At 41.1% G+C, this 144,179-nt stretch overlaps 1 protein-coding gene across 5 annotated transcripts; it reads left to right on the top strand.

The window, feature by feature from the left end:
• The first annotated feature begins 43,497 nt into the window (after nt 1-43,497).
• On the top strand, nt 43,498-112,543 carry frem1b (Fras1 related extracellular matrix 1b). 5 transcript variants are annotated; one of them, XM_068591541.1, is made up of 36 exons: nt 43,498-43,698; nt 48,985-49,274; nt 49,358-49,452; nt 54,485-54,744; nt 55,025-55,224; nt 57,529-57,852; nt 58,254-58,362; nt 58,478-58,609; nt 66,001-66,345; nt 72,224-72,366; nt 72,490-72,686; nt 74,293-74,383; nt 75,075-75,242; nt 75,487-75,695; nt 77,208-77,301; nt 77,425-77,677; nt 80,047-80,241; nt 85,756-85,944; nt 86,059-86,255; nt 86,372-86,558; nt 89,758-89,902; nt 92,044-92,185; nt 92,712-92,916; nt 95,914-96,178; nt 98,324-98,744; nt 102,636-102,837; nt 103,910-104,054; nt 104,513-104,642; nt 104,771-104,843; nt 105,139-105,288; nt 105,383-105,708; nt 108,976-109,020; nt 109,099-109,260; nt 109,494-109,612; nt 111,192-111,277; nt 111,901-112,543. In XM_068591541.1, exons 2-36 carry the CDS (start codon nt 49,038-49,040, stop codon nt 112,092-112,094), a joined length of 6,435 nt encoding a protein of 2,144 aa, XP_068447642.1. In that variant the 5' UTR covers nt 43,498-43,698; nt 48,985-49,037; the 3' UTR covers nt 112,095-112,543. The 5 variants fall into 5 exon arrangements, with proteins under 5 accessions (XP_068447642.1, XP_068447644.1, XP_068447643.1 ...); XM_068591543.1 differs by having other exon boundaries at nt 86,059-86,156; XM_068591542.1 differs by lacking the exon at nt 108,976-109,020.
• The last annotated feature ends 31,636 nt before the right edge of the window (nt 112,544-144,179 follow it).

Here is a 144,179-nt window from a genome sequence, read left to right on the forward strand (position 1 = left end):
TGGAACTGGGCAACCCTCATAGCCTCTGCCAAATCCCGCTGGAGACACTGCACATAGGCATTATAGTCCACCCCTTGATCATCCAAAAGGACAGAGCTAAACATCATGTCAACAGGCAGCCTTGAGGTCCTGCCAAACATCAGTTGGAATGGGGCAAAGCCTGTGGTCTCACTGTAGCGTTGTAGGAGAAGGTAAGAGATTTCAGCAGCTGAGGCCATCGATGCTGGCCTTTGTTAGATGGGCTCTGATCATATTCCCAACGGTGCAGTTAAATCTCTCAACAGCTCCATTGCCCATGGGGTGGTATGGTGTTGTATGTGATTTCTGTACCCCAGCAACAATGAAGATCTCCGCAATCAAACTGCTCTTAAAGTTAGCTCCTTGATCCAAGTGTACTCCCTTGGGAAAGCCGTACACGCAAAAAAAGTTGTTCCAGAGTTGTTGAGCAACAGCCTTAGCTGACTGATTGGGGCAGAGGTAGGCCTGAGCCATCTTAGTGAAGTGGTCAGTTACCACCAGCACATCAAGGGACTTGTTGGATGAGTCCTCAGCGGACCAGAAGTCCACACAAACCAACTCAAGAGGTCTAGATGTTGTGAGGCTCTCAAGTGGTGCTCTGGCCTCAGGCTCGGGAGATTTGCTGAACACACAGCGACGACAGCACCGCACATACTGTACCACATCTCTCTCCATCCCCTGCCAGTAGAACATTTGCTTCATCTGATAGTGTGTTCGTCTTTGGCACTGGTGACCTGCTTCATCGAGCACACCTTTAAGAACCTTTTATTCCAGCGCAGAAGGCACAACACACTAGTAGGTCTTTCTCTTTGTAACAGCGTCCTTGGAGACACGATACAGTCTACCTCCTTGCATGTCCCTTTTTAAAAACAGCTACACTGCACTCGTCTAGAGAAGAGAGAGGACTAACCGGAAAACAGCTGCTCACGTAGTATGCTCACGATGTATCACAACAGGAAGTTACCTGACCCGGATCTTTATACGCAACCCTGATCTGGGATTGGCATATAATAATATTGATGTTTATTAATTTATATTTAACCCCAGTCTGGGATTGGCATATATATAATAATACTGTTTATTATTTATTTATAATAATAATAATCCAATATACCCGTGGGTTAATCAACACACTAGTTTTTATTGAATTATTGATGCGATTAATGTCAGAAAAATCATGCAATTAATCAGTTACATTTTTGTATTATTATTATTATTATTATTATTATTATTATTAGTAGTAGTAGTAGTAGTAGTAGTAGTAATAATAGGGAGGTTGAATACTGCCAGAGGGAAGTCAGATGACATAGTACAAAGAGCGACAATGTCGACGTAAGAAAGCTGTTGTGTTGAAGGTCAAACAAACACGACTTTTGCCCATGATCGTTAAACACAGTCCTCGTTGGGAAACAACAAAATGTGATCACGGATGGTTTACATGGCAGATTGTCCCAAAAAGTTTAGAAACTGAAGCTGTTTGTCACTAAGGAAAATGCTTTCATTTGTCTTGTAACCTGTATGTTATGTAGCAGTGAATCTGGATTCTTCCGCAGCTGGAGAGTTCTGATGGAGAGTCTGTTGTTATAAATATAAACTCAGTGGAAACAGGATGGCAGGGTGACCTCAGAGCTGGAGCCAAACCACCTCCCCCTCCTCCTCCTCTCAGCCTCTCATCGCCCTGGTTGAGAAAAGTGCCATTTCTGCTGGAGCACAATTTTTTCTTCATTCATGGGTATTTAAGAATAAAAAATACTTTATCTGTCATCAATTCCCCGCAAATGTGTTTTGATACCTGACGGGGCATTTATTTGAGTTCTTGTGAGAATTTCGCCTCAACATGCTCCGCGGAGCTCACAAGCCCCCGCCGCGCCCCTCCCTCCTTCCTCCACGTAGTGCTCATGCAGTGCTGAGCGCTGAGCCACTTCTTCACTGACCCGCAGCATCAGACAAACAGGTAATGACGGTGTTTGTGCAATACCCCGACGTTGTTAAATTAACCACAACATTAGCGCAGCTGAAAACATTACGTCGCAAGTGATCTGACGTTTCCTAAAAAAATAAACAAACAAACAAAAACAAAAAAAATCATGTAATCCGGATTTCAAAGTTTTGTCTAGCTGTTTACTGACGTTTGTCATGTTTAATAAAGAGAGAGAGGGGGAGATATACAGGCATGTAAGAATATACAACAGGGGTGCCCAATAGGTCGATCGCAAAGGTAGTGCGGGTATTTTGCATCCCATTTTAAAAAAACAACTTTGTCTACAAAACGCAGCTCCGGGTGTGCAAATTAACAGGCTCAACAGCTGGCGGCAGAGGGCGGAGTCAAACAACTGAAAAATCAGACAGTTTTAGTCTGCCTACAAAGTATACATAGGAAGTCACGTTCGTTAAGATCTTCAGGCTACTTGTAGTTTACAGATCACGTTTAGATTAATTCATATGTGATTATAAATATATTCATGTAGAAATGTGTGTGTATCTGCCTTTGTTGTTTTTATGTCTGCCTATGAAATATGTTACTACTGGTTTAGATGTGTTATATAAATATAATTTTCTATTATCAACAACACAATATGTTTTTAGATTAAACATGAGACTAATAGCCAACAATCCAGCGTTAAGTATTAAACTACACATAAAATAAGATTTTCTACAACACGTATTGTTTGCTGCTGCAGTCGCCTCGCTCTCATAAGATTAACGTTGACGTGTGCATGACATCCGAGCAAGTCGGGACCAAGGCGGACACAAATCTAACCAGCATGCATTGCACACAGCGATCGATTCTGCTCTAGAACTGGCTCATCTCGAAGCCTATTGTTAATCGGCTCATATATATATATATATATATATATATATATATATATATATATATATATATATATATATAAAGGGTGCCCTTTTTTTTGGTTTGAGCACCTGCCCCCCAAAATGTCTGTGCACGTGCCTGCACCTACACATCAACACTCTGAATGTAATGTTTTAGTGTTTCAACTATGCATTATTTTCAAGGTTTTATTTAATTGGAGAGACATGAGATTGCTGTCTTTGTGGGCAGACAGCGCAGTGGAAACATATGTTGACCAACCCCCCCCAGCAGATGTCCAACTTCAGGCTCCAACATGCCACTTCTGTTGCTGTGATTCTAACCTCAGCCGCCATCTCCTGGATTCACAACGGACAGTACGGAGACTTTTCAAGCCTGAATCCACTCCCATTACTCATTTTATTTCTTTAATGAGATATAAGCCCCTTTCTCTAAAAATGGAGATGTGTGTGTGCTGTGTTCCGAATACTGATAGTCATATTGAAAGTATCCTTGACCGTCAGAGCTTAAGTTGTTCCAATTAATCCTAATAATAAGTTAGCCTTTTTGCACTTTCTTCATCTCAAGGTCAATGTTTTCTGTTTCCTGGGGTGGTCAATTATTTTTCCCAGGTGGCGGCATGAGGTACAGAAATATTGTGAAGGACGGGCCTATAGCCTGAACTCATTTATGTACTCTCTGTGACAGAGTTTGACAGGACTTCCCAGCATGCAGTTCCGCAGTTCCGTGGTATAATTTTATAAATGTGAAACCATGACTTAAGTTTCTATCCCTGACAGCTAAGTAGCTCCACTCAGTGGGACTGTAGCTATAGGAAGTAAATGTTACTGCCTGTTCAAATCTATGGCAATGCACTAATGTTCCAATGGCATGTACGCCAGGTCTGCCCATGGCGCCAACTCTAATAATAATAATATTTCCACACAATTTTTTTTTTTTTTAATTATTAGAATTATAATACTTGGCGGGCCTGATTAAAACGCCCAACGGGCCGTACCTTGCCCACCCCTGTGTTAGATGCACAAAATTGACAAAAAATGTTAGATATTTTTGTGTCACTTAGTAAGACTTGTCAACTCTAAAACAAAGCCCCTAAATTAGGGGGAGAAAAGAACATCATGGCTTGTCTCAAATTAAGTACGTCAAATTTGGCTTGGTCAACAAAATAAAGCTTATGTGATGGAAACATAACCACTTAGTTAGGTTCAGGAAAAATATCATGGATCAGCTCAAAATGTAAAAAGAAAAACATTATGGTTAAGTTAACAATAGCATTTTAAAAAACGTCCCAAATGCGTTGGTTATGAACACCAGTCTCTCGGTTGTAAAGTCCTTTGTTTGTTAAACCCATCCACGACCGCTGCCATCCACCATCCATGCCAACACTTTATTTTAAAGTGTTAGGGTGCAGCCACCATGTAGCTACGTGTATAGAGGCACCAGCCTCTGCAGACAGCGTGGCACAGGAGCTATAATCAACAAAGGAATTCTTTAAACGCTGAGCCTGGACGAGTAGTCTCTTATGCTGTGTTCACACCAAACGCAGCAAGATTTTTCACGTCTACCTAGTCAGTTGTGTCGCGCAACAAAAAAAGTGTGTTCACACCAAACGCAGCATGACTAATCGAGCCACCACAAAGGGGGCGTGGCTTATCTCTGTAGCTTCTCTCCAGGAAAGAGCAATCTTTTAAGATATAAACTAAGGAATAAATAACCACTAGATCTGCTTTTTACTTGTTGTGGAAGTCACAAAAACATGGGAACATCAAACGCCCTTCTGTTTGGGTTCATAAATACTGTCACAACCTAGCTCATAGGCACAAATTTGGCACAGACAAAATTAGGGGGAATAAAATAATGTTTATTTAGCTTAACAAAAGAAACGGGTAACAGTATGGAATGTGGCAGTCAGTAGCATCAGTGATGTCAATGTGCATATGTGTGATCTGGTGGTCAAGTGTTGTCGGTGCAAACGAAGGAAACCCAAAACCAAAATAAGAGAGCAACAACCTGCCTCTCTTCCCCCAAACCTGCGCCGCGAGCCACTACCAGTGCCAGGCTCTTATTCTGTTTGCCTGCCCAGGTGCTCTGCAATCGCTGCACACCTGCAGTACTCGGGGGCCGTCACAATACCATCTGTAGCCGCACACAGCTCGGTGAATTTCACCGACTCCAGGAACTGCGGCTTACTACAACGATAACTAGCCGTCATCCACCATTGAAATAACCACTAGTTCTGCTTTATATTTGTTGTGTAAATTCCACATACGTCAGAACATCAAACTCCATAGTGTCTGGATTCATAATATTATCCGTAATTCCACAACAGCGTCTGAATGATGGCCGCTATCACCGGCAGAAGTTTGATTCAACAACAGGACGGCGATGACGAATGGAACATCTTAACACTGATTGGCTGACGCAACTATGACTCATGCATTTTAGTCGCCGGAGTTGGGAAATTTCAACTTGTGCGACAACCTGTCGCACACAACGCTCTGTTCGCCCTGCGGCAAACTCGCTGTTCGTGTCACCTCAAATGTGTCTGTCGCGTCGCTCGCCAGAAAAGTTGCGTCTACGCAGCTGTGCATTGACTTTCTGGATGCGGGACCAAATTTTGTCGCGTTCGGACTGAACAAAGCATTAGTCCCTTGATGGATCAGCAAGGAGGGTGTACTTAAGCATTTAAAAACAAATTCGTGGACATGTTTATAGTGCTATTAACCGCAAACAATTTGTGATGATTACATTTGAAAACCTCTTTCTTCCTCTGTTCTGTTGAGCAATAAACGGTAATGACAAAAGTTTCTCATAGTATCAAACAATTTGTCCGACACCACACAAAAGGATTCTGTTCACAAATGTCTCCAACAGGCCAAACTGAGCCAAACATAAAGATTTTGCTAATGTTTGAAAATCAAACAGAATTTACAGCGAAAGCATACAAATTCCTACAGCAAACCAATTTTGAAACTAGAGCAAAGCTTTTACTTCAGAAGGAAAGCAATTAAAAAGAGGAGTGTTGCAGGAGGAACATACAGTGACGTGTTACCATCTTCAGCCCGCTGGCCCGCTCTTGGCATTGTATCCGTCAGCCTTCCTCTGTTCCCAGTGTGCACAGATTAACAGACAAGCCGAGCAGTCTGGTAGCCACAGACGCCCCCCCAGAGAGAGCATTATGCCGCCCCGATACCACCACTGCTTCAACAAAACAGCTTTTTTTTTACACCCAAAGAAAGGGAGGGCCTAATAGCAGGAGACACATCCAACCCCTCTGACAAGGCCCATTGTAGGTCCTCATCTTTATCTCTTCTCTCCGGCTGCTCAGAAGCTTGTCACCTATCCAGCGTTATAATGCTCCCAACATGGAAACACCTTCAGCTACTGCGGCAATAACAAGGAGGTGGCTGCAGCTCAAAGGGAAGAGGGAGGATGAGGGTCAGTAACCTGAAAACAGAGATTGGCTCTGCACGGGAGCGCCTGGCCGAGTCCTCATTCCCTCAGGTCAGAGGGTAGAGAGGCGGACAATGAATGTTGATCAGGAGCTGGCTGGGAGGGGTCTTCATTACGACCTGGCTGCGCTACTCCTCTGGCTCCAGTACTGAAATCTAATCCTGTAACTGGTCTGACATAAGCCAAAGTAAAACAAATCTGTTCAATTAAATTATTGATTTGTTTCCCAAAATGAACAAGCATTCTTTCAGTTACTTTTTTGAGTGTTCACTATGCTTTTGTTCATTAAAACTTTTCCACTTTCTTGGTAAAAGCACCAAGCCAAAGCTTATAGTGTTTTTAAAAGGAGCATCATTAAACTGTGTTAAATCAACAAGTACAAGGACTCCCGGGATGAATGATTTATGTGAACATATTTTCATGTGAACATAGTTTCATAATCCTGTTGTATTTTTGTCATTCTAATTCAAACGAACCGTCTTTTAAATTAACCTTACCTCATTATACTGCCTCTTGCAGAGCATCACATCCCTAGAAGGAAAACCTAAAATATATCAAGTGTGAATGTAAAATAATTTCTGTCTGCGGGCTGATGTGCGGACTTGCCCTAAAATATTTAAATTGAATCTGGAACAAAGCCACGGGTGCTTATTATTTTTATTTTAAAAGGGGTTTTGCCCCCAGGTTTCTGAGAGTCACCATCCTTCGTTGCTTCGGGTCAAATGTTTTTCAAAAATATAAAACCACATGTAAATCGGGCCATATTTGAGCACTTAAAGGCGGCGGTGCTCGGTGAAATCCAGCCCGCAGGGCCAACTGAGATGCGGGAGTCATCATTCATCGCCTGTGACTAGCACCTCCTGCTCGCTGGGGACTACAATATGGAGGTCCTCCATGATTAACACCCCATGCTAACTGCTGTGACAGAGAGGCCCCATTCAAGGGACGGTGGTGGGAAGGGGGTGTCATGCCAGACGACAGGACTGATTAGCGTAGATTGATGGTAGTTAATATCATCAGGGACTTTCCGCCATGTCACTCGAGAACACACACTCATTAATAAGTGCTTTTAATTACCGTCATTAGCCTGAGTTTGTCCTCTTCTAAACAGTCAGGTTTGTTTCCCATCTCTGTAACAGAAACGTCCCCCGAGCAGCACAGACCGAAGAACACCTCACATATACCGGTAACTAAGAGATGATTTCTTTAAGTGTTTCAGGGGAACATTCACACAGTTCTCTCTCTGATCCTATACTCAGCTGTGGCTTTCAACTGCACTCACAGATGGAATGGTGGTGTCCAGGTTGGATGTGACCACTGCACAGGAATCCTTCTCAGCTCGGATCTTTATCTTGATTGCCTCCACTTTATTTAGCTGATGGCTCTTTCTCTGCCTTCATCTGCTCCAATTTGATTTGCAGAGCCTTGGTGTTCATCTGCTGCTCGAGATCTTTCCAAACTTTCCTTAGCTTTGGGCAGTACGCCACAGCTGGTATTTCAGATAATCTGTATTCATGGCTTGAGCCTTGTCCAGCTGGGCTATCTGGCCACTTATCTCCCTCTGCATCGGATCGGTCTTGTTGCTCCAACCATTTTCCTCTTCCTGTTCTCGGCCAGCGAGTCCCTTTGGATTTTCTAGGAGTCTTCGTCTCAGATTTACTTTGGTGTGCCTCATCTCGCTTTCCATTTCTAATTGTTTTGAGGATGGAAGGGGGCAGTAGGGCGTCCACCGCCTGGCAACAGGACTGATTAGCATAGATTAATAGTAGTTAATATCATCAGGGACTTTCCGCTGTGTTGCCAGAAAACACACTCATTAATAAGTGCTTTTATTTATTAATTTTATTTATTATTATTTATATTTTATTATTGCCAATAGCTGAATCGCACTCACACCACACTACTAATTTCTCACGGCGCGTTCGTTCCTTTTCAAACTCCCCGATGATAGATCTCGCTAATGAGCGCATCTGTCAACCTATTTTCTGCATAGACATCCTATTTACCCCAGAGAGTCCCGAAGTTAGCAACAGAAGAAGATTTTCAAACAGACACAGGAGGAGCAGAGAGACTTAGGTATCTGGGCTCTCAAATGTCACGCATTGAGCGTGACTGTCACTTCCTTCGATCTTAAGTCACGCCCTCCCGCCACACATTGTATTTGTATTTCTCACGGCGCGTATTTGTCGTCGTCGTCACACCCTTCCCTTCCCCCTCATATATTTCCCTCTGCATGAGATCCATCTTGTGGTTCTCCTTATGTTCTCTGAACTAATCGAGTAAATTGGCCAGAAAGTTCTCTTAGATTTGGACTCCCTCATATGAATGAAGCCATCTAATGAAATGTTCCTCCTGGACTACTGTAGGGCTGGATAGGCCTTACCTCCTCCTGCTTCCTGGTTGCCAATTTGTTTGACCCATTACATTGTAAGCCACCATGAGCTTCGTCCTCTCTCTCTGACCCCAGGCTATGGTAGGTGTGGACCTTCGGTTCCTAAATTAAGGCTTATTTTGCTGTGGGTTTCATTCTTTTGTCTTATTTTACTCTAGTTCCAGAGATTCCCACTTTCCCCCTCGACCTTTCTGGATGGGGGTTGTGCATTGAGCAGGTTAGAGACGTTAATTGCCACTGCTGCTTTGTTTAAGTTTCTAATTTAGTTGTATTTGTGGTTTTGTTTAGCTTAGTTTAGCTTAGTCTCGTATTAGTTAGTTAATTTAGTTACTTTTTAAAATTATGAATCTGCATCACCAAGAATATTAGATCAATCTGGCCCTTGGTCACATTTACTTTGGGTTAGCCTCACCTCGATGTTGAAACGTATACAGAGTTGCTGCTTCTATGGGTTGAGGAAAGAATGGGGGAAAGATTTATGGAAGAAGCATTTTCTGCCCCTAAGACGGTGGTTACTCTGTTTATTAATTCAGGAGTATTCTCCGATTTGAATATAATGTCTGGCCTATTATCTCACCCCGCAGTTGTATCGTTTTTTTACATTTTTTAAATCGATTTTATTAATGAGTGTATTTGTATTCTTTAGGTGTTTTTATTTAATTGAAACTAAGGTTGTCTAGGTAGGTTGTACCTCGTTATTAACCCTTATCAAACAATTGGATATAATGTCTATATCCTTTTGTAACCTATTTTAATTCACTCCTGTTTGAGGACACACATGATTTCCTCCAAGGCTTTTAACTTAAGATCCTTTGGCAGTTTTGGTCGTCACCAAAGATTTACACTTTCAGAACAGGGGAAGAAGGTTCACATCTCTGAAGAAAACTGGAGTCCTTTATATGTTTGATCTTAGTTTACAGGACTTTACTGTGGTTATATTTTGCTATCACACTTTCATTTTGCTATCACACTTTGACTATACTATATCATAAAATCATATATAGACCTCCTTCAAATGAAATTGATTAAAAACACATCATATATAGACCTCCTTTAAATGAAATTGGTTAAAAACATATACAGAAGTTAATTGTTTTTCTTAGTGTCTACATATGGATCCCAGAGCTGCCAACTTTTTTTTGGGGGGGGGGGGAAATACACACCGCCGCGAACAGCTGTGTGTCGGAAGGGCGTGACTTCAGACCAATGAGTGAGAGTCATGTTCAATGCGTAAGACTTGAGAGCCCCGATACCTCCGTCTCTCTGCCGGTGGTGCCCCAGTTGCGGACACAGTCGCGGACACAGTCCCTCGACTCTGTCTGTTTGGGATAAACAGGATGTGTATTCAGCGAATAGGTTTACAGATGCGCTCCTCAGCGCCATCTATCGTCGGGGAGTTTGAAAAGGAACGAATGCTCCCCAGACTTTTTTTTTGGTGTGAGATATTAGTTGTGTGGCATGTGAGCGTGTGAAAACATGAAAAAGCGGGTGTCACACGGCGAAAGCATGAGAGTTGGTGGCTCTGGGACCCCTCCAGGACAACTATCAGTCATCTGTAGAAACCCACATACAGAGGTTAGTTGTTTTTCAAGGATTGTCTACATATAGACTCCCAGGACAACTACAAGTCATTTGTAGTAACACACAAATATACACAAGTTAGTTGTTTAAGGATTCTCTTAATGTAGATTTATCCCATGTCAACCATCATTTCTTCTGAAAGTTAAAATCTTTTGTCAAATCAAAAATGTCCTTTCTGAAATGCAAAAAGGATTCAATTTGAATCCAGTTTCCTATGAACCGGCTGATTTTCAGTCTAGTCTCCTATGGAGACCAGGAAAGATATGTTGGATGTTATGTGTGGTGATGCGTCGAACCCAAATGCACGGTTACGCAGCAGCTTTCCAAAAGGAGGCTTTATTTTCAAAGGAGCAACACAAAGAAACAAAACAAAATCTATGGCTAGATCTGTCCAGCAGTACTCCAAAATCCTCGTCGTAGCCGGGAGGGCAACTCAACCGTGCTAGAAATCCAATATGACAAACAAATAGCAGACTGGTTTACGGAACGACCTGACAATGTGCGAGGGGAAACTGGGCCTTTTATCTTTGCTGCCAGTGATCACCATAACGCACAACAGCTGGGCCAAAGAAGGGGGTGTAGCAATGTACGGAGATCGGGAGTGGAGACTGCACGTGGACAAAACCAAAATACATGCCCCACAACAACAACACAGACAGGAGGGAAAAAAACAAAGGAGCAACAAGTAGCACAAGTCGACACACAAGTAGCAGCTGTCAACACACAAGTAGCAGTCAGGAAACCTAACATTGGAAGCTTTGTCCCTGCCCCAGACGACTGGGCAGCGGTGACTTTTTTGTCCCCAGACACAGCGATTTAGGGAAGAAGTCTGCTATCTCCAGTCAGGGAGCGGTTTGAATACACATTCAGAAGCCCATACTTCTCCCTCTTAACACGTGTCAAAGTGACATCAGGGCCCTATTCCACGTACGTGGTTCAACAAATCCAATCAAAAGTCCTATTATCCAGCTTAACCTCACGAGATGATTGACTACAGGATATGTCGGTTCCACGAAGGTAGATCCACCCACAAACGGTCTCGTTCATTCTAACCAGACGTCAGTTCACAGGATAACTGTGCGTGCCCACTCCTCTTCAGCAGGGAGAAAAGTCGAACGCCAAATTCATGATGTCTTTCTAAAAAGACATATAAACTCAAAGAAAGACTCTCTCTTTTCTCTGCTGATGAGCAGAAGTTGCTCATGACTACATACGATGAATTTAAGTCCATAATCATGAGAAAATCTAATGGTGCTTTCACATTCAAGCGTAGTGAATATTCGCAACACTTCCTGTTGTGAATGCAGCGTAACGCCGTGTAACACTAGTCAGTGCAAAATATCAGACAAGTAAATGTGTCAAACAAAATAAAATGTTTCTGCTAATTTTAAGTGCCTCATCACCCAAATCAATCAGATTATATTTATTTAAATGTGCCTGCTGGCAGTAGTATACAAATTAATATATACTTATGAGGATATATGTACTGTATGCACTTATGTGTCATGAACTATGTGTATATTCATGTAACCTATATGTGTTTAGATTACCATATAACTCAGAGTTTAAATATTTGTATGGGCGGATCAGTATGTATGTATTATTCATAATCAGAAATTCAATCAGTTGAAGCAGGGATAAGTATTGTTATGATAGCTTTAGTTTTTTTTCACCTCAAACACACATCTGTAAAATTATTATTAGTATGGAGTATTATTATCTACAATTGCTCATACTTATGGAAAGAACTATGTATTCATCCGGACAATAGACCTACATAGCCATGTATGATCAATGCTATGATGGCACCATGTAGTTTTAAATAATATCTTGCTGTATGCTAATACTAATAATAATGCCATTTGTCAAATGTTCAAAAAGCTGGGCAGAAACATGCTGATCAAGAAGGGAACCATACAGATGTTTTATTTACTACTATCATAGATAAATATACCAGTATCGTGTCGTATTTATGGTATCGTATTGAATTCTAGTATCGTATCGTAAGTATCGGTATCGTGATATTAATGGCAGGTATCGTATCAAAGTCATAATTTCATTCATAGCCTTGCCCTATACTCAAGTCCCACCCATATCTTAAGTCATGAAACATTTGTTGTAAATACTGGCTAGGATGCATCCTTGCACTTGGCAGAGTTTCTTTTTCATTGTTCCTTGATGTGTCGATGTGCCGCCAGTACCCCTGGTAACCCTAAATTTCTCCAGTACCTGCGCTTACGGTGTATGAATGGTTGATAATCCTGATGTGGCACCTTGCATGGTAGCCCCTCTTATCAGTGTGTGAATGGGTGAATGATTTCATGTAGTGTTAATGCGCTTTAAATGGTTGGAAGACTAGAAAGGCGCTATACAAGTACTATTTACATGAAATTAAGATGAAACATTAACAACAAAACAAATTCCTTGTATGTGAAAACCTACAATAAACATCTTTCTGGGTTTGATTCTGAACTACAGTAACAGCAGACCGGTCACTTTCTATCCACCCCAGTGCCCCACCCTACCAATTATGTTAATGGTAGCAGATTCTGCAACACACACTCTACATACAATACAAATGCAAGAGACAGTCTCCTTTCAAAATGTGTTTATTTCTTTTAATTAAGTAAATCGTCTGAATACTTCATTCACCACTAAACACCGGTATGACATTTAAATGGACTCGTCTTGTGAATTATCCAACTTGGAAGTTTTCTAAAATCATAGGGCCACATTCATGGTATCAAATTTATATCAATGAACCCAGTCACCTTTGTGTTAATTCGTCGCCTGTGCAACATACACTCCAAATCTACAGTGTTTCTTTGGCTCTGATGTGAACTCGTCTGGCAGCCTCTGGGTTTCGAGGCGATCTTGTGTGGCTCCCAGAGATCCAGAGCGGCAGTCTTTGTTCTCTCAGCCCCCTGTTGGTCATATAAGTTGACAGCTGCTGGGTAATAAGTGTTTAAATGAGATAATTAACGAGCGCTGTCAAACGAACACAGTCAGCTCTATTAGGGGCTGAAAGCCGTCCCTCCTCCTCCTGTCACACGCACACACACACACACACACACACACACACACTGTTACAGTAAAAGTACTAATACCACACTGTGAAGTTAAAGTCCTGTATTTAAAACCTGTGGAAATGTGTAAATAGCATTGTCTCATTGCGCAAATGTTCATGTTAGTATTTTACTATTATATCTGATCTGTCTGGATTAATATTACTGCTCTGATAAAATGTAAGTTGTTGCAGATGTTTTTAACTTCTTTATAAACTCAAAGTTCCCTCCTGATGTCTGAGCTCCTTACCTTATCTCTGAGGCTGAGACCGGCCACTCTCGGGAGGAAACTAATTTTGGCCGCTTGTATACGAGACCTCATCCTTTCAGTCACAACCCAGAGTTTGTGACTTAAGGTGAGGGTTGGAACTTAGACCGACCAGTAAATTGAGAGCTTTGCCTTGCGGCTCAGCTCCCTCTTCGTCAAGACGGTCTGATGCAGGGCCTGTTTTACTGCTGCAAACACAAGCTCCATCTTACCATCAATCATAAACAAGACCCCAAGATACTTGAACTCCTTCGCTTGGGGTAGGAAAACACTCAAAAAGAGTACCTTGAATTTGTACTTAAGTAATGCATTTTGTTACAATCCACAATTGATTGTGACACAAATAGTAAATTGTAGCTGACTCGCACTAGTGAAAACTAAAGAAGAAACAACTAAAATATTTGTTTAATGTTGGTAATAACACAAACGATGTATCCTTTGCTATGATTAGAACTCCACTAAAAGTTAGAATTATTAGTGGCAACTTCTGAACAATAATTTGGTCACCAAAAATACATGAAACGTATCATTTCAATATATGTAAAGCACTTTTAGCTTAAACCATTGAAGCACCGTTTAACAAAATGTAAGTGTACTGCTGAACATACAAAACAATATCAGTGCAAGTACAAAATGATAAAATAAAAAAATACACCTCAGTATACTGTTTGTACGAGATTCGCCATATGTCCTTTCTTTTTCCCCTCTCATCGCCGACATCTTGTGTGGTTTGTGTTCTCACAGTAGCAGCGGGGCAGCAGAGATGCTACAGAGGCTCATGAGGGGCCCCAGTGGCCCCCCTGCTGGGAGCGACTTGGACCGGGACAACGCCTTTGGTCATGCTTCCAAATGTTTTCTATGTTTGGCAGCGTTCCCAAAAGAGGATTCTCCCAAAAGCAGCCAGAGCCAAAACTCAATCAGGCCTGGACTCGCAGTGAGCAGCGTTGGGATCTGTTGGCAGCGGAACATCTCGTGTTGTGAGACGGATTCGGCAGCGGCACTAGGAGCATGAATTATTGAAGGATAAGTAATGATGATGATGATGGTGGCCAAGCGTTTGTATTTACTTGGCCATCATTTCTACCTCCTGGCTGTGGACAGCAGATGCTCCACAATCCAACTTGTATGATTTTTCTGATTATAACAAAGTGACACCATTGATACAGCTGGACACTGGTATTTATTTCTTTGACTCTCCATCTTCAGACTTAAATACACCTCCAGGTATATATATATATATATTAATATATATATATATATATATATATATATATATATATATATAAATAATATATATATATATATAAATATAAATATAATATATTAATATATATATATATATAATATATATATATATAATATATATATATAAATATAATATATATATATATATATATAAATATTATATATATATATAAATATTATATATATATATATATATATATATATATATATATATATATATATATATATATATATATATGGGATCTGTTGGCAGCGGAACATCTCGTGTTCCGGGTAGATCAAATCAAGCATTCTGATTGGTTGAGAGTGAGGGTGTAGTTTATTCAGACAATAAAGTACTGTACAGCCTCTTTACATTAACCAGCGTTCCATATCAGTGCGCACTCAAAATAACAGATAGATTTAAATTGTGCGACCATATCAGTGCGCACTCAAAATAACAGATAGATTTAAATTGTGCGACCATTAGTTGTCATTTCCAGCTTACAACACGTTGCTCCGTTAGGTAAGACAAGACGGCAGCCACTTTATTCTTGTCTCCCTTTTCACTCGAACAAATTCTCCTCTATTTCCGTTTCCCCTCCACAATAAAAGCCCTAGCTGTTTACGTACATAATATTATAGCTTACACATGTTTCTTGTAAACTTTGAACATGTTGGGGGGAATGACTTTCGATGAGAATGTCAGCGGCGAAGTACATTGTACTAGTACATTGTACTCTGAGAGACAAGTTAACGCTCTGAGCGACTAGTTAACGCTCTGACAGCAGACTTATTAGTGGGGAGCGAGCGTGTAAAACAGGAAATGAAGGCAGAGCTCTCAAGTGTCACGCATTGAGCGTGACTGTGACGCATTTCGGTCTTAAATCACGCCCTTTTTAAGGATTTTAAATATAATTCTAAATCTTACAGGAAGCGAGTGGAGAGCAGTGAATACAGGAGTAATGTGATCTTTCTTTCTAGTCCTCGTTAATACACGATCTGCAGCATTTTGGATCAACTGAAGAGACCCAAGACCCTTACCGGAGCAGGCTGATAATAAGGAGTTACAGTAATCAAGTTTTGAAGTAACAAATGTGTGGATTAACATTTCTGCATCATTTGACACAGGATATGCCTGATTTTAGAAATATTACGTTGATGAAAAAGGGCAATTCTTGAAATTAGTTTTTTGTGGACAAATGGACAAATCCAAGATTTCTTACGGTGGTGGTGGATGCCAAAGCAATACCATCCAGAGAAACTATATCATTAGATAATTGATTTCTGAGGTGTTCTGGGCCGAATAAAATAACTTTGGTGTCATCGAGGTTTAGTAGCAGAAAGTTACAGGTCATCCAGAATTGAGTATCATCGGCATTGCAGTGAAAATGGATTGAATGTTTTTTAATAATATTGCCAAAGGGAAGCATATATAAGGTAAATACAATTGGTCCAAGCACAGAACCTTGTGGAACCCCATAACGAACGGCAGTGGTCATTGAGGCTTCATCATTTACACATACAAACTGAGATTGATCTGATGAATACGATTTAAACCAGCTTAATGCTGTACCTCTAATACCAATCAACTGATCTAGTCTAATAAAATGTCATGGTCAATGGTGTCAAAGGTCTAACAGGAGACAAGTCCCATATCTGATGCAACTAAAAGGTCATTAGGAATTGTCACTAGTGCTGTCTCTGTGCTATGTGGCTAATGTAGTTATTGTCTGTGCTTCGATGGGGCGGAGCCCTGCATCTAACCCACTGAGACCTGCCTCCAACCTAGCAAATAAACTACACTTCTTACATGTATCATTATCATCAAAGAAGGCAGGAAAATAGCTAAACGCCGACACACTGAGCAGGTGAGTGAAAGGAGGAAGACATCGCTAGCAGCTAAGTAAGGTAGCTAACATTAGCAGCTACGCTTACCGTCAGAGGAAGTCGGAGGAGCAGGATCAGTCAGTTCAGCCAGCCCGAAATGTACAGTGGTCCCTCGTTTATTGCGGGGTATACGTTCTAAAAATAACCCGCGATAGACGAAATCCGCGAAGTCATCAGCTTTATTTTTTACAATTATTATACATGTTTTAAGGCTGTAAAACCCCTAACCACACACTTTTCTCAGACAGGTATGAACATTTTATTACATTTCTCTCTTATTTAAACACTGTCAAAGTTCAAACTTTTGCGGATTTAAAAAAATAAGCCCAAACTTGTTTAACAAATTTAATTTTAATGATCAATCTACGAGGTCCTTTGACCCTGGCGCCCCTCCGCTGTCTTTTTAGGCGAACGTATTTTGTACCGAACGTACTCTGTACTGTACAGGAGACACTGCAGGAAGGTGATTGATTGACAAGGGTGTACTGTACAGTCCCTTAGCCAATGAAGGCGCAGAACACAATGCACAATTCTCCCTTAGCCAATCACGACGCCAAACACACGTTCATACTGGAGTTGTAAAAAAAAAAAAATCCCCGAAACAGCGAGTCCGCCAAAGGTAAATCTTGTTATACCGAGGGACGATCGGAAATGAATTTGTGTTGCTGGACTTTTGTAGGATAACGCACTTGAAAGATCAGAACATCAGCTCATGCAAGTAAAGTCAATGGTGTGCATTCGTTATCCTGAAGTGTTCTTGCTCTCTTTCAAAATTGTTTTACTAGTTTCATATCAAATATTTTACTCCATAACCCTGTCTTTTGATTTAAAAAACAATTGATGATGAGGGTCCTCAAAGTCCAAACTTGTATGTGTGCAGCTTTATTTCCTAAAATAATTACTTCATACGACTTTTAACTATTCTTCCTTATAATATATGAGCAAACAGAACGTTTCAACTTTAAAAGTATCTGGAAAATAATTCTGTTAATTTGTATTAAAAATCGATGACACATGTTTCTTTGTCCATATCATGTCCATATGTTCCAGATTTGTGTGTGTGTGTGTGTGTGTGTGTGTGTGTGTGTGTGTGTGTGTGTGTGGTTTTTGCGTGCCATCCGCCTCACCAGCAGATCAATTAAAAATGGTGAATGAATAAATTAAAGGTGTTTGGCCATTTAAGTTGAGTTGCCCATTCAACTGAGAACAGCAACCAGGCTCCCTGGCAACATCTGGAGCCCCTTCCCCTCCCCTCATGTATGTATAATACATGCATCGGTTCTCTGAGAGGCCTCAGGTGAGAACAGTCAGCTCCGCTTGTCTCACCCTCGACACGTTTGACATCCTCATGCTCCTCTGTGGGAACGCAAGACACACTGAAGTGTTAAAAAAAAAAAAACTTCTCTATTTCTGGTATAGATAACAATTGAAATCAACATGTTTTTTCTGTGAGAGTTTCTACCAATGCTTGACGCACGTCCCTAAAAATCAGCTCTTATTCAGAGCTTCTTAACGTCAGCTTGTAAAACATACATCACAATGTTGTCACGCTACCAATGTTTTATGGGATTTTAGCACAAAAGCCTAATTAGCACCAAAAACAGCAAAGTTTAGCAAGTTGTACAGTCTTTGCGTAGCTTAAAACCCACTTCACAAAGATACGATTGGAAATAGAAGCAGGGTTTTCAGTGCTTTTTTGGCAATTTCAGGATATTTTGCCTTGATTTTAATCCAGAAAACCAGCAAAGTATAAATTACCTTTTATTTTTGGGGAAATGTATCACGTGACCTCTAGAGATGTATCCGCTAATATACATTGTCTGCTAGGGGAGCAGCATTGGAGCCGGTGACACTAACAGACTTAACAAACTGGTTAAGAAGACTAGCTCCATCATCGGTTACAAGCAGGAGTATCCGGAACAGGTGGTGTAGAGGAGGACACTAATTTGGACCACCCTCTCCACCACCTATTGCAGGGTCAGCGGAGCATTTTCTCCAAAAGATTCATCCAGCTCCGCTGTCACAAGGACCGATATAGGAAAACATTCCTGCCCACTGCAATTAGACTATACAACAAATCACCTCTGGCCAGATCTTCTGTGGACTAATTAATCACTGTACACATTTGCATTTATGTTGATTTACATTCCACACACTTCATATACACTACACATACTTTGCATTTTGCACACTCTGTTTAAACTTACATTATTTTCCTTAAATACACACTGCAGTTATTTGCATTCTATTGTGTCTGTGTGTGTGTGTGTGTGTGTGTGTATATATATATATATATATATATATATATATATATATATATATATATATATATATATATATATACATATACACATATATAATTTTTATTTTGTATGTATCTGTCATGCCTGTTCTTATATTTTATTTTATTTTGTGTGTTTAATTTATTTAGTTTATTTCATTTGGTGTCTGTAAAGTGTTGGACACTACACTACAACAAATTTCCCCTTGGGGATTAATAAAGTATCTATCCATCTATCTTCAGTATTACGTTGACGGTTTTATAAGCAGTTATGCCGTGTTCACACCAAACGCGACCAAATTTGGTCACGCGACCAAATTACATGCAAAGTCAATCTACAGCTGCGTAGGAGGTGCGTAGACACGACTTTTCTGGCGAGCGACACGACAGATGCGTTTGAGGTGAACAGTGAACGAACAGCGAGTTTGCCGCGGGGCGAACAGAGCGTTGGACGCGACAGCTTGTCGCAGGAGTTGAAATTTCTCCAGTGACAAACTCCAGTGACAAAAACGCGTGAATCATAGTTGTGTCAGCCAATCAGCGTTGAGATGTTCCGCTCGTCACCGCCGTCCTGTTGTTGAATCAAACTTCTGCCGGTGACAGCGATGAAAGCGGCCGTCATTCAGACGCTGTTGTGGGACTACGGATGATATTATGAACCCAGACACGATGGAGTTTGATGTTCTGAAGTATGTGTAATTTACACAAGTATAAAGCAGAACAAGTGGTTATTTCCATGGTGGATGACAGCTAGTTACCGTTGTAGTAAGCTATCGGCACTTCCTGGAGTCAGTGAAATTCACTGAGCTGTGTGCGGCTACAGATGGCATTTATGAACCTAAATTGGGGGGCGTTTGACATTCCCACGTTTTGTGACTTCCACAACAAGTATAAAGCAGAACTAGTGGTTATTTCTTCCATAGTTTGTAGTGTAAAAGATTGTTATTTTCCCAGGGAGAAGCTACAGCGATAAGCCACGCCCCCTTTGTGTCGGCTCGATTAGTCATGCTGCGTTTTGTGTGAACACCCTTTTTTTGTCGCGCAACACAACTGACACGGTTGACGCCACATGATTTTTTTTGTCGCGTTTGGTGTGAACACAGCATTAGACTTCCTCACGTCACACTGATATAAACGTATAGATTTTGGTTTGTCTCAGCGGTTCTTACAAAATCTAAATAGAATTCCCTCGTTAAGCTAAATGAACATCTTAAATTATGATGCTCTAATCTAAAGAGGATTTACAAAATACCACAAATACTTTTTGTGGAGGACCAGGCGCAGATCTATAAAGACGGATTTTTAGCACACTTTGGTGTAAGAAAACTTGACTGCCCAACTGCCTCATAACTGCCGTCCACATCTTCCGGCCGTGTAGTGATTCAATTACAAAGTAAACAGCTTCTTCTGTGGTCCAATCAGGAGCTGTAGTCACAAGTCACTGGCGAGAAATCCATTCATGTGTTCACAGTTTTCGTGAACTGCGCCACCAAAGGGGGATTTATACTCGGGTTTTACGCCGAGACGCAAGCACGCAAGACACTCAAGGACCCCCTTGCGTAGTCCCAGCAGCCATTTTGCGTGCTTGCGTGCGTCACCTAAAATATCTGACTATCCGACAAAGCTACGCGAGCCGTTCGCAGCCTGCAAGGCTGTGATTTGTCTGCTAACCACATCCTTTCTGAGTCTCGCATTTCCGGTTTCATAGCATAATACCGCTGTTTTTAAAAGCCATAGGAGAAACACAAACAATGGATCCCGTTGAAGAACGTTTGGCTAAAGAGGTCCGCAAATATGAGTATTTATATAACCCGTCTTTGACGGAGTATAACAACACGCAGATGGCGGTAAATTCCTGGAGGGCGATATAGGTAAACGTCGGCGTGCAGGTCGACTCTAAACGGTCGTTGCGCCACCTACTGTTCCGGCATATGGAAAAGGCACGGAAACTATAAACCAAAACGAGTCCATCAATCCGACTGTGTGGCCAGCCGAAGTTGTAGTTGCAAGAGTATATTTCGCCCTTCACTCTGCGCCATAACATCATGGAGTGCACCTTATTGTATTCATTAAACACGTGTCAATCTCACTCTATAGTTTGTTTAACAGGGAAGTGCACTCATGAAAACTGCTGCAAATACACCAAAGTTAGTCAAATGGCTTTTTATTATGAATAATATTAAGTCAGAAATAATCTTATCAATTACGAAAGTGACACCTTCACAATGTTTATTTAGTCCAAACCTCTACATTATGACTAATACATTACTAATATTAACATTATTGAAAGGAAAAGCAGCCGGAACCATGAAATGTTTTTATATGACAAATTACTTCAAATAGCGGACTAGTTGTAAAATAGACAGATCTTTTCAGTGTACTTGTATAAGCTTTGGTAGTTTCATTTTCATTTTCTTTTTAACTAAAGCTGTCGGGTGAATGCATTGGAGTGGACGTAGAAACTGTTATTAAAGCGAAATACCTGAGTAAATACAAGTGGGATGTTCCAGTAGCACAAATAAGTCATAAGGATGAGGTATGGGTTGGCGGAGCTTCCTATGGGTGGGCGGAGCTTCACATCCTGACTTAAAGTTAAAGACATTTAATTACGGTTTGAGAAAGATGATGTAGGAAGGTCGTCACAGTCACCAAGCACCAAGCACCAACCCTGCGGTTCCCCTCAAAAGAAAACTATCAGCACGGTTGCCAATGCTTATCGTTGGGGCAGGAGAGGAAGAGTCAGACAACTTCCCTCGCACTTCACAAGGGAAACTCACCCCGTGATTCCGTCAGAAAGCCCCCCCCCACCCTTGAATTTTCAGAAGTGCTATTCAATAGGCTTCGACTGCTGGGGGACACCTTAGGATACACTAAGCTCCTCCTTCTTCTTCTACTTCTCTCTCTCCTTTTGGATGAATGAATGCCTCGTGGTTATCTGGATCGTAGTCCATACTACTCATTATATGAATCATTTCAGTCATATTCATTAAATGTGCTGTAACTGATACGTTGGTCATTCTGTACACATGACATCCATTGTTTCTGACCATTCGGACAGATGGATCCTCCTCTGTTCCTGTCACGAAGGTTTCTTCTTTATTTTCCCTATGAAAGGGTTTTTTCTCTTTTTTGGGGGGAGTTTTTCCTGATCCGATATGAGGTCCCGGGACAGGGATGTTGTATGTGTACAGATTGTAAAGCCCTTCAAAGCAAATTTGTAGTTTGTGATTTGTGGCTATAGAAATGAAATTGAATTGAATGTTGCCACCATTAGCCCCTAACCACCAGCTCAGCCTTGTTGAGAACCGCCGCCATGTTGAAAGGTGGGTGGGGACAATAGAAATGCTCTCAATTTTGTTGAAATCACTTACTGATTTCCAACTTGTTTTAAATATAAATTGATCGAACAACTTTCCAAAAGTAACTCAAAACTTACCAATTCATAGTTTTTAGCTTCCAAACCGCTTATTCTCAAAAATATCATCACTGTTTGTATTCATACATTTTTAAGATTCATCTTGGACTGTTTGTAAACATTATTTAAGTTCCTGTGTCTTTTCTTCTTGAAAACCATGAACACATCTGCACGGAGAACAAATGAAACATTTATGGCTGCGGTGATGAAAAAAAGTATTTCTTAATGCAGACTAAATGTATACAATCATAATTTTAGAGTGCCTCACTCAATCTGGTCTTTGCAGTGTAGATGTTGTGTTCTGAACCGGGTTTTTAAATCATTTTCAATTGAACTATAAAGTGAGATTTTCTACGCCTCTGGTCAGCTGACTTGTTCTGATTTTTTCTCTTCTTTGGTTAAATCTGAAATGAACTTCCAGTGTTCCCCCTCGTTCAGTCAGTGGATTATTATTTTAATTGTGTGTGTGTGTGTGTGTGTGTGTGTGTGTGTGTGTGTGTGTGTGTGTGTGTGTGTGTGTGTGTGCAGGCCTGCAGCAGCGCGGACTCAAACATGTCACATGTTGTTCGAGCTGATCTCAGACGAGCGTCCAATGGCCTCCTCTGCACTCGCATGGCAATTGTTCAGCGTTCCTCCACACTGATCCTACCTCAGTGAAGCAGGTTTCTGTGGGGTCCAGATGATCCAGCCTCCCGGTGACCTAAATGAAACATGAGAAAGAACATGAAACAGGATCAACTGTCGCTGCATGGAACAGATTTGTGTATGAAAGTTAACTCGCAAATGAAACAGCATCACACGGCATGTTAGGGGGTATTTCTTCCCGCTGTATGTCCTCCCTGTCATCTGAGGCTTCACCAGCAGGGGGAGCTTTGCTCATAATGCTGCAGGGCAACACACACACCGACACACACACTCCTACAGTTGCCTGATTTTTCATAAAATCTAATTATATTTATTTTATTTAATAGGGTTAGTGAATTAGTTTAATAAAAAAAAATGTTTTTAAATGCCACAAATCAGAATGGAATAGAAATACAGTTATAAGATTAGGATCAAATATTTGAAAACAACTTTCACAATTATAAGAAAAATAAATAAGACCATACAACAGCAGCGGCTACAGAAAAGCTCCAGTTATACCAGGAAATACACATTCAGAGTTTTTCTTCTCCAAGTGTAAACAAATGTCAAACACTAAAGAAAGAGTCCAGTACCTTTTAACTATTAATACCTTATTTTTGAAGATGAATAACTTAGGATTCTCAGAAGATTAACATTAATAAATCCTTGCAGGCTAATGCTGAGGTGTTTTGTAATTTCAGACAGCAGATGAAAACTAGCCTCTCTTGCTCACTTACAGTTTTAGTGTTGAATGATTTACTGTGAGGGACAGTAGACAATCTAGTTCAAAAGCAACAACTCAGAGACAGGTGGCAGGCAAAGTTCTTTAGTCGTATTCGGGCAAGGGTCAAAACCAGGAGATCACTCAAACAGGCAGACAAATCCAATAAGGGGCAGGCAAAATCCAAGTAGTCACGACAGGCAAAAACGGGGTCAGAACACTAAGGAAAAAGTACTGGGATACGCTGGAGAGTTTGGCACAATGGACCAGACAATCTGTCAGAGGACAAGTGCAAGGGAGGGGACCTAAATAGTGAGCTAATGAGGGAATGGGCTGCAGGTGAGATGGCCGTGAGGACCAGGTGACGGTGATGAGGGGTAATCAGGGGTGAGTGGCAAGATCTGGAACGACAGGAGAGTGGTTAGAATTGACAGACAGGATGAAAACAGTTAACATGAACGGGAATCCGTGACATTTACATTGTTCCTGCAAAATAATCAAATAAATGAAATATACTTAAGTAATATGTTTTCAATTCAAATCATCTCACTTGAAGTTTATTTTTTAGAGTCATTTGAGTACAGCGAGATATTTCTTTTTTAAAGATACATTTCTTGAAAATTCTTGAAACAAGTTGATTTCTGTATTGCAGGAAAAGCAAATCCCACTGTTTTTTTTAAATAAAGTGATCCGAAAAGAGATACTGTTAGTTACTTTATTAGTTGCATTTTCTGCTGCTTTTACGTTTCATCAAAGTATGTTCCCTTACTTATTTTACTGCAAAGAAAGCAAGGTTTTAAGACTTAACTACAGATTTCTTTTTGTATTTGAACTTTATAAATTAAAAAAAAGCTTTATTTTTAATTTATGTAATACTTGTCAGATTTTAATTAAAAAGTGCAAAATAATCTGTTTAAAGGTTAAATGGCGATGAACAACAAAGAAAATCCCTCCTCTGCTCGGGGTCATGGAGCTGCTGTGTTTCTGATGAACAGTCCACCAGTAATTGATTAAATTAACAACCACATTTACATAATCAAGTGTTTTTTGCATTCTTCTCTTTGGGCGAGCGTGGCCCAGAGCTAATCTCCCCCCCTCCTTCTGTACTCCATCCATCAATCCACCCTCTCTGTCCATCAGTCAGGTTGTCCGCCCTGTCAGTCTCCATCAGTCTCCGTGGTGACGGGATGCTGTAGCAACCCGCAGTGATGGGAGGCCACTCTAATATGTAAAGCAGGTCGTCTGGACGCGGGCCGAGCTGTCAGGCGTCTTGGCTGCCTGTAGCTGCGAGGGAGGCCGCCCGCTCGGGTCAACCCAAATCTATGCTAATTTGACATTTCCAAACTCATTTGCATATGTACACATCAAAGTTTCTTTTCTTTTTTTCTTCTTTGCCTTCCTGTGATCCCCGTTTCTTTTTTCCTCCTCCGCCCCCTCCCCTTCTCTTTCTCCTCTTCCTCCTCCTCTTCTTTCTTCTCCTCCTACTGCTGTTTAAAGACATTCACACATGTGTAAATACAAAGCAATGTAACTCACGTTTATAAGTGAAGGATAAAATGGACTTGTTGGTTCATCACTGCTGCTTTAAATTGCTCCGGTCGCTGTTTGAATTCGTCAGGTCGTCAGCGTCTCTCGTGCTTTCTGAACTAGATCTCTGATGAAATACCTCTCCGGCCGATGTTACACGCTTTGCTCCGCCACATTTATTTCATAGCTTAAATTACTTTCTAGATTCAGATTGCAAATATAACATTTACTATTAAATTATGATATCATGAAAATCAGCTCCACCTCAACCAATTAAAGTTAAATTGAAAGCATCATGATAATATAGTAATGTAACATTATTCGGAATTGGGTCAGTCTTCCGAGTACTTTTACTTAAAAGATTGGAGTACTTCTTCCACTGCTATCTGCAACCATTCGATTCCAAAACAACAAATTAGACTAGGGGTGTGGCCTTCCTTCGGATCCCAACTATGACCTGTAAAGTAACACAGTTTATACATTGCGTTAAAGACAGACGGACGGACACATGAACACCTGTCACAGCACTCGTTACCTCCTCTGTCGTTCCCACTACAGCAGGTGTCTCCAGGAGTGCATTCTGCCAGGAGGACTCATACACAAGGGGAAAACATTATCAGTGTAACAGTTAAGAATAAAGAATTAGCTCAAAAGAACAGAAATTAAATAGCAGAACAATTAAGATAGTAAAAACATTTTTTTTACAGTGTTTATGAATAACAATGGTCTTTACAAAGAATACCATGCTGAAAAACAGCGCAAAAGAACATTAAACCCATTGAAAATGCATTATTAGAAATAATGTGATTTTCCTTCGTATTGAAAGAAGTCATCAAAAGGAGTCAGCTGAGGTGGTTCAGGCATCCAATTCGGATGCCTCCTGGACACTTCCCATTAGAGGTTTTCCAGGCACGTCCAACTGGTTGGGAAGACCCAGAACACGCTGAAGGGTTTATATCTCCCGGGTGGCCTGGGAACGCCTCGGGTTCCCCCAGAATGAGCTGGAAAATGTTGCGGGTGAGAGGGAAGCCTGGGTCGGTCTGCTGGGCCTGCTGCCACCGCAACCCAACCCCAGATAAACGGTTGAAAATGGATGGATGGATAATGTGATTCTAATATAAAAGCTTTTAAAATTGTTTCACTGTCTCAGCGTTGGAGTTAAAACAGTAAAAAGGTCCCTCTTTTGTTTTAAGGACTGGATTGTTTAACTTTTAACAGGACTACATTTTCAGATTTGGGGGTTTTGGAGCAGAATAAGGAGTGAATAGTTCTGAAATGTAAAGCGGGAACCGATGTTGGGATTTAAAAGGTACCAATAGAATTGGATTTGGTAACAAATGAGGAGCCAGTGTAACTCGGCCAGAACTACACGGATTGTCTGTGTGTTTTGTCTGTGTTGTCACCAGACAAAAAGCAGCTCCTTTCCTCATTGATGAAGGAGCAATATTAGTTTTATAGGGAGAGTTCTGCCAGATTGCCAAAATCCGTCCTCACATCATGATGACTTTGTGTACAAGCGCTATCGATTCTGCGGACAAGGACTAATTTATTTTACGAGCCATACATAAAACACAGCATGGTGCAGCCGAGCGTTGTCCGTCTCACATAATGTAGATGTACTGTGTGCAGAACAAACCCTGAATCACAGAAGGATTGTGTGTAAAAAAAAAAAAAAAGTGCAAGGCCACAGCTTTTTTTGACTGCTTCAATTAATTGAATTTCTGATTATGAATAATACATACATACTGATCCTCCCATACACATATGTTATATGTCTAATCTACAAACACATACATGAATATACACATATATATTACATGATACTTGCATACAGTCCAGTATATATTAATTTGTTTACTACTGCCAGCAGGCACATTTAAATAAATATAATCTGATTGATTTGGGTGATGAGGAAATTATTGTCTGGTTAGAATGAATTAGACTATTCGACTATTCACCTTCAAAGAACCCGGTAAGCTGGATGTGAATCATCTCGGTAATTTAAGATGGATAATAGGACATTTGATCGACTTTGTTGAACCACGTACGAAAAACAGGGTCCAGATGTCAGTCCTCAGGATCATTACGCGTGAACGCTCTTCTTCAGAAGAGAGAAAAGTCAAATTCATGATGTTCTCTTGCTACAATAACAAGTAAACTCAGAGAAAGAGCATCTCTTTTCTCCGCTGACGAGCAGAATATGATCATGACTACATATGGTGAATTTAAGCCCAAAGTCTGATTGTTCGTTCACGTTTAAACGTAGCGAATGTTTGTTTTTTTAGGGGGGGATGTAACAAATCTTTTTTGTGGCATTTAGTCCAGTGCTTCTTTAATGGGACTTGTCCATATATTGAAGCAATAATGATAACAAACAAAAAATTCTAAATAATAAATACTTTATATAGCCACATATTAAAATGAGAAAATAAAGACACTTTTCAGCTCAATTGTATGAAATGCAAGGGTACCAGAAGTGTCTGTTTTACTCACAAAAAAGTCTGTCACTTTACTCAATGAGCTCTCCCCTCTTGCTGCAGTTTTGTGTTTTGCAAAGTGCACGCAAGCTTCCAAATCGCTGCCACCTTTAGTTGCCAGTGACACGTAAGTGCCTGATCTGCATGTCATGCACTCAGCTTCCGAAGCATGGCGGCCGAAGCGAAAACATGGGTTTTATTTTTTGGGTTTGTCCGTGAACTTAAGGGCGAATTATTCTCCTGCAACTACAACTGCGGCTGGCCACGCAGTCAGATTGACGGACTCGTTTTGGTTTATAGTTCCCGTGCGTTTGTACCAATATATATGTATGTATGCATATATATATATATATATATATATATATATATATATATATATATATATATATATATATATATGTGTATGTATGTGTATGTATGTATATGTATGTATATGTATGTATATATATGTATATATATATGTATATATATTTATGTATATATATACATGTATATATATACATATACATATATATATACATATACATATACATATATATATACATATATACATATATATACATATATATATATATATATATATATATATATATATATATATATATATATATATATATATGTACGGACATAAATACTGTAAATATTGTTTACTTTTCACCATGAGCCCACGCTGGTGAATTAGCAATAACAAGACAGAACTGCACAGAATCACTGGGGATGTAAATGTGTCGCCGAGCAGCTGCTGTGTTTTACCGGCCAAACTGTCATCATGCGATGTTTTCACACCTTAAAAATCCGGTTTCGAACACACACACAACCACACACATGCTGGCACGGCGCTGCTGTTAGCGGCTGCAGAGTGTCTGGGGAGAGGCTGTGGACGGACGGGTCACCCAGCTCTGCTTGGCAGCTCGGCCCCGGCCTTGGCTCTCCTCGCCACCGCCGTCTGCATGCACTCGTGGGGTTGGCAGGTCACACTCAAAAACCATAGACCCCTCCACCACCACCACCACCACCACTCTTTCTGGCTGCAGATTACACACCTACATGCTGGATGGGAGGTGAGGGGGTGATGAAGGGGGTAAGGGGACAACCCCCCACTCCACCCCCCCCCCCCCCCCGCCCCACCCTCCCCACACACACACCCCCCCCAACACACACACACACACACACACACCCAGCCCTGATGTCAGCTGGCTGTGAAAGGCGGAGGCCCACTCGCTGTGATTAAGCACCAACTGGGCTCCGGCCAGCAGACTGGAGCCCCGCCATGCTGCCCCGTTTTGCTCCTCCACCAGCCAACATCCTCCTCCTTCATCTCCTCCTCCTCCACTCCGAGGACATGTCCACACTCAGTTGGCTGAATCTGGAAGCTAATCTTTTTTTCTCCAGCTTGGCCTCACATGCTCACCAAAGCTTTTCACACCCAACAACAGCGATGAGATTGGGTGACGGGTTAGGTCGAAATAAGCATAGATCCACAATACATAGACGTCTTTTGACAGAACGACTTCTTCACATTCTGTCAATAATGTTTTTCTTAATGTTTGAAATGAAAACATTCTGGTCAAGATCAGACACATTGCACCTTTGACCTCTGACATCATTGGAAGTGTGACAGAAATGTTACAGGTCTACCTTGTAAGATTGCGGTTGAGATTTTTATGTAAAAATGAGATTTGAAAAGATGCTCCACATCACCGATCACATGACTTTGTCCGTGCTTATGGAACAGGGTCTTTATAGTTGTGTGGTTTGATTGGCTTTCCTCTCTCCATTTGCCGCGTGGACAGAGCAATGAACATCCAGCAAAAGGATTTTATATGCAGAATGTCGAGAAAAGGAACTTGACATCCTCTTGGTTCATATAAAAGGCAGAAGAATCTTCTCAAAAAAAAGTGACAAAGATGTTCAAGATGGTCATTTAAAGCTTCACTTATTTTAACTGCTGACGAAAAGCGGCACTTTAACCGACAGATGAAGTCTGCGATGTAATTTGGGTTGGAAAAGCAGTGATGCAGGGTTTGTGTGTGTGTGTGTGTGTGTGTGTGTGTGTGTGTGTGTGTGTGTGTGTGTGTGTGTGTGTGTGTATGTGTGTGTGTGTGTGTGTGTGTGTGTGTGTGTGTGTGTGTGAGTGTGTGTGTGTGTGTGTGTGTGTGTGTGTGTATATGTATCTTGCCGCAAAATAACTGAGCAATGTCAAATTGTCTGTTTGGATGTCAGTAAAACATTTGGTCTCCTCCTGTCCATGTGCTAATTTGTTTTTGTGTTATTTTCCCCCTTTTCAAACCTGTTCTGCAGACAGCCTGCCAGAACTCCCTGCGACTGATCTGAAAATCGTACCATTCCCAAAAAGTCTTCCTCCAACTGTCCCACTTCTTACTGTGACCAACTGCACATTCTTAAGTCGATAGTTTTCACATCCTCTTCCATTTAAACACTGTGCAGCTCTTTTAATAAATAAAAAAAACATTTATTTTACTTTTTTTTATTATAAATATATGTTCTATGTTCAGAGTTTCTCGACTTTTGCAGTACTTTTTTCTTATATCTCCCTTTGTTCATTATGGCACTGAAGGACAATTCTTGTATATAACATAAAATCCGATATGATTGATCCCGGAGGGGTAAATATAATAGTAATTACAATAATATAAATAATTATTATAGGTTTACGCAACTCAAAATAATAATAATAATAATAATAATAATAGTAAAAGTAAGAAAAATAACTATAATAGATAAATTAGAAATGAATGAAGACACGTCATGATTTGAATTTTCTGTTCCTTGTTTTATTTTGTAGTCTTGTGTTCTCTGTGTCTCTGCACTTCCTGCCCTGGTGATTGTCTGGGATTGTCTGTCTACCTCGTTCCTGATTGTGTATTACCTGCAACTTTGCTGCCCTCATTGTGTCGCTGTTTCTCGTTACATCGCCTTGTATTTAAACCCGGTTTGTCTCCTCTCCCCTTGTTGGTTCGTACTGTCTAAAACTGTATGCCTTTGTGGGCACGTCCCTGTTTTCAATTTTTGTTATTGTTCCGTTCTGTCGGAATCTGGTTGTTTTTTTTTTAATCCTTTTGTAGTTTTTTGTTGGAATAAAATATTATTTATTTAATTGTAGGCGTTTGGGTCCTTACTTCCTCCATCCTGTGACAACATGGCAATCATGGCAATAAAACCTGAAGTTTACACACAAACCTATATTTTGTGAATGGTTGTGATGTGGCAGAAATAATGTCCGACACCATGATTACATCAATAACCACTTCATCATGATCAAGCCTCAATAAACCCTTGCTGTCATTCTAAAACAACGTCCTCCTCTGCGGTGACCGGAACATAGTCATTTGCTATAACCATGGATGTTGTTGGTTTTTCCTTAGGTCTCTAATTGTTATATTCATGCAGATATTCCGGTCAAGCATCAGCTGAGGCTTTAGGGCTTGCTGAAGGCCACTGATATAATGTTCAGTCCACAGATCAATTCAAATGCATCGAATTGGACCAGAGCGGAACATAGGAGAGCAGGAACACGATGGACTTTAGTCTAGCTCCAAAGATAGAAAATACACACACACACACACACACATACACACACACACACACACACACACACACACACACACACACACACAAGACTCCGGCTGATGATGCATGAAGTCCGGACTGCAGCCAACTCCTCTCCAGCCTCGACAAGCTAATCAGAAGCTACTGCTCGCTTGCTGCTTCACTGAGCGCGCTCCGCGGAATGCACGCCATCAAGCCCGACCGCTCTGCCTCGCCCTGCCCGTAGCCTCCAGTCCATCCATCCATCCAACCATCCGTCCGTCTGTCCTTGCCGGTTTTAGCCTGGGCTCACGCCGCCCCCAAACACGCATGATGGCAGGGTTTCAGTGGGTCCCCCGGGGACAGATGGAGAGCACGGAGATGTCACGTCAGAAGGGATTTGGGCTGATATTGATGTGCAACGAATGATGGAGTCGACACGAGGTGAAGACTTTTTAATGCAAATAGTTTGGCTCCTGAGCATTTCCCAAACGGTCCACTATTTAGTTAATACCAACATGCACTGAACTTGGGACCTTTTGGGCCCCTAAGGTTCTGGGGCCTCGGATCCATCCCCATTGAACAATAAACTGGACTGGACTGACGACACACATGCACTCTATAAAAAAAGGACAGAGCAGACTCTTCCTGTTGAGGAGACTGAGGTCTTTTGGAGTGCAGTGTGCACTCCTGAAGACCTTCTTTGACTCTGTGGTGGCATCAGCCATCTTTTACGGAGTGGTCTTCTGGAGCAGCAGCATCATGACAGCTGATAGTGAGAGACTGGACAAGCTGGTAAAGAAGGCCAGCAATGTGTCCTCTGGATGAGGTGGAGATGGTGGGGGACCGGAGGATGGTGGCTACACTATCATCCCTGATGAACAACACCTCCCACCCCATGAAGGACACTCTAGCAGCTCCTTACAGCTTCTTTAGCCACCGGCTGAATTATCCCCGGTGTGTGAAGGAGAGGTACCACAAGTCCTTCCTTCCTGCTGCTTCCTGAGAGACTGTAGGGATATAAATGGTGTAAATAATTTGGAACAGCACTTTGCTATGACAAAATCATAAAATGAGGGTATTTATTTTATATTTCTTACTCCCTGATTTGAACGTCTTCCAGGCTCTTTCCTCACTAGATGAGACGCAATTGTCAAATAATCTATTTTCCTTGTTTTTGTAATATAATCTTTGCTGGCATTCCTCTGCTTTCATGTGTTTATATGTTCCATCTTTAATCCTTCATCTTTCTGAGTTTGTACCGCCCTCTTTGTTGACCTTTTCTTTTATTCATTGGAGTCCATGCTTGCACTGATCATACGGCAATGAATTGTGGGTAATTCCCTCTGGCAAAGTCTGCAAAAATGCAGATTTATGAAAAGTGTTCAATACAATAAAATCCAGCCTAAGAGAGGCAACCATTGAAATGCAGTATAACAGACGTGCCTTTATTTTGACACAACTTTCTTTATCTGACCTCCTTACTTCTTTACGTCATCTGCAAGGATTGCTTAAATAATGTTTTCTTTTGAAGATGGAACAAAAGGTATATCTACATTAAGTAACTTTTTCGGCTTTATTTCATGGCAGCACTTTAGTTTCTTTTAACAGCATTTGTAAAATTCTTTGTTTACATTTGCAATGAAGTGAAAAAAAGCAAAAACTATTAATTAATAGACGTAAAGATGGCAGAAAAAAAAATAACAACATAAAACGGTTGGTTGCTCTGTGTGTCAGCACACACATCTTTAGCAACAACTAAGAAGCTTAAGTCTCTGACTTCAGGGACAAGACTGTTGGTGTTTATTCTCCAATCTGATCGCTGACTTTAACAGCGGCCCTGTGCAGTGGAAATGTAATGATTGTGCAGCAGGATGCCTTCAGGGTTCGCTGTGATATTAGTGTTTTTGGTGTCTCATTGGGCCTCAGCAGGTCCCTCAAGAGCCTTCAGCTACAGGACGCTATCAAAACCTCAAAAATGCTTTGATATCATGCATGTCTTTGGTTGTGTGCTCGGGTTATCCTGCCATGTGTCTTCTGCGTGTGTTTGTAATACTGATAGCACACTGCCAAGGGACCTTTTGGAGGCCCCTGAAGCTTGCTGTCTCTCACTAACGGTCCCCGTCCACGTATCAGATCCACAGGCTGCATCTTTATCTAGAGATTGATGACAAAGGTTGTGTGTTTGTGTGTGTGTGGGGTTGTTGGATCAAGGAAAAGGTCAGAGGTCACAGCTCATGTAACAGAAGGTGGAAGAGGAGAGGCCGGCTGTCCTCGCGGCAGTGAACGCGCCGTCGAGCCGCTTCCTCATTTCATGTGGAAAAACCAACTAATTACGTGGAAATATGATAATGTATAACGCTGGGGGAGCCGCCCGCCCAGCCTCACTCATTATCCAGACTCCCCTGCTCCTTCCCTGCCTCGCTCTCTCTTCTGGTATTTCTCCCAGGGAGTCTCGCCCTTTCACGACTGGCGAAACATTAGCGGCCAGTCCGTCTTGTTTTGCATCAAAGCAACGTCTTATTTGCATAATCTGAGGATGAGCTCCGCCCTCCTCATTGCTGCCAGGGAAAGGTCAGACCCCCATCCGACCTCCCGCCATCTTCCTCAGGAGTTGATACACCCACCCACCCACATACACACACAACACCACCTCCCCCTTCTTTTCTCTCCTCATTGTCTCATCCATTCAGTTGTCTAATTCCTACTTCAATCCAGCCTCACCTGATGCTGCTGGTCAGGCTTTAGGCAGGTGTGTGTGTGTGTGTTATCCCCTCACAAACATCACACCATCTCCTCCTGGGGGTGGGGGAGACTGAAGGAGAAGGGTGTCAGTGAGTGCAGTCAATGGTTGTGACCTATTAAAGCCCATTGTGACTCTGAACCTCCACTGGTCCCCAGTTCACTTGACTGGGACTAATGGGCTCGACTACAACAGACACTTGGACACCATTAGTACGCCTCGACAGACACTAGTCGTCTCTGTACAAGTCTCATGTGTAGCTGTGTCTTATCACCTTATACTTAAAGTGAAGAGTGAGGTAATGTAATATTTCAAACTCTAATACATTATAAAAGCCCAAATTTGCTTCAGAGGGCTTTACAATCGGTACAGAAATGACATCCTGTGACCCCAGGACCATACATCAGTTCAGGAAGAACTCCCCAGAGTTAGAGAGTTTGTTATCTTCCTTGTGTTCCAGCAGAAGGTTCTCCTCACTACATGACCTTTTGACCTTCCAGGAAACTTAGCAAGTCACTAACAACTAACACTAACATGTTAAGTTTGAATTTGGTTGAACCTTTTTGAAAAGGTGACAAGCACATACTACTATAAGGGGTGCAATGAACAGTTATTTTCATTGACGATTAGTCGGCATATTATTTACTTGATATATTGATCAATGTTGTCAATGAATGTAATTAAAGTCTTCCAAGAGTCAAAAGAGACGTCTTCACGGTTTTTTTTTGTCTGACCATCAGTCCAAAACTTGAAGATATTCAGTTTTCTGTGATGTAGAACTAACTCAGAATTAACGAGAGAATATTTTGAATTATCTTAGTACTTTTCTTTAATTGTTTATCAAAACAATCTCTCAGCTTTGGAGCACCACTGCCAGTTAACATTAATTTAAAATTCAAGCTCCTTAAGATTAAACAGTCATTTGAGTCACAGCAAAAAAAAAAAAAGAAAATATGAGGATTTGCTGCTTGTCTGTGTCACATGACTGAATGTCTTTGGGTTTTACAAGACCTAAAGGAGATGAGGCTCTGTGCAATTGAAGTCCACAGTTTTGGTTACAGTATTGATTTAGAGGCATAATAATTAATAATACAGTATTTGGCCAATTAATCAATTGTTTCCAGGGTCCTATGTTGGGAGCAGTTGTAGCCTCTATGCTATATGAGTTCCTATCTTGGGAATTCATGTAGCATAGAAGTGCTACATGATTTCATGATGTGCTAATGTACTCTGATAATGTTAGCTCCATACATATACATGTATTGGAATCATATATATCTGCTCCCAACCTCTCCGCGTAACGCATATTACTATTACACATTTAACTATGACGAGCTCCAAATCCACGAAACCGGCATGAAGATGGAGAGCTGATGACCGGGGTTACCATGCAAAGTGCCACCTGCCCATCAGTACTCTAACATTTACACCCACCCCATAGGCACAGACTTTTTGGGCAATGAGAGCCACAGCATTGTGTGTTTGTTGGGTCAGGTTGTTGCATCACTAAAAAGAGATGAGTCAGCTACTATGTCACGTGATAAGACAAGCGCCTGATGATGCAGTTGGATAATCAGGTTCTGATCAATCATTAGGATTATTTTGTCTCTAAGTAAGTGGAAACCTGCCCCTTATATGTGTTAACGACATGAAACATTGTTATTGATGTCGTATTGTTGTCATCGTCTAATCTTTTCAGTTCTGATCTCGCATGTGGAGGCAGTAAAGATGGAGGAATATATTTAGTTAATTCTGTGTGCAGCTCAAAATAAAGACATCCTCTTTTAGCAGCTCTAGCTGGCTGTTTGAAGAGGGGGGGGGAATCTGGATCTTCGTGGGCCGGTGCCACTGAGCTGAACGGGTGCCATGAGGCTGGCAGCGCCCAGCCGCACTGATTTTGCTGCCAACACGGTGCCGCTGGAGAGGCTTCAGTGGACTGTGCCGCTTTAATCTTTCACCTTATTCGTACTGCTGCAGAATCTCTCAGCTTCCACTGGAAGGGTACCTGATAATTACTGAGCTGCTTTTTTCAAAAGCGGTGTGAACTGAACCAAACTTTCTCAGCCAGCAGACTTGTCTGGAGCCGTCGGTTGTCAGCAGAGCAAAGGCCTGCAGTATCCAGCGCCGCCACCTCACATTCAACACCCAGAAAATCCAGCACTCCGTGTTCTCCAAGTTCATGACCAACAAGGACCAACAAGGATTCCTCCTATTTTCTTTCCTACCTCTGTTTATCAGTGTAGGCTGTTCCAGCATTTAATTATGGGCAACGGTGGAACGGAAATTTCAGGCGGTGGAGGAGTCACAGTGTCAGGGACCCCTCCCCAGGAGGGGAGACTGAGGAGGTGGTGGGCAGGGGGCCAAATGCCGTGGCAGAGTCTAAAGTCACCACGCAAAGGGTAGCAGTCAGAAGTAATCAGAGAGCGCCGGACAGTTAGCTGGAAGTCAGTCAGAGCTGCAGCAACGTTTCTGGCGCCAAAGCTACTGAGTCAACCTAAATTCGGTGTGACAGACGCGCCTCTACTTCGACACAACTTTCTTTATCTGACCTCTCTCTGCCGAGGTCACAGAATAAAGCTGTTTCATCACATTTCAAGTAAACAAGGTATGTTCGTGTATGTAGACACTTTATATTCTGAAGGTTCCGTGGATTTTTTTTCAGTAAAATCCATATTTTGAATTTATTTGAATTTAACAACAAACACAGTGTCTTTTTGAAAAGGTAAGGTTCCAAACCAAATGAAATGACCCGGAAGTGGCAGCCACAATAAGGTGGACCACGGACGTTGTTAGGCCTGTTCTTCAGCCCCCCGCCCCCGTCCAAATAACTTGGCTTTTTTGTGATGCCATTACATTAAACTTTTGTTTCTCACACGGACACGAGTATTTAACATGCTACGTATGTGCATTTGTTCTGGTTTGTATGTTTTCTTCCCCTTCAAATTGAAATCTAATAGCCTATCATCATACTTACAATAGGGCACTAGTAGGAGGCTGCTGCGCTGGCTTTCTCACTCTGCCAAGTAACGTCCCTCATCAATGACAGCAGGATTATACCAAGACAGAGGTATAACCATTTCAGCCCATCATGCAATATTTATCATTCGACAATCAAGATGTACTTGAAATATGTCCCGTCCCCCCTCCGCCGCCCCCATTGAATGGTATATTTGATACTGAACTAGTTCATCTTTATCTCAGTGATAGTGTCCAAATGAGCATAAAATAGCACTTGAATGTAATGTAATATTGACACTGTCAAGTCCATTTTCCATTCATTGGAATTGGTAGTGACACGGATATGAAAGCTAGTATATCTATCTTTCCTTTACAAGTAGGAAAAGTATTTCTCTCTTTATTTGAGAAAAGCCCCGCAGCCCCAAACGGGCCCCCCAAAAATGAATTGCTGCTTACGCTAAGATTTCACCTCAGATGGGGCTAGGTCTCCCTTTCTTTGAATCCTAGAAACGCCCCTGAGCTGGACAAGTTCCCTAAATGTGAAGGAAAGCGGCTTCAATGCTTCATTTCTTGTCTCCGTGAAGAGTGAACTGGAAAGCCTTCATGAAAAAGAAACAAAATATAAACATTAAAAAGGGGTTGAGATTGACATGATGAGCGTCATTTCAAGCACATCAATAATGTCTGCCGTAGCATTGTTGCCAGTGCTGTAGTGTTAAAATTAGAGGTGATTAAACTATGAATTTTGTGATCATACAGGTCTCGACGCGATGCAACACGATGCGTAGCAACGCAACACAAAGCATCGCGACTCTGTAAGGCTGTCCTGACTAAATTGCATTATGTTTTCAGTAAAAAAAATCATATATGATCAATGACAGTGAATGCATGTGTTTGTAGTTTCTGAAATGTAAAGAAAACAGTAAAGAAAAGTATCTCAAAACAACAAGACAATTGCTAGATTAAGAACTATCGTGCACTTGTTTGACATATTAAAACATTTCTATACGACCAGTACAGTTAAGATGTTTGAATGTGGTCAGAAATGTTCCGAACACATCCATATCAGTCATTACTTTGAAAACCGGATGTTGTGCCCTGTGACTCTTTCCGCTCGTTTGATTTCACGTCAGTGTCAGCTGCAGCTGACAACCTGACTTAGAGAAGACCGGACCCGGCGGGACGCGGGTCGTGACCGGCACCTTCTGGCAAGCGGTCTTCAGACCGCCCCATTACTGGCTTCACACCGCCCCTTTTGTTTTCCTCCACAGAGTTTAGAAATTCAAATATGCTTAAATTCAGCGGAAAAGCAAGAAAACAATAACACAAGCACACGATCATAAACGTTATTATTCCAACGGAAGAATACAAGGCGCATGGAACTTTGAGGTGCATAAACGCCACTCAGAGGTGGGTAAACACTATTTTGAAATCTTCAATTCAATTTAGTTCAATTTGTATATCCGTCCTTTACACAGCCAGCGAAAGCTGCTAAAAGAGGATGCCTTTATTTTGAGCTGCACACAGAATTAACTAAATGTATTCCTCCATCTTTACTGCCTCCACATGTGAGAGCAGAGCTGAAACAATGAGACAATGACAACAATAAGATGTCAATAAAAAAATTCACGAACTGCTGCCAGTCCCCCTGAAGTAGCACTGATAGCTGCCATCATTTAGACGCTTTCGTGGGACTACGGATAATATTATGAACCCAAACACGATGGAGTTTGATGTTTCGACGTATGTGGAATTTACACAACAAATATAAAGCAGAACTAGTGGTTATTTTCCTGGTGGGTGGCGAAAATGGTAACATAACACCAGACGCAGTTCCTGACTCTGTAAAATTCACAGAGCTGTGTGCGTGTACGGATGGTGTTATGAACCCAAACAGGAGAGCGTTTGATGTTCCAACATTTTTGTGACTTCCACAACAAGTATAAAGCAGAACAAGTGGTTATTTCTTTCGTAGTCAAAAGCAGAAAAGATCGCTCTTTTCATTGAGAGAAGTGACGGCGAAGCCATACCCCTTTAACGCGTGTTAAAGGGGACGTGGCTTGGTGTGAACACCCTTTTAGTGTCAAGCGAGTTAACTAACACGGTAAACTCGGCGCCAGTTGTTGCGCCACGTTTGCTGTGAACACAGCATTACACAAGTAGTTGTAGACTGTACAGTTAAATTTAATTTTGGTTGTTTAACTTTGGGGGCCTTTCGTAACTTATTTTGGGGTATAATGAGTTAGAATAACCACATCATTCAATATGTTTTATATTTAAACATAAAGACCCTGGTTGACGACCCTGGTGTTTTCTCACTAGCGTGAATGTATTTCACAAGTGTTTCTGACTAGCCGGAACTTGGTTGTGTGTCATGTCAGGTGTATTACTAAGAACCTAAGAAAGCACAGGGTTGAGTGGGAAGTTTATTTTTTATATTAATGTTTAAATTCTTCGACACATACTGAAAGTATTCAATGAATTAAATGCTCTGACAAAAAAACAAACAATACCTACGTTAACCGTGGTCATCTAAGGTCTATAATAATCCCCCCCGCCTCTCATAATTTAAAATGTAATGATTGGACAGACTATACAATTCAATGTATTTTGTATTATCCCAAATTCCAAATTTCCCTCAGAAGGCTTTACAATCTGTGCATAATACGACATCCTCTGTCCCGGTACCTCACTTAGGGTGACAAAAGGAAGAAACCTTCGGCAAAGGATCTCTCTCCCCGGATGGACAGAAGTAAGGACAGTAGTACAGAAGAAACAACGTAACAGAGTTACAGCAAATTCAATGCATATGACAGAAATTATTAATATAATGAGTAGTAGGCATGATGAAACTACCAATAATAACAGCAATGGTATTGGCACTGCTAATTGCAATTAGGTGTTGGGCAGGAACAGGGTCTAGACAAAAAAACATGATCTATGTAAACCTGTGAGGCGAGAAAGTACAAAGACTCCGGAAAAGAAGCAAAGTTAGGAATGTGTGTAAATGGTGCATGAGTTAATACAGAAGGACCGCAGGGCCATGGCAAGAGGGCAGGATACCCCCAGGATTTTTCATCTGAAATTTAAGACTTTTTAAGACCTTTTCAAGACCACTTTAATTAAAATTTAAGAAGAACGTCGGACCTTTCCTGATATGCGTATGAATGAAAAAAATAGGAAATGAATCAATCAAATAACTTTAATGAACAATATGCTCTGAGGTATACAGCCTTCAAAGATTTTATCTGTCAACGTAACATCAAGCTGTTGCAATTTACACTATATTTAAATCATAAGCAGTGGTGGATAATTGCTGAAGTTTAGTACTTAAGTACATTACCCACTTTGTTATATTCCACCAAGACGAACATCTTGATTCGTGTTGTTTCTGTCCGGCAGATTTACATTCCTCCTGGATGAATTTTCCAGCCATCATCAGACCCTGCACAGACGACATGTGTTGAAACGCTCTCAATGCTGCTGGCACACCGCTCAGAGGAAACAGAAAAGGTCTCCACAGTGCAACACAGAAGGGAAGACGTTCTTATCAAACGTCATACCAGGTTTCTCCTAAAAATAAAAAAAAGGGTTTGATTCTCAGGAAACGTTGTGACCCTGGGCCTTTCCTCTAATGCAACTATAAGGACAGAATTCTCATGAATATGTAAATAAATACCATAGTGTTACCCTCTGGGGGTTATTTAGGATGTTAAAACCTTAAATTTGATCAAATATTTAAAAGTTTTATTTTTGTTTAAATTTGAATAATCAGAATTACTTCATTCTTTTACTGCCAATTCTTCCTTTGAACAGGATTTGTTTTTGGTTTGTCTCCTTTAAAAGCCTGGTGCATGTGCGTGTGCGTGTGTGTGTGTGTGTTGGGTAAGAAAGAGGTCCCCTCTGCTCTGTTTTTATTTACTCAAGTATACATTTGAGGTATTTTTACTTGACTTGAGTCTTTCCTTTTCGTAATTCCTTGAAATTCAACTTAACTACTTCTCTAAATACAATTTATAGTCTTTCACTCAATATACCTTTGTCTAACAGCTTTACATTGCAGAATATTAATGCAAAACATAGGAATTCTGATGTATCATTAGAGATCGACTCCTTCTTACTGTCACTGATGTTTATAAGGTACGATCACATAAAAACTGTTGTGCAGCAGTTGTGTCACAAAGAAGGAAAGAGTGCAAATAATACAAAATAAAACAAAGATTATCAATAAGGTGCAAAAACCAAATGCATGCACTGCCAGAAATTTAAACAGGTTAACCGGAAGGTACTGTTAGGATTATAAGTATATATTGAGGCCTTATACAAATCAAGATAGATACCATACAGAAGTACAAAATATCTGTCCCCTTAGGTCAGATAAGGCCAACTACAGTTCAACTGAAAGTCTTTGTTTTCCGTAAGTCACATTCAGAGAAATAGAATGCGAGTCAGCTCGCCACATGCTTATCAACACCTGATAGATTACTTGCTTTCCCAGGCTTTCACAGAGCAAACTCTTGCTTTTTCACAGACACCTTTTGTCTTATAGTCTTGAAAGTAGCTTAGTTTGCAACACTGAAGACACACATCCCAAACACTGACCCCCCTGCACGCATGCACGCACGCATGCACACCCACACACACACACACACACACACACACACAGACATTTACAGAAGGAGTCCAGAGCCAAGAGGGAGGGACCAACCCTGTGCTCTGGAGTTTAAATCAGGAGACGCCCCATCTTAGCCTGCTCCAATCAACGGGCTCGCAAGCTTAAGCCACGGGCCGCCCCGACATCTAGTCTCGACCAGGCCCAGGACAAAAATTCGGCCCTGGACTTTTTGGTCCAGACTGGCCCATGACAATCTGCGCACAGATACTGTGCCAACTCAGTCCATACTGTACATATAATCACACAAGCCCTTAATAACACTACTATTCTAAATAATATCAATAATATTATCAATGGATGGGCTTGGGGTCTCTGGTGAGAGAGATGATGTACTGGGCACAAACCTGGACGTGAAAAGTAGAGAAATAGTATTAGGAATCACGGAATGTGTTTGAACACCCCTATTATGTATGCAGATGTTTCATTGTAACAGTAGTTATTCAGTGTTTCATTAGTTTTAACTGTATTATGTAAAATGGGTCATTATCTCCTTATCTCTTATTTGATGTAATTTAATCTGAAAATTTCCATGAATAAGTGTTCAAAAAAAGAAAAGTGAGGACAATAAACCATAAACATTGATAGAAAAAAATAGGTAAAGCACTATTTGAACAAATTGGACAGTGGGCTTGAAGAAAGTGTATTGATACGTAAAGCACTTTAACTCTGGTGACCTGATTTGTAATTATAAAAATTGTGAAAAAGCAGATCTGCATGCTCAAACCACACCACCAAAAAATAGTGGTTAATTGATCAGTATAATATATCATTTTCCAACACTTTAGAACTAGAATTACACCACACGCTATCTATTATGTCAAGTAAAGATCATCGACAATGTTTCCGCTGGCCCCCGCAGTCTACTGAGCCTATCATACAACCACTGAATCACACCGAACGCGGCGCGAATATTCGCGGCCCGTCTACCGTGTCAGTTTACTCGCTTGACAATGCGTCTTTACGTACAAAAAAAAAATCAGCCACTGCCGTGCCGGCCCATGACTGACCGGCCGACCATCGAAACTCCCGGTACTTCCTATGGCCAATCCGCCCCTGGTCTCGACCAATCACAATGCTTTGATAGACAATACAAAAGTTAGAACTTCTCATAGAGAAGCTGCCCTTTTTTCTCGTCTCCCCGAGAGTTGAGAAATTGACCTGTGCACGTATTAATTTGCTTTGTAGTATTTTTGCTGAATTAACCTTATTAAATATCTGTGTTCAACTTTATCACGTCGTTCAGGCTCTTCTTCCTGAGACCAATTTGATCCGGGATCTATTTTTCATTCAACAGTACCAATCCAAAACAGAGATGGACATATGACGGCTGAAAGTATGAGAGTGACACCGAGGTTGAAAAATGCTTCTTTTAAAAGCTCAATTATGTCAACTTCAACTCCCTGGGAGCTCTGATTTTGTATTTCAGTCAATCTGATTTCACCATGCTTGTTTTTCATTGTGTTTACGACTTCACAGCGGCAAACAGGAACTTCCAAATCACATGAGATCTTCAGTGGATTTTCACATAAGAAAGAAACAAAGACAGATAGAGCCCTGGAGGCAGTGAGGCTGGGGGCTGTAAAAATAAAAGCCCTGGAAACCTCTCAGCACATTTCCTGTCTGCTCTGTCTCTGTCTCTCTCTCTCTCTCTCTCTCTCTCTCTCTCTCTCTCTCTTCTCTCTCTCTCTCTCTCTCTCTCTCTCTCTCTCTCTCTCTCTCTCTCTCTCTGTCTCTCTCTCTCTCTCTCTTTTTTTTTTGGCTTTAGGACAGATTTGAGGAAACTCGCTCGCCCTTTGTTCTCCCCATCTCACAGTTTACCCCGTCTTGCTCTCTCTCAATCTCGCTCTCTGTGTTGTCGGATGCCAGACGTCTTGGGGTGACGGCGAGCTGTGGAATAGAGGGGAGGGGGTGCTGGCAAAGTGTGAAGTGTGTGTGACAGCATTCCTCTTTCTCTGAGCGTGTGCAGGAGGTGAAGAAGAGGAACAGAAGAGCTCCAACAACTTGGAGGTAGGTGCCAACCAGCTTTCACACACTCTTGGCTGTTGCTCTCTCATGCCGACACATGCCTCTAACAGGCCTTGACACAGAAAAGATTGAACAAAGAGTTAAAAGTGGGGCATTTCCTTTTTTCATTCTTCTTCTGTAAAACACTCGTAAATGCACACATTCATGCAAAGTATGCTGCTCCAGTTTGACAGGCTGCGGATGTGATTAGAGCAGCAGGAGTTCAGTGGAAACTTTCTTTGCAGTGTTTTGTTGCATTGCTGCAGGGAAACCTGCAGGCCTGCCTGTCTGCTCACTATGATAAACATACAGTATGGACAGATAAAGTTACTGTTTTTACAGATAAAGTTACTGTTCTAACAGATAAAGTTGCTGTTCTAAAAGACAAAGTCACTGTATGAACATGTAATGACAGTGTTCTAACAGATAGTGACTGTTCTAAAAGATAAAGTTACTTTTCCAAAAGGTTAAAGTTACTGTTCTAAAAGGTTAACATTTCTGGTCTAACATATAAAGTCACTGTTCTAACAAATACAGTCACAGATAAAGTCACTGTATTGACAGATGCACAAATAAATAGATGAACCAACTGGATGATAAAAGTCACTGCATGGACAGATAAAGTCACTTTAGAGCAAGAAAGTACGAAAATCACAAATACAAAATTTGCCCAGTAGGGCTTTACAATCTGTCCACATAACATCCCTGTCCTGGCACTTCACATCGGATCAGGAAAAACTCCCCCAAATGAAGATAGTAAAAACCCTTTCACAGGGAAAAAGGCCAAGGCGGGACTTGCACCACACAGCTGAAAAGTCACTGACAGACAAAAAGTCACTATATTGACAGAAAATGTACTGCACAGTGAGATAAACAGATAAATACCTTGTATGGACGGATTAATCCAAAGTACAGTTAATTTTTTGTTTTTTGCTTTTGTAGTAGTTGTTTCAGAAATATCAGAGGCAATTTGTGAAGTTGCAGTAGCAGCAACAACTGTATAGTAATAGCTGTTTTGCTTTAGAAGTTTATTTTTACTGTCTTTTTCTATCCAATTGAATTGATGTAGTTTGGATATCCTTTTTTGTGAAGAGTTTTCGAACCTTGTGCTGTTTCGCAGTTTAAAAACATGAACATTTGGTTTTAAAACTAAATGCTCTGTATGTTTGGAATGCAAGTAATCTAATTTTAAGGTTTTGAAGTTGGACACAGTGAGCAGCTGAAAACAGCCTGAGTCTCAAAACTGTCAGCATCCGTGTTCAAAAGCCTGTGTGGTTCTGACGGTGGTCAGATCTAAAGTTAATTATTATGAACCGTATCAGTTCACCTCAGACATTGAGCAGTAGTGAATCACTTCCAGTTGCAGCAGCTGGCGGATCATTTAACAGACGTCCTGCTTTAGCAATGAGTCCTGCTGTTTGGATTCAATGCACATTTCTGCGGAGACGGACACCGAGCCTCCGGCTGTGCAGGTTGAGATTGGAAAGTGAATTCCTCTTGGAGAGATAACAGGGATGTAAGTAAAGATGTTTCTCTATTTTCATCTACTTTATTTTGAAAAATGCTTTGTCCATTGTCCAGTGTGCTAGACTACAACAAACTTACTGTCACAAGCAAAAGTTGCGCTCACAAATTTTTAACCTGCTTGCTCTCTAAGCTTTGAACTGCGCTCGCGTGTTTATTGCCTGCTCTCTCTCTCAAGTAGATTTTCTTTTTGACAGTAAGTGGGCGGACCCAGTCACTATCGTATCTCTACATCTCATTGGTTACGATCCTCGTCTTCGGATTGGCTGGATATCAGAATGCATTTCGCACCAGCAAACAATGCATGAGAAAACCCAACTAAAAGTTGACGTTCTCTGAATACCAGTGGCGGTCCGTGGTGTTGGCCATTAGGCCAGCCGTGATCGCTGCAAAAAAATAAGTGTTACAAACCGACACACTTACACAGTCCGCTCCGCCACAGGGCTCCACCACGAGCATACGGGGCGATGGGACTGACCCGCGGACCTGCGAGGTGCGCGTCACACTTTTATTGTGCAACGGGGTATCAGTGACCCTCTGACTCGCGCATGTGTTAGACTTCTTGATCCGTGTTTCAAGACCAGTCCGGTGGTTTGCCGACATCGCCGCAGACCCCTGACGCCCTTTACGTGTGCCGATCCTCGCCCTGGCGATGCAACACGGCACTAAGGACAGTGCGCCCCGGTGGACAGTGCCGGGTGCAGGGGGCGTGTTCCTCCCCAGTGGGGAGAGAAGTCACAAGCACCTAATCCACGGACCCGGGAAGCGGCGAGGTCCGGGCAAGGGCTCTCTAAAGGCTGCAACCGGAGCCTGCGTGCCACCTTCGGCACGAACCTTTCCAAGCCGACCTAGAGCGACAAACTACAGTGGAGGAAATGCACCCGATGAGGGGCAGCACAGCAAGCACAACCAAACAACCATTGAACAAAAATGCATGTTGTCCAAATGTATCAACAAAACCGCCACACTGACCCTGCGCAGTGCTGACATAACATTGCAGCACATCTGCGCCGGCAGCAACCTCTCCCCGCGCCAAGGACAGGCCGCGGGTAGAAGCACCAGCAGCCCCAGGTGAAGCAGTAACTTCAGCATTGTGGCAAGTTTAGGATTAAATACGACTGCAAATTTAAAAAACAGTAATATAATCAGCATTTCACTGACCAGACGCACATAAACTTCTGTGGAAAAGGGGTCATCAGTAAGTCCTGAGATTCTAGCTTGTAGGTTTCTATTTTTATAAATTATATTTTCAAATATTTATATCTTTGTGATTCTGTTTAGGCCGGCTGAATACTACTGTTATCGAGTCACAAAAGCAAACTTTATTAGTTTATTAATTGTTCACAGTAAGTTTACATCAGTTTCATTGAAAGGTTAAGATTTTAATTGAACTTTTACGTTAAACTACAGCGGTGTCTTATTACTTTTGATCAAATTGTTTACAATTTTCTATTAGATTTTGTGGAACTAAGTTATGGAATGACTTTTCCCAATGTCCTTCTATAAAATGTTTTTAAAAAAGGTCTAAAATAAATTCTAATTGCTGTTTTGTAAGAGGTTGTTTTTGTTTATGTATCAGTGTTCATGTCTTCCTTGTATTAGCCGTTATTAGTTATTGTATTAACTGTGATTTGTTATTGTATTAGCTGTTATTAGTTTTGTGTTAGCCGTTATTATTTCTTGTTATTAGTTATTAGTTATTGTATTAGCTGTCAGTAGTTCTTGTATTTAGCTGCTATATCAAACATGTTTAACTTTTATTAGGTGGAGGCTTCAAATAAGCCCAGTTAGCTTTTTGTCTCTTCCTGCACTGTTATATTCATTTATCTCTGTTGTAATTTTATTTTATTGTTTGAAGTGTGCAGAATAAAGAAACTCGCTGCTCCTGGAAAAAAAAAAAAGAGAGAGAGAGAGCGCAGGCAACAGACACGCAAGCGCAGTTTTAAGCTTCGAGAGCAAGCAGGTTAAAAATTTACTCTGCTAAGCCCGGCCCATCTGTCAAATTTTAAAACTGAGCCAAAAACTTTGCCCACCTCTGCTGTAGTTTCTGTAAGGAACTTTTTAAGTTATGAAACAGTTTTGATATAACTTACACGAGTAACCAAGACCATCATTAAAAAGCTTGACTAGGTAGGTCTAACACGTCGTCGGTACCACCTGGTTGGATTCTGCAACGAATCCGACAAGATCAGACCGTTTCAGACTCCAGCTGGCAACCAACCCACCGTAGACAGAACATAACATAAATTGTGGTTATCTGCATCGTGGACCATGCCTACTACAATTAATTATATGAATAATTGATATAATATTCATTGAATGTGCTGTAACTCTATTACATTATTCATTCTGGTCACATGAGATGTATTGCTTCTGTCTATCTGGGGAGAGGGATCCTCCTCTGAAGCTCTCCCTCAGTTTTTTTACTGAACCGAGGTAAGGTTCCGGGACAGGGATGTCTTATGTGTACAGATTGTAAAGCCCTCCGAGGCAAATTTGTATTTGTGATTTTGGTCTAAATAAAATAAACTGAATTGAAACAGATCTAGCTCTGCTGCTGCTTTCGACCCGCAGCAGCAGCTCTTCCTCTAGCCAGGAGCTTTGCTTCGTCTGGCTGCTCTGCCTGACCCCACTGGGAGCCCAGGCCGTATTTGCTGGGCCCGTGAAAGGAATATGAGGCATGGGAAAACCGGAACCAGGACTGCACAGGACAGACTGTCAGACTCTGCTGTAGTAAAATGGGAGGTACAAGTACCTTGTAGTAGCTTCAGGTACATAAGTATGTTTACACATTTGCATTATAAATGTGTGTTACTCACAAGTAACCTTTCACCACTGCATACAGTTTATGGCATACAAACTACTCAAATAATAGTAACACTACAGTGAAAGAGATGCATCAAAACCTCCACAAAGGTCCACAGAGCTGCAGTCGCTTTGAGGGGAACACACACACACACGCGCACACACACACACACACACACACACACACACACACACACACACACTCAGCTGAAACCTCAAACTAATGAAGCGAAGCTCGTCTGGATGGATGGGAAGTGACACGTCGGCTCCAGTTGGTGCCCTGCTTTGATCCTGAAAACACCCGCGCCCCCTTGCCCTCCTCCCCCTGCTCCACCCCAGTCCCATGCCATTTCCAGCACCTCTGCGGGTCACGCGGATTAAACCCTTGTTTCCTGCAGAGGGCCTTAGTTTTGAAGTGAAATGGAGGGTGGAAACGTTTTCCAGCTAGAAGTGTGTGTGTGTGTGTGTGTGTGTGTGTGTGTGTGTGTGTGTGGTGGAAGGAGAGGGAGGGGGGGTCTTTTCTTGGGTCTTTTATGGACTTGGAAGACTGAGAGAGGTTTTTGGTGTTGGCTATGACGGGATTTAGAGTGATAACTCATCCTTTTTTTGCAACAAAGTTTTTTAAGGGATAGATGGTGACTTGGGCTGATCAGGAATTTGTGTTGTATCACCAGATGTGTGTGTGTGTTGGAAAAGGTCAAGGATCCAATTCATCAAATTCAAAAATTGGAATCGCCTCATTTTGTTGGAATTATTATTATTTTTTTAATGAGAAATAATAGTTGCTAAATGTGAATTTTACTGTTGAGGTACAGAAAAACATGAATAAGAAGACCCTGAGATTCCCTGTTGTTACGCTAATTTAGTGAGACCAGACAAAAAGGGAAGAGGATGCAGGTAGCAGCAGACTGAATGAAAAACGCCTCAGCCTTTGTCCTTCATCGGCTCGCTTTGCTCCAGAACACAACTTCCCACGTGAAACTGGTCCAACAAGAGGACCTCGCCAATCCAATATGGCTGCTGTCAGTAATGCGCTGTTGGGGTGGCTACTGCTGCTGCTGGTGGCGACGATGTCCGTCTGCAGCAGCAATCTGGTGGCGGTGAACTCGGGTGTGGAGGTCGCAAGGGGTCGGTCGGTGTTCATCACGGAGAGGGAGCTGAAGATCAGCGTGGGCCCGACTGCAGACTGTAAGGTGGAGGTGGTGATGAATGAACCCATCACTCAGAGGGTGGGGAGGCTGACACCGCAGGTGAGGACTTGTCCGCTGTAATTCTACTGTTACACATGGACAGAACCAGCACATTGGTTTCATGGGTGTTTGGGTCTTTGCAGGTGTTTGACTGCAGCTTCCTGCAGGATGAGGTGAAATACGTCCACGACGGCAGTCCTATGCTGGACCAGGACGCAGTGATGCTGAGGGTCTACAGGTCAGTTAGCAACCGTGTCATTTAAACAATTTATTAGTTTCAATATCATGTGAAATAATCAGAAATAATAAAATAATGAACAATAAAATATTTTTATGAGTAATGCGAAAGTCTGTGAATTGACTTTGAATGTAATCTACTTGCGCCTCAAATTCGTAACGCTTTTGGTGTGAACGCAGCATTAGAGATAGGGTAAGGAGCTCAGACATCAGGAGAGAACTTGGAGTTGAGGCGCTACTCCTTTGTGTTGAACACTGACGTGCAGTCAGGGGAGGGAGGTAAGGCTGTGCCTCCCCTGTCATCATGAGAAGAAAAAGAAAGGAAATAAAATAACATAAGTATTAATATCTGTCCTCTAGTCTATGATTTTGGACCATTTTTATAGTCAAAATCGCAGAAATTCTGGATTTCCTGTTTAAATACAACAGAGACGAGAGGTGAGGCACAGATGAGCAGAGCCTGCCTCCAGATTGCGCAATCACTCACAAACTGGATTGAGCGCGTGCAAATGGCACATGCTTGTTCCCATTTCTGTGTCTGTTTCCAAAATGATGGTTAAGGACACTTTTATTATACATCTTAATTTCCATGGTGTTCAGTAATGTATTTCACGTAAGTGTGTAATATTTACGTCTCATTGATCTGACATGAATCCACGGGGAAAATGCTTGCCTTGAGGCAGCCAGTACCTCTGACTGAAGGAAAGTGGCGAAAGTGAGCCTGCTGTCCGGTAAACTCTAAAAGTGTGTAAAAGAAAAAACAACTCCACGACCACAACAAGAAATGCAACACTAGCACTGAGCTGACAGCAGTCATTTCTCGCCCTGAAAATGGAGGATTTGACTCTGCGGAGGAAAAGAAAAGACAAGGGGCGGTGTGAGGCCGTTAACGGAGTCGGTCTGAAGACCGCTTGCCCGAAGGTGCCGGTAACGCCCCGCGTCGCACCTGGTCCGGTCTTCTCTAAATCGGGTTGTCAGCTACAGCTGACACTGACGTGAAACATATTCAAACGAGTGGAACACAACATGGAACACAACATCCAGTAGTAATTGATACGGATGTGTTCAGAACATTTCTGACCACATCCAATCATCTTAACTGTACTGGTCTTACAGAAATGTTATATTATGTTAAACACAACCGTACTGGTACAGTTAAGCTTTTTGGATGTGGTCCGAAATGTACGTTTCTCGTTAACGTAATTGAAAATACATATTAGTTCTGGGCGAACGTAATTTGTAGGAGACAGGGTTGAATATACCAGAGCCACCAACTCTCACGGTTTCGCCGTGTGACACATGCTTTTTCATGTTTTCACACGCTCACACGCCACAGAAGCAATATCTCACGGCAAAAAAAAAGAGAAAAGATCTGAGAAAAAAAAGTCTGAGGCACATTGGTTCCTTTTTAAACTACTCGACAATAGATGGCGCTAAGGAGCGCATCTGTAAACCTATTCGCTGCATAGACATCCTGTTTACTCCAAACAGACAGTCGCGGGAGAAACTCAGGAGGAGCAGAGAGACTAAGGTATCGGGGCTCTCAAGTGTCACGCATTGAGCTTGACTGTCACTCATGTCGGTCTTAAGTCACGCCCTCCCGCCACACATTTCTCGTCGTCATCGCAGAATTATATAGAACTGCAAATAGGATTTTGCTCACGCACCGAAGACAAAAGACTTTACCTTCTGAACTCATAAGGTAAGGAAGAGCTCCTGATAAAGAATTCAGTTCATGTTTTCATTATAGTTAGAATAGCTGAATTCTTGAGCTGTTCCTCACTCTCCATGTCCTCGTACTCCCATGAATCGATGCCAGAGCCACTGATGTGACATAACTATTCAACCATAATAATTTACATAAACTATAAATATGACTCGAAAGTGATGAGAGACAAAGCTCCCCAAGTAATGGAAATATCAATTTTCATATCCCTCGCTTGATGCCACACATGAATAGCACACCGTTCTAGAAAGCTTACAACCTACACAGCCAAATCCCTTGTCAGACAAAGCCTCAGCAAGATATCAACCACATTCCAGCCAAAACACTGAAATATGACTTACTTTTTATTATTTTTTTTGCAAAAAACAAAGACAATACATATACATAATATCAACAGGACAACAAAACACTGAGATACAGGCCAACAATACATCATATATTTAGTGTATTTAACTATGGTGTTTGTCCATGAGAGAGAAGAAAAGGTGTGTGTGTGTGTGTGTGTGTGTGTGTGTGTGTGTGTGTGTGTTATTTAATTGTTGGGGGTAGATTGATGTGTATGGAAATATGCATGTACGTGGGTTTCAGGCTAAAAAGAAAAATGTGAGTATCAATAAAATGGGTGATGTTATGTTTGTAAAAATAGAGTGAAGGATGACCAGATGGACTGGTGTTTTGTATAATAAATGACGGAGGAGGTTTGATTTTCCATTGAGATGTGTTGAATCATTAGGTTTTTCCAGTGTGTAATGTTTATGTTATTCCTTAATTTCCAGTTCAAGAGGATAGTTTTTTGGCGATAGTTAGGGCCACAAGGAGTAATTGGCGGTTAGTTTTGTTTAGCCAGTCAATCAAACGCTATCTGCTTCAAAACACTACAATAGCAGAATCTCTGTCAGCCTAGTGGAAATTCCACAAAATCACAAACATCATTTTTGCACCTTCAAATTTTACTCCTATATGGAACAATCCCGACTTTCTAAGCCACAATAAACCCATACACAATAAACCCAAACACATCTTCACTAACAACACTCTGGTTCCATTACCCCATTTGGTTCAGAAGTATGGCATCGGGAACAATCACTTTCTGGAATATCTGCAAATCAAATCATCTATTCAATCCAAACTTAACACTAAGGACATTAATTTAGAATTACCTCTATCAACATCACAATTAATTAATATCACCTCCATAAAAAAGTTAATCTTGAAAATATGTAATATAATTTCACAGTCTGACCAAACCTCACCCATACCGTCAATAAAATGGGATTCAGATTTATCCATCACTCCCGATGCTGACTGATCTGCAATAACATCTACTTCATGACTAAAAATGAAAATTCACAAGGAATACAATATAAAATACTTCACAGAATTCACTATAGTGAGCATAAAATGTTTAAAATGGGATTCACATCAGACATCTGTCCACATTACACTCAAAATAGTCCGGATAGCTACATTCATGCCACCTGGCACTGCACACCGGTTCAACACTTTTGGGAAAAAATAACTGAGTCACTATTTGTCTTTCTGGGCTGCCTCGTCATTTATCCCCTTCACTGCGCCTGCTAGGAGACATCACAACCATGAATATGACTGACTTATGGATGAATCGATATTCTACACAGCCTTGCTTGGTATCTATTGGTGCATCTGCTTGAGCAGAGCCACTCTGTTGTGTGACCAGAGGCATCAAAGGACGAGGAAGAAAGTAGAGCATTTTAGGTCACAGTGGATCTAAAACTACGGTTCACGAAATGTGCACTATATCAGCAATCCCCAACCTTTTTTTGCGCCACAAACCTTCACGGACCGGCCGTCACGGTGTGGGCGATAAATATGTCATAATTCTGACGTATTAAACTTCTACGACCTTGCATAAAGTCAATGATAAAGTGCTTATAAATACAACTTACTATTATGCCAAGTTAGAAGGAGTCCTGAGCTTGTTTTACTGCAAGGATCCGGGTTGGGGTGATGGAAGACACCCAACCTGTGTTCTTTATACCCCGTCTAATCCATAGCTAAGACCTTTATGTCCAGTCTACTGTTTAAATTAATTTTAAAAACCCACCTATTTTTAGGCCCTTTACTCAAAAATTGCATACCTAAATTTTGGGTTAGAATTAAAGGCTACATGTGATATTTTCTTCTGATGTGTAAGTATCAGTCTATATGTTACTAGTTAAGAGTAAATAAAGATGATACACAGAAAAAAATGAAAAGGTTTCAGGTCCACCTCAAAAAAATGCACTTTCAGGATGATTATTTTCCTGAAATTATGCAGGTGTAAGGTCCAACTCTAACCCAAATCACAATATGTGAACATTCTTTCTGCAAAGATTGACCTTGTGCACATCTGTGACATTTGAGTTTTTCCATGTACCAAACCATACATTTCAGTTTTCATATGACTTATATTCAATACAGCCAAATACAGCAGTTTTGTGCTTTTTTCATAAAATAAGCTATGACAGTTTTATATAGCAATTGCTCAGTCCTTTTTATCTTGCTTCACAAGAACAGGATGTTGGAAATGGAGGCGGGGTTTTCAGAGCTACTTTGGCAATCTCAGAATATTCTGCTTTGATTTTAGACCAGAACACCAGCAGAGTTGAAACACTTTTAAGTTTAGTTTTTGGGTTAATGTATTACGTAACCTCTTGACATGAGTGCCAGTAACAAGGGACCCACAAACCGGTACCAGGCTGTGGCCCGGTGGTTGGGGATTGCTGCACTAAATTAATTACAAAAATGTTTTAACTTCACTTAATCAAAGCCAAACTTTGCAAAGATACTGTTAACATATTTTATTGTAGAAAAAAAAGATCATATACAGTATCATCAATCAATAAACCAGTAACTCATTTACTGATATTAAACCTCTTAACTAGTCTCACAAGTGTTTTCTATATATTATACCTTTTGAGATTATTTAAGGAGCCCTCGTGGTTGAGGAGATATTCTGTATTACGTATATATGTGCAAACTAAATTTTTGAGAAAACGTTAAAAGATGATAAAATGTTTGCACTGTAAATAGAGGTTTTATAAGACAATTACAAATGTGTGTATTATGTGTATTATTCAGAAATAAAATTGTCCCCAATTTCCTTCAAGAAATACAAATCTATCACCTTAAAAATAAAACCATACAAACATTTTTTTTTTTTTGCCAGATCAGCTCTTACTGGCTGTGTATTCAACTATGTTGTGAAGAAACAGTGTGTTTGGAATAACATTTTGAAACTAAATCTCAATAACTCTCTTTCAACACGCTATGTGGTGTCCCTGTGAAGGTTCACGGCCTCGGACACGCTGGTGGAGATGGTGGTTCTGCCGGTGCGGGTGGTGGACTCAGGGTCCAGCGTGGTGGAGCTGGGAAGCACTCCACTCGTGGTCCCTCTGTTCTATGGTTTATCCAACACCATTGACGGCTCCGTCCTGAACATCCGGACCACGGCAGACCTGGTTTGCATCGTCAGGCTGGTGACCACCGACACCAGCGTCCCGGCTCTGGGTCAGCTGGTGAGGGAGGAGGACTCCACACAGAGAAAGGGTATGCTGCAGTACTGCTTTAAGGTCTGGCTTACTAAATGGCATTTAAACCACAAAGAATATTACCTATTTAGCCGACAGGTAACCTCAAATCACACCTCTGGTCTACAGTCACAACATCAAGAGTCGTTGGCATTATCATTTCAAAGGAGTATTTCTTTATTTTTTTTAAAAGTAAAACCACACAACATAGCATTGCTGACATAAATGTTGTTGTTATAAAAACTGTGTTTTCAAACTTAAGCTTGATTTGTCTCCAACGGTCCGTTGTCCTCCATCAGGCAGAGAGACGGCGGTCCTCTGTCCCGGGAACAAACCCTGTCGTCGTGACACCAAGGAGGTTCGTTTCCTCAAAACCAACTGCCAAGACTTTCTGAACTCGGGTCTGAAGTACCAGCACCTCAGGTCTTCATCGCCGGAGATCGACTACATCCCCATCAGGGTGGAGCTGAGGGAGCAGGGTACCAGGGCTTTGCTGGAGGTACAGGCAACATCCGCTTTCCTTTTGATCACAGTGTAGGAAGTAGTGTGCCAGGGGGAAAACAACTTTTGCCAACACCACTCAAAAGTGCTTGAATTGAACAATGGCGACACACTGCAGTTTTGGTCCTTTCCAAGTCGGATGTTTTCCAGTTGGGATTAGCGTCTGAGAAGTTCATTGGCAGTCGAAAGGTGACATCCCACTTTTTAACGATCTCAGATCTGTGGAAATGGAAGGAAGAGGAGCAGGAGGTTGTGAAAGGGTTTAAAAAGTAAAAAAAAGTAAAATCGTCCCTTTGTTTGCACATAGGCTACGCAGTATCTTTTTTTTAAACAAAGACTTGCCATTTCTAACACGTCTGATTGTCTTTTCTTGGGCTTGTTCTCCAACACCACGTGTAACAGCAGAAGTTGTGGCAGCATGTGTTGATTTCTATGTGATACTTGTTGTGTTAAAACATACACGTTTGAAACTTTAGCATTCAGCAGATGTATTGATGTTTTTCATTCTTTAAGAACTATTTTAACGGTGATAAAAAATTAAAAAACAGAATAGTTCAAACACCAAATGTTTTATTGACATTTTGAATAGTTTTGGCCCATAGTTGCTGCAGCTTACTCTAGCCCCTCCCACCAGATACAAAGCCTTGTGTCAAAGCTTGTTGAAGTAGGAAAATGTTTCACAATGGCAAAAAAGATACTGACTGGTGAGTTTAGATATTTCATTAATGCAGTAATTTTCAAACTTTTTTTTGTCACACCCCACTTTGGAGGATGAAAAGTATTCATGCCCCACCGCCCCAATGAAATTGAAAGAAAATGTTGCGCTGAATTTTTATTGAAATAACTTTTTGTGATTTCATCTTGGCTTTTTCAAATAATAGAATAACGAAAATTGCAATCACTCTTAAGTAAACCAGATTTCTCCATCAGACAAAAACAAATAAAATGTGCAATCGCTTTGTTATAACAATGCAAAGTTCTATCTGTGCAAACAATAACTCATATTTGGCATATATTAAAATAGCTTATTGTGTTCTCAATCGCCCTGTTTTGCACTAAATATATTTTCAAGATAATAACTTGTTAGAAAAATTCACTCGACCTCTCGGAGTAAATGTCATGGTAATGCAAGGCTGGACCCAAAAGCAAACGCAAGTAGCAGGAGTGATAGACAATGATATTTATTTCCAAGCCAGAGAGAAGTAGAACTCTTGCAGGTGTCCTGTGCGGGCTGGGGTCTGGTAGTGGGAAGGCTGGGCAATTCCTACATGGAGTTCCGGGGAGCTGAGTGGCTGAGAAAGCACAAGTTAAGCACAAGGCAATGCTGAAATCCAAAGAGGCCGTGGCAGTCGTTCCGGGTGTGTGAACTGACGATCTGGCGAGGAGTGGAGAGAGAACTGGGGTAATATACTGTGAGGCTGATGAGGGAAACGGGTTGTAGGTGTGTTTGAAAATTGGCAGCAGGAGGGTTAAGGCCACGCCCAGGCAGACACACCCACACAGGGCAAACTGAAAGCAACAGGAAAACAGGGGGGGAGACCAAGACTGCTCAAAGATCTCTCAAAGAACCACCTCTTAAATACTCATCATGACCCACTAACAGAAACCCTCATGACGTCTTCGGCCTAATCGGGAACCTTTCCCCTCGTCCCATAGAGCGGTTTGTGAGAAATGATTACATGATAACAAAGGAACTTCACGTTCTTTCATGACAGAAACATACAGATTCCCCAGTCTCACTGTTATCAGGAGACATGTTGAGTTTGCGTGTAAGATTAAACAGAGACAGTAAGATGAGAAGTCTGAATATGACAGTGAAATAGTAAATGATTAAGCATGAATATTGTTTTTCTTTCAACATAACTATAACTAAAACAAAACGAGCGCAGATATTTGTAAGCTGTTGGAGTGGCTGCAATGAGCCTGCTTTCCTCTACATTTTTTTTAAAAACAAGGTTCAGGCTTGATACGGCCACTTTCAATTCATGCTCAATGTTGAGCTTGGATCTGTTTTTCTTCGAGAGGCAACAGCAGAAAAGCCGATCTCACAAGAACGGCAAACGTTATACCTCCACGTCGCACTAGAGGGGGTTGCCCAAGAGTTTGAGAACCACTGTTAATGCTCAATGTGACTCAAGTCAAAGTTGTAAACTTAAGTGTCCCAAAAGAGACTTTGGAGAAAGGAGAATAGGACGTGATGATGCACAAAAAAGAACTATGAGTCAGTCTTTGGAAAAGAAATGTGGAAACTTTATCACCTAACCTCATCTTCCTGTCTCTTTGCCCCGCCTCGCCCCTGTAGGCAGAGTCGGTGTGGTTGCCGGTTCTGATTCATGGTGCGATGCAGAACCAGCCACCCCAGGCCGCCTTCATGGCCTCCTTCATCCTGGAGGTGGACCAGTTCATTCTCACCCCGCTCACCACAGCCTCGCTGGATGCCAAGGACCACGAGACGCCGCAGGAGAGGCTGGTCTTCAACGTGACCGCCCTGCCCGCTGAGGGCTACATCACCCACCTGAACGACCACACAAAGCCTGTCACGTCCTTCACATGGCTAGACCTCCACGAGATGAAGGTGGCCTACCAGCCGCCCAACAGCAGCCAATCGCACCGCAGGAACTATGAGGTACTGTAAGTTATGCTAATTTAAATAATGGTTGAAGACAAGACATAGAACTTTTTAAAAAATCAACATCTATGCAATATATGAGGTATATTGTGAAAAAATCAACAACACTTGAGTAAAAAGTCAATCTTTCAGTGAAAACAAAAATTCAACGATACATTTAAATATAAAATTGGAGATTTCAACAAAATGTCATGAAAGATTAAGTAAGCATAGGTAAGTTAAGTATAGGCTTGTCAAATGAATTACTTTATCTCTTGAAGATGTATTTCTCGTTTTATTATCATCAGGAATCAAGTAAACTTTTAGCAATTTGTTTTCAAACTCTGTCATTAAATATTTCATTTACATGGTGAATTATTAAACTTACAGTCTATTCTGTTTAATCTATTTTGTGTAAGGCGGAGTTTCAGGCTATAGACAGTTCCTACATGACCAGCCCACCCATTGTGGTCCACATCTCCATCAGGGCGACGGAAACAAATGCCCCCAGAGTCTCCTGGAATAGGGGTCAGTTTTACTGACCCATTACATTGTTTCATCCAGAATACATCCTTTATTATAGTCAAATTGAGCACATACCTCAACTTTAAAGTCCATTGACTTTCTTTGTTTAATGTCTCAGGTTTGGACTTGCTGGAGGGTCAGTCCCGACCAATCACGTGGGAGGAGCTGCAGATAGTGGACAACGACAACATCGATGCAGTCTATCTTGTAGCTGTGGACGGGCCTCTCTGTGGACGCCTTAGTGTAAGAGGTGAGGTCAAACACTACATTTTTTAGGGGAATATTGTACTCTTTACTCTTCTGCATTTTATTTGTGTATCTGTGTCATTGTATTTTTCTTTTTATTATCATCAGGAATCAAGTAAACTTTTAGCAATTTGTTTTCAAACTCTGTCATTAAATGATAGTGTAAGTGATAGTGTAGCATAGCTACACTATCACTTATACTTGAGTCGGTACCCCAGCAAATCACGCAGACAGGTTGGTGATGTCTCGATCGGATCACTTGCAAATAGTCAAATAGTAGTGCGGGCCATCTGTAAAGATCTCATTCGAGAACTAATCGGATTTGCCTGCAGTCTGAACCAGGCGTCAACCTTTGTTGAAGCCAATGGAGAAGTGTCTTAAAACTGGCATTTTTTGCACTGACGAGCAGCGAGCAACTTCTCCGGTTGCAAAGAGAAGTCAGATTGTTTAGAAGTCTATAAGAAAATGACTCTACTTCTCTCTTGATTTATTACCTCAGTATACATTGCAAACATAAGTTTCTGGTTGCAATCTCTTCTCTTCTGCAATACAGCATGATGTGCATTTAGAGTCAATGAGACCATAAAGTTGGTGAAAGTTGGGTATGCTTTTCCTGTAATTGACCGGTCACTTTCGCTACAAGAGAAGTATACGGTGGTGCACATTCCTCCACATTTCCAATATGGTCACCATCATTCACTGGTTGCAACCAAATTGCCAAACCCGAGGCTACAATTTGACAACCAATGAGGGACATCACGATGACTATGTCCAGTTCAAATATGCAGTCTATGGTCTAAATGTACACTTAATTAGTTGGAATGCTTCAGCTTCAGCATTCCAACAAATTCCAACTTAAACTTTTATTTTTTATTTTTTGAAAGGACATATTTCCTATGACCTTTCATATTTCTGACTTTTCAAATTTTTGAATTATTAAGCTTTTTATGATTTCATTTATAATGAGACCCAATGGGGAAATCTTCAAATCATCTTGAACTTTAAACGTTCATAGGTTCTTCATATGTTCAATATGAAGAACCTATGAACGTTTAAACATTTGATATGAAAAAATTCAATTATTCACATATTCAGCTACTTAAGGACACACATGGTATGACTTTTCATATTTCTCACTTTTCAAATCTTCAAATTATTAAGCTTTTTATGATTTTTTTAATGATCTTTTTTTATAATGGGACCCAATGGGGAAATCTTCAATTCATGTTCAACTTCAAACGTTTACAGGTTCTTCATACGTTCAGCTAGAGACAATACTAAAAATTTCAAATGTTGACAAAACCTTCAGCTATTAATCTACGCTTTTACATTTTTCATATTTTATCAAATTTTAAAATTATTCAGCTTTTTATCAAAATAAAAATGAATGAATTACTGTATTACTCAGCCTTTTTAATATCTTTTATAATGTTTTAACTGTCTACGTTTTCATTTTATGTTTTTTCCGCACTTTTTCTGCCTTTATCATTATTGTGAATTGCGCAGCTCAAAGCAGGTGACGTCATACTTTGAGCGGAGAGATAAAAATATTTTAAACTTGCTCTCTACTCCAAACCGTATACTCTTTGGGCATAATTTATAGCTCAAAACGTGGGAAATCTTGTCTTCTGCCGTAAACTGCGGTCGATAGGAATCCAACAGATTCAGACGTGTTGAAATCCCACTGAATGTGAGAGCAAGTCCGACTGAATGTGTATCTGCAGGCTGCAGGCACGTGAACGGCCGCACACGCAAAAGGTTGCACACGTGCACGCGCGTGAACGGCAGCACACGTGAACGCCCACTAACGTCAAATGGCCGTGCGCGTAAACGGCCGCGAACGAGTGCGCACGAGCCTTAACGGCCACACACGTGAACGGCCGCACACGCGAACGGCCGCACACGCGAACAGTGTGCACATGCACGCGCGTGAACGCGCGTGCATGTACATTTAAACGACAAGGATTTCCAACAGTTCAGTAAAATGCTTTTGAACTGTCACACGTTTCAACAGGTATTTTGCCTTTTCTATACTTTCAGTCATTATTTGCTATTTATTTATATATTCATCTATTCCGCTATTGTTTTCAAATATTTCAGCTACAGCTTTCAGCGTTTTGCATTTCAACGCATTTTCTGCAGGAAATGCTCTTTCTAGTTCTTCTTCTATTTCTTCCATCCGTATTTTGGACCTCTTAAGGTGATTTATATTTTCAGCTACAGAAAAAAGTTTGATTATTCAGCTACTAAAGGACACGATGGCTATGCCCTTTCATATTTCTCACTTTTCAAATTTTTGAATTATTAAGCTTTTTATGATTTTTTTTAATGATTTGCAACAGAAAAAAAAAAATCTGCGAAACAGCGAGTCCGCGAATGGTGAACGCATATAGCGAGGGACGACTGTACCATGCGAGGAAGTTCTCCCCCTTTCCAAATAGAGTTGGTTCGGTCCGTAGTCGTATTTTCCAAAAAGTTTTCTCGGATAGGCTGCCGATAGCTGGGCTGGCCCGACCGCAACGATACACGTCAGGGCGGATGGACGGAGGAAGAGGACAGTAGAGGCTGAAAAAGTCAGGTTGAATAAAAAAAAAAATTGGCTAATGGCCCTGTCTGATTCTGATAAAAGTTCATGTTGACTTTGTCCATTACGCGGGTTGCATGTGAGAGAAGCTTCTCAACCTTAAAATTTGTGAAGAATAGGCTACAAAGCTTATTGAGGCAGGACAACTTGGAGACGTTTGTGTTAATGTGCACACAGAAGAAAATCCTCATGTCTATAAGCAAAGACACAGTTATAGATACAGTGGTTGAAACCAGTGCAATGCTAATGCGGTTACTGATGCTGTAGATGCTGTTGGTGCTATTCGCAATGTAGGTGTATACTGTACTGTGAGTTAAATTGTAAACATTAATTCAATATGCCTCTTTGTTGAAGAGTGGGATAAGTTTCAAATGTTTAATTTATTTATTTCTGCTTTTGTTAATTTATGAACTTATCCTTGTGGAATAGTTGAATATTTCATCTTAAGTGGATTATTATTATTGTTGTATTTAACCTTTACATTATTTGTTGGACCATCGTATTAATACAAAAAAATACAGGATCGTAAGAGCTGAACTATTGCTTCATTTATCGAATTTTCACTACCAAGTAAAAAGTGGGTCGGTCTTGAGCCTGAAATTCCCAGGCTGAAAAGTGTCCCCACTTCAGCCCTGGATGCAGCCCCCAAACTGGGTGAAGATGGATGATGGAGGGCGGTAAAATGCATATTTGCATGTTGGTCCACATGCAGTATACAGACAGAGTCCCATTACTTTCAGAAAGTTTGATCCCCAGTTTGATCCTCCGTCCCCCTACTTCCTCCCTTTTAATATGTGTTGGTATTCCGACACACACTGCCACCCTGGGAATTCACACAGAACGTCTTCTGGCCTTTTCCGCCCTTTTTCCTCCATGTGTTGCCCATCCGTCAGGGACTGTGGTGTGGCTGGGGAAGCATATGTCTAGTGGCCCTGCATGTGTTTCCTAATCAGGTGTAAAATGGGGCCGCGGTCACATTGCCGGAGGAAGATGGGGGCATCACTGCCGCCGCCTCCCTCTCCGTCTACGTCTGTCCCTTCCAGCCCAGCGCGTTGGGAGACAGCCTCTTTGTCTTAAAACGGGAGCTGGACTGAGCAGATTGGAGGGATTTATGCCATTTCATGCCACCGTGCACAAGGAGCAGATGCACTGTCCGCAAACAGGTTTTCATGCTACCAGCTAAGGGGAGTGAGGTGGCAGGAGTGCAGACCCCCCCAAGCTCCTGAGGGGTTCAGGCAGGGAGTTAACCTTTCATGGCTGTTTTAGCCACATATGAACAGAGAGGAGCTCAGAGGGAGAGGACGCCTGTTTTCAGATGATTCTCGTTGCAAAACTTTTCATTTTCATTCAGAAACATCCGCAAACAATAAATGATAGAAGAGCACCTCGGAGTGAGCTTCAGCTTCAGAGATTCATTCGGTTGTCTTAATGTACTTTCCGTTTCCATTGCAAACCATATAACACAGTGGTTGTCTTGGGGTTTTTTCTCTCACCAAATTTCATTTGAAGGATTTTTAGAGGCTGAGTATCTATAGGCCAGCAGAGAAGGCTTAGCAGGCCCTGACGGCCAGTCACTGATATATATATATATATATATATATATATATATATATATATATATATATATATATATATATATATATATATGTATATATATATATATATATATATATATATATATATATATATATATATATATATATAGATAGATAGATAGATAGATAGATAGATAGATAGATAGATAGATAGATATATTAGGGCTGGGCAAAGTTGTAAAAAATTAACTGATTAATCGCATGATTTTTCTGCGATTAATCACGATTAATGGCATTATGCGCCAAATTAAAAAATGAACCATTCATTAATTTCAAACCATAACGTTAGTCTAGCTTTCATCCCAAACGACATGCCTATTGTTTTGCTTCCGGTTGAGCTACATCTGGTTGAGCTGCATCCGCCATTGAAAAATTAAAAGGCGCTTACGCCATTAATAAAATTGACGGTGTTAAAATTGGTTTGTGTTAATGCTGCCGTTAATAACGCGCTAAAATGACAGCACTAATGTGTGTGTGTATATATATATATATATATATATATATATATATATATATATATATATATATATATATATATATATATATATATATATATTGAAATATCAAAGTGAAAAATTAATTTAATTATATTGAATGACGTTCAAACTTAACTGACTGCACAAATCAATGTTTGTGTGTGTGTGTGTGTGTGTGTGTGTGTGCGTGTGTGTGAATGTATGTAAAATATACTTAAAGCATATAAACTCAAATGTACCAAATGTACCCATTTGCAGACTGAATAATTTCTATGAAAAAATATGAGTTCAAAAAGAAGGCTACATCATTATCAAACTTTGAATGTATGCTTAAATATTGAGGGGAATCAGTCAAAGATTTATAGGTGCATCATAAACTGATGTAGTCAGAACGTGTTATGAGCCATGGATATATGAACAAAAAGTTGATGCGGTGTTGGAGGCGGCATTTCATTCATTCCTATAAAAGTAAAAGTTGTAAAATTCTGATTAAGTGACTCGGCTCCTCGAGCGATCCTCTCGCGATGTCAGGTTTTATTTACCAGCAGCGTGGATTCTGCTCAGCGTCCGGACTAATACGCATCTGTAGAAATCCAAATGGAATCGCATTTCAGACCACCTCTAAATGTGGTTTGGATTTAATTGGCAAGAAATCACGTTTAATATGTATTTTTTCGGTCCAGACTTTTAAAAAACGATCTCGATACAAAATGCCAAAAAAAAGCTGGGAGCTTGAACAAGGCCTTCAGCTATCAATTTATTTTAATTGAGTACAATCAAAATATTTCTGTACTATAAAAAGTACTGTACTTGAGAACAATTTTGAGGTACTTCCACCACTGACTACCCATCTTTCACAAACTTAAAACAAGTACTTCAGAAATCAGCGGCATGAACTGACAAACAACGATGTTCTAAAGACTATGAGCATAACATCAGAAAACCCTCACGTGGGTTGCTTTGTACTACTCTCTACCAGAATCAATAAATCAACCCAAACAAGTTCTGCTCTTATGACTTAATGTTTTTTGTCCTCTGCACCCTTTCCGCCACTTCCCCGCCTCGCTTGCTTCTTCATTGTCTTTGTATCCTGCTTCTCATATTTTCATCACTCATATTGTTAAACTCTCAGATCTCTCTTTTTGCCGACAAACCTGTGCAGGGAAATACTACTTAACAGTACAGTATAGTAGTTGGCTGGTTGTTGAAACTTTTGTCCCACGAGGCTTGTTTCCATCCAGCACCCACCCCATGATGGACCACAGCACCTGCTCTAATATCGTTTTTGTGGGCTCTTGTCTATGAAGGAAGTATGTACGTGGCCCATAGGAAGCAGTCCTCTGGTGGAGTTGTGTCTCTCAGGAGATCTCCGCTGACCCTCCATGGGGGACAGTCACTGCAGGCTTGGTCCAATGCCTTCAGCCAAATGGATGGCTGCCTGTCCTGATGTGCACACACGTGAACACACACACATAAACACACACATCTCCCATCCCATTTCCTCCGTTGTGGGCCTGTTGCCCAATGCCACCTTTGGGCCCAATTACCAAGTTGTTTCTATCCACTTGGACCGGTACCGCCCCCCCGCTCCCATTGGTTAAGTCGCTAATGAGGTTCGGGACTCACAACCGCTCGCCTCTCTCAATCTGTCTGCTCACCTTGCCCTTCTGTCTCTCTGGCACGTAGTAAGGGGAGACAGAAAGGCCCCCCACCCTCCGACGCTGGCAAACCCAGGGCGGGCCACCGGGAAAGACGTCACGTTTTATCCCCAGCCAGCACCTTGTGGTGCCTTCAGGCGACTGAGGGAAACTTGTTATTTTCCAAGTGACAATGCAGGGGAATAAAAGAAAATAGTGGTGCATGTGTGGGATATGGTAATTGAATCAAAAGTACGAAGCTTTTGGCTTTGGAAACAACAGAGCGCTGTTCGCCAACGGCAACAAATGGCCGCCAGTCATGTGACGCTGTGCAGTTAGCGGTTAGCATGATGTACAGTGCGAGGAAGGCCAGCCAGCAGCAGAGAGCCGACAGATGGACACGGCCTACATTCCATCAATGTGGGACAGACAAGTTTTATCATGTTCCTTGCAACTCTTTGTCGAATTCACGCTCCATGAATTATTTTTGAGGCGAAAATTTGAGCTTATTAATACTAAAAATATAGATGAACATGGATTTTTTTGTTATTGTTCACTTCAATCTTACACTTTATTTAAACAAGTATTTGTCCAGATATGAAATCATAAAATGGCCATTTACCAATGGGTACAACTTTCCCCATAGAAAGCAGCCGGATGATTCTGTTTTTTTCCCCAATGTTCATGGCCCATTTTGGATCTTTTCAAAATGTGAAAACTGTTGTACTTTTTATTCAACACGTTGAGATGATCCAAACCACTGTCCACATAGAATATTGATTATGACAAGTCTCAAGTCAATAAATCCTATAATGGACACTACAAAGCAACTGTATTAAAATACTTTCCGTTCTGAAAGTCTGTAATTAAATCAAATTCAGCAAGAATCAATTAGTCTTAACTTTAAGTTGGATTAATGCAAACCATTGATTTGAAAACCATTAAAGTATTACCTACATCTGACTTAAAGCAATAGTGTTATTCTAACTTCTTAACTTTATTAGAAAACACTTCATTCATTTCTGTTTTAACAATTTGAAGTAATTCAATGAAGTTGATCCACCTATTTTCTTTTTCTGATGGCGCTCTCCTGTTTTCATCAGGTGGGAAGGCGTTCATGTTTCGTGTGCGGGACCTTCAAGAGGGCGAAGTGGTCTACCACCACTCCGACAGCGACACCACGCGGGACCACGTCGTCTTCCGCATCAGCGACGGCCGCCACACCATCCGCCACAGGTTCCCCATCAATGTACTGCCCAAGGACGACTCACCGCCGTTCCTCATCAACAACATGGCGGTGGAGGTGCGGGAGGGCGGAGCCGTGCGGCTGGAGGAGTTCATGCTGTTGGCATCCGACCTGGACTCCAGCGATGACTACATCCTCTACCGGGTGGCATCCGGCCCCATGGCGGGGCAGCTAGTGCGGAAGACGTCCCCCCACGAGACAGGTAAGAGATGGGCATGTTATATAAGACAGTTTGTATGGAGGACAGAACATGACATAAGTATAAATAAATAAATGCATGAATAAATACTTAAATAAATGTATAAATAAATAAATAAATACAGGAATAAATAAATGCTTTAATAAATGTGTGAATAAATAAAAAAATACAGGAATATAGAAATACTAGTTATACATAAACAGGACATAATTAAATAAAATAGATTTCTACATTTCTGTATTTCTTCATTTATGTATGCCTGTATTTCTGTGTCCACACATATTTCTTCATATATTTATTTCTGTATTCTGTGTCGTTATATGCAAATGAGCTAGGGCAGTCCGAACCTCATTGTTAAACAGGATTAGTCAAGTAGGGGAGCAAGACAGAAGCAACCGATCCCTAACACATGACCATGTGGATAAAGTCAAAAACCTGTCTCGCACTCATGGCTTCGACCCGGCGGCCGCCGGCAGACCAGGATCTTTTTTTTCGTACTTGGTTTACTGAGTTAGCTGGACAATTTTGAGAATAAGGTGGGTGATATTAATTATATCAGTTTTATAGGAAGAGAGTTCTTCCAGATCCGTTCTTACATCATAACATCATGAAAACCACAATACCACAGCTTGTTTTTTTGCAAGTGGTACATATTTGTGTGTCCATGATGCTTAGAACATCGTGAAAGCCGCTGCATGCCGTGCTGCTCATAACGCTTATTTAGCACTTAAGAAACTTATGGATGTGTTAAAAGCACACCATACATATCCTTATTGTAGAACATAATTACGGTGGACTCATGATAAGAAGAATACAGAGAAACACACTCAATTTATTTTTACTATGAATAATACATACTGATCCGTCCATACTAGGGCTGGGGAAAGTTGAAAAAAATTAACTGATTAATTGCATGATTTTTCTGCGATTAATCGCATTATGTGCCAAATTCAACAATGAAGTAAAAACTAGTGTATTGCACGCTTTTAAAGTATTGTTATCAGAACAATATAACAGGCACTCTGGAGTAACAGTATGTTAACATACATACATACATATATAGTTTTTATTTATTTTTTTCTGAACAGGTACTGTTCAGTAGTAAGAGTGCCTGTGAGGGACAAGCCACTCCTTCTTTTGTCCATGTTCAGTCTGTTGCTTACCTTAAAGATGTATGTTAAAGACCAGCAATTCATTCACTTTATACAAAAGCAATAAGTGATTTTCATGTTTTCAGTTCAGTTTTTCTTCCTCAGTGAGAAAAGTCCAGTCTGTGTTGGCTTGAACAAGTGCACTGAAGTCTGGTTGAATGAGGTGGAGATGTAAAGGACAGCTGACAGGTATCAGCGGCGGCTTTTGCGCAAGCATGATTAATGTTCAATCTGGGGTCGCGGAGCCTGCAGCGCGAGCCTGCCAGTAGACTGACCGCCTGTGAAGCTTTGTGAGGCGACTCGCTCCCGCGGTGCTCGTTGAGGACAGAAACGACAGAACAATACGTGCTTTCACTTCAGGCTCAACTCGGCAAATCGTCCAGCGAGGCTACGGAAGCGGGAGCGAGCACCTACATTAATTGCCTTCAAAGTAAAAGCCCCCCAAAAAAAGCAGTTAAGGCATTATCAAATAATTAACGCCGTTAATCGATTAAAGATTTGATGCTCACACAACTAACTTCTCGCCCGAAAACATCCTAAAATTACATTTTGTGACTCAACAACAGTAGTATTCAGAGAATGTCAACTTTTAGTTGTGAGTTTCCTAATCAAGTACAGAGTAGATCGTATATTGAGAAACAGCCGCTGTAGACATCTCAACGTTGATTGGCCAAGACCCAACGCGTCACATGAAAGATGTTGTATTGTGAAGATGATAACATTATCTTTTCTCCGCGTCTTACAGTCCAATCTCAGAAAAGCTAGCGCGGTCGCACGGCTGCACGGCTGCACGGCTGCAAAAAGGAGGACAAATACGCGTCCGGCTTGATGCTGTGCTGGACGCTGTACATTGATAATCCGGACTGTCAGGCCTAAATCAGGACGTCTGGTAACCCTAGGCCAGAGGTAGCCAACACGGTGCCCGCGGGCACCTTGTTGCCCGCAGGGACCACGTGAGTCGCCCGTGTTCTAAAAAATAATAATAAAAAAAAAAATTGTCAAAAAAAAAAAGTTATCAACCAACCATGGTCGCGTTAAAACTCTGCCCTGTATTTGTATGTATTTATTTGTGGATCGCACTGCGTTCGTGGATCCACATTTACAAGTTGCTTTTTTGACACTTTTGAGACTCCCCTGCAGTGGCTCAATTCGCAAATGTCTTTTTTCAAACTGGATATTCCCATAGCCAATCAAATGTCGCCCTCATTTTCAACCAGTTACATGAGTGCAGCTCTCCCTCTCCTAACCACAAGGGGGGCGGCAGCGTACAGTTACGCAGTTTGCGGAGGTGAAGTCAGAAGTAAAACAATGGAATAGTCCGGTAAAGTTTGGAAGAGATTTACAGATTCGGACTTGTCGGATCAATAACTCTTTCATTAAATGGTGTTAACCGCCGGAATCGAGTAAGACGGCGCTGCGCCGCACCACACTTCACTGTGTGTGTGTGTGTGAGAGAGAAGGGGCCGAGCAGACAGTTTAGCCTAGCCGAAGCTATACTGGGGAGCACAGCGCAGCTTCACAGCCTGAAGGATATGATACCAGCGATAAAGACGACAACGCCAATCAAAGGGATCCATTGGGAAATGGGTAAGTGCATTTCCTGAACTTTGCAATAGCATATTTCCGTAGTAACGGGAACTGTAAGCCAGCTAGAGCTGCTGCTAACACGGAGCTAGTGATAGTAAGCTAACACCTCCAGGTCGCACGAGACGTCATTCACCCAAAACTAAAGTATCATTTATTTCAATGTGACCAAAGAGTAGTATAATTACTTCCTCTGCCAGGTCATCAACAGGATTCTGGAGGAGTCCGATTGTCCACAGTTGTTGTGGGGACAGATTTTGCTCAGTCCTTAAAGGATGATTATCCCAACCCATCTAGAAGACTTTGAGATCCCTCTGCAGACGGGGGAGAAACACATGCTGGGCGCAGAACAGGTGGATGCTGTCAGAAGGATCCAGAACACCTTCCTCAAGGCTGTGAAGAACCTCATAGCGCACATCTGTAACAGCCATCCAAACATCCCGCCACAGACGCTCTATTCTAGGAAAAGAAAGCATCAAACTACCCTTAAGTATGCACAGTATATTTCACTAAGTATGTCTATGTGGAAGGCAACATCTGACATTAATTATACTGATATGTAAAAAATACCTTTGATTGTGCACACTCTTTCCTGACAGGAAACTTGCCCGTCCGCAGCCTCTAATAGTGAACATGCACCGTGCTATGGCAACATTTTCCACTCCTTGGTCACCTCTTACTCTAAAAAGAGACAGTATTACACACATATACATAGACTTTAGACGAATACCAAACAAGTCAAATAGCTGTTTACCAGCATAGATTGAAGTATTGTACACTATACATTTGATCACTAACAGGTCTTTAGACAGATAAATAGTGATTTGATTCTCTATCTTGAATAGTAATGAAGTAAAGGATTTTAAATTCTTAACAACTTAGTGTATTCGGTCCTAGTTACTTCATGTCTTAATTGTGTATAAATAAACAAACACATTGAGGCCACTGTTGAATTAGTCATTCTGGCAAAAACAGATGTTAACAAAGACAACACACATTATATGACTTGAGCTGGCTAAGTAACAGTGTAAGAGCAGTGAAAGTCCTTGAAGAACGTGCTAATAGCATTAAGCTAGCATTAGCTAATGCTCGTAGCGCTATGCTTAATGTCCAACTGTGGCAAAAGCTTCACTTCAATAAATGTAGTTTATACTTTTTAACATGTCCCTATGTCACAATCATCACTTTAAAGCAGCGAGAGAGAAGCGACGGTAACGACGACAAATACGCGCCGCCGGACGGCTCCAGGGCGGTGCGGAGGGGGGGAGAGGGCAGTGCGCGACCAGCTCATGTCTGCGTGCTGCGGCACATTAAATAGCCTGGAGGTTTTTGTTTTTTTTTAGCGTGAGAAATACGATGTGTGGCGGGAGGGCGTGATTTTTTTGACACTTGAGAGCACTGTTGTAGAGGGGTTTTTTGAATGGCACAACCTGGCCGAGTTTATTGCTCTTATACTGTGATTCACGCCAAGCATGGTCTAAAACAGCTTGCTAAACATACGTGCGTCACTGGCGTCAATTTAGTTAACTGCCAATCCCGTGAATATGCTCTATGAAGGTAGTGAGTCATAATTCTCGTGGTACCCACGTTAACTGAAGACATCTCGGTTAAGGGCAGTTCTCAGGCTTCTTTGTTAGCTGTCACTCCTGAGACCACGCCCCTGTAGTGGATACCACGCCCCCACGCCAGATATGGGTCAAAACTCTGAACCTATAAAAAAAAGATCTGAATCTGAAAAAAAGTTTTGAAACTGAAAAAAAAATTGAAACTGTGAAAAAAAAAGAGTGAAAGTTGAAAACATTTTTATTTTGAATACATTGTTGAATTTTTCAAAGTTTAACAAACAAACTTCCCTTTTCAGGTTCAAATCTTTTTTTCAAAAACAAAACTTCCTTTTTCAGGTTAAAATCTTTTTTCAATAACAAAACTTATTTTTTCAGGTTCAAATCTTTTTTCAAATGAACAATACATATGACCTGGATTTGGCTGAATAGCCGTCTGCTTAGAGAGACCAATGTGTTTTGTCCAGCTTGAAGAACGACCCGTTTTTGTAAAATTAAGGTTGTAGCTTGTTGTCTCCATCACTATGATTACAGAGAGGTGTCGTTTGTGTTTTAACACCATTTAGTGAAAGAGTTAGTGATCCGACAAGAGTGAATCTGTTAATCTCTTCCCAACTTTACTGGACTACGCCACTTGACTTCTGACTTCACCTCTGCAAACTGCATAACTGTACGCTGCTGCCCCCCCTTGTGGGTAGGGGAGGGGAAGCTGCACTCATGTGATTGGTTGAAAATAAGGGCGACATCTGATTGGCCACGGATATATCCAATTTGAAAAAAGACATTTGCGAATCAAGCCATGGCAGGGGAGTCTCAAAAAAGCAACTTGTAAATGTGGAGCCACAAATGCAGTGCGATCCACAAATGAATGCATACAAATTTAGAAATATATTTGTGATTTTCTTTTACATTTATTTAAATCATTTGAATGTATTTGTAAATCAAATATATTTATGGATTGTTCTGTGCACATTTGTAAATCTTTATGCGCATTTGTGAATCTTTGTGCACATTTGTAAATCTTCGTGCACATTTGTAAATCTTTGTGTGTGCATTTGTAAATCTTTGTGTGCGCATTTGTAAATCTTTGTATGCTTTTGTGAATCTTTGTACGCATTTGTGAATCTTTTTGTGCATTTGTAAATATATTGAGACTGTTCTAACCCCATATATAATCTCTAAATAGAAAAGTCAGTTAAATAAAAAGAAGTTCCCTCAAGTGCGTAAATAATGTTTGTGGCTTTATCTGGATGGTATCTAAGGTCTTTTTGTTATAGAATGTACATTAAATACAAAACATAAAATATTCCATTACGGAACCTTGATCCATCAGTCAGTAACAAATGTTAAATTATTTTCTTTCCTTTTACAGCCATGTTTTTTAAAGGAGAGCGTAATCAGATTTTTTTCTTTTTTTTGACTGACTGCAGACTTACTTAGAAATGAAATTCAATATTTCTAATCCACTGAAGTAAATTTTTTCTCCTTGACACTCGTTGGAGAAATAATAAAAGAAAATAGTTTTGTGGCGTTGATGCGTGATTTTGACTGCTGTAAATGTTGTTGGTGCGTTTTACTATGCAGGAGATCCCGTGGACAGTTTCCTACAGAGAGATCTCATCAAGGGTCAGATCTACTACCAGCATTCGGGAGAGGAGCAGTTTGAGGACTTCTTTGACTTCAAGCTGTCTGACAGCCACCAGCCGCCCAACCTCTCCCAAACATATGCGAGTCACAATTATAATTTAAATTTATTGAAGTACATTTATGTGTATTCAACTTTGAGGTACTTGTATTCACTGCATTTTTACAGTGTGGTACTAGTACTTTTTTCCTTCCTGTGGATCCAGACGGTGGTGATCCACGTTTTCCCGGTGAAGGACCAGCTGCCGGCGGAGGTCTCTGGCAGCGTTCGCTCGCTGACGGTGAAGGAGACCGAGGTGGTTTATATTACCCAGGCTCACCTCCACTTTACCGACCGAGAGCATCCAGACACGGACCTGACCTACGTCATCACGCAGCCCTGCTTCAGCCCACTGCTTCCTGGGTAAGCACAGGACAAGGAAAGGACTGCTTTTGCTGTAAAGGATGGGGGAAGCCATTTTCGCACAAAGACTGCTATCTGGTTTTAATTAAAAGAAAGAAAAAAAACTTTCCATCACCTCTAAATCTGTCTGATTCCCACTTTCCTGATTCCTGAAATCAATAATAAACCTTCTTTATATATATATGTATACATATATATATATATATGTATATATATATGTATATATATATATATATATATATATATATATATATATATATATGCATATATATATATATATGCATATATATATATATATATATATATATATATATATATATATATATATATATATGTATATATGTATGTATATAATGCGCAGAATGAGCTTCTAATATACCTATTCAACTATTTCCACTGTAATGCAGTCAGACGTAGATGTCAGATGTTCACTCGGGAAGACGTTGTCGTTTCACCGTGGCACAACCAGCCTTAACATCTCAATGAGCAGCATGTTGGTCAGCCAGGGGCGTTCAAGTGGAATGCCTCAAACCAGCCTCACTGAACAACAAAGACCCCTCACTAAGTCTGCCTGTGACAAGCTGAGTAGCACAGTTGCGGAATTAATATTGTTGAGGATGAGGGGTTCACCAAAGTTTTGCGAGTGGCAACGGGGGTCCCGAGCTTCAAAGCACCGCAAAGACACACAATCATGACACAAATCCACGCGCTGTATAAAGCTAAATAGAACAAAACGGAAAATGACTTGGCTGCTACGGATCATGTGGCGCTGACAGGGGATCACTGGACTTCTGTGAGTAATGACAATTACCTGGACGTCCTCTTTTTTTCCCGGACATGTCCTCTTTTCGAGACCTAAAACTGCGTCCGGCAGGGATTCCAAAACGTCCGGGATTTTGCCTCGTTGGATATTTGTATTTCTCTGAGTCTTTCACAAACTAGTTATTACGCCCTTACAAGTTTTGAAACAGTAGCTTACGTTCACCTTCTTGCGTGAGCTCTGACGGTAGAAAGAACTGTCATTGGTCGACCGATCTCAGGGTTGCCAGATGCACGATAATTATCCTCCAAATACAATCATTTTGAGCCTTTGGTACGATACTACGCCATCACCAATCTGACAACACTGAGCCTCGTCACCTCCACTCGCGACGAATATCCTGTCACGCTCTGAAGAAACTAGTTCTGCATAAAACATTGCTGCATCAATAATCGACTGGAATTTCAGCGACAAACTTTTTTTTGGTAGTTTAGCACGACTTTTTTTATGAGCTAAAGATCTCGTAGATGCTCGACTGTGGAGCGGGATGAAACGATAACGGGGCTCACCTTATGGCCTTTAGTTGCATTGTTTACAACAGCAGCCCAATGTATAAATGACAATGTATATATCAGTCTTTTGTCATAAATTTGTATGTTTTTACAAAAATATACCGAAAATATCAGTAATATGTGATTAATCATGATTAATCCACAGAAACCTGTGATTAATCTGATTAAAAATTGTAATCATTTCACAGCCCTAATATATATATATATATATATATATATATATATATATATATATATATATATATATATATATATATATTGTTTTAATTATCAGGCTGATGGATGCAGGGCGTCTGTTCTACACAGACACTGCCAACAGCATGAAGAGAGATCACATGGTGCCGGTGTTAAAGTCCTTCACACAGGTTTGAAACACATAAACTGTATCCTTAAATACCCACGTGCAGTGCTTAAACCTAACCAAGTAGTTGTGTTGCCTAAACCTAACCAAAAAGTTGTGTTGCCTAAATCTAACCAAGTAGTTGTGTTGCCTCAACCTAACTAAGTAGTTGTGTTGCCTAAACATAACCAAGTAGTTGTGTTGCCTAAACCTAACCAAGTACTTGTGTTGCCTCAACCTAACTAAGTAGTTGTGTTGCCTGAACCTAACTAAGTTTCCTGTGAACACAGAAGTTCATTTGGAAACGACTTTGCTTGTGACAAGCATAAATTGACACGTGTTTCTGGACGTTGGTAGGGAAACAAAAGTGTAACTTTTTGTCGGATACCACACAAACTATTGTGTGATACGTCGTCATGTTACTTTAAGTTCTTGAAGAAAACATTGTTTTTCACGTAGGCCTCCTTAGTGAACGAAGAATCTTAAAACACAATAAATATTTGAAGTAAATAAAGAGAAGTACATTTGATATAGTTTTTCTGTTCGTAAACACAGCTTCCATTTATTTAAATTGATCAAGGATGTCCTTTGTTGTGGCTTACTGTGGCAGCATGTGAGAAAAACCGAATGTTTTCAAGAGTTTCATGATGATAATATTCTATACCTGAATAAATGTGATATTGAAAAAACGATAAACATTTTCTGTGCTCTCCCAGCATGCAGTACGCCACATGAAGGTGGCCTTCATGCCTCCGGTGGAAGACATCGGCCTGGAGCCACTGTTCTCCCAGTTTGTCTTCTCCGTCAGCGACCACCACGGCGGCACCGTCTCCGGCCTTCTTTTCAACATCACCGTCACCCCTGTGGACGACCAGGCCCCAGAGGTCAGAGATCAAACACTGACTAGGTTGTTTGTCCGAGTGATGAACATATTTTATGAGAGTGAACACTGTTAATTGTTGGGGGGTTTCAATGCCATGTGATGATCTATGACTGGAAATTATGTAGTTTTTAAATCTTCCACCATATCAGGTTGAGAATCCACCAAAGTGAATATTCAGCATGTTTTATTTCACTCCACATTTGACTATGCATCTCTCATGGTTGATCATTTGTGTTCTTCGTCAGGCCTTCACCAACCTGCTGCGGGTGGAGGAGGGCGGAGGGGCCTTTGTTAGAGAGGAGCACCTCCTGGTTCAGGACAGGGACAGCAGAGAGGAGTCTCTGAGGGCAGAAGTTTGGCGGATGGCTCAACATGGCCGGCTGGAGCTGCAAGGCCAAGCGCTGCAGCAGAGAGACGGATTCACTCTTCAGGATCTGAGAGGACTCCGACTCAGGTCAGACACAATGAGGCATTGAACATCTACTTTTACACTTAGTTTTCCACTTAAGTTCGGTTAAAGATGAGGGTTGGTTAGGGTTTACCAGGTATTTGTGAAAAGGCATTCAAAGGATTATTTGAAGAAAAAAAAGGCTAGTAGTTCTAGCATGTTTTCTGTTGCTCTAAAGGAGCCTTTATATAATATAAAATTGAGGGTTTTATTTTCTAATGTTCTCTTTACATACTCAATCCGTGTTCAATCAACTCAATCTGTGTTCACCTGTTTTTTCAGTTTAATGTCCATTTCCTAAGCAATATTTAGCAACCATTAATGAAACTTAACACGTCGCTCAAGATCTTCACATTAAAGTCTTGTCACGTTCCCTTTTTATATTTAGGTTTTTAGGGTAGACTTTGTTCATCGCAGTTTAACATTAATTGAGAGAACGGGTTCCCTGATTATAAGGTCTAGGACCCTGTGAATTAATGTAATCATGTTGCATTACGGGAGATGCAGCATGAAGTACTTTTGGAGCTTGCAATTAAGTAAAAGTCAGGAAAGTTCCACCTCAACTGCAATTACAATATTCAAAATGTTCTCACAATTTTAACGAAGAATATTTAAATCACTTGAGTTTGTCTTTAAGTTCAAAGTGATGGGCTGGAGAATATATGAATACATAATTTAATTAAGGTCGGTGTGTATTATATGCTTGTGACTTCTCTCCCGCTGGTCAGGGACGCGCCCCCTGCTCTGACCACCGGGGCGCACTGTCCTTAGTGCCGTGTTGCGTCGCCAGGGCGGGGATCGGCCCACTTAAAGGGCGTCAGGGGTCTGCGGGAATGTTGGCAACCCACCCAATCGGTCCTGAAACACGGACTAAGGAGTCCGCACGTGCGAGTCAGAGGGATCTGAAACCCCGTTGCCCAATAACCGTGACACGCACCTCGCATCTTGCTCACAGAGTCGTCTTCTCTTTTTTTTTCTCATCATGTGGAGCGGTCGGTACCCTCGCCCCGTATGCTCGTGGTGGGGCCGTGGCCTGACCAGACTGTAAGAGTGTGGCCCACTTTTGGCCCACGGTATTCGGTCTCTGCCTCAGTACACTTAAACAAAGCAACACAATATTTCAAAACTATTTGGGAAACAAAAAAAAATTGTTATTACAATGTCATAGGTTTTATAAGATGAGATAAGATAATCCTTTATTAGTCCCGTAGTGGTGAAATTGTAGGATTACAGCAACAAGAGTTCATAGTACAATAAGAAGCAATTAATAAATATAAGTACAATTTATAGACACAGTTTGAAAATATTCTGACACTTTTCAATCCTTTTCTAAGAGTATGAGAGTAGGAGAGAGGATAAAAGAGGACAGAAAAAAACTGTCCGCAAACTAATGACCTGCGCAGAATTGATCATTAAATAATAATGTATGGAGAGGAACATTCTTAAAGCCAGGACTACATTTTGTAATTTAAGTCGGGTTTACTGACAGATGGAGTGGGATGGCTCTTTGTGTGGCAGGTACATCCACGACGACTCTGAGACTACCGAGGATGAAGTCCATCTGAAGGTGACGGACGGTCTGAACTCAGTAGACGTCGTCCTTTCGATACAGGTGAATTTACTGTCCCGCCAAAGCATGTGCAACATCACATCATCAATCAATGTTTTTTGATTTGGACTGTATTTGTTTGTGTTGTGTATTTTAAATCTGTGATGCCTCTCCTGCTATCCTCAGGTCCTGCCAATGAACGATGAACCTCCCCAGCTGGTTGGAGGGCTGCGGGGGGAACTGAGCTGCGTGGAGGCGGGGCAGGTCCAGATTACAGTGGACTATCTGTCGGCTACAGACCTGGACAGCGACGACTCCCGACTGACCTACATGCTGGCCCGGAGTCCAGGCAAAGGGGAGCTGCAGAGAGCTGGATTGACCGTAGACAAGTTCTCCCAGCAGGACCTGCTGCAGGGACACGTTTACTATGTCCACACAGGTAAGGAAGCATTATTGTGGACGACGCTGTGTTTGTGGCACGCGTACAAAAAATTATCAGCTTGTTTCTTCAGCTCTTAATTGTGAGTTCACCATTGTAAAGGGCACTTGACTGCATTTTTTTTACTAGAAAGGAACCGTATAGGTGTATAGCAACTTAGAGGAAGCGTTTTCTCTCTTTATGTGCACTTTAGAAAGCACATTTTCTCCATTTAAAGGGTATCTAAAAGCACACTTTTTGTAAGATAACGGCAATAAGGGGGTGATGGCCCCCACTTCGGCACTACTTCATATACAATTCAATTCAATTCAGTTTATTTTGTATAGCCCAAAATCACAAATACAAGATTTGCCTCGAAGGGCTTTACAATCTGGACACATGACATCCCTGTCCCAGAACCTCACATCGGATCAGGAAAAACTTCCCCAAAAATAGATAGTAAAACCTTTTCACAGGGTAAATGGGAAGAAACCTGAGGGAGAGCAACAGAGGAGAATCCCTCTCCCAGGATGGACAGAAGCAATGGATGTCATGTGACCAGAATGAGCAACGTAACAGAGTTGCAGCACATTACATGAATATGACAAAAACGTTCATATAATGAGCGGTAGGCATGGACCACGATCTGGATAGCCACAGTCCATCGTAGCATGCAGGGCCAGTTCCAGACAGCCATGATCCATGGTGGGGGCGCAGGACCAGCTCCACACAGCCATCATCCATGGGTGGGGGGGGGGGGTGGGGGGGGGGGGCAGGTCCAACTCCAGACAGCTACGATCCATGGGGAGGGGGCGGGGAGTGGGTGGTGGGTGGCGGGGGGGGGGGGTGGAGGGCCTTGATAACTGAAGGCTCTAGTCCCCAACCTATTTTTTAAGACTGGGAACCACAAGTAACCCTGCATTCAATTAACGTAACTCTCTAGTGGGGTAGTATGGCACTATAAGCTCCTTGAGATATAATGGTGCACTACCAGTTAAGGCTTTATAGGTAAGGAGAAGGATTTTAAATATAATTCTTCTACATCTTACAGGAAGCCAGTGAAGAGCGGCAAATACAGCAGTAATGTGATTTCTCTTTCTAGTCCTCGTTAGTATACGAGCTGCAGCATTTTGTATTAACTTGAGAGACCCAATGGCCGTACCAGAGCTGCCTGATAATAAGGAGTTACAGTAATCTAGTCTTGAAGTAACAAATGCATTAGCGTTTCTGCATCATTTTGAGAGAGGATATGGCTGATTTTTTTTAATATTACATAAGTGAAAAAAGGCAATTCTTGAAATTTGTTTTATATGTGGATTAAAGTCCTGGACAAATAAAACTCCAAGATTCCTTACGGTGGTGGTGGATGCCAAAGCAATACCATCCAGAGAAACTACATCATTAGATAATTGATTTCTGAGATGTTCTGGGCTGAGTAAAATAACTTTGGTCTTATCAGAGTTCAGCAACAGAAAGTTACAGGTCATCCAGATCTTTATGTCTTTAAGACCCGCCAGAAGTTTAGTAACCTGATGGATTTCATCTGGCTTAATTGATAGATATAATTGAGTATCATCAGCATAGCAGTGAAAATGTATTAAATGTTTTCTAATAATATTCCCTAAGGGAAGCATATATAAGGTAAATAGAATTGGTCCAAGTACAGAACCTTGAGGAACCCCATAAGGGACGGCAGTGGTCATTGAGGCTTCAATGTTTACATAAACAAACTGATATTGATCTGATAAATACGACTTGAACCAACTTAATGCTGTACCTCTAATACCAATCAACTGGTCTAATCTGTAATAAAATTTCATCATCAATGGTGTCAAATGCAGCACTAAGGTCTCACAGGACAAGTACAGAGACAAGTCCCCTATCTGATGCAACTAAAAGGTCATTAGTAATTGTCACTAGTGCCGTCTTTGTGCTATGGTGCTTTCTAAATCCTGACTGAAACTTCTCAAATAAACTATTAGAATGTAAAAAGTCACACAACTGATTTGTGACCACCTTCTCCAGTATCGTAGAGAGATACTCAATTCAATTCAATTGCTGTAGTACAGTTAGCTAGTTTAGTCCAATAGTTGGGGGTTTGCTCATAAAAACATTTTGTGCTACCCGTTAAACAGGTGAAGGCTTTTATTGTGAAGCAGCTTTGGGACAGGGTTCCAATTCCTCAAAAAACATAAGATATGGACATATTGGGTCAGCTGATGAGTTTTTCATATTACAAGGATTTATAGTACAAACAGAAACAGTTGCAGTGAGCTGGTGGGAGATAAAGAGCTGCTGTTTGTGAGAACAATATTAATCGTATCCTTGTTGTCTTGTAGCTCTTCATCAGACACGCATTGAGAAATGGCGTTTTTTGGTTCTTGTTGCAGGAGGAGAGATCGGACCCGACCCGGTATTCGACACCGTCACGCTCATCATATCTGACGGCGAGGCTGGTGGGATGGACGGATGTTGCCATGGAGATGCCCTGCCCCCACCCATGGCTCTCCATGGCACGCTTCCTGTGTACGACCTCAACATCACTGTTTTCCCTGTCAACAACAAAGTACCTATTGTCACTCTGGGTAAGACGTCTGTCATGACACACCTGAGGAACAGTTTACCTTCATGGAGTTTCAGAAAGGCTTTTATAGGTTGGAAATATTGGCTGCTGTAGTATTCAGATTTTACTTAAGTAAGGGAATAATACACCTAAAGTCCACCTAAAAGTCAGTAAGAACAATTTGGCCTGTGACTGTAATTAAATTATTTACATTAGATATAATCAGTGTATTCTAACTTATGCATTAATGTTAGGGCTTGGCAAAATTAATTAAATTAAAAAGATTAATAAATTAAAATGAATCGCGATCAATCGCATTATGCACCGAATTCAATAATGAAGTAAAAACTAGAGTATTGCACGCTTTTATTTTAAGTTAATGTTATCAGAACAATATTACAGCACTCTGGAGCAACAACAAGTTAACATACATACATGTATAGTTTATAAATCCGTTTTCTTTCTTTTTTCTGAACAGGTACTGTTCAGTAGTAAGGGTCCCTGTGAGGGACAAACCACTACTTTTTTGGTCCATGTTCAGTCTGTTGCTTGCCTAGAAGATGTGTATTAAAGACCAGCAATTGATTCACTTTATACAAAAGCAATAAGTACTTTTCATGTTTTTAGTTCAGTTATTAGGAGTTATTATAACATACATCTGGGAACTTGTGACAAAAATGCAATGTAATAATGAAAAATGATTGTAAGTCACATTATGTTCAGGCAGTAGATGTAATTATCTCTGTTAGTTCTAATAACACATGTCACGTTCAGCACTAACTCAAACCTGAGAAGTGATAAACAGGACATCTTCAGCTCAGCCAGGCAGTATGAACGGAGCCATGTTTTACCAAAACATGTGTGTCTGTGTGTGTGTGTGTATGTTTGTTCACTGCTGACAATCCTCTTAATTCAGCGGAGAAGCTCTGACCCCGACAACACGCTGTCACCTATCAGTCCAACACACACTGTGTTCTGGGAGGGAGGGGGTGGGGGAACATACACTTGTATACACACAGACACACACACAGACATACACACAGACACACACTCTCCCGACGAGGGGTATAGTTCTCGCCAAAGTCGGAGCCAAGAAGAGGGATTGGAGGAGCTCTGTGGTTATCAATGGAGACCAGTGACCGCTGGGATTTTACACTGGGATAACGTGTGTGTGTGTGTGGTTGTGTGTGTGTGTGTGTGCGTGCGTGTGTGTGTGTGTGCGCGCGTGCATGCGTGTGTGTGTGAGACATTGCAACCGCATGTTAACACAAAAAAAGTCTTTGTTTGTTTGTTCCTAGATTCTAGAAATTTCTCTTCTCTCCAAACAAAAAAATCTGTGGAATTGGTCAGCTTGTTGCAAGAATAATTTGAAGGTCTTGCAAGGCAGTTCTAAATGTCCATCTTTAAGTTTTTGTGTCTTATTCAAGGCTAATATTTATGTCAACAGTTAATTTAAACTTTACCTGCGTTCGATTCCAGCCTTGTGACCTTTGGCTGAAGCTCAATTGTAGAAACTACCTGAGACTTGGAAACAATAGGGAATATTTCTCATTTTAAAACGATAATATATGAACTCAACAGTCTCAAGTAAAACCTCAGACCCCAAATAGTTTATGTTATGTTTCTTGCAGTGTGGTGTTTGTATGTTTCGCTGAGTCCTAAATCTCATTGTTTGCACATTGCATTATGGAGGATTTATGACATCTTGTTGTCAGCGTTAACAAGGTTGGCGTTGACGTGTCTAAATTGAAATCTGCCTATTGTCTGCTGGTATTACATGTACACATACATGCACATTGCTCGATAAGATTATCACTCCTGTGTCTGTGTGTGTGTGTGTGTGTGTCTGCGTGTGTGTGTGTGTGTGTGTGTGCGTGTGTTCCCCCAGAAAACAGTGGACAATGAGCATCTTTTCAAAACAAAAGCAGAAAGCGGCACATCCCCACGGTCACAATAGACAACATTTACTACGTCTCGCCAGACAGATTACTGCGGTGCAACCAGCGGCCCAATAACTTTCTAATCCTGCCAGCATATCTCACCAATCATTCGAATAGGGTGTTAGGGGGGAGGGAGGGATTTCGTGGTCTAATTAATTAGCACTGAATAAAGACATGTAAGAGCATTAGTGCGGCGAAGGAATCCAGCTCTGCGTGATACAGGACTGTCCAAAGTTAATGCTCATGCACATTCACACAATGTATATATATATATATATATATATATATATATATATATATATATATATATATGGATATATACGATTAAATATTTTAATTGCTTGACAGCACTAGTGTATATATATATATTAGTGCTGTCAAGCGATTAAAATATTTAATCGGGATTAATCACATTTATGTCATAGTTAACTTGCGATTAATCACAATTAATCACATTTTTTTTCTCTTCATTTTAATGGTCTCAACATGAAAAAGTGGATTGGTTTGCTTTCTGCAAATGTTTTATTTTATTGAAAAAAACAATGCCAAACATGGTGGTTCAAAATACAATTATAAAGTGCACATTTCAGGTAAAAAAGGGCGAGAGAGAGAGGGAGATTATTTTAATTACTTATTGTTTTATTATCATTGTTGTTATCTGTATAAGTTGTATATTTCTATGTTTTTTCTGATGTTTTGATACATTGGCAATATTGTTGTTGCAACATTCATGAGAGAGAGAGACAGAGAGAGAGAGAGAGAGAGAGAGAGAGAGAGAGAGAGAGAGAGAGAGAGATGAACATAGCAGTCAGGCTTCGTAGGTCCTGCCGTTGGATGCGATGTGTATTATATCATCTAGATCCTCGTCCTCCACAACGCTAACAGGCTATACACAGTAGCATCCATTTAGCTTTGGCTGCAGTAAGTTTGTTCTTCATTGTGGTGTCCATGTGTTTCTGTCTGAAGTCATCCATTCATGTCTGGCTATGACGAGGGGGCGCAGAGTTAACATTAGCTGTGTGCTTGCCCATCGAGTGGTATTTCAGACTGAATAGCTATGATGATAGCTGAGCTCACAGTGACAAATGGCTCATACCACTTCGGTCTTGTCAAGGGAACCGTCTGACAACTCGTTGAAAGTAAACTTTCCATTCATTAGCGTCTTTTAATTAATTTTGCCGTATCGCGCTCGCCATTCATTTCAACCCGTAACATTAGCTAGCTTCCAAGCGCAGACGGCGTGCCTATTGTTTTGCTTACGGTTGAGCTACAGCCGGTTTTGAAAAATGAAAATTGCGTTAACGGCGTTAAGAAAATTGGCGGCGTTAAAATTGGTTTGCGTTAACGCACACGGTTAATAACGCGTTAATCTGACAGCACTAATATATATATATATATACAGGGCTCAATGTCACGCTCAATGTCACGCATTGAGCGTGACTGTCACGCATTTCGGTCTTAAATCATGCCCTCCCGCCACACATCGTATTTCTCACGCTGAAAAAAAACCTCCAGGCTATTTAATGTGCCGCAAGTGCGCAGACATGACCTGGTCACACGATGCCCTCACCACGGAGGAATCAAGCACCCTCCCCTTGTGAGGAGCCACTCATCAGCCAATCAAAAAATAAATAAATGGGCTACAGCCAATCCGACCTCCCACCCCCCCCTCCCCCGCCCCGTGCAGTGTCTCCTGTACTCTTAGCCAATTGCATGCCATGAATTTGAACCAATAGCCAAGTGAATGTGTTGTGTTAAAACTGAAAACGGAGCTTAGCTCGGTCTCTTTCCTTCGATGACGTCGAGAGACAGCTAACTGCGTGCGGTCTGTGGTTCCGGCTGAGATTTAAAGGGCCTTGATCAAGTATTGTATCCATCGAATTTCATCATCTCTTTTAATTCAATATTTGTATTATAACTTATTGATTCTGGTACTTCTTTCCTCACGGCCACCTGGGTTTTTTGGACATATTCTTTACTACAAAGATGCTATTGTGCGTGTGACCGAGGTCAGAGCATGTTGAACCACAGACACCCATTACTCACACTAATGTAAGGTCTGACACCTGTTCACTTAACATGACCCCATTAAACAGCATCGGCACGTTTCATCTGCCAACTCTACATACAAGGTGCCAGTTACTCCTACTAATGTCTCAAAGACACGTACATCTAACTGATACCTGTTCAGCCTCCCTTTTTGGAGGTTTTTGAAGCTGTATCTACAAACACGCATTAAGCATGTGATCAAGGTCAGATAAGTAAATCACTGTCTATTGTCACTCCCACTGTAGATACTCCCTTGCACTTACCTATATGTACTGAGATAACTGTGCACTTCTTTGGTTCCTTCTTGAACTCTGTCCCTGAGATTGAACCACTCTATTTCAGCAATCAAATAGGACTTTCTTATGCTGTGAGTAAACTGAGTCTTTTAGTTCTGTGGGGGTGACCCCCAAGGATTAAAAGGTGTACAGTACAGTCCCTTAGCTTAATGAGGGCGCAGAAAACAATCCGCGTTCATACTGTAGCTGTAAAAAAAAAAGCAACAAAAAAAAAAATCCGCGAAACGGCGAGTCCGCGAAAGGTGAACCGCGATATAGCGAGGGACGACTGTACCTCTCTTGTATCTTAATATGCACATTAAACATTTTTTATTATACATGTGCAAGTCCAATATTCACACCCCAGACTATTACAATTCTACAAATCCCAACAGTAGTTACAGTTATTAAACATACAAAATAACAGTTGATAAGCAGCAGTATACATTTTGTCATGACCATATTTAGACCTGTCTTCCGTATACTGCAGGATCCATCTACTATGACCATATTTAGACTAAACAGAAATGTACTAAAGCATATTAATGCAGCATGATAGAAAACAATTTCACTCATAAAAACAGGAATGTGCTAAAGCATATTAATGCAGCGCGATAGAAAACAATTTTACTCAAAACTTTCATAGTTATATTAAATAAAGAAAAATTAAAAATTAAAAGAACTTTAAAAAAGAAAAGATCTCGTAGTTTACATAAGCCAATCCTCAACAGATCAATGGATGAAGGGTTAGATGAATGAATTAACTGATGGATGGATGCACAGACTGATATATGAACTAATGGATGGATGAATGGATGGATGGAGTGATGAACTGATGGATGGACGGAGCCATAGATCAATAGTTGGAGGTTAAGATGAATGAATGAACTGATCAATGGATGGACAGACTGATAAATGGATGAATTACGTAATTAATTCATGGACGGGTGGATAGACAGCTGTGTATGGGCAGTGGAAGAACTGGGAGCTTTCCTATTGGATTGGGGCGATACAGGTAATCGTTGAGTCGAAGGGGCCCTGTGTGGTTCAGGGTGACTGTTACCTCCCTTTGGTCTACCTCCCCACCGTTCCAACGACCTGGCTGGGTCTTTTTACATTTTTACATGTTTTTTACACTTGTATAGTTTAGGGGTATAACATAGGATGCCACATCAGTAAATCTTTTTCACTCCTCTGAGTGGAGACAAAGTGCTCCATCCATGTAAAAAACATTTGCCCGACTCATGTTACTGTTGTTATGTATTGATTTAGGTGAGTCCATGTTGGTGGTGGATGAGGGCTCCTCTGCCTGTCTTTGTGGGGGGGTTCTTGGGGCCTCAGATCCTGACAGCCCCGCCGACCGGCTGACCTTTTACCTCGAGACGCCACCTCTGCACGGCTTCTTGGAGAATACCCTGCCGACGCCTGGCTCCGAGAAGAGCAACGCGGGAGTCCGAGTCGGTCAGTGTGCGCGTGTGTCTGTGTGTGTGTGTGTGTGTGGGTGTGTGTGTGTGTGTGTGTGTGTGTGTTCGGCACACACCTAAACTGACCCTGGCAAAACACTCTCTTTCCCAGAATCCTTCAGTCTTGTCCACCTGACCTCTGGTTTCATCAACTACGTCCAGTCGGAGAGCAAAGGGGCGGAGCCGACGGTCGACCAGCTGTCCATCAGCGTAAGCGACGGGCTGCACCGCTCCGCCCTTGTCCTTTTCTACATAATCATCAATCCAACCAATGATGAGCCGCCTTCGCTGCTATTTGCCAACTTCACCGTTTGTCCAATCCAATTTTTTTCTTCTTTACTCTGCATGCATCAATAATCAAACAATGACAAACACAGGGTGCGGTAAATAGGTGTAGAGTCATTCCTGTTGTCCACCTCTCGCAGGTGAAGGAGGGCGGGATGAGGGAGCTGACTCCCTCGTTACTAAACAGCTTTGACCTGGATGCCCCGCCAGACATCCTGACCTTCACGCTGGTGCAGCCGTCGACTCACGGCAGCTTGATTAACGGCATCTACGGCACCGAGATGAGCCTCCCTGTCACCTCCTTCACCCTGCAGGAGCTCCGCCAAGGTGAGAGGGACGCCTAGGAGGTCGTTGCGTTAAATGGCTGTCAATAGCAAATACAATCAGTTCTGTAAAGTACTATACTTTGAAAGTAGATTATTTAGTCCAGTTGATTATACAAGGTATGAAATAAGCCAGAAAGGATTATTTTTTTCTTATTATTGTAAATTTAATTTTGAGATTACTCAATGAATATTTTATGCTCACGACAAGGCAGTTACTTGTATTTTGTGATCTTGCAAAGTCTGCTAGAAGTTAACTAACACAACTTTTCACGATGCAGATTCACCAAAATATCACAAAATGTAGAACTGGAGCCCTTAAGCCACACAAGCTTAAACAAACTGTTAGTATACCCAATAGCATGTTGGAAATGTAGTGCTAATGTTTATTCCAAATACGAGACAGGTTTTGATCCAGTCTGAAATATCTCATATCCCAACAGCTATTTGATGGATTTAAATATTCATAATCCCCCAGAGGATGAATCCATCTGACGTTGGTGATCCAATAAATTTTCATATAACGCCAGTTTTATAAAGCAGGTCAAAGTTTAATTCTGTTCAATGTTTCGGTTTATACGTCAGCAGTTTTGTTTCTGTTAGGTTTTACACCGTCACTCTGTATTATTCATCTTCTGGAAACCATGAATGTCTGTACAAAATCACATCACAATCAATGAAATAGCAGTCAAGTTATTTCAGAAAGAATTATGTTGAAATTTGAAATATATGCAATGTAGTGACTGCAAATAAAGTCAGTGAAAACAGCAAAAACTTGAGCAGGACAGGAGGGGAACTAACCCACAAGCCAAGTTCTTCTACACTAGTATTCAACAAAAATGAAAGGGAGGGGGACGGCCATGAAGCAGTCCATCGTCCATACTGGGATCCCCCCCCGTCCAAATCCATTGTAGCACCTTTATAGTGTCCCTTGTTTACCCCTTTCTCCACATCATTTCGAAACTGCGACACCTACACAATTGCGGCAGGAGGAGACAAATAAATTAGGGCTGGACACGATAACGAGTTAACGCGAGATTAATCTGGCAATCCTTTAACAGCGTTAACTATTTGATCATACGTTAACTGCGGCGTAGTTCAGACTTGGCGTCTCACGGCTCTCCCAGTCCGGTCCACGTGAGGTGAATCAAACATGAAAAATAAATAAATAAGATAAACGCCATGAACGCATTACAGCGACACTGCTTTTACTTTGAAGGCGATTCATATAGATGCGCACGCACGCTTCCATAGCCTCGCCGACAGGCAGCGTGACGAAGTGACTTTGACGTAAAGCATGTATTGTTATGTAGCTTCTGTTTTCAACAAGCAGCGGTGCTGCCGCGAGCCGCTTCACACGTGCTCACAGACGGGCTCCGCCTGTAAGCGTGTCAAGATTGAAAGTTAATCGCGCATGCACAAAGCTCCTGACCCCGCGGTCTGATTCACTATGCAGAGCATAGTAAATTAGTATCACTTCTGGATCTTTACTCCTTTCTCAAAGAGGAGAACTTTCCTCACATCACAAGATGTTCAGTGCACTTGTTCAAGCCAACACAGCCTGGACTTTTCTCACTGAGAAAGAAAAACTGAACTGAAAAATATCAAAAGCAATTATTGCTTTTGTTAAAGTGAATCAGTTGCTGGTCTTTAACATACATCTTTAAGATAAGCAACAGATTGAACATGGACCAAAGAAGGAGTGGTTTGTCCCTCACAGGGACCCTTACTACTGAACAGTACCTGTTCAAAAAATATATAAATATACATATTTCTAAACTCTATATGTATGTCTGTTAACTTGCTGTTGCTTGTTTTTATATTGTTCTGATAACTTTACTTTTAAATAAAAGCTGCAGTACACTAGTTTTTTACTTCATTATTGAATTAGGCGCAATCATGCGATTAATCTGTTATTTTTTTTCAACTTTGCCCAGCCCTAAAATAAATTAATGAAAAAAAATGCCGAAAGGGCTCCTCCTCATCCGCTACGTAGCCAAGATTGCGCCCATTTAGTGCGAGTAGTGTCCATTGTTTTCCACTGCATTTTGTGACTGTTTGCAGTGCGCCATCCGGGTACTTTCAGTGCACTGAATTCTGCTGGTTTTGTCAGTGTGGCGCCTTAAGCACCGAAAGTCAGTGCTCAAAGTGCTTAAGTGTCCGGTAGTAGACACAGACCTATGTTATGTGTGTCTTGATGACTCATCAACATAGACAAAAGGCCAGGAGCCACCTTGATGCTCTAGCCTGGTGCTATGACGCACGCACGCACGCACGCACGCACGCACGCACGCACGCACAAACTAACTTGTTAGGGTTTGAATTGGTATTTTAGATAAAGTTATAGTCTGATATGATATCAACCCAAATATAACAATGTCCAACATGTGTTCTGCTGTGGGAAAGATAAAACATTGAACTTTAACGGAGGCATCTGCTGATTTTGACACTCACCTCTGCAGCAATCCTTCCAAACTTATTAGCATCCGACTAACCAGCTCCGGTTAGCATATATACTTGAGGAGAAGCTCCGGGTGTACGTCTGTGGATGTAATGTTTTTTGACACTATATATCTTTTTTTCCATCTTAAAATTTTGAGAGGGGCGGCGTCTATTGACGCACCGCCACTGACACCTACATAAATCGCCTTCAAAGTAAAAGCAGTGCTGTAGTAATGCATTCATGGGGTTTATCTTATTTATTTATTTTTCATGTTTGATTGACGCGCCGGACTCTGAGAGCCATAAGGCGCCCAGGTCTGAAATACGCCCTCTAGAGAGATTTGAAGCGATAAGCCCCTCCCAATGCTAAAAAAAGCACAAAAAAAAAAAATGCTGTAAACGTATGATTAAACAGTTAACGCCGTTAAAGGATTGCCAGATTAATCTCCCGTTAACACGTTAATCTGCCCAGCCCTAATACATACATGACTGTTGGCCTTTTTTTTTCAAAGAAAAATATTTTATAAACCATACTGAGATTTGTTAATGGTTTATTTCAACCACTTACTCAGACAGAGGAGGTTGCTCCTGTCTCTATTTTTGAGTCTCTGTTCTAGTATGTGTGTCTGTGTATATGTGCTGCAGGTTTAATGTAAGTTTGTATGTGGATATTTCTGTGGTTTTAGTGTGCAAACAAATGAGGTAGGTAAACAGAGACGCCCTGCATTTCTAAATGTTTTTCATCTTATTTCCCTCTGCAGGCATGAAGATCGTGTACATGCATGATGACACGGAAACCCTGAAGGACGCTGTGACTCTGCGGCTGACAGATGGCATCCACACAGTCCAGGGGACGGCTTGGGTCACCGTGCTGCCGGTCAACGACGAGAAGCCACGGCTGCTCAAGTACACGCCAACCCACACACACACACACACACACACACACACACACACACACACACACACACATGTGATCTGCTATGAGGATCTAATGCTTCATGGCTGTTAATATGGTATTACTGGAAATATGTGACTGGAAGTGGTTTTACGTCAGGATCGCACCAACAGACATAAAGACGGCTTCTATAATATATATATATATATATAATCTTAACCACTTATCCTCATTAGGGTCGCGGGGCGCTGGAGCTGATCCCAGCTGTCAAGGGGCGAAGGCAGTACACCCTGGACAAGTCGCCAGTGCGTCACAGGGCAGACATATAGACAGACAACCATTCACACCTACAGGCAATTTAGAGTCCAATTAACCTATGCAGCATGTCTTTGGACTGTGGGAGGAAGCCGGAGAACCCAGCGAGAACCCACGCTGCCACGGGGAGAACATGCAAACTCCACACAGAAGGACCTGCCAGACCAGTATCCGAACCCCGCCCGGGATCCGAACCGCAGACCCTCTTGCTGTGAGGCGTCAGTGCTAGCCACTACACCACCGTGTGGTATATATATATATATATATATATATATATATATATATATATATATATATATATATATATATATATATATATATGTATATATATATATATATGTATATATATATATATATATGTATATATATATATATATATGTATATATATATATATGTATATATATATATATATATGTATATATATATATATATGTATATATATGTATATGTATATGTATATATATATATATATATATATATATATATATATATACTATTTAGTCAATCCTTGTAAAGTAATAAAATTACTCATTATGCAGAATAGCTCATTACTGAATATTATAAATTCTACTACGTGTATTATAATTATTAATGCAATAACGTGTTCATCACTTTAATCTTGCAGCTGGTGAACATGAAGTTTATTTGAATGTCTTTATATACTGGGTGGTTTCATCTATAATAATACTATTGTTTTATTGATAATATTTCTGATGAATTTGAATGCAGAAAGTAACTAAAACTGTCAGATGATTATAAAGTAGTAAAGAACACTCTATTTCCCTCTGAGATATAATGGAGTAGAAGTATAATTTTGCATGAAATGTAATATATAGTACTACAAAAGTGCAATGTACGTAAAGTACTGTTTTATTGAATATACAGACTGTAGTGTATTTGGACTTAATCTCACACACACCGTCCTGCTTTCACAAATACGCTAGAGCACCAAATGTAGATTAATCCATCCCCAATATGCCTGAAATGAAACTATATATTTCTGTGTTTAAAGAAGTGATAAATTGTTGAGAGATGGACTCACACATTGCTTGTTTGGGTCTGTCTAGATATGGCCTTGAGGATAACCATTAAATATAGAATACCAACAGATTCAATGCGGTGAGGTGGGGAGGGTCTGAGACAGGGAATGAGGGGGGGTCTCTCTCTGCTTGACTGGGTGTTCACTCCTCCACCTAAAAAAAAACATAATATTTTCATTCCAACGAGCGAGTGATTGGGTTGGGAATTTGCATCCTTGACTGGGTTCCCCATGCTGTCCTGCCCCAACCCCTCACCCTCACGTCCTCGCTGTCCCCAGATCAGCCATTGGTGTGCGTGGGTGCGCTGGCACAGGCCCGAGCTGGTACTGTAAAGGGCACCGAGGCAGAAGTAATGCACAAACTTGGCAGATGCCAGCCTCCTTGTTTTTTTTTTCTGCATTCCTGCAGGACGGACATGGCGGCTTCCTCTCCTGCGTGCATTTTAGTTCCAAGTGAGGAGGCAGCCAGACGCTTTCTGATGTTCTATGACTGCCCCCCCCCAACACACACACAACACACACACACCCAACCAACAACACTGTAACCCCAGATGTCTGTGATCCCACTTGGGAAAAAAACCTCTCCCAAACAAACTTCTTCCTGCTTGTATCTGCAGTTTCTTCAGATCAAAAGTTGGACATTTATCCTGTGTTTTTCCAAATATTTTTGAAAGCAGAACAAAATAAAGTCTGAAATATTGCTCATTGACCTGGTTTGAACGCCACAAAAAGAACAGATTTACATTGAACATACAGAATTAAAACCATTGTTCTTTCTTCTTTGTTGGTGTCTTCAGGAACGCGGGATTGGACGTGGACTCCGGCGAGCGCAGGGTGATTTCTAGCATGGTCCTTGAGGCCCAGGACCTGGACACACCTACTAACCAGATGTACTACTTCCTTAACGCTGCGCCGCGCTTCGGCAAGCTGCAGCTCATGGTGAGCAACCGTGTTTCTCTTTGTGAAGAATTTTGAGTTTTAGACCTCCATTTTGAAGACATTTTTGAAAGAGGCAGGACTCAAGTATAAACTGAAGGTACTTGTGCGGTGCTTTACTCGAGAATTTCCACAACAACTTTAATTCATTTTACAAACGAGTTAATGTTGAATGTTTGTTCCCTGTATTTGTTGAGAAAATCCTCTGAATGTTTAAGCTAAGTAAATTCTAAAAATCTTTTTGGATTAGCTGGAAAATGCATTGTCACAAAGCTGAAAACTGTATTGAGGGACCTAAACATTGATCTAAACATGAGTGTTGTTTATAACAACAAATATGGAGCTTTGATTAATTTATTCTTTCTAATTATGTAAAACTTTGGGTTGGTTTCCGACGCCCATGTTTTTTATTGGATACATTAATTTACTGAACTAGAATACAAGACTCAGATAGTTAAATAAACGTAATTGTTGTACTGCGTGACTGATCCACTTGGTGTGATTACGGCATTGAACCTTGTGAGCGCAGACGGAGTCGAGCTGGACCGAGCTGTCGGCCGGCCAGAACTTCACTCAGGATGATGTGGAGATGAACCGCCTGTGGTACACTCACACAGGCGGTGGCGCCACTCCCAAGTTCAAAGGTCACGACAGCTTCCGCTTCATCCTCAGCGACCTGGACAATGAGAGCCCCACGCAGAGCTTCTTCATCTCTATCCACACTGTGCGGAAAGGTCAGAGGTTTGGCTTTTGAAAGGTCTTTTTGTCCAGGGGTGGGGGGGAGGTGGCTTAAAAGTTGAGTTACCCAAAGTTCGTTCCTGATCTGGAATCAGCAGGAAACGGTCTCGGCTGTAACAGGTTCTGTTTAGCGTTTTTCAGCTTTGAAGCCGACATTGATGTAGAGTTCTCAAAGTGTTCAGAGAATAAAACAAGTCGCATAACTAAAGTTACAGTAAAAAGAAGAAGCATCTTCCACACAGACTGCCTCCACACCTTCTAACACGAGGGCCCCTCCGCGTCCCTCTGGCCGGTCCTCGTTCATGTATTATTGAGCACCCCTCTTTCTCCAACTCACCGTGCCAGCTTTGCCAGTTGGGTGAACACGGTGTGCCGAGGCCTCGGCCCTTCTGGTCTGCAGGCCTCTGATCCTGGAGGAGCGGAGGTGAGAAAAGACCGGCCTCCTTAGCCGGTGAATAATTAACGGAGTGGAGGTGGAGCAGCTGTGGAGGGGCGCTGGCTCGTGTCCTCTGGGTGCCTCACCTCCTCCTTGTCATCCTACAACAACACTCCAACAAACAGAGACATTTAGGCCTTGTTGTTTTTTTTATTGTGTTACCTTGAATTTGAATAAATCCTCTTTTGAAATAAATTTCACTTTAACTTCTGCCATTTGATGGAGATATAGCAGCCCTTTTTAGTTTGAGCGACTCAGATGGGATTTAAAAATATATATTTATTTATTAAGCGTAGATTCTCTCCATTAAAATGACATTCACACAGATTTGTGTGAATCCAGCTTGTAATGTATGTTCAGAAAACCTTCATCCAGATCCGGTTATATGTTTAAAATCAGTGGTGTACAGTAACAAAGTGAAAATACTTTGTTATTGTACTTAAGTTGTTGTTGTTGTTTTCGATATCTGTACTCTACTATTTATATTTCTGTTGACTTTTACTTGTACTTTACTACATTTTGCAAAGAAAACTGATACTTTTATTCCATTATATTTCCCCTGAAATCTTTGTTACTCACTAAATCTATTTTTAGAAAGAAAAAGAATCATGAGACCAACATCGGGGACTGTGGTTTGGTGAATCACAAAATTATGCATTTGCCCTTCACATCTTCTAGTCCAGCGGTCCCAATCCTGTCAATATTTCCCGGACCAGGTCCCATCTTGGGGTGACGGGAGACAACAACAACCGTACTTTATGTCCAGTGACTCCTTAACTTATAATCCGCTTCAGAAAGACAGGATGTTGGAAATGAAAGCAGGTTTTCAGAGCTTTTTTGGCGATCTCAAGATATTCTGTCTTGGTTTTAGTCCAGAAGTTGAAACAGACTTTTACGTTTAATTTTTGGGGTAACGTATAGGGTTGCAAAATTCCGGGAATATTCAAAGTTGGAAACTTTCCACGGGAATTAACGGGAATAAACGGGAATAAACGGGACTATACGGGAATTAACGGGAATTAACAGAAATAAACTGGAAATTTGGGGGTAATTTAACTGTATTTACCTTGTCATAAGCAGACATGCACGCAAACATTGATAATACAACTTTTAAACTTTTTGACCTTTTTGACATTTTGTGAGTCAAACTTTATTCTTTCATCAAACAACGAAAACATGAACGTTGAATAAAAAAGGTGTATTCCGTATGATCACCACCCCCCAACACAAATTTCTTTCTTTAGTGTTTTTCCCTGAATCCTTTCAGGTCTAAATGCTTTCTTCCTGGACCTACATGAACTAGTTCAGATCATAGTTCATAATTAAAATAATTGAACTAAGCTCACAGCTCCAAAAAATGAACTAGTTTAGTTATTTTTTTCAATATGTTGCAGCTATAATTGAAATCTCTCTCTGTCTGCAATACCGCTCTTGGCCGGAAATTTACCGGAAACTTTCCGCCCCTTTGTAAGCCTAGTAACGTATCATATCATGTAACCTCGTGACATGAGTCAAGATGTTCAGTCTGAGGTTACACACAGACTGTATCCGGTCATTTTTCAAAAGAAAACATCTTTCCGGCCTTGATTTTTTTGGGTGATTTTTTTTCTTCTTTCATTTTTAATGTGCAGCCTGGTACAAAGGGACCCACGGACCGGTACTAAGGGACCCATGGCCCGATACTAAGGGACCCACGGCCCGGTACAAACACACTGTTACAACTCCTTCATAGTGTTATAATGTTTTTTGAGAATTATGAAGTTATTATGTACAATATATTATGTTGAACATTGCTGCTCCTGGATGGATCACAGCCTACCCCATTATTTTCAACACAACTCCTTGTCCTTGGTCATGGTGGCCACAGCATTTAAACGAATAAACTAAATAAAAATTAAAAAAAATTCTGACCCTTTGCTTTTTTATTAACAGCTTTTACTCATACTTTTACTTTCAATACCCTACGTACATTTCATATCATAAAAATACTTTTGATACTTAAGTACACTAAATGTCAGATAATTTCAGACTTTTACTCAAGTAATATTCTAATTGGTGACTTTCACTTTTACTTGACTCATTTTCCAGTAAGGTATCTTTACATTTACTCAAGTATGGCTTTTGGGTACTTCATACACCACTGTTTAAAGTCGCCAAACTCCATTAAAAAACTATGAGATATTTTCTCTTCCGTTCTTTTATCAACTTGAGAAGACAAACTAAAAGGAAAGTAAAAGCCACAGGCCTCTGATGAAACCTGTTTTACTTTCACTGAGATTTTCCAAAATTTAAAATATCAAAATGTAAAAAGACTTTATTTACGTTATTACCAAATCCATATCTTGTGTTTTTACTGACTTAAAAACTTGTAAAAATCTAAATATTAAAATTTATATTGAGAAATATACAAACACTAATTAGAAATATTTAAATAAATAATGGATATATGAATATGTTACCACCTTCCTTTTGGATAACTATCAAAAATGTAAAGAAGTTAGCTGTTAAAAACAGCTTCATCTCTCTAGAAACCATATATGCTCCCTCCGGCCTCCAGGTGACTTGGCGCTGGTGAGCAAGGCAGTGCGTCTGCTGGAGGGGCAGCGCGTCGTCCTGAACACCAACATCCTGCTTGTGTCGGACTCGTCTGGTCGTCCGGAGGAGCTGGTCTACACGGTGTTGGTCCCGCCACAGCACGGCCTCGTCCACGCCGTCCAGCAGCCGGGCGTCCCCCTGACCACCTTCACACAGCTGGATGTGGCCGCCCATCGAGTGTGCTATACCCACGACAACAGCCGCCACGCGGAGACGGACTTCTTTAGGTGAGAATACGCACGCTCACGGTAATATCTAAATTAAATCAGTATCATCTTGGTTTGTTCAGGGATCTCTTAAAGAAAAAAGATAAAGATCCAAATGGACTATAAAAATAAAAAAACATGATATAATTAAAAATATAATACAAAGTTAAGCATGTAACAAATAAACCTCACTCCTTGTTCCACCGTCTGTGTCAAATAGCTGTTTGACCCTCTCTGTAAAGGGAAGCTATTTTGCAGCAAAGCAGGAAATTCTGCACACATCAGGAGAATAAATGGCAAGATGATCAGCCCGCATATTGTGAGAGGAGGATATTTCTGTCAAGAGAAGTATAACACACAACATTTGGCCGGCGAAAGAGAAACTGGGCAGCGAGACGAGAGGGAGAGGGCGCATCGGGAGACGAGAGGCTTTCTCTGCTGAAGTATGTTTATCTGCTTTTCCAGCCAATTTGGCAGCAGCAGGGTTTTTTTTTAAAGGTGGTTGGGGGGGTTGCAGTGTGTTGGGGTGAGTGTGACCTGGAGTGTGTGCATACCCCGAGTATGTCACCCAGACCTCTGCTGCCCCGACCGGCTGGTTTGTCTGGCTCTGAAAATGCCGGTCAGATTCCAGCCAAGAGTCAGAGACTCAGAAACTGGAGGACTTGAGACGGGGGAGAGAGAAAGAGAGAAAAACAGACTAAAAAACAGAACGAGAGACTAACAAAGACACAGACAGAAAGACTGTATCACGACAGAGAAGGATGCGAGGTTGTTCTGTCGACTTGGGTGTGGCCAAATCGAAAGAAGACCCACCCGTGCATCATTTGTGTGTGTGTGTGTGTGTGTGTGTGTCTGTGTGTCTGTGTGTGCATGTGTGTATTGGTCGACGTGACAGCAGATGATGAATGGGCATTACTAGGAGAATAACAACAGGCGTTGGCGCGACGTCACCGGCCAAAGCGCCGTCCACAGACGACCATCCCTGGGCAAATATGGCCGACATCGGAGCCAGATGTTACAGCAGAACATGCCTCTCTGTGTGTGTGTGTGTGTGTGTGTGTGTGTGTGTGTGTGTGTGTGTGTGTGTGTGTGTGTGTGTGTGTGTGTGAGTCCGGTGCCGAGGCCCGGGGCAGTTAGTCAGCTGCAGGGCTGAGAGGCAGATTGTGTTGGCAGAGGACTGAAAGCAGGACAAAACACACACAAACACACACACACACACACACACACACACACACATGCACACACACACACACACACACACACACACACACACACACACACACACACAATAGTGACAATTGACAGTGCATTGGACCTGAGAAATTAGCCACATATCTCCAGATGAAAACAAGCCTTAATGTGAGTGATTGATAACTGAAGCTGCCATTGTTACTCATGCGTAAATCATGAGATGAATCAAACTGCTCACAAAGACACTTATTTAAATTAAAATTGAGCATTCAACATACATCTTTAAAATGTATTTTTAAATGTGTATCGTAAAATAAAAGAAGAAAGAATACAAGCTACTGCTCATTTAGTAGTATTCAACTTCATCTAGTTCTGGGACTTTAAAGAGACAGTCTCCACAAAGAATGATTCAAATGTGTGCAGCAGAAGTGGAGATATCATTTCTTTTATTAGAACACTGGATCCTGCATTTGCCCACAATGAAACTGAATAGTTGTTGCAGGTCTTCAAACCTTCAAACTCCACACAGTCCAGTTTGTTACGCACAGACATTATGACAACAACAGAACAATTGTCATTCCCTGTCTGTTGCTCATCTCTTTGTTTCCACTCATGTTTCTATTATTAAAGGAAGGAAATGCCCTCAAAAAGTTAAGGCAAAGAAAGAAACCATGATGGAATAAAAAGTTATCTTTTTGTGGAGACGTATAGGAAAACAGATCATGAGAACTACCTTTAATTCTGGAGTGACAGAGAGTTGATTCAGCTTTTTGGTCCATTCATATATTTAAGATTTCTGTTGCAACTTGTGATTCTGAGTTTGATCAGTTATGCAGATTCCTTCTGATTGGACACTACTCTAGATGTCTGTTCCACCAATGATATAACCGGTAATTAGCCTGTGAATTCTTTAGAATGACAGATTAATAAACATCTCAGATTTGTTTCTAACCAAACTGTATCTTGCCTTCATAGTTTCGTCGTCACCAACGGCGACTCGTCCCGCAGCGGCACCCTCCACTTGACCGTCGAGCATGGCGACCGCATCCCGCCAACCCTCCACCAGAACACGGGCCTCCGACTACAGGACAGCACCACGGAGACCGTCACCTCCGACCAGCTGCAGCTCACCGACCCGGACACCGCCGCCGCCAACCTGAGTTACGTCATCACGCAGCCGCCGCGCCACGGCAGGCTGCTGCTGAGGGGAGTCCCGCTGTCGCCGCCACTGATGTTCTCCCAGACGGACGTGGACGGGCTGAACCTGGCTTACCAACACAACCTGGGTAGCCCGGCGGACATCGACAGGTTCTACTTCCTGCCGACCGATGGGAACAACAGAGGATACCTTGAGTTTGGACAGCTGAGAGAAGAACCGGCTGTCTTTAACATACAGGCAAGTAGAACACACAACAACAGCTCATAAAATAGTTTACTATTTCCTCCAATCAGAATCTAGACTGCAGCGACAAGTACTCAGATCTTTGACTTAAGTAAAAGTACTAATGCCACACTGTCAAAAATACATATATTTAATTTAGTGATATATATATATATATAAATTTAATTTGATTTATTCTATAATATTATATCATATTGTATTATATTGTCGTATAATAATACTATTTAATATTTCAGTTGTTAAATGTGGAGCTTATTTTAAATATTTTACATACTGCTGGGTAGCTGAATCTACAAAGTATCCAAATTATAAATGTACAACTAAATAGGGAAAAATATAACATTCCTGGGACACATAGTGGGTCAAAAGTATGTACGTACCTCACATGAATGAAGTACAGCACCTAGAATACCTTGATAACAGGAGTTGTGTTAGTGAAGACAGCTGTCAGGTGGAAAGACTGAAGTACACAGCTAAATATTTGAAGCAGTGAGCAGCAGGAAAGCCAAGAATTCCTCCCCCCCTCCCTCCTCTGCGCCACACACACACCCTCATTACATGCTACCTGCTCTGAGATGAACACACGCGCGCACACACACACACACACACACACACACACACACACACACACACACACACACACACACACACACACACACACACACACACACACACACAGAGCCAGCTAACATGCTGGCCAGACCCAGTCTTCTGAGGGACTGGACACTGTTTGTGATTGGACAGTGAGTGAGTTGTGTGTGTGTTTCTTTGTGTGTGTTAGAAGAGATTTTAGTGTATGTGTGATATGTACTGTAGTAGAGTATTTTGCTTTGTGTGTCTGTGCGTGTGTGTGTGAAGAGATTTTAATGTATGTGTGTGAGTATTTTAAGGCTTCATGAATATTTGACACACAATGTTAGAAAAATGTCCCGACACGTGTGGTAAAATCATTCAATCAGGACATTGATTCATTGCAAGGAAGGACCAGAGAAAAAATACACATGGTATGGGAATTGCGCATCCTGGACTGCTCAGTGAACAAGCAGAGTTTGCAGAGTTTCTTAAATACATTAGGATAAACAATCAACATAATCCCACATGACGTCTTTGGCCTCATCCCCCCAAGAAAGAAAAATCTGGTCATTTGTACCTTCTACTTGTATTTGTACAGTTAGTCTAAAAGAAAAGTGGAAGTAAAGTAAACTGCAAAAATTAAAATTAAAAGTCATACTTTTTTTTATCAGTCATGATAGATTTGTTGATTCATGAGTATTATTTGTTGAAAATTCTGTGATTATTCGACTGTTGTTTTATTTTAATTTGAGGCGTTTTTTTATGAGAAATTATTTTATCGTTTAGTTAAAGGTGATGTCTTTAAATGTCTTGTTTTGTCCCTCTAACCATCCAAAATCCAAATATACTCTGTGTACTGTTATAATAACAGTAGTTATTTAAGAGCAGTACGTTATACTTCCACGCTACTGGCAGCTTTAGTTACTTTTCACATAGGACCATGTAAATTATTATTTTAAATGTGAAGATCTACTGCTTTTAATGAGTTTATTACATTATTGTACTGAAGTACATTTTCCTGATTATACTTTTCAATGGAGGTCTTCTTATTTGTACTTCTAATAAAGTAGAAGATCTGAGTACTTCCTCCACCACGAGCTATAATGTAAAGCACTTTATCTTTACGTTTGCGGTCTGAACATTTTTGGCCTTTTTCTTTTATAACTAATTAGGAAATTGGGGCAGAAGGGGGAAACTATATTAACTTAGGAACCAAAGAATGAGCAGGCCCGAAACCTCAAAACTTCAATCACATCTGAAGAAGATACGCAGCTGATTGTTGCACATGACAGGAGTGACACTCAGTGGTTGAAACACAGAACTACACCTTTGTCGACTTCCTTTCCTCTCCAGGTGGTTTCTGACTTCCTGTTACCAAATGTCCAGCAGAGGGAACTTTACTAATATATCTCTGTGAATTTATATTAGGGCTGGGCAAAGTTAACAAAATGTAACTGATTAATTGCATGATTTTTCTGTGATTAATCGCATTATGCGCCAAATTCAATTATGAAGTAAAAACTAGTCAGTCGTAACAGGCACTCTCAGCACAACAGCAAGTTAACATACATACATATATAGTTTATGAATCTGTTTTCTTTTTTCTGAACAGATAAGATCAGATGAAACCTTATTTAAGGGAATTGTTGTGGTAAAGAGTACAAATATAGAGAGCGCAAATGAAAACAAAATAAAAACATTAAATATTATCAACAAGGTAAAAAAAAAAAGTGACAAAAAGTAAACGGTTAACTGTAAAGATCCTAATTAAACAAGTTGATGGTAATTCTACATGTAACCTGAAAGTAGTTGGTGTCATGTAACACGTGTCTGCTCCTTACTGATTGCTTCTATGCATTTGTGCAGATTATTGTTTTTACTTACTTTATGCTGCATTTTTTCCTTTCCACTTGTTGCATAAAACATAAATAACTGAAAAAGGGCAACAGTAACTTAATCTGGAAAATTCCTAATAATCTTCCATCCATCCATTATCTGAACCGCTTATCCTCACTAGGGTCGCGGGGCCCCAAGTATATATATAACGTCTATACCATCTCATACCACCTATTCTATACCACCTATTTAATCCACTCCTTTTTGAAAACACACTACACAAGTCAAACCTCATTCTTCTGTAGGAAAATAGCTTGTAAATCTAAATCTGGCTAGGAAAAATCTGTTCAGTCTCTGAAGTTGGAAGCTTTGTCCCAGCCCCTAAGGGCTGGGCAGCTGTGACTTTTTTATCCCCAGACACAGAGTTCTTGGGAAGTCCACTATCATCAGTCAGGGAGTGGTTTAAATACACATTCAGAAGCCCCTACTCCTCCTTCTTAATACGTGTCAAAGTGACATCAGCCACCAGTTAACCACTCAGTGACAGAAAAATGCTTCATCAGCAATTCCTCGGCCATGCGTCGGCCATCTTGCAACCATGAGTTGCAAGCGTAGACAAGCTACCTCATCAATCTCCTAGCCAGTCAGAGTGAGCATGGGAGTCGGCCACATACCAAATGCAAACAAGATGACTTTTCTCTTTTTTCTCTTTACAGCAGACAAGAGAACCTCTTCCTCTGATACAACTGTAACGGACTCAGTGACATGTAATGTTATGGTTTAAATGTTAATTGTTAGTTACTAGTTCGAGAGGTCAGTGAATGTCACATAAGCTGTGTTGCTGTATAACCTGTCACTCAAAGTAGCTACCTATGAGCATGTCTGTGATTGGCAGAGCGAGTGAGGGGGGGGGGATTGTGTGTGTGTGTGTGTGTGTGTGTGTGTGTGTGTGTGTGTGTGTGTGTGTGTTGCGGTCCGGAGGGAGAGTCTACGTCGGACAGCGAACTTGACGCTTCTTGCGAGGTTTTCAGTGTGTTTTCCTGTTGCTTTGGCGTAGGCTACAGCCAACAGTAGCCTGTTCTGTGTTCTACAATAAAGCATCTAATAAGCCAGACAACGTCTCGCAACTTCCTGACGCAGGGTCGCTACACAACATTAGTTACACAATGTCCATGATATAGTAGAGATTATACCTTCTAATAATTCATATAGTAATGATTATACCTTCTAATAATTCTAATAATTAATAATTAATAAAATAATAATAATTATAATTCATATAATGGGTATACATTCCAATAATTCATGCAGATTTATATGAAACACAAGTAGACTTTTAGACTTTTTATTTAAAAACCACAATCACACAACAATATCTAATACAATAACTTTATAAGCAACACCAGATCATCCTCTCCGACCGCCTTCATTCTTTCGAATGTCTTGTTTAAATAAATGTCTGCCTCTGTGGATCAGGTGGAACGTATGGACAGGTTACCTCCCAGTCTGACCACCAGGCAGAGTCCCAGCGTGGTAGTGGATCTGGACGGCGGGCGTCACGGCGTCCTCATCACTTCCAAACACCTGCAGGCCTCTGACCCCGATAGCCCCGTGGAGGACCTGGAGTTCTCCATTGTCAGGCCGCCGCACTCCGGCTACTTAGAGAACACCCTAACAGGTGGGCCGTTAATTCAAGCTTCAGTGATCATTGTCTTGGATATAGATTAGGGCTGGGCAAAGTTGAAAAAAATTAACTGATTAATCGCAGGATTTTTCGGCAATTAATCGCGATTAATTATGCACCAAATTCAATAATGAAGTAAAAACTAGTATATTACATGCTTTTATTTTAAAGTAATGTTATCAGAACAATATAACAGGCACTCTGGAGCAAAAGCAAGTTAACATACATACATATATAGTTTATAAATATTTTTTATTTATTTTTTCTAAACAGGTACTGTTCAGTAGTAAGGGTCCCTGTGAGGGACAAGCCACTCCTTCTTTGGTCCATGTTCAGTCTGTTGCTTACCTTAAAGATTTATGTTAAAGACCAGCAATTGATTCACTTTCTACAAAAGCAATAAGTGCTTTTCATGTTTTCCAGTTCAGTTCAGTTTTTCTTCCTCAATGAGAAAAGTCCAGTCTGTGTTGGCTTGAACAACTGCACTGAACATTTTGTGATGTGAGGAAAGTTCTCCTCTTTGTGAGAAGAGTAAAGATCCAGAAGTGATACTGATTTGAAATGCTCTGCATAGTGGATCAGATGAGAGTCAGGAGCTTTGTGCATGCCGATTAACTTTCAATCTGGACGCGGAGGCTGCAGGTATAGACTGACCGCTTGTGAGCGCTTTCTTTTTTAGGTAAAGCGGCTCACGGCTCTTTGCAGCACCGCTGCTCATTGAGAACAGAAGCTACAGAACAATACGTGCTTTTACGTCAGTCGTCGAGGCTACGGAAGCGCGCGCCTTCAAATTAAAAGCAGTGTCGCCGTAAATGCGTTCATGGCGTTTATCTTATTTATTTATTTTTCATGTTTGATTGACCTCACGCGGGCAGGAATGGGAGAGCCGTGAGACGCCAGGTCTGAACTACGCCCTCTGGAGAGATTTAAAGCGATAAGCTCCTCCCAATGCAAAAAAAAAAAAGATTAATGCCAGATTAATCTTGCGTTAACGCGTTAAACTGCCCAGCCCTAATATAGATGTCAATGGAATGTTCACTTGGATTTAAATGTCCTGTCCTGCCAGGAGCTTATATCAAAAGTCGCTTCACGCAGCGGGACGTGGACCAGCGAGCCGTGGCGTTTGTTCTCCCGGCTGACATGGAGGTGACGGCCGACAGCTTCCTGTTCAGCCTCACCGACACAGCAGGAAACACCATGCTGCCCGAAATGTAGGTTTTGTTGAAGGAAATGGATCCGACTGATGCACAGAAACTAGAAATGTATTGATTCATAAGAAGGGATTTGGTCCAGTCAGTATCGACTATGGCGGGATATCCCATTGTAGGTTCAAAAAAGAAGGATGGGGACAGGTAGACAGGAAGAAGAATATTCTGAGAAATAATTTTGAGATAAATGTACGCCTTTATTCTTCAAAATCCGGAATTCACTGTAGTGTTTGTGGTAGATGAATACCACTGTCTAGAAATACTCTACTACATACAAAACAATGTGTAAAAGTATTCACATCAAATCACCCTATGCTGAAAGTTACAATAGTGAAAGTACTTATGCAGAATAAACATTATTAATTCAAGTGTTGATCACTTTTATGTTGCATCTGGTAAACATCTGATAGGGTAGCTCAAATACAGCGCTATGTGTCAGTATATGAAGGATTCTCCTGCAGACTGGAGCTGTTCTGGTCCCGGATGGAGCTGTCGGCGACCTGCTACAGAACCTGCGAAACCTCGGGGACGCTTCAAATCCAGATCCAACGCAGCGGGAAGAGCGCTGACCCTGCGTACGTCACCATCCAGGTACACACGCGGCTCCCTTTCCTCCATCGTCTCCACACTCTGCGCCGCTGCTGTTTGGTCTTTGAAGTTAAGAATATTATCAGAGTTATGTTGATGAGTGCGTTCGTTTTACATCCCTGTTTGTGCAGGTGGAGGGGGGATCAGCCAAACCCGGCAAGGACTTCACTCACAGCACAGCCAGCCTCATCCAGTTCGACACAGGTCTGACTCTACTGGACTCTGTTCAGGTCCTCTCTTGAATCATTGGTGCAAAAAAACACTCTAAAAGAAAAGTCCTGTTTCAGGAAAGAAGTGAAAGTCAAGACCCAGAGGGCATTGTTCTAAAAAAAAATCCAATCAGACAGCTTCAAGTGGATCACCAAGGGAATTCAGCAAATTTGAACCAATTCCCTTTTGTATTTTGATGAATTCAGCAGCTCTGGTGCAGTGTTTGGTTGAGCTCTGGTTACTCCTGCAATAGATAGATTTTGTGTTTCCAATCTCGTCTCTTGTTTAGGAGTCAGTGTGAAAACCTGGAACATTTACCTGATAGATGACGGTCTTGAGGAAAACCACGAGACCTTTACTGTCACCCTGAAAAAACCTAAAAACGCTGTCCTGGGACAGAGGACCTCCGCTGTTGTAGAAATCATCGACCCTATAGGAGGTAATGCTTCATCACGAGTCAGAGATAAAAAGATTTGCGAATTGGACTTATTTGGCAGAGATACAAAGAAAGTGCTCTCTCTGTTGTCTGGTAGGACGGTGTGATCCAGACGACCTGAAGGAAGAAGAGGATGAGACACGACTCCCTCCTTTTCCTCCACCTCCAGGCCTTCCAGACCCTCCCAGCCTGAAGGGCGAGGACGCCGTCACCGACATCGAGGCGGAGCTGCTGTGGGAAAACCCGCCTCACCCTCCCCGGGGTGACGTCCCAAACCGCAGGCCCTACCTGGACTACGGAGAGGGGGACCCACAGGACCAGGCGGCCCCCGGCGGCTACAGCCACATCCACTACCATAGCAGGCAGCTGCCAGAGGCAAGGACTGGGAGCACTAGACACAGGGTCGGACACGGAGGACTGAAGGTGAGCGTTGCTTCCTGTAGTTTTTGATGCTGAAAATTAAATGACTTTTTTGCTGCAAGCATTCCAACTATTGTTCTTCAAATCTTTATTAGTTGAAATGCATCAGAATTCCAACTAATTGGAATGCTTCAGCATTCCAACTATTGTTCTTCAAATCTTTATTCAACTTATTCAACTATTTCTTCCGTACGTATTTTGGACCTTAACTACTCCTTCATATTTTCAGCTACAGAAAAAAACTCAATTATTCAAATATTCAGCTACTTAAGGACACACATGGTATGACTTTTCATATTTGTCACTTTTCAAATCTTCAAATTATTATTCTTTTTATGATTTTTTTATCATCTTTTTTACAATGGGACCCAATGGGGAAATCTTCAAATCATCTTCGACTTCAAACGTTTACAGTTTCTTCATACGTTCAGCTAGAGGCAATATTTAAAATTTCAAATGTTGACAAAACTTCCAGCTATTAATCTACGCTTTTACATTTTTCATATTTTCTCAAATTTTAAAATTATTCTGCTTTTTATCCAACTAAAAATGAATGGTTTCCAATGAAGAACATCTTCAAATCTGCTTTCAACTCTTCAACTTCAAAAGGTAAAGGCTCTGTCATGCCTTCAGCTAGAGACACCATTTCACCTTTAAAATGTTGACAAAATGTTAAGCTATTACTGTATTACTTAGCTTTTTTTTAATATCTTTTATAGTGTTTTAACTCTCTGCGTTTTTGTTTTATGTTTTTTCCGCATATTTTCTGCCTTTATCGTTAGTGTGCCTTTATCGTTAGCTCAGAGCGGGTGACGTCATACTCAGAGCGAGGGCACCTGGAGATACAGATATTTTAAACTTGCTCTCTACTCCAAACCGTATACTCTTTGGGCATAATTTATAGCTCAAAACGTGGGAAATCTTGTCTTCTGCCGTAAACTGCCGTCGATAGGAATCCAACAGATTCACACGTGTTGAAGTTCGACTGAATGTGAGAGCAGGTCCGTCCCCAGCAGCAGCATTTTGGTCTGTGCATCTGCAGGCAGCAGGCACGTGAATGGCCGCACACGCGAACGGGTGCGCACGTGCACACGCGTAAACGGTCGCGCACGTGAACGGCCGTGCACGCGCTTGAATGGCAGCACACGTGAACGGCAGCACACGTGAACGCCCACTAACGTGAAACGGCCGCGCGTGTAAACGTTTGCGAATGGGTGCGCCCGCGCCTTAACGGCCGCGCGCGTGAACGGTGGCGTCAGCGGCCGCGTTAACGTGTTATTATGGTCGCGTGCACGTTCGTGTGTGTGTGTGTGCGCGCGTGTGTACAGGTCACTTTGGTTACAGACGTCAGGATTAACAGCGTCACTGACGTTCACATTCTGAGGTTTAACTCTGCAACCCAATAATATCAGGTGTCTCACCAACTGTGTCTGTGGATCAATGGTTTGCAACTCCGTCTTATAAGGAAAGGATCAGTGGTTTAAACCCCACCTTTAGCCAACTTTAATTTTAAAAAAAAGAAGAAAAAAAAATTCTTCTGTTGGACTGGACACCCTGGCGGGCCGGACCATGTGTTTGACACCCCTGATTTAGATGATGCAGTTTTCCTTTCAACTTTTCCAATTATGCATTTAAACGACAAGGATTTTCAACAGTTCAATTAAATGATTTTGAACTGTAACATTTTTCAGCAGGTATTTTGCCTTTTCTATATTTTAAGTAATTATTTGCTATTTATTTATATATTCATCTATTCCGCTATTTTCAGCTATATTAATATATTCAGCTATTTTCACATATATTCAGCTATTCTTTCATTTTCAAATATATTTAGTTATATTTAGCTAATTTAAGATATATTCCACTATGTTCAGGTATATTCAGCTATTTATTTCAAATATTTCAGCTATAAGCTTCAGCTTTTTGCATTCCAACACATTTTCTGCAAGAAATGCTCTTTCTAGTTATTATTCTATTTCTTCCATCCATATTTTGGACCTTAACTACTCCTTCATATTTTCAGCTACAGAAAAAAGTTTAATTATTCAAATATTCAGCTACTTAAGGACACGATGGCTATGGCCTTTCATATTTCTGACTTTTCAAATTTCCAAATTATTAAGCTTTTTATGATTTTTTATAATGGGACTCAATGGGGAAATCTTCAAATCATCTTCAAACGTTTACAGTTTCTTCATACGTTGAGCTTGAGACAATATTTAAAATTTCAAATGTTGACAAAACCTTCAGCTATTAATCTACACTTTTACATTTTTCATATTTTCTCAAATTTTAAAATTATTTAGCTTTTTATCAAAAATAAAAATGAATTGTTTCCAATGAAGAACATCTTGAAATCCGCTTTCAACTTCTTCAACTTCAAAAGGTAAAGGTTCTGCCATGCCTTCAGGGAGAGATACCATTTCACCTTTAAAATGTTGACAAAACGTTCAGCTATTACTGTATCACTGAACTTTTTTGATATCTCTTATAGAGTTTAAACTGTCTGCGTTTTCGGTTTATGTTTTTTCCGCACCTTTTCTGCCTTTATCATCATTGCTTATTGGGCACCTCAGAGCGGGTGACGTCATACGGAGAGATGTGAGGATTTTGTTAAAAACATAGTTTAAACTTGCCCTCTACTCCAAACCGTTTACTCTTTGGGCATAATGTATCGCTCAGAATGTGGGAAATCTTGTCTTCTGTCGTAAACTGCGGTCGATAGGAATCCAACAGATTTAGACGTGTTAAAATCCGACTGAATGTGAGAGCAAATCCAACTGAATGTGAGAGCAAATCCGTCTCCAACAGCAGGTAGTTGGTCTGTGTCTATCTGCAGGCTGCAGGCACGTGAACGGCTGCGCACGGGCCGTGTGTTTGACACCCCTGATTTAGATGATGCAGTTCTCCTTTCAACTTTTCCAATTATACATTTAAACGACAAGCATTTTCAACAATTCAGTTAAATGCTTTTGAACTGTAACACTTTTCAGCAAGTATTTTGCCTTTTCTGTATTTTCAGTAATTATTTGCTATTTATTTATATATTCATCTATTCTGCTATTTTGTTTCAAATATTTTAGCTATAACTTTCAGCGTTTTGCATTCCAATGCATTTTCTGCAGGAAATGCTCTTTTTAGTTTTAGAAGCTTCTTTAATTTGAATTATATATTGCATGGTGGGACAGCAGTGCATGCTGAAATAAACACAATAAAAAAGCTTTACTTTTCTTTGCTTAAACAAAGCTGATGTTTGAGTGTTTTGTTCAGGTCCATCAGTCCAGCGAGAGGAGATCTGAGGAGAAGGTCTGGACGGTAAGACTCGCTTGTTTGTCCACTGTTGGATGAAAACACATGATGCGCTCGTGTTAATATCCGCATGGTTCTCCTCAGTTCCACAGTCTGACTCCTCTCCGGGTGGAGGAGCTGAAGCCAGGAGATGTCGGGTGGAGCTGGTCGCGTCACGGTCGCCTCCCACAGGACCTCCGCATCGGGGAGCCTCTTCAGATGGACCATCCAGAACCCATACACCCACCAGAGCTTCGTCAGCGCAAGGTGCGAACAAACAGCTCTGTTTTTATTTTTCCTTGTGAAGCATAAACGCCAAAGACAGCCGCTCAAAAACTCCAAGATACTTTTTATACATGTCGTTCTACATGAATCCTTCAGCACCCCCATGATTTACCCTCCTGTATAGGTCGTATAAGCCAGGCTGACTTAGAAACAATCAGAGTTGGCCTCATTGCTCCATGTTGTGATTATTCTCTTTCTCTCTTTTCTTTTTTTAGACGGGGAAAGCAATCAGCAGTTCCTGCCCGGACAGTTGGACTCAGTACAGGAGACGCTGCTACATTGTCAGCTCGTCCGTGGCCAGCTGGGCCAGTGCCGAGAGGAGCTGCTCTTTGATGTAACTAACACAAAAATCACACTTTTACTTTGGTTTTAAACTGCAGTCTCGGTTTCATCACAACAGTTTTATCCATCATTTCTATTCGTTATGATAAAATGACACACAGTTATACGAACTGGATTGTTGTAGCTAGGGTTGGGTACCGAGAACCGGTGCTAATCTGGCACCGGTTCAAATACGTCCGGTACCTACCCGACCGAAACACAACGCTGATTTCCGTGCTTCCTTTCGGTGCCTGAGCCAATTTAAATACTTTTTTTTTACACTACGCTGTAAAGTTGCACAGTATACCGATACTAAAAAGGTAGTGCGGTACCCGTACGTTAAAAACGATAGGATTTAGCATATTTTTAGTGTCGATACTTTATTAAAATAGCGCGGATCAGAGCACAGTGACTGCTCCGCTTCCTCTTATGTACCTGCATGCAGCGGGGCTCAAGGGGGCGGGGCTACTAGCGTGCACACGCATTGCGCTCACAAAATGATCGCAGGGGAGACATGAGTGCAGGAGCTTTTGCAGTCCTATGCTTGTTGGAACAAAGCTGTAGTCCAGTAAAGCTCTCCAGTTGATATTAATGATGACGTCTAGTCCAGTAAAGCAGCAGTTTGTAGAATCCAACCGTTTCTGAGTGGAGTTCTGTTGCAAACGTTCCCTATCAGGGCACCTTAAGCTGGTCTGTCTTTTTTTTAAATATATATATATATATATATATATATATATATATATATATATATATATATATATATATATATACATATATAAATATATATATATATATATATATATATATATATATATATATATATATATATATATATTGTTTATAGTTTGAAGTTAAAAGTTTGAAGCTGTAGTTTGAAGTGTTTTGTATGTTTAATATAATATTTATATTAAAAAGTTAATATATATAATATATGCCTTAGCAATAAAAAAGTATTGGTTCAGGCACCGTTATCATTTTAAAAGTATCGGTTTAGCACCGGTATCAGAAAAAACTCAAACAATACTCATCCTTAGTTGTAACACATAAAGAGGTTTGTATCTAAAAAAGCTTTTTAACAAGAACTTAAGAACTTCTATTTCTACCCAATACTTTCTTTTTTAGTTCTGTTTTTCGTCTCCACCAACTCCTGAAAAAGAAATCTGTCTTTAACTTCTAAATGCTCAAGTGTGTTCTCCTGCTAGTCTCAATGTGTGTCAATCGACTGTTTAATGGCTTATAGCTGCTTTAAAATCTTTAAAAGAAAAATATATGATGATATCAAGCTCAATTATTACAGTACCAGAATTTAGACAACGTAGAGACATCTTGTCAGTCAAACCCCAAACCCGGCATTTTTTATAAAATACTAATTTCTTCCTCAGTCTTTTAGGTTGATGTATAACTCAACAAAAAAAATCTTTACTTGAATGATCAATTCAAGGATGTGATTTTATTTACAGGGATCTTATAAAAACTGTGAAGGAATTATAACGTGAACATGCACATGCATCAAGTTTCAGTTTATTTAAGTTTTATCAGTGTGTGTGAACACAGCTGCAGGAGTGTGTCTGACTCTTCACATTGTGTGTCAGGTTTGACAGCAGCCTGACCAGCGTGCGGTCCAGAAGAGACATGGTCTGGCTGTGGAAGTTTGCAGGAAGGAAGCCATTTTGGATCGGTGAGTGGCTAAAAGCCTAATTTACACATTACACACAATTTACACATTACTCATACAAACAGATTTGTTCTTAAAGATTCTTACTACTTAGCTTTTTATAAAAACCAGGAGAGACCTCTGGTTCTGTCGAGTGAGGCCATGAAACTTGCATTCTCACTATTAATCATCAGGGGCCCACCCCTTTAGTTGCAAAAGGAAGTCTATGAGAAAAGTGTATGTTAAAAAGTCAAGGATTACTTGTATAGCGCTTTTCTAGTCTTTCGACCACTCAAAGTCCTTTAATACTACATGACATCATTCACCCACTTACACACTGATGAGAGGAGCCACCATGCAAGGTGCCACATCAGTATCATCAACCACCATCATACACCGTCATACACCGTAGGCGCAGCTATGGGATCAATTTAGGGTTAAGTGTCTTGCTCAAGGACACATTGACATGGGCTAGCGGAGCCGGGGATCCGGCTCCGGCACTGATACTCTGATTGAAGAACGACTCTGCTCACCACAGTCGTCACTTTCACAGACATAAAAGTACAACAGATTTAGGATGAGAATGGTAAACCGTTACATGTCTGAACCCTGGTGAGTGATTGTCGCTCACTCTGCATGTTTCTCAGGTCTATCTTGGGCTTCGGGTCGCTGGATGTGGGCCGATGGTCGGATGCTGTCCTTCTCCAGACTGAGGGCATCCGAGTCCGCTGTCGGCTCGGACTGCGTGCTGGTCGAAAATCCCAGAAGCTGGATCTCCTCACGCTGCTCCCCCGAAACTCAACACACATACATCTGCTCGTCGCCGGCTCACACTCACTGAGAGACACATTTACCACTACAATGACAGCAACCTCTGTGAACATGTTAAAGTCATATTTAATGACACACAATTATGCTGCTGCTCTGTACATTAGTTTTCTTTGTTTTTGTCATAATACAGATTTTTGCACAAACCGATGTATGGGTCTTTGAATTTTAGATGCAGATCAGCAGTTTGGCATATTTTTTATTATGTTTCAAACACTTACCTCAAATATATATATCTTTTTACAATATTGAGGGACCTTTACCTGTGTATTTTCTTTTTTCATGCAACTTTGTACTTCTCATCCACTACATGTATACTTCACTACATTCATTTGACAGCTTTAATTACTTTACAAGCTAAGATTTTCACACACAAAAAAAAGTGTTCAAAAAATATGTTTTGTTAGTCCATTAATTGATCCTTTTTCATGTTTCATGGTTTCAGCTTAAAAAATGTGAAGATTTGCCCTTTTCCTTTACGAATGTTATTAATGAACATGTATTTGTAATGATGTTGAGGTCTAGACTGTTTTCTTTGGTCTCTGGGTAACTGTGACGGCCTTCCTTACTATTCTTACAAACCAAACAAACAATCGATCAATGGAGAAAATAATCAGCAGATTGATAAATAATGAAAATAATCATTAGTTAACGGATCAGAATAAGCTCCACTCCAAACATGTAAAACAGCAAAGTCCTGTTTAACAGTATTTAGTATTTTTTTAGTATTTAGTATTTAGTATTAACAAAATCTAATTGTATAATAGAAAAATATTATTTTTCTGCATTTAAGTACTTACTTTTTCACTGTATGGTCTTAGTTGGTAAGATAATTGTCCGATTACTGCTTTCAAATTCCGCTTAATGCATTAACTTTTTGAACCCCATGCCCCCCGAAACCTGCTGCCCCCATTATCAGACAAGGAAATGATAAAAAAAAAAAAAGGTCAAGTGACGTTTCCTACAGGTTCTCTGGAACCACAACATTGATTAACTTCATTTAAATTACTAAAATACAGTAAAGACTTGTGGGAACAGATCCATCCGAACAGAAAAAAACAATCACAATTAAGTTTATGTAATTACTAGGGCTGGGCAAGACTGAAAAAAATGAATCGCCATTAATCACATGATTTTTCTGCAATTAAGCGCGATTATGCGCCAAATTCAACACTAAAGTAAAAAATAGTGTATTGCAGTTTTTATTTTAAAGTAATGTTACCAGAACAATATAACAGGCACTCTAGAGCAATAAAAAGTTAACATACATACATATATAGTTAAGTGTGGCTTCAGCCGCATGGGGTCATAGACCCCATGCTGCAAGCACACTTCATGTTCTCCTGCGGGCTTATTATTATTATTCTTCTTATAGTCAAACCACTACTCCTCCCAGAGCGTTGCCAGCACATGCGTAAAAAATACATCGAAACGTGCGGTTTGCGCGGGAATCGTGAGGTATGACTTTTCTAAGAGATTCGCCCGGCCGTTTTCCTGAAAAATGCAAAAAACGTCAAAAACTGTCAAAAAAATTTCACGAAATGTTCGTAGAGGGTGGCGCACCAATTAACAGAGTGAGAAGAAGCGACAGAAACTGCTAAAAAAATAAAACGTATTTTGTCTTTACTCGCACAATGTTCACTCTTCATACACCATTGTTGGATAGAAACGTTGGAAATCTTGTCTTCTGTCATAAACTGCGGTCGATAGGAATCCAACAGACTCAGACGTCTTGAAATCGGACTGAATGTGAGAGCAAGTCCACCTCGCTCTGCCATCCGCCGCCATGTTAAATCTCCCTCCAAAGCCACGTCTCCCCTGAAGCTCGTACCTGATTTGTAAATCGCCCGTACAGACACATGTTTTATCGTACAGACTCGCCAGTCACAGTATCTGTTCATCAGGTCTTCCTAACGCTCAATATGCGATATCGAAGCAATGGGAGCTTTTAAAGTACCATTTTTTAAAAATAGTTTGAAAGGAGTTCCACAGTATTTAGGTCTATTAAGCTCAGCGTAAGGAAGTCCCTTTGAAGTCATCACCATGGCAACCTTTGCTCTAGCGACCCACAGGTGTTCTCGTTAGGGCAGTTTAACAGACACACAGACACTTACACACGCACACACAACACAGATGACTTCTGTCTCTCTGTCTGTTTGTCTCACACACACATACACACAGACACACATACACACACAAACAAACAAACACATACACAAACACACACACACACACAAACAGACACACACACACAAACAAACAAACACATACACACACACAAACAAACAAACACATACACACACACACACAACACAGATGACTTCTGTCTCTCTGTCTGTTTGTCTCACACACACAGACACACATACACAGACACACATGCATACACACACAAAGACGTTTACGTGTGTTTTATATTGTGTAGTTGTCAACACTGTGATCATTAATAAGGTCATATGATATTTCATATACGTTTGTGTGTGTTCAGGACGTTCAGTAGTTTATTTCCTTAAGTCCACAGTCCAGTCTGCCTCTAATCAGTCTGCTGGCGCTCACTTGGTCACCATGACGACGGCAGCACACAGGTGCTTCATATCAGCCAATCAGTTTAACACACAAACCAACTCAAGTGCTTTGGAGGAGAGACGGGCGTCAGAAACAAAAGCTATATATTGCGACGTCTTACGGCAGTAGTAGCCACACTTTCAAAATTTCTTGCGAAATTTTCTAGTTTATAAATATGTTTTCTTTTTTTTTCTGAACAGGTACTGTTCAGCAGTGAGGGTCCCTGTGAGGGACACACCACTCCTTATTTTGTCCATGTTCAGTCTGTTGCTTACCATAAAGATGTTAAAGACCAGCAATTAATTAACTTTATACAAAGGCAATAAGTACTTTTCATGTTTTCAGTTCAGTTTTTCTTCCTAAGTGAGAAAAGTCCAGTCTGTGTTGTCTTGAACAAGTGCACTGACGTCTGGTTGAATGAGGTGGAGATGTGAAGGACAGATGACAGGTTTCAGCGGCGGCTTTGCGCATGTGCGATTAATGTTCAATCTGGGGACGTAAAGCTTGCAGCGCAAGGCTGCAGGTAGTGTGACCGCTTTGTGAGGCGACTCGCTCGCGCGGTGCTCGTTGAGGACAGAAACTACAGAACAATACATGCTTTCACGTCGGGCTTAAGTCAGCAAATGGTCCGGTAATGCTATGGAAGTGCAAGGGCGGCGGAATTTTTTATTTTTTTAAATACAGTTAACGCATGATCAAATAATTAACGCCGTTAATCGATTGAAAAGTGAATGCGATATTAACGCGTTAACTTGCCCAGCCCTAATATATATATATATATATATATATATATATATATATATATATATATATATATATATATATATATATATATATATACAGAGTTTCCTCTACCATTATATTAGGGGGGCGGGGCGCCCCCCTGAAGAAAACCCCCTGCCCCCTTGTCATTTTCTCTATAGCGCCAGATCACAATACGTCATTTAAGGTTCTCTTTACCATAGAACAGGTCTACACCTTGTTATGGTAATAAACAAACAAAGCGGTCGTATTTTATTGGTGGGATCTACACGACAGCTTGTCATTTCTGTCTCTACGTGGTCGCGCGTAAACACTTCTCTCCTCTGCTCCCTGTATTGCGCACGGCGTTATTCCGTTCCGATGCGCAGAGACACACAGGTGAGCACTGAGCACCCAGCAGCGGGCAGAGAGCGTAGAAAAATATGTCGAGTGAAAAGCAGACAACTATATCTGCATTTTAAACGCTCCTAGGTAGAAGATGGCAAGAGTAGCCCTTTTGCAAGGAGCACTGGAGAAGCTCTCTGAACCCGGAGCAGCTCTCCTGGTCCAAGTGATACGAGCCAAAGTGCTCGTGTCTTGTACCAACAATGAGCTGCTGGCTTCACACATTACAAAAGTACAAAGTATACGGACACAAAACTGCAAAGTATACGGACACAAAACTAAGTCATTAATAAACACATGGAGAAATGCCTGGACTTTCGAATAAATGTTTTGTTACGCTGTAACACATGAAACTTGCGCTTGCGCGACTCGCCTATTCTTGGTGTTTTGCCAAAAGTCAATCTCTGGAAGTCGTCGTGAGTTTTTTTTTTACTGTTCCGTGTCTCAAAACAGAAAACACCTCTCAGATCAACATGCAGCATGAACTGAGAGCAGCCTTATCAAATCTACAGCCACGTTTTGAAAATATTTGTAGAGGAAAGCACACATTATATCTGACTTATGCAGGGCTCTCAAGTGTCAAGCATTGAGCGTGACTGTCATGCAATTCGGTCTTAAATCACGCCCTCCCGCCACACATCGTATTTCTCACGCTGAAAAAAAAACTCCAGGCTGTTTAATGTGCCGCAGCACTTGACCAGGTCATGTCTGCGCCCTGATGCACATTAGCCTGGAGTTGTTTTTTTTGCCCTCACCACTGGGGAATGAAGCGCACCCCGTGAGGAGCCACTCATCAGCCAATCAAAACAAGAAATGGGCTACAGCCAATCAGAAAAACATATCTTGTAAGCTGTAATGACAGGCGGGACTGGAGCCGTTAGGCAGCGCGTATTTGTCATCATCATAGTGCGTTCACACCAAACGCCTCCAAAAAATGGTCTACGCGCGGAGGGGGAGGGAGGGGGGGATAGTTGCATCAGCCAATCAGCGAATCAAACTGCTGCCGGTCACCCGGAAGGAGCGCTGATAGCGGCTTCATTCAGGTTGTTGTGGGACTACGGATACTACTATGAACCCAGACACCATGGAGTTTATGTTCACACGTTTTTGTGACTTCCACAACAAGTATAGCTCAGATCTAGTGGTCATTCATCTATAGTCCATAACGGAAAAGATCACTCCCTTCAAAGAAAGAAGCGGCTGTAATAAGCCACGCCCCTTTTGTGGCACTGTGGTTAGTCTCCCCCCTCGCCCTCCCCATGATACATGTCAGGCTTGCCTGTCATCAAAACTTGAGAGCCCAGCTTATGTCTGCGTTCTGCACTTCAGAGAAGATATTTACACGTTGTTCCTCATGAAGCCTAAGAGGTATTTTAAAACAAACACGTTATCTAACCCAACAGCGCGGCTCAAACACGGGGAATGAAGGACTAGCTAGCGAGCTAACGACAACGGTTAGCCTAGCTGTTAAGTTATTGTACATGCAACGCGACTATGCAGTGACATACAAGAGATACAGCGGGCTGCAGAAGCTCCTGAACCTCCTGGACCTGCTGCGCTCCGCTTCACTCAACTGTTCTCAACTGTTTTTCTCAACATCTCCGGGACTTATAAAGTGGCGTAATAATCGCGCGACACAACGAATCGATGATGAAATTCGTTGCCAATTTTTTTAATAATTGATTTTTATCGATTTTATCTATTCGTTGTTGCAGCCCTAGTGTGGTTTGGATCGGCCACCAAACAGGACAGAGACAGACAAGTGATCGTCAGGTCTGCAGAGAGAACTATTGGTTCCAGGCTGCCATCCATCCTGGACTTGTACACCTCCAGAGTCAGGAAGTGGGCTGGAAAGATCACTGCAGACCCCTCACGCCCTGGACACAAGCTGTTCCAACTTCTGCCCTCTGGTAGACGCTACAAAGCACTGTACGCCAAAACCACCAGACACAGGAACAGCTTCTTCCCACTGGCTGTCAGTCTGTTGAACAACTGAACAATTAGTCAGTCACTTACAGTGGTGTATAAAGTACTGAAGTTTAGTACTTAAGCATATTTCAATTTCTAAACTCTGCGGAGGAAAGAAAAGGGGCGACGTGAGGCCGGTAACGGGGCCGGTTTGAAGATCGCTTCGCAGGAGGTGCCGGTAAGGGCCCGCGTCCCGCCGTGTCCGGACCGGTAACAGCTCGCATTGCACTGGGTCCGGTCTTCTCCAAGTTGTGTTGTTTGTGAAGGCAGCCCGTAGTAGATGATAAACTCCATCTAGTGCAGTGAACTCACTGCAGTATAACACAGACGTATAATCAACGTATTTGTAATACCGACGTAATCAGGGAGAAAATACGTTTCTCGTCAATTTAATTGAAGATGCGTTTTAGTTCTGGAGGAACATCATTTGTAGGAGACAGGGTTGATATAGGTCAGATGGTCACACAGACCAGCAAGCCCGCAGCAAATAGGTAGCTGACTGTAGTGTAGCTCGGATCCTACCGGTGTTATTGTTGGGCTGCTGTGTATTCTGGGAGAGCCCCGCCCCTCCTGCAGTGTGTGTGTGTGTGTGTGCTCTCAAAGTTATTCTGCGGTGCTGAACGCAATCCATATTTTTGTCAGCAACATTTTGGCGAAACTGTGTTCATAAAATGTAACCAATAACGACACATATTGTAGAAATGTAGTGGAGTAAAAGTACAGATAATAGCTGCAAAATGTAACAGAGTGAAAGTAAAAAGTATGCACTATTATTTTTACTTAAGTAAAGTACAGATACGTAAAAATTTACTTAAGTACAGTAACGAAGTAAAAATACTTTGCTACATTCCACCACTAGTCACTTACACCTGCACTTTCTGGACAACTGTTTACTGTTTCCTAATGTCTTATTTTTCTGGTCTCTCTTTATATTTATCTTTTGTATCTAGCTTGAAAAGAAGTGCAAAGCGCAGAATCCGGCATCAAATATCATGTATGTGTGAATGTACATAGCCATTAAAGCTGATTCTGATTCTGAAAAGGCCCCAAAAAATGTGGAACTACACACGTGCACTTGAGTGCTTACACACACACTTGAAAAAAAAGCTGTCTGTATTGCTTGCGTCCTTCACTTGAAGTGAGGGGAGAGGGGCGTATTTAGTAGCTTAAATTAAAGACCTCCCATGAGTATTTTTTCAGTTGAGGGACCCCTCTTTAAACACCAGGCTACCAATTACCAACAGTCTCTGGCCCTACCCATCTATTACCACATCCAGAGGAGAAGTGGGGACCACAACTGTCTCCCTCTCCTCCCTTTCATGTCCCCTCGCTCAAAAGCCTTGTAGGAAACCAGTGGCAGTGTTTGATGGTTACAGGACAGGCAGTTAAAGCCGTGGTTAAATCTAGGGGGTGGGGGGGGGGGGGGGTGAGGGGGCATGGGCAGAGCACTGCAGTCCATTCATTGTCTAACTGCTACGCTGCAATTAGAAACGCACTGACAGACTACAGGCTGCTGCTAGACCAGTCGGCCATGCTGTGGTACAAAGCAGGTACATAAAGAAACCAATTAGTTTGTATATATTACAGACGTCAAATTTTGCCCAGTTTGCTTAAGTTTTACTATGGTGTCACGTTGATATGAACATATGAAACCAGGTTACTTATGTCCGAGGTTAAATTTATCTAATCTGAATATTCACTTGTTGATAAAAGTGAATTTTAAAAAGCTAATATTTCATTTAGATGTTATATCATTTTGTAGTGGCTGAAATTACTGTTTTAGTGTCAGCCTGATTAAGGTTGACAACCTGTAACTACTAACCTAAAACTGAGACGAGTTGAGAGACAGGAACTAAAAATGTAATATATCTTTAAAACATTAAAATAACTACTGAGGTCTACACCAACTGACTGATTACTGTTAAGTTGATAATGTAGTATTGATGTGGTATTAATGAAAGTTCAATTGGGAGACTCTGGAACTGACACAATACAGCTGGGTCTTTTCAATAAAGAACAGAAGGCATTCCCTTCATTACAGACAAATGATTTCTCACAAACCCACAGGGTTTCAAAAAAACACAACTGACCAAAAAAACACGAGCAATGTTTTTTATAGTCAAGAGATGGGTGCCTTCTCCACTTTCTAATTTTCAATTCTTTTCCAACCAAAAACTGTTTTTTAAGACATTCACATTATTAAAAAAAACACGTTTTCCCACCTCAGGTATTAAATCCCTAAAAATGATATCTATTTTATTACGGCCCGGCAGTTAAAGTGTTACGGGGTGGTATGTTACGGGGTGGTAAATTTCACCTTAAAATGGCTGCAGCTCATCATGTGGTCAACGAGCTGAGCTAGCAACTACACTAATCAGACTAAAATATAATTTTCTTTCCAAGTGGATTTAAAAAAAAATTAAAACAGTTTCCCTATCTATTAAACGTTACGGGGCACAAAGGCTAAGCTTGACAGACACTGTCTAACACATAAAAACAGCAAATAAACAATGTCAAATAATGTGGGAACTTACCTGCTCTTGAGCTTGACTCCTGCAAGGGTTCGAATGATGTCACTTCCTCTCTGTGATATTATTTAAAGCAACAGTGCATTCTTAATAGGCAGAAACTGTAAGCGTTACGGGGTTGTAAAACAAAGGTTTTGTTTAGAAATAACATTTTTAAGTTAATAAGTTTATTGCAAATTCCATGTTGGTCATTGCGGACATGGCAAAACCAGTCATATCCTTATTAATAATGTCCAAAAAGTGTTGTTTTTTTTTTGCAATGCCATTAAAACATTAATCATGTAATTACTAACATTACCGTTAACAAACTTGAACTTTTGGAACACATTTTGACTATTTTTTACATCTTTTAAAGCTCATGAAATGCTGTGGACTCAAATGGCACCCATTTCGTAGAATGCAGCCATATTTTTAACCTAATAAAAACGGGTCTTATTTACTCACAGGCGTGTAAATTACACACACACACAGCAACATGAAATTCTGACAATACATACATTTGTGAAGAGACCTTGTGAACTAAAGTTATTGTTAAACCCAGGATTTGATGAAAACGGATTCAATTAAATTTTTCGCAAGGCTCTGACGTTAGTTTACCAATAACAGTTTCCAGAAATTAAGAAATGAACACTGTTTTACACAAGACTTTTTAAACATATGAAATGAGTGATTACAAAGTTATATTATTGTTTTTTGACTATTTCGTCAAACAGAGCTCAAAATTAGCTGGTGTCGGCTTTTGAGGCCCGTTGTTCTTCCCTTTTGACCTACTCCATGAACGGGAGGTGTGTGCGGGAGGGACATGCAGGCTGGGCCCATCATCTGGCTTCGTGGTGGTCTTCCTCCTCACAAACCCAGCCACAAGTTGTGGTCTCAGCTCCAGAAGATGAGGGGCCACCACCACTGGGGTCCTCGTTAGCCACAGGACCGCCTCCTCATGCATCAGGGAAAACGAGGGCGTGGCCGTGGTGCCCCCCACATCTGTCCCGTCCACGTTCTTGGACTTTTAGCTCCTTTTATGATATTAAAGAGGAGATTGATAAGTGAGTGGTAGACCCACTAAAAACACTAGAATTGGATGTTGTCGATACCCAGTGCCAGACCGCATAGAAGCCCCACTCATTGTTCCAGCAACACAAAAAAAACAAAAAACAATTACTGCAAAGACCAGTCAGTGATGTTTTTCATCAACAGCCAAATTTTATGCACGCCAACAGGAGTCCTCCGTTATGATGGACATGGCAAAGTATCTGGCACGCAAAGAGCTTGTGAGCATCAGTCTGTCACAGTTTGATGACCACCCAGAAACGTATAGAGCTTGGAAATCATCTTTCTTCAACACAATAGGAGACTTGGATCTTACTGCTAGTGAAGAGTTGGGCTTACTGCTGAATTGTGTACCAAGTTACACACGCAAGGAGAGCAGTACAGTGTGATTTGTTGAATCACATGTCCATTGACATTTTGTGAAATAAACTAACCAATGAACATTCAGAAAATCTCAAAGAACTACACACCTGAGGTTTATAGACACACTATCAACATTGAACATAAACTAATCTTGTTTTAACCCTAGTTTAAACTAGTTTAACTAATCCAGGGTTAAAGTTAAGATGTGCAACACATATCTGATTAAATATAAACCAGTTTAAACCTAGATTTACTAACCCTAGTTTAACTCTAAACCAGGATTAATTTAATCCTTGTTGGTGCAACCCAGCCTAAGTGTAGTTACTAAACTTAGTTAAATGTTCTTAAGATTATATGGTGCTTACTGGTAATGTTTACACAGAGCAAGCTGGGCACGAAAGCACACTGCTCAATTGTTACGACTTTTCAGAGTGGGGGTTAGACACCCACAGAGACCTGCCTGGATCACCTCCAAGGCTAAAAGTTGGATGACCCAGTTACATGAAAGACAAACCTACAAAGTGGGAATTCAAGTTGTTCCTCTTCGCTAGAAATCCACTGTGTAGCCATCTAGAAATGGCTACACAGTGGACTTTTCTATTTACACTGGCAAAAGTAACATCCCCTCCGGTCATGGCGTGTCCTGTTGTAATGTCCCTTGTGCGACCCGGTTACCTCGGCACGGGCTACCACATTTATATGGACAATTTTTATTCCAGCCCCAAGCTCTTCAGGGCTCTTCATGACTGCAGATTAGATGACTTTAAGCAGACTAACAAGAACGTCCTCGCAAAGAAGTCAGCGAGAGGCTTCATGAGATGGATCAGTGATAGCCTCATTGTCTTTGTGAAATGGATGGACAGAAAGGAAGTATCGGTCCGTTCCACAATTCAGACTACATACTCTGGGAGAACTGTGAAGCAGCAAGATCTCTCCTGTAAAAGGGCATCAGTCCACTGTCCCACAGCAGTTGCAAAGTACAATGAGCTCACGGGTGGAGTTGATCTGTCAGACCAGCTCACCCAAAATTACTCTGCACAGCACAAGACCATGCGCTGGGACAGAGAGCTTTTTTATTATTTTCTGGACATTGCGACCACCAACAGCTACATTCTCCACAAGGAACTCTGTCTGGCCCAGTGAACAAACCCCAGAGGTTTCATGGATAAGCTGACTACTGAACTCTGCGGCAAGCCACTCCACACTGCTCCTGCCCAGGCACCTGAAGGTCATCTGCCTGTGCCTATCTCTCTCTATCTCTAGGTATAAATTCAGACATGTTAAGTTGGATACCTTATGTCTTCGCTGGTATGTTGTAGTTTTTTAATTTATACAAGATTATATTTTATATTTTTTTCATAAGCATTTTAGTGTCTTGTGATATATTTTCATTCTGAACTATAACGTGTGTGTGTGAGAGAGTGTGTGTGAGAATGTGTGTGTGTGTGTGTGTGTGTGTGTGTGTGTGTGTGTGTGTGTGTGTGTGTAGGTGTAGGTGTAGGTGTAGGTGTGTGTTTGTTTGCAGGATCCAAATGCTACCTGGCATGCGACAATCCATACTTAACAGAATTTGGTAGGTCATTTCTGTGAACTCACCTTCACAAGTCAGCAGAACTAGAAGATATACCAGCACGTTTTATCGATCCAGATGTGTTATTATTTTTCAGAGTGCCCCTGGTTGCCCTGGACGACAGAGGGGCTGCCATTGGGCTCTGACTCTTAATTGCTCTTAAAGCAGATCTGAAAATCAGATACGCTGGGCTTGCAGGAGTCAACAGTTTCACCACACCCCTTGTCTAACCTTTAGCACACACAAATCACTTTTCCTTAATAAAAGCCACGTGCGTGTCAATGTGTCGTGTGTGTGTGTGTGTGTGTGTGTGTGTGTGTTTGTGTTATATATATATAGTAAAAAAAATCATACCTTGTGTTCTTCTGGCGACTGTGTGTGTCTTTGAAACATTTTACATTAACTAATCTCTATAAACTATTTTACCCTGCTCAGCTGTGTGTGTGTGTGTGTGTGTGTGTGTGTGTGTGTGTGTGTGTGTGTGTGTGTGTGTCTGTCTGTCTGTGTGTTTGTGCATGTGTGTTTGTGTGTGCTAACTCTTCCTCTAAATTCCAAGATTCTTGCAAAGATAAGCATCCTGTCAGATGGTAACCAGACAAGAAAGAAAGAATGCATTTGGAGCATTAGATGCCAACATATGAGAATGCATAACATTGTGTTTGTTGTGACAGCAGTGTTATCCATACCGTTATATCAGAGGTTCGGGGCACTCCCTGTTATTAAACAAACTAAAGTGCTGTATTTTATTGATCGGATCTACACGACAGCTTGTCATTTATGTCTTTACGTGATCGCGCAAGTTCCATCCCGATGCGCACAGACACTTGCGCGCACACAGGTGAGCATTGAGCACACACACAGCAGTGGACAGAGAGCATAGAAAAATATGTTGTGTGAAAAGCAGACAACTATATCTGCGTTTTAAACGCTCCCAGGGTGAAGATGGCAACAGCGGCTCTCCTGCGAGGAGCACCGAAGCAGCTCTCTGAACAGAGTAGCGCTCCTGCTGTGGAAGTGAAACAAGCCGAAGTGCTCGTGTGTTGTAGCCCAGCAGTCCCCAACCACCGGGCTGCAGCCCTGCACCGGTCCGTGGGGCCCTTGGTACCGGGCCGCACAGAAAGAATACATGATGTTCCGGATTAAAATCCAGGAAGAATATCCTGAGATCACCAAAATATGCAGTGAAAAAACCTGCCTCTATTTTCAACACCCTGTCTTTGTGAAGCGGGGTTTAAGTTAAGCAGTAGACTGGACACAAACGACACACGGCGGGTGTTATTGTCTTCCGTCACCTCGAGACAGGATCGAGGGCTCCCATTAATTCGGCGTAATAGTGAGTTGTATTTTTATGCACTTTATAATATTTTATATGGTCGTTTATGCCGGTCGTATCACTTTATTACGTCATATGTGTCGCCCACGCCATGAAGGCCGGTCCGTGAAGATAGTGTCTTTCACGAAACCAGTCTGTTGTTGAAAAAACTTTGGGGACCGCTGTTGTGATGAGCCTGCTGGCTTCACACGTTACGAAAGTACAAAGTACACAGACATAAAACTAGGTCATTAATAAATACATGGAGAAATGCCTGTACTTTCGGGTAAATGTTTAGTTACGCCTTTAACAGGTTAAACTTGCGCATGCGCGACTCGCCGATTCTTGGCATTTTGCCAAAAGTCAATCTCCACGAAGTCTCCACGAGGTTTTTTCTGCTGTTTCGTCTCACAAAACATAAAACAGATCTCAGATCAACATGGCGCATGAACTGAAAGCGGCCGTAACAAATCTACAACCCCGTTTTAAAAATATGTGAAGAGGAAAGCAGCTCACTGCAGCCACTAATACTGATACAACCTGATGCTCACATCTTACACATCTGCACTGTTTTGTCAAAAAAATATTAGCTTATTGTAAGCCACGCCCTCTTTGTGATGCAGCGATTAGTCTTGCTGCTTTTGGTTTAAACACACTTTGTCTAGATGCGCCGAGATTTTTTTCGACACGCGTCCAGAAATAGTGCGTTCACACCAAAAGCAGCAAGACTAATCGCGGAGCCACAAAGGGGCGTGGCTTATCTCCACCGCTTTTCTCCTTGAAAAAAGCGACTTTTTCCGTTATATACTATAGATGAACTAACCACTAGATGTGCTTTATACTTGTTGTGGAAGTCACAAAAACGTGTGAACATAAACTCCATGGTGTCTGGGTTCATAATAGTATCCGTACTAGTCCCACAGCAGCCTGAATGAAGCCGCTATCAGCGCCTTTGGTAACCGGCAGCAGTTTGAATTAGCACCGGCAGGACGGCGGTGAAGAGCGGACCATCTCAACCCTGATTGGCTGACGCAACTATGACTCATGCGTTTTTGCAGCTGGAGTTGGGAAATTTCAACTCGCACGTCGACAACTCGCGCGTCAACCCGAGTTCGCTCCGCAGGCTGTTCGTGCTGCTTCTACGCATATGACGCGTAGAAGCAGAAGAATTATACTTGTGCAACTTCCACTACGGCTGGCAACGCAGTCGGATTGACGGACTTGTTTTGATTTTTAGTTCCCCTGCGTTTTTCATACTCCAGAACAGTAAGTGGTGCAACAGCCGTTTAAGAGTCGACCTGCACACCGACGTTCACAGATATCTCCCTCCAGGAATTCACCTCCATCTGCGTGTCCTTATACTCCGTCAGACAGGTTTTATAAATGCTCATATTAGTGGACCTCTTCAGCCAAACGTTCTTCAACAGGATCCATTGTTTGTGTTTCTGCTGTGGCTTTTAAAAACAGCGGTATTATGCTATGAAACCGGAAATGAGAGTCAGAAAGGATGTGGCTAGCGGACCAATCACAGCCTTCCGGGCTGCGTACGGCCTGCGTCGCTTTGACGGATAGTCAGAAATTTGGGGTGAGGCACGCAAGCACGCAAAATGGCCGATTTTCCCACGCAAGGTCGGCCATGCGTGTCTTGCGTGCTTGCGTCTCTGCGTAAAACCTGAGTATAAATCAGCCTTAAGACTCAAAGAAACAATAAAGTCAAAACTGTCTGTCTGTCTGTATGTTCATCATTTCACAACACTGGAACAAAGCACAATTATCTTCATCTTTAAAAAAAAAATTGAATCTTGCCATTATATACTTAAGAGGTATAGTGTGTGTGCGTGTGCGTGTGTGTGTGTGTGATTCACTTTGACTTGCTGTGAGGACATGTCAGGACATATCCTGTCACCTGCTGACAGTTTAATTGCTTATTAAATGACAAGCTGAGGCGCCTTTAACACGGCGAAAAAAGAAGAAAAGGAATCAGTGATGTGTCCGAAAGCAGCCAAGCATTTCATGTGGTTTCATTATACACTGCAGGTTACCTAGCGACACACAGAGAGAGACAGAGAGGGAAAGAGGGAGGGAGACAGAGAGAGTTATACAAAACCTTTATTTGACTTTATTTTAAAACATGTTCTTATCACAACATCATGTTGTTTTCTTTGACTTTCCTTTTAAAACTTATACCAATCATTCAAAGTTTTTTTTATGACGACAAAAAAAAAGCTGTTAAACCCAGTGCAGCACATTCTTCATGACTGCATCATTGGTCATATTAGAATTAGACCCATGCAGCACGGTCTCTCCATCCCTCGCTGCAGCGTGTCGTCCAGGCTGACGGTCCTCACCACCCAGCACCACTCCAGGGATCCACTGGGACATCTCACAGCAAGCAGCGCAGCTCCGTGTAGACCCGCCCTCTTCTCCTCTGCTGGTCTTTGCAGCATCTTCTCCTCCTCCGTCCACCTCTTGCTCCGCTGACTAGACCCGTCCACTTCCTGCTTCCTCAAATTCTCTTCCTACTCTCGCTCTCCTTCAACATCTCATCAACAATCCTCAATTTCAGCTCTAGTTTAGTGAAGCCTTCTTTTCCTTGCTTTGTCATGATGACTCGAGCAGATTCCCACAACCCCTCTTTATGGGAGAAGTGGTCCTCTAGCCTCACTTTTCCTCATGTTCTTTGTGTCTCTGAGGAACTTTTGAATTCTCTCTAGACTGTAGGTTCTCCTGCCAACACAACTTATCACCTCGGACCCAGAGGACCAAACCTCATCAGAGTCCTCTTCCTCACTGGACTGGAACTCTTCTGTTTCTTCCCCAGCTTTCGCGGAGCCCCCTGCTCCCTTCTTGGCCTGCGAGCTCCCAGCATCCCCCTACAATTCCTCTTCAGCTGGCGGGCTTTAAACCTCTCCTCCTCTTCGTCCATGTCCGCCTCGCTGCCACCCAAACAGCCATCCTCCACATCTTCCTCATCTTCATGCTCACTGACCTCCTGCCTCTCACCGACCTCCCCCTGTCCTCCAGCAGTCACCTGCTTGCTTTGCTCTCCTCCCGCCTCCTGCTGGACCACGTCCCCCCGCTGAGCAACGTCCCCCCCGCTGGGCCATTTCCACCTGTTGTCCCCTGTCTTCCTGCGGACGTCCACCACCAAGTTATGGGCAGACAGAGGTCTCACAAAGATTTCAGATTCATATGATTATGATAGTCATACTCTTTTAAGTTTTAATGAAATCAAGTCCCCCCCCCTAGCTAAATTCTTTAGAAAAGATTGCTTTAAATCATCACAAATCAGCTGGACTGATTTCAAAGTCGGACCATCGTAGCTGCAGCAAAAGAATCCTGAGATGACAAAAGGCTCTCATGGTGTTCTGATCTAAATAATGAAATTACTGTAGAAGAATGGCAGGACATATGTTTACAGGGTCAAGTTTCAACAATAAACTTAAGATTCAAGCTTCTCCAATATAAATGGCTGATGAGAACTTACATAACTCCAGAACTATTACATCGCATGTACCCCAATACCCCGGATACATGTGTTAAATGTCAAATACATAAAGGTAGTCTGTTTCATTGCCTCTGGGAATGCACCCTCATTCAGTATTTCTGGAAAGAGATTATTTCAACAGTTTCTCTCTGTTTCAAAGAGCGACTTCCATTGTGTCCAAAGCTGTGTCTCTTTAGGTGTTTCCCAGTCAACTGTACGCTAAACAATAACAAAAAGAAGATGGTCAAATTTTGCTTTCTTGAAGCTAAACATAACATTGCAATGGCTTAGAAATACAATACAATACAATACAATGAACTTTATTGTCCCACTCATTGAAATTTGTCTTGGACTCGCTGCGGTATGTCACGAATGCCTTGAGTTACATGAAAACACACAATACATCCCCAGCCAAACAACAATTACAGTATTGCACACATCCCATAACAAACACATACATACACCTCATAAACATATATGCTAAAAGGATCACTATAATAAAAGCACTATTAAAAAGTATTTCATAGACTTCAGCCTCAAGCAGCATTGTTAAGGATTGTTCCCAGGCCGACCAAACAAGGGTGGATATGGAATGCTGCGTTGCCTTCCCCTTGAGAAACTCACTTATTTTTTTGGGGTGGGGGTTCTTTTTGAGCTATCTACCTAAGCTGCCTATATGTGCCTTTTTTTGTTTTTGCTCTTCATGTTTGTTATGTGCCTTGTTTTGCTTTGTTTTGTGCCTTCTTTTGTTTTGCTTTGTGCCTTGTTGTATTTTCTTTTGCTCTGTCTTGCTCTGTCCTGTGTGTGTTTGTGTAATAGAAAAAAAGACAACAATAAAAATATTTGTTAAATTTAAAAAAAAAAAAAAAAAAACACCAAATAACTCCAACTCACACGCTTAGCTCTCAACCGCCATGCTTCCTTTCAGAGAGAGAGAGAGGGAATGAGAGAGAAACCCTTTACGCGTGAGAAAATGTTGTGATGTCAAAGTATTATATTTCTATGTATGACGTTGACTGTTTGTAATAGATTGTCATGGGAATTGTCATGGGGATTGTCCGGAAGTCCTGCTGCAGACCAGCTGACCCCTCACAAAGTCACACCTTTGGTTGTTTGATACAAAGTGAAAAGATCAGTGTAGAAGCTCCAGTATGCCTTTTTCTACATTTCAGTTGTATTTCAGGTTGATTTTCAGTAATTGCTGTGTACACTTTATGTCTGCGGCTTTTATAGCAACAGGTGGCACTGTTGTAAAGCAAGTACCAGCTGAGGCCCTGTATACAGAGTGTATGTCATACTCTGCCAGCTACTGAGAACTGTGATTTTACATTACCTTATTTACCTTTGTTTTCTAGTAAAGTGAACTTCCCTTGTCACCGCCCCCAATGAAAATCAAGTTTTTAACCGTGCTGAAGCCTTCATATGGTGTTCTTTTATATTACGCATATGCATTGGAACTGTGCCAATGACTATGTCTAAACTTCACGTTTAGTGTAGAAGCGCTTCTCTTGGCCAGAGGACTAGCTGCTGCTGCCTGGCATGAAGCTTTCCACCTCCCAACGGAGCACTGACTATAAACGAGCAGGATCTGGGTAGGTGCGCAGCTGGCTGGTTGCTGCTAGAGGCCCCACTGGAGTCTGAGCTGTTGAGAGTATCTGGGACAGGTTTGTCCGAGTTCGACAAACATTTAATTTAGCTGACGCTTTTATCCAAAACAACTTAAAATAAGTGCATTCAACCATGGAGGTACAAACTTGAAACAACAAGAATCAAGAAAGTACAATTTCTTCAAGAAAGTTACTGCAAAGTGCTATAAGTAAGTGCCATTTAAGTGCTACTAAGGTGCTACTTTCTTTATTCAAGGTATAGTCGTGACGGAAGATGTAGAGACCTTCTGCTGTCCTGATGTCAATGGGGAGCTCATATGGTTATATAGAGGCAGAGGCATCAGTTTTACATTAAAGCCCAAAACAAACAAACAACATGTATACAACAGTAACAGTCCCCCACCCCACACCCTCTCCCCGACAATCACAATCTTTTTCAAGATAGTTTTTTTTAGCTACACATCTAGTTTCCTGGGTTGAGGCCAGATTGAGCTTTAAAGTGGCTCCTCAGACATCTATCAGTGCCGTCATGGAGGCTACATCCATGTTTTATACAGTCTAAGTTTTAGACAAAACAGCACACACAGAACGCGCGTACTGTAACGGTGAATAGCAGCCGCCTGAGTCATCAAGGAGCTCACAGTTCTAGAAGCTGTCCCCATACACAAACTAATCTACACACACCTTTGCATGCAGGTACACACATTTTTGCAAACAGGCTCACAAGCTCGCGCTTGACACAATGTGCGCACACAGGTTTCCATGTCCCTGAGGTCGTACCCGAGCTTGTTCTGTGAAGCTGTTATACGAGTTATGCGGTACGCCTCTCACACGTGGCCCCAGGCAATAAGACACAAGCATGTTATTAGAACATCAAGTGACCTGATGCCGTTTACCTCCCGTGCCCTTGTCCCGGTGCAAAAGCTGATTTCGCACTTGCAATGCTGAGAATATTTTTTTTAGATATAGTATGAAAGAGAAAATGTATTCAAATAATCACTAAATTAAAACATACATAAATTGAGATTCTTGGAACTGGTACAAATGAACAGAGAGGAGAGCTATTAAGCAAACTTGGAAGTCTGGAGTAAGGAAGGAGAAGCTGAATTCTATATCACATGTTAAGACATATTAAGACTCACATTGCCTTTTCTGCTTTTTTCACTTCTAGGCCCTATTCCTCGTAACTGGTTCAACAAAGCTTAAACCTAATGAGATGATTGACTACAGTATGTGTCGGTTCCCCGAAAGTGGATCCGCCCTCAAATGGTCTCGTTCATTTTATTGAGACATCAGTCCTCAGGATAATTGCACGTACCTGCTCCTCTTTAGAAGGGAGTAAAAGTGAAACGCCAAATTCATTATGTTCTCTTGCAATAATGGAAAATAAGATCAGAGAAACAGCGACTCTTTTCTCTGCTGACGAGCAGAAGAGGATCATGACTACATGTGATGCACTTAAGTCCATAGTCATGGCAAAGTCTAATGGTGTGTTCACATTCAAAGCGTAGCGAATAGTCGCAACATTTCCTGTGAATGCAGCATAACGCCACCTCCGCTGGTCGGGCTGGAGTTGCATAAGCGTTGCAAAATATAATATAAGTAAATGTGCCAATGTTGGGGAAATGTATCAGCTAATATGAAGTGCCTCATCACCCACATCAATCAGATTATATGTATTTAAATGTGTCTGCTGGCAGTAGTATACAAATGTATATATACCTATGAGGATATATTTACTGTTATGTAATGCACGTATCATGTACTATATGTGTATATTCATGTATGTGTGTGTAGATCACCATATAACTAGAACTTTGAATGTGTGTATGAGCGGATCAGTATGTGTGTATTATTCATAATCAGAAATTCAATCAATTGAAGCAGTGATAAGTCTTCTTATCATGAGTCCACCTTAATTATGTTCTACAATAATTATATGCATGGTATACTAATAACACTGTCATATAATTATGAGTGCTTTCAACAAATCCATAAGTGCTTCTTAAGCGCTAAATGAACAATAAGAACAACACAACATGCAACGGCTTTGATGATGTTCTGAATCTGATATCAACAAGTTTACAAAGATTTATTTTTATGATTTTGGAAATGTTTTTACAAGTGTGTGTTTTTCAAGCCTTTTTTATTTGGAGGATGCAAAACATTTGACCCATGCCTTTGTATTTTCTCATCTAAATGACTGTAACACACTATACTGGCTTATACCTAAACACAACATTGAAAGGCTGCAACTTGTTCAAAAAGCAGCAGCAAGAATTTTAACAAAAACAGGAAAAGAGAACATACTACACAAGTACCAGCATCATGACACTGTCTACCTGTTACATTGATGATTGATTTTTTTTAAATCTTCTCCTTGTTTTTGAGGCATTAAATAGTTAAGCACCTTCATACCTCTCAGATGGCTTATTTGATGTTTCAGTTGGGCAGTGCGGTTTTCCCTGATGGTAGCCTGTGTCAACAATGTGCAGCAGTAATGTACAGTAGGTTAATGCATGGCAGGTTTCCTCCCTGGGGTCTCAGACACAGGAGGCTGATGTAATGTGGTCAGAAATGGGGAAAACTTAAATGTCAGTTTTAAACCCTACCATTTTAAGCCCTACCATTTACCCCAACAACTATAATCAACCTGGTTATACTGACACATGGGTACAAAGGCATACAAACGTACACACAGCGCCACTACGACTGTGTTTATTTTTTTTGTTTTGCAGAATATTTTGGGGTCATTTTGGCATTTATTTTACAGATTACAGTGTACATGAGAGAGAGAGAGAAAGGAGGACGATATGCTTGAAAGTTGTGCTCACGGTCGATCCAAGGACTTTATCTGAGAGTGACCATCACGGCGAGGCATACAGATGCTGTGTGGAGAGCAGCGCTCGGCTTGCCCCACTTAGTCCTAGGGATGTCCCACTACCCAGAAATACAATACAACAGCCAGCGGAACAGACTCAACACAGTCCAGTGCCGAGAGAGTGCAGGACACTTGTGGGACATTGGAAGACTATGTTGTCTGTGATGTTTGGTGAATTCAAGGAAACAATGTCAGCAACTTTGACTAAGTTTGAGAATATCCATGTTGTTTTGCTGTTGTTCAGAATCCTAATGCAAATTTTAAAAAAATGCTCTACAGGCATGCTTTTTTGGTGTGTCGCATATAAATACCAGAACTACACTTCATTGTGCAACGTTGTACAATAGCTTTACATGAACTTACTTCAACACATTCAGCTCAAGGAGAGGCCAGGGGGTTTTCTTTTTCCATGGTTGACAAACTAGAAACCTTGAAACTTTCCTCAAATCTATTTATATTGAGTTGTCATAATCAGGCACAAAACAGCATGCAATTTACAGATGATTTCCCTCTTCTTTTTAAAAAAAAAAAAAAAAAGAGCCTCGACCTTGCTGCTTCTCAAGTATAAGAGAGGGGTAAAAAAACAACTTTTGTGGCAAAGAGAAAGTAAATATAGAGCACCCACACGACATAATGACATCTCTGAATGCCAAAAATAGACACACAATGCTGGAAAGATAGGAGGGTGGTGGGGGAGGGGAGACCCCACATGTGGCACAGACTCTTTTCGTCGTTTCCTCAAATCAGAAGGCCCTGACGGCCCACCACTGGTAATTTGTTATTTGGGCTATACAAAATAAACTGAAATGAATTGAATTGGGATGATGTGGTTCATGGTCAGAGCCCTAACCCCTAGATCAGGGCTCTACAGTTGAATTAAATGCTGTCCCTCTTTCCTCTGGCCAAAAAGTTGCTGTGGTAAAAAAACACCCTTGAAAGTATAAGCCAGCAAAACAGCTTGGTCACTTTATATTTTCCGCCAGAGCCAGGGGAGTCAAATGTGACAGAGACAGGCTAAAAATGTCTTTGCAAAAACTCCACAAACAGCCAGCTTTCTTACAAATCACACATGGTTGAATAATTTAGACATCCTTCAGTGGGTTGGTTGACACATTGTCAAACATTGTCAAACATGATACATGAACACAAGGGGATTAATAATGGATTGAGAGCACACTCTTAAATGTCTTTGTCTCCCATGGCTGATTTCTGCAGACTGTTTTGCTTGTGAGTCACATGGCAAACACAGGCGCACTAAGGAGTGATTACTATAAGCCTTAAAGACATACAATCAAATATTTCACATTCGTGTGAACCTGGCGGTAGAGTCAACTAACAGTGTTGGGGGATTGTTTCATTTGTGGGACCATGAGCACAGAATTGTATTGAAAACTTCTGATTTTAATTGATTTTGAATTGAACAGCACAGTGGGATATTATGATCACATATTAAATATATGTTGAAGTGATGGTTTAAAGGTTGCTATATAGACTTCTAAACTCTACCTAAAAATCCCTTTAAATTGAGATTTCTTTTGCAGTTTATCTGCTTTTAAACCGTTTAGGGGAAAAAGTTGAGTCAGTGAGGGAAGATAAAAAAAAGACATCAGATTTTAAAATCTGTGCTTTTTACTAATGCTGTCAAACAATTAAAATATTTATTCGTGATTAATCGCATTCATGTCATGTTAACTCGCGATTAATTGCAATTAATCGCATAATTTATTTTCTTCATTGTAATGCTCTGAACATGAAAAAGTGGATTGGCTTGCTTTATGCAAATGTTTTATTGTATTGAAAAAAACAACTGCCAAACAGGGCCGTCAAAATAAAATTATAAAGTGCACATTTCAGGTAAACAAGGGCGAGAGAGAGAATTAGAGAGGTAGAGAGAGAGAGATTATTTTAATTACGTACCATTTTATTATTATTGTTATTTTTGTTATCTGTATGAGTTGTATATGTCTATGTTTTTCTGATGTGTTTTGATGCTTTGGCAATATTGTTGTTGCAACATTCATGCCAATGAGACAGAGAGAGATACGAACATAGCAGTCAGGCTTTGGAGGTCCTGTCATTGGATGCGATGCATATTATATCAGCTAGATCAGGGGTGTCCAGCCGGATTTCATACGACCGCAGCTTCGATCTTATAATGTATTAATTATGGCCCGCCAGCTCTGTCAGAAATACATCATAAAAAGTAAAAGATGTAATTCCTTCTTTCACCACACAGTGGCCTCACCATTCTAATGTCATCTGGCTCTGCGTCTGTACCGCGAACCCTTCTCCAATCATTTCTGCCATGGCGACGACAAAAAAAGAGAAAAGTTTATGGAGGGCCGCCGCTTTCAGGAGCGGTGGAAATTACAATACTTCTTTAAGCTAACGGAGTGAGTGCACTGAAAAAGTGAAGCAACTTCAAGCTGCCTGGCAACAGCGATTCTTAACGAGAGCCAGTGAGTCAAATGAAAACATCACCAAACCCAGCTACGAAGTGGCCATGTTAATTGCTAAACATGGCAAACCTTTTACTGAAGGTGCGTTTATTAAAGACTGTCATAAAAATGGTGGAGAACGTTTGCCCGAGAAGAAAGCTAGAATTTATGAGTGTGCCTGGAACGCAACATCGTGGCACGGAGAAGTGAGGACATATCGTCAGATATTCAGGAGCAAATGGGGGACAAGGGAGCAACTTTTGATTTTTTTAAGATGAGTTGATGACAACATGAACGTGACAGAGGAGCTGCGTGACCTAAAAAGTCTCAAAGCGCAAACCAGAGGAACAGATGTATTCGTTTCTGTTTGTGAAGCTGTTGATGACGTGAAACTACTCTAACGTCCGCAGTAATGACGCGCCGACGTTGGTCTCTTTAACTCGCAGGTTTATTGCAGCAATGTTCACATTCACGTACCGGGGCTCTTTGCTAACCGTAGATTAATGCGCAACAGCTAACAGGCTCACATAGCATCCCCCACACTCACGTACAACAACACACGGCACTTCCTCCAAAGCCACCTGCCTCCCCCCTGCTCCACCAATCACAGGCCACAACCCTACTACCAAGCACGCTGCTTCCTTGTGATTGGCCAGAGACAGTGAGGCCCATGACCGACGCCTGTACAGGGTCGCTACCCTCCCATGAAGCAAAGTTTCTGTGATCATGACTGATGGTGCGCCTCCATGGCAGGCAAACTAAAATTGGAATGCTCATATCTGTAAATTGGCTGCTTGAAGCTATAACACTTGCAGCCATCACAGTAAACAGTGTTGTACATTTAAATGCATCAGCTGGTTATCTGTTCCTTGATCAATATAAAATTTTGTGTTTTTAACGGTAACATATGTCACTATTCACAGAGAAAAATGTGACAAACTATTGCTTTTCTGAAAAGATCTTTTTTTAAAACACGGTCAAAATACACTTGTTTTAAATTTTTACGAGGCAATGTTATTTAACTCATAGAAATGTAAGATATTCTATACAGTTTGTTGATTGTTATCTGACTGAATGAAAGGCAGAATTGGTTACATTATATTATATTTGGTTACATTGTCATTTCAAAAATAAAGGTTAGTGTGATAGTGAAAGTGTGTATTTTCATGGTTAAAAAAATGTCAGAAGGAACTATTGGCCCCGGGCATCTTTACTTTATCAAATTTGGCCCTCTTTGCAAAAAGTTTTGACACCCCTGAGCTAGATCCTCGTCCTCCACAACGTTAAGAGGCCTACACGCAGTAGCACCTATTTGGCTGCAAAAAGTTTTTCTTCGTTGTGGTGTCCATGTGTTTCTGTCCGAAGTCATCCATTCGTGTCTGGCTATGACGAGGGGGCGCAGACTTAGCATCAGCTGTGTGCTTGGCCATCGAGTGGTATTTCAGACGGGATAGGCTACGATGATAGCTCAGTTCACAATGACAAATGGCACATACCACTTCGGTCTTGTCAAGGGAACCACGTCTTATCATTCATTTTGCCGTATCACATTCACCATTCATTCATTTCAAACATTAGCCTAGCTTCCAAGCACTACTTTTTACACTCTCTACACATGGCATCCACAGTATGGTATGTTAGGTTAGATCATGGTTATGGTAAATGAACTATGCTTCAGGGTACCGAATGAAAATGGTTACTAGCACAAATATCACTGGCAAAATCTAAATGTAAGCTTCTGTATATACTGAATATACTGTCAATTGACATGTTTACATGCATATGCTGTGTGCTAGATGTCCACATATTTATTGAACATTTATCATTTAGTATTTATTCCACCATATTATTGTCTCAAAGAGACCGATATGTTAACTAATAACTATACACTCAAAATAGCCTTCATGCATATTTTTGATTGATTTGATGAAGAAATTGCATTGGATCTGTATCATATGCATTTAAGTAAATACATCTCTAAGTCCGGATGGACCCGTTTTTCAATATTCATACGCATACGCATATTTGTAATACGTCAAACACCGACGTAATCAGGGAGAAAATACGTTTCTAGTCAACGTAATTGAAAATGCGTTTTAGTTCTGGGGGAACGTAATTTGTAGGAGACAGGGTTGTCCTCACTCAGAGTGAGTAGGACAGAACCATAACCAGTTCGCGGTTCTGGTTCTGTCACCGTGTTTAACCGGCAGAGAGAGAGAAGAGAGAGAGAAGAAAGAGAAAGACAGAGGTGAGATGTGATTGGTCAAAGAGCGTCAAGAAACAGAAAGCAAGACAGCAGGAGCACAGACAGGTGACAGGAGCTGCTCAATGACAACATAAGCTAATAGGGAAAAATAATTATAATACATGAAGTGTATTTGTGAAGAACAATTACATTATAAAATAGATATGACTTTTAATTATTGCACTTTTTTATATTCTTTTAATTATATTATAAAATAGTTATAACTTTGTGATTGTTTTTAGGCCAGCAGAGAAGGCCTCGCTGGCCCCGACGGCCCGCCACTTGTGTACTGTAACACTGTATAATGATGAGTGCTTTCAACACATCCAGGAATTTCTTAAGCGCTAAATAATCATCATGAATAGCACGGCATGCTTTCACAATGTTCTCCATATATATATATATATATATATATATATATATATATATATATATACATTGGTCATAATGCTTTTTATTTATTTTTTGTCAAAATTATGACTTTATTTTTTTTGTGACAAAAAAGAAGAAAAAAAACATGACCAATATATATATATATATATATATATATATATATATATATATATATATATATATATATATATATATATATATATATAAATAAATAAATAAATAAATAAATAAAATAAAAAAAATAAAAACATGTCAGGCCGCAGGCTCCACCATCAACAGTTAACAAATGCTGCTTGCTCTGTCTCTTCATCCCCTAGCCGGTCTAACCTTGCAAACTATGCTTTGAGAAACACAGCAGTTTCTCAAAGCGGGCTACCGGTACCACTGACTGCATATAGCCCTTAAAACAAGAAGTGGTGTCATAACAGCCGTGATGTCATACTAACGCTAATGCAGTGTGTTGTTTAACAGCTCCACAGGTCATGAGACCTTCACTGAATTCCTGAACTCATTAATTGCAACAACCTGTCATGGTTTGAGTTTTGTTTCCTGTTTTATTTCGTAGTCTTGTGTCCCTTGTGTCTCTGCACCTCCTGCCCTGGGGTGCATCTCAAGTCTCTAAATTGTCGTTTCCTCGCTCCTCGACTGAACCGGAAGTGGTTCTGTGCCGCCATATTGAAGGCCGTCCCAAAGCTCTTATTCGGCTCGGAGGAGCAAGGAGCGAGGAGGGAAATCGAAGGAGTCATGATCGAGGAGCCCCCAGAGCAGACTTCCAGGAAGTGTTTTAACGCTAGACACGCTCCCTCAACAACAAAACAAAACAAAAGAACAACAAAAGGACCACAAACTATTTTCTTCAGAGATTCGATCAGTTGTTTCTCTTAATAACTTTTATTATGTATGTAATTAAAATCAGAGAGTTGGAGAGAGGAAACACGTTTTACAACATGTATGGTTATTTTATAATGTCACAATTAGAATTTCAAAACATGCCGACGTAAATAATTAATAAATAAGACGCGTTCCCTGGTAATTGATCCTGCGTATAAGCAGGACCCTGAACACAACACAGTGTATAAATACTCAATGCAGTTTGTTTAACAGGTAACAAACTACAGAGAGAACATCTCCACTCTGACACTGATGATAACTGTGTCTTATTTGTATAAGTTGTAATTTAAAACCATTAAATCAAATGAAAACATGCAACAATTTGTATCAATATTTAAGGGCATTATTATTAAAATGTTCGGTAAATCCGGTCTGGACCAGAAAACAACTCCGCTGACTGACAGCTGATCAGCTGTGATCAGCTGTCAGTCAGCTGTAGTCATCAGAAACTGACGTCGCTTCACGTGACGCTTCACGTGACGCTTCACGTGACGCTTCACGTGACGCTTCACGTGACGCTTCACGTGACGCTTCACGTGACGCTTCACGTGACGCTTCACGTGACGCTTCACGTGACGCTTCACGTGACGCTTCACGTGACGCTTCACGGAAAGGACGTCTCATGCCTGTTAAAACATGTTTCCTCGCGTCTTCTCTCCTCGCTTGGTTTCCTTGCGTCTCTCCGTGCATCCCTGGAGGGCGGGACTAAGACGTAAGGAAGGGACGCAAGTGAGGGAAACGGGGATGCCATTTAGAGACTTGGGATGCAGCCCTGGTGATTGTCTGGGATTGCCTGTCTACCTGGTTCCTGATTGTGGATTCCCTGCACCTGTGCTGCCCTCATTTGTGTCCACCTGTTGCTCGTTACCTCTTGTATTTAAACCTCATTTGTCTCCTGTCTCCTTGTCTGTTTGTACTGTTTTCGCCTGATCTATGTCATTTTATCCTGGAAATTATCCAGCTATATCAGTAAACCACGTTTGAGGAACAGAGCCCTGCTATGTGTCAGTGTTGTTCAATCAGCGAGCAAGTTAGCCGGTCATACTTTGGTATATGGAGAAACTGAAACTTTTATGGATTCCACTCTGAAATGGAAGATTGCAGAAAACGCGTGGGTTAGTGACCCCTTTGGGGATGCTTTGTGAGGTGGAGCGACTTGTGGCAGCACCCGCTACTCGCTGAGAACAGAAACTACATAACAAAACATGCTTTCATGTCAGGCTCAAGTCGTCAACGCTGCCTATCGGTGAGGCCGTAAGATGCCCAGGTCTGAACTACGCTGTCTGTGTGGAACCTGTGTGTGGCAGTGGTAAGACCCTCCAATGCAAAAAAAAACAACTGTCAGAATCACTTCTTTAATAGTATTGGTTATATTTTACGCTACAACAATATTTACGATAATACTTGTCATACAGTAGGGTTGGCTGTGCATGGATTGCACTGTTCTAAAAGTTGCATTTGTGTGAGTGTGTTTGTGTCATGTCTGACAGCAAGATTAAGTAATTAACGCCGTTAAAGGATTGCTGCGTTGCCAAGTCCTAATATTATATAAATAAATACACACATATTGGGGTGCCTCAATCAGTCATCCACCACTAAGGTTGCAAAATTCCGGGAATATTCAAAGTTGGAAACTTTCCATGGGAATAAACTGGAAATTTTGGGGTAATTTAACTGTAGTTACCTTGTTTAAGCAGACTTGCATGCAAACATTGATAATACAACTTTTAAAAATTGCATTTTTGACCTTTTTGACATTTTGTGAGTCGAACTTTATTCTATCATCAAACGAAAAAAGGTGTATTCCGTATGATCACCCCCCCCCCCCCCCCCCCCCCAACACAAATGTCTTTCTTTAGTGTTTTTCCCTGAATCCTTTCAGGTCTAAATGCTTTCTTCTTAGACCTACATGAACTAGTTCAGTTCATAATTTTAAAAAATGAACTAAGTTCACAGCTATAAAAAATTAACTAGTTGAGTTATTTTTTTCAATACGTTTCAGCTGTAATTTAAATCTCTGTCTGCAGTACCGCTTTTGGCCTCTACGCAACTCAGCGCTCTCTCACTTGCCAGGCAGGCTGAAACGTTCAGACTCAACACTGATGACAAAAACGTTAAACAGAATGTTTTATGTTTATGGCAGATGATGTTCCCAACCAGCTGCATTCAGGGTCCAGCTGAGCTCGGCGTGCATAGTCTTGTTCTAAACTACATTTAAGTTCCCTGTTATAGGCTTCTGCAAAAAACCGTAGGTACTTTTTTTTTTTTTTATTTTTCAAAATTCCTGTGGAAACTTTCCGGAAATTTACCGGAAACTTTTCGCCCCTTTGCAACCCTAGTTTTAACTCATTTTTGTTTGGCTTAATTATTTTGAAGCATGCTGGGATTAGCAAGCTAACTAGCCAGGTGTCTGCTCAGATCTCTGCTTCAACAGTGCTGTCTGTTTGCTTTGGGTTCTCAGCTGGAATTCTCGCTCTGCTGGATCATTGTCAGCTTTAATGTTAAGGCTCTGGATTTGTTTACCATAAATCAAAATCCACATCGCAATGATTTAATGATGGTATGATTATCCATGTCGTAATTTTAGCATGTAAGCAGAAAGGGGAACACTTGCGATACTTGTATACTCCACGCATATCATTTTTAATGCGTATTTATGTTATTGTTTCAGTCTATTGCTTTGCAGGCTTTTCAGAATCACTTTAATAGTATTGGTTATATTTTACGATACAATAATATTTACGATAATACTTGTCATACAGTAGGGTTGGCTGTGCATTGATTGCACTGTTCTAAAAGTTGCATTTGTGTGTGAGAATGTGTTGGTGTGTTATGAGTCATGCCTGACACCAGACAGCAAGAGTGGGTTGGCAGTTGGCAATAATGCCAAACGCAGACATACACACAGAGGGAACTCTGAGCCAGACGCACACATATCCTGTCATGGGAATGTAAACCTTTGCACACCACAGAGAGTGGGCAGTGTTTAGACCTGTGGTAACTACATTCCTCAACACTAACACTGGAACAAAAATCTGGGTTAGACATCCTCTGCTTCTATAATTTCATAGTTGTGCATGTAGGGAATAGTATTGTAATTTAAACTCACTCTGCCACCTTTTAAAAGAGTAGCAGGGATGACGAGAATGTGATGTGCATCAGCCGCTCTTGGCAATGTGTTCCCACAGCATGACGAATGTGTTCAATCCTCAGTGGCTTTTGGGACTTGTCTCCATTTCTTTAACACTTGTTTGGATTTTATGTATCTATTTACATGTTGTTTCTTTTCCTTTTTTGTTTCAAAGCATACATCATTCTGTGAGTATTTAAGCCTTGAACCACTGTACTTCTGGCTCAGATGTTATTTATGGTGGTTAAGTATCTGATGGCTCCATGGAGTTCTAACTTGTGTGGAATTGTATGAATAAAAGTATACATGCTCGCGGTCCCCTAAGCAGGGACTGAATTACAATTATCTGTGTAAGGATTTATAAAAACAATAAAGGTAGGCCAGTAGAACTGTACCCTGAGTTGACTTTACTGTTTTGAATGTTTACAAACACATCAAGCTGAATGAGACGTACTTCTTGGTGGTGCATTATAACTTGGTGCATTATAACTTGTCAGTGGTGCATTAAACCAGTAATTAATTGATCTTTTTTCAACTACACCTCTCATACCAGTAAACATCAAAGAGAAGTACAATATTTGATATAAAATATACATTGAATTCAAATGTTTTAATCTTTTTGAATAGAAATGACAACTAACTTTGTGGACTTTGGTACAGCAACAAGGGTATATGTAATTCCTTACCTCCAACCATGTCTCACTGTGCTATTGGGGTTGGGGGCGGGGTGAGTGAAATAACACTAAGAGGTGGGACAACGCTAGGATCAAAGCACTGATGTCTCCTGTTTAATCCCAGTCTCCTGATGGAAAACACAGACTACCAGTGTTTTCAGGTTGTGATACTGCTGTGGAGGCCCAGGCCTTCCTGCCAAGCTACCAGTAGCTGCACACACCTGTTACAACTGCAAAGGAATGTGTTTGTTATTACTGTTCGTCAGGCAACTTCCCCCTGAATATACAGGCAGGCCCAGGGAAGCAACGTTGACACAATGTAGCCTTCTACCTGTGAACCCTGGTGTAAAATGGTAACACACTGTACAACTGCTTTGACATTAAAGTGCATATCAGAATCAGAATTGTACATTGAACATACAAGGAACTTGACTCGGGTGAACATATACATAAAATAAAACGATACAAATATAATAAAAAACAATACACAATTAAATATGGTAAATAAAAACGGATAATAGTTTAAAACAAGTATATATTTTTAAATAAAAGTGGCAAGTGTATTTTAAAAAGAAAAGAGTTGCAAGGGTGTTTGAAAGTGTCTTATTTTTTTTATATGATTACATATATAAGATAATTCTCCATAGAACCTTCAGATCCTAAACCACTATAAATAACATCTCAGTCACAAGTCAAATGGTTCAAGGCTTTAATACTACTCACACAATGATGTATGATGATTGATTGATTTGAAACAAAAGGAAGAGAAACATGTAAATGCGTACTTAAAATCCAATCTATAATAGTTGGTGATTGGTTTTGAATCCACCGACCCTGACAGAACAGGGATGACACGCATTATCTGTCACTTGACTTTTGAGAAAACTGAGCCCTTAAAAATAGCTGTCATTTATTCTCTTACAGAGGTCAAATAAGAAAAAAAAATCAAACTTCCGTGGGTAAAAGTATAGAATTAAAATACTGTATACACAATGTATTATTATTAATCAATGTTTTGAGATACTGTATTTAGATGTATTTAAATCTCCTAAATAGACTTCTTGTATTTTAGAGAGATTTTAGAGAGGCCAATATAGGCTCAATACATGTCCATTACATAAGCAGCTTACAATCTAGTTGAATACTGGCTTTTTGAAATTTGAAAATAAACTGTTTTTTGAAAGGTTTTTGGATGATTTGGCTAATAACATATTTTTAAAGAAACCCTTTTGGTTTTCAAAATCTCCATCCATCTCTTTTGATTTATTATCACAAGTTTGACATGCATGGTGTGTGTGTGTGTGTGTGTGTGTGTGTGTGTGTGTGTGTGTGTGTGTGTGTGTGTGTGTGTGTGTGTGTGTGTGTGTGTGTGTGTGTTCCCTCAGCTGGTGAACATTCCCAGAAAGCAGGTGGAGTGGGGAGAGAAGGCAACTAAAAACAAATTCCGACCATCAGGTTTTTTTTAATAAAGTCACCGCTGCTCTGAGGCTGAGACCCCAACCAGTCTGGTACATCCAACACACACTCCACCCCATTCCCACAGTCTTGCAGAAGATTTTGCCTAGATTTAACAGTAGAGCTGGTCTGGATCATGATCCATTCAGTGGCGCTCTTAGTTTCTGTCACTCTCTTTTGATGATTGATATCAGTGCCTCCTTTGACACTATTAATCACAAACAGCTTACTCAACTGGCTCAGGGGATATTAAAAACTGCATTCAAATGCTTTAACTCGCAACTGTCCAACAGTTGTCCCGATCTCTCGACAAATGCTCTATAACACAGGGGATACTGCTTGATCCACTCCTGTTTTAGATAGTATGCTGTATTCTGTTGCATTCTTGTTTGGATAGAGTT

This window comes from Clinocottus analis, unplaced genomic scaffold (assembly GCF_023055335.1).
Source record: "Clinocottus analis isolate CAN_PGR_092001 unplaced genomic scaffold, fCliAna1.0.p SCAF_25, whole genome shotgun sequence".
NCBI lineage: Eukaryota > Metazoa > Chordata > Actinopteri > Perciformes > Cottidae > Clinocottus > Clinocottus analis.

Bases quoted from the DNA above. Each gene is read 5' to 3' on its own strand.
- frem1b (XM_068591541.1), top strand. From the start codon at position 49,038: ATGGCTGCTGTCAGTAATGCGCTGTTGGGGTGGCTACTGCTGCTGCTG. The intron at 77,678-80,046 runs GTAAGGAAGCAT...TTCTTGTTGCAG, and splicing joins CGTTTACTATGTCCACACAG to GAGGAGAGATCGGACCCGAC. The intron at 92,186-92,711 runs GTGAGCAACCGT...TTGTGAGCGCAG, and splicing joins TCGGCAAGCTGCAGCTCATG to ACGGAGTCGAGCTGGACCGA.